Here is a 121,896-nt window from a genome sequence, read left to right as displayed (position 1 = left end):
GAAAAAGTTACAGATCTGGAAGTATCAGCATTTTGGTCATCTTCATCAACAGTTGAGAGCAAAACATTCTAAGTTGGAAAGATTGCAACAAGGCCCAGGTTCTGTTATGGCGATGAGAAATATTAGACATGATATAAATGTGTTATTGGAGAGGGAGGAATTGATATGGAAACAAAGATCAAAGGCATTATGGTTATACTCAGGAGATAAAAATTCAAAGTTCTTTCATTATAAGGCGTCCCAAAGACGACAAAGAAACTTTATTGTAAAGCTTAAGGATGATGAAGGGATATTGAAAGAAAATGAAAATCTGGAAAATATAGTAGTTTCTTATTTTTCAAATTTATTTAATACTTTTAACCCTATGGATATGGATGCAATTCTTGATACTTTACAGCCAAAGGTGACCCCTCAAATGAATGAGATTCTTTTATAACCATTTGTTGAGGAAGAGGTGAATGAAGCTTTGTTCCAAATGCACCATATGAAGGTGCGGGGACCTGATGTTATGTCTCCAATTTTCTACAAAAATATTGGCATATTGTTGGAGAGTTGGTGGTAAAAATAGTGTTGTCTAATTTGAATCATGAGCTTATTCCATGAGAAGTTAATACGACTTACATTGTGCTTATCCCAAAGAAGCAAAAATCTGAAAAAACTCGAGACTTTAGACCTATTAGTTTGCATAATGTGGTATATAAGATAATGGCTAAGATGATGATTGGTAATAGGGTAGAGTTTATTTTGGCTAATGTTATATCCCCTATGCAAAGTGCTTTCGTACCAGGAATACTTATTACGAATAATGTCATATTAGCATATGAAGCAGTCCATTCTATCAGAAGAAGAAGACGGGGGAAAATGGTCTATTGTCTATTAAATTGGATATGAGTAAAGCTTATGATAGGGTGGAATGGAAGTTTCTAGAAATGGTGATGATTCAGTTGGGTTTGATAATAAATGGGTCTCTTTGATTCTTTCATGCTCATCTTCAGTGTCTTATCAGATTCTCCTTAATAGTGTGCCTACATCTTCTGTTTTACCTTCTTGGGTTTGAGACAAGGTGATCCATTATCGTCATATTGTTTTGTGTTATTTGCTAAAGGTCTATACTCTCTAATTCAAGAAGTTGAGAAGAGAAGGGTGATAAGGAATGTAAAAATATGTAATGGTGCTCCGATGTTAACTCACTTATTTTTTGTTAACGTCTGCTTGTTTTGTAAAGCAAATATGGTTGAAAATTCTGCTTTGAAAGCATTACTTAATTTATATGCAAGTGCATCGGGTCAACAGGTAAATTTGAAAAAAAACAAAGTTATTATTAAGTAAAAACGTGGTGGCGGAAGAAGTGATAGCTATTAAGGCACTTTGAAATGTTCAGGCTATTCAACACCATGCAAAGTATTTGGGATTATCATCTTTTGTTGGCCGATCTCGTTGTGCTACTTTTCAGGATTTAAAAGCCAAAGTTTGGAATAAGCTACAAGGGTGGAAAGAGAAGCTTCTCTCACAAGCTGGTCGAGAAATTTTAATTACCTACTACTCTAAGAGTTGCTTTAAGTTACCAAAGGCTTTTTTGTAAAGATTTGGAAAATATGTTTGCCAGATTTTGGTAGGGGCAACATAGGGAGGAGCATCGTAGTTTCTGGGTTAGCTGGAAACATATGTGTGAGTCAAATATGGGTTATGGAATGAGATTTCAAAACTTGGAGATTTTTAATTTGTCATTACTTGCAAAACAAGGATGGTGATTAATGTAAAATTTTGATTCTCTATTGTGTAAGGTACTTAAAGCCAAATATTTTCCCAAAACAATCCATCTTATACTTGGAGGAGTATTTTTGCAGCAAAAGAAATCATTCTTCAGGGCTGTAAATGGCATGTAGGCACTAGGAAAAATATTAAATTATGGGAAGATAGGTGGGTACAAGCAAACTTGAAGCCTTACAGTGTGCACGCTTTTCATAGTTTATCTTTGGATGCCATAGTTGATATGCTAACCAATTCTTGTTCTAGATCTTGAAATGAAGAGTTAATTTGTAATGTTTTTCCATCGTATGTGGCAGACCAGATTTTACAAATTCCATTACATTACTGGGCAGTTGATCAGTTTTGTATGGGGAGAAAACAAATCAAGTATGTATTCCGTTAAATCTGGCTATCATTTTGCTATGGAAATGGTATCTAGAAGAGATGTTGTGGGGACTTCTCATTCTTACTCTCATATGGGTTTATGGAAGAAGTTGTGGAATTTCTCTCTCCCTAGTAAAGTTAAAAATTTTTGCATGGAGGGCGTGTACTAATAGCTTGCCTACTAATAGGGGTGTAACTGGTCCGGTTTTAAACAAAATTTGGGATCGAATCAGTATGCACCGATTTTGCATTTTCAAGAACCGATTCCATTCCGGTTACCCCATTAAACCGGTACTTCCAGTTTTACCGGTTTTAATATACTATATTATATAATATACATAATAGTATATTATAGTATATAATACTATAGTGATAATATATTGTAGTATATTATAATATATATTATAATTGTACTATAAACTATAGTGATATAAGATTTTAGAATTTAATATTATATTAATTAGTAATTTATCATATAATACAAAACTATTTTATATATAATTATATATTATATATAAAACTTATATACAACATAAAAAATTATAATATATATATGAACCAGTCCAGTTTTAGAAAAAGAAAAATCGAAATCGGACCGATTTTGACCGGTTTTAAGAAAAATAAAATTGGTATCAAATCAAACCAAGCTCGATACCAGACCAAACCCACCGGTACCAGTCTAGTTTATCGGCTCACCGGTTTTTTTTTTTACACCCCTACCTACTAAGGTTAATTTGCTGAAAATGAGTGTAGTGGAAGATGGGGTGTGTGATTTTTACCGTATGCAGTTTGAAGATGTCACCCATGTATTGTGTTTGTGTCCTAATGTTTCTGAAATGTGGAGATCTAGATGCAAAGTACTTCTATCCTTATTGAGTGCTAGTCATCGATTTGAAATGTTAGTATGGAAAATTATAGAAACTAATTTGTCTTTGATTTCACTATTTTTTACAATTTGTTGGGGTGTGTGGAGATATCGAAATTTGTGTTTGTTTGATAAAACTAACAGTTCAATATTGGAAATTGTTGATCGGTATTGTGAGTTTGTAAACAGTTTTAATGCTATTCAAGCAACTACTCAAATTGTGAAAAATGAGAAAGTGCTTAAGTGGCAACCACCTCCTCTTGGGAAAGTGAAGCTGAATTTTGATGGGACCTTGTTTAGGGATGAAAGTAAGGCTGGGGAGTGAATTATACTTAGAAATGATATGGGATAGGTGCTTTTTGCCTTAGCCAAAAGGAAGATGGTGTTTTTGAAGTGCATGAAATTGAATCTTTGGCAGCGTTGCGAGGCTTGCAAATGGTTTTTGGAATGGATTTCTACAATATTATAGAAGGGGATTCCTAAACAATTGTTAAAGACATTAAAAAAGGGAATGTATCATTATCTTCACATGGGCCTCTTGTTTTGGAAAGAATTTGACTTCTCCACTTGTTCTCAATTTTTGAAATTTCACATGTGGAAAAACAAGGTGATAAAGCTGCCCATATGTTGGCAAGATTTGCTTGGAATATTGAGGATACTCTACAATGGTGGAATAGTTGTCCAGATTTTATTTGTAACCGAGTAGTCAATGAGCTTGAAAGTTAATTCTGGTGTTGGGTTAGAGGTCTAACAGTTTATGGGTTGATAAAAACTTTTAGTGCTTTGTATATTGTATTGGATGTTATTTTTCCATTTGGAATGAAGTAAATGTTTGTTAGAAAAAAAAAAATTGAACATCAACAAACATACACCAATTTCATCAACAAATATTAACGTGTGCTGCCAACACTCTGTATCATTAACTTAATATAAATTTCATGCATCAAAATCAACCTAATACAAATTCCAGAAAGTTGAGTTTGGTACAAATTCATCTACTTAATACAAATTTCAGAAAGTTGACTATAATACAAAGTTCATATATCAAAATCAATGTCATTCCATTACATTACATGAATATATATGTGATACAAAAAATTCCAACAATTGGTCAAAGAGCAACCAACAACTCCAACAAGTCCAGTACAATAAAAAACCTAGAAGTGCAGCAAAAAAAAAAAAAAAAAAAAACTCAACCTACCCACTAGCAAGTCAAAAAATGTCACCACACAATAAAAAACAATTGCAAAATCACCCACATTACATGAATGTACCAACAAATCCACCACCAATCAAAATAAACCAAAACCAAGCACACAACTATGTACGACATATGATCTTATTCCTTTGCTCCTCAATAGTTTCCATTTGAAGATTATGGAAATACTCTTGCTATACAGAATTCATAGAATCAATATCCAATTTTATAATTTTCATATCAATTTTCCTCTTCTTAAGAGCTATTAAGTTAAATCTATCATTCTCAACCTTAATTCCCATATCAAGTTTTCTTTTCCTAAGAAGTACTAAGTCAAATCTATCATTCTCAACCTTGATAATTTCTTCTTTTCTCTCCATCATATAAGTCTTCCTATCATCACTCATGTGTCTTAAGCCTTATTAAACTCATTAACTTATCTTTCCTTTCATTTTATTTGTTTCTCTCTTTCCTTTTTAACCTTCTTGCTCGGAGGTCTCTCACCATCTACGGGCATATTTTTCATGTCTTCCCCTAATCGTATTGAGTTTGGAGTAATACCTAAACATGACACATTGTTTCTTCTTCTTATGAGTTTCATGTGCACTTGCCATTTCAATTGGCGTCTCAAAAGATTCCAACAATGCTCCATGTTGAAGTTGGTTTTTTGGATCTCTCAGTACAAGATTTTTGCTTTATCAATCTACAAAATATGTCCACAATCAAAACGCTCTATCATTGCAAATACTTAAAAATTACAACAATAAAACATTGAAAAAATCATTATACCTTTTCTAGCTCGGTTGCACCGCTTGGATGCATTCCTTCAACTTGGGCTATGGAAGCACAAAATTTATTAATGCATTTTTTAATGCTTGACCACCGATTGGTCAAAAAAGGTACATACTATTATGGACTGTTAGGTTTTTTATAAGTATTGTAGTAATCATAAATTCTACTCCACAATTGTATAGAGGTTTGGTCAGTCCCCTGTATGGAGTCTATACTAATGTTAAGACAAGCTGAAACGATGAGAGTATCTTCCTTTGCAGTAAATAACACACCCCGCTGAGATATTTTGTTTAGGTGCCCTTGTTTCCCTTTAGAGTTGTATCGCTTGGATATCAACATTTGCACTGTCCATAGGGCGTTGTTGATACCAACCTCACCACTTTCCAACAGTGTGGTGAAGAATGGATCATCATCAATTAAAGTGTTCATCCTTCAACAAAATATTGAAGGACAAAATGTTACTAAACAGTTCAGAAATATATGCTACCTCATTATCACGATGAAGCATATGAAATCATAAAATCACAGGCTTACTCATAGTCACATGTTGTTTGTATCATTGTATTATTCATAGTCACATTGCTAATTAAAATAACAAATTATAACATAGGATTAGCAAAACAAACGGCAAATTACAACAAAACAGCTTCCAAACAGCAAATAAAAAATCCCAATTCAAAACAGAGGACTAATTGAAACAGAAGATTACAAACAGTCACACAGTAAGTCCAAGCCAATTAAAATAGGCCAAACAATTTCCTAACAGCAGAGGACCCAAAATCAATGGTACACAGCAAGTCCAAGTCCAAGTCCAAGTCCAAACCAATTAAAAACAGCCACACAACAAGTACAAGCCAATTAAAACAGGCCAAACAACTTCCTATTGAGCCATGTACACGTGGCTTCAATTATTTTATAATGATTATTTTTGTTAGATTAATTATTTATAAGTCAAATACACTTAATCCAAGCTTTAGATGCATCAAGTCCTAAAGGGATGTTTTAAATTTAACTAAACCTCAAAGCATAAAACATTATAGATAGGAAGTCTAAGTGCACATTATAAGCAATTCAGAACCAATTAAGGAGACAGTTCAGCTCATTAGAGTACAATAATATTCATATCCCAAGTTGTTAAGAAAAGGCTAAAAAACAAGTAAGCCACATCAAGTGATTATGTAATATAATTAAAGTTGGAATACTCAATAACCTATTTGTCCTTGAATTCAAATCTTTTATGGGATTGTTCTTTATGATTTTGCTCCCAATGGTGGAACATGAAACCTTTAGAGAGAGATTATACAAATTTCAAGTTCACTCATCAAAATGTTGTGATATTCAATCAAATGTGTCAATTAGATCACTTTTAAGTGATATTTGGGTTAGTGACTGTGTAAATGGGATATTGAAAAGCAAGACTGAAGTGTATACAACAATAATACATTTAATCTACATATCCCAAGCATCTAACAATTCAAATAATACAGCCAACAATGACTGAAGTTTTTACTGATTATTCAATTTAATATACAAACCTAATCTAAAAGTAAAAATAGAAAATTGAAACATAATCTAGATTAAGCAAAACCAGAGGACAGAGCAACAAAATGCCACCCTCTTGAACTTACATGTTTACAAAAATTAGAGGACCCATTTACAAAAATTAGAAAATCGAAACCCTAAATTCATCCCTAAAATCAATCCATAAATAAAAACCGTAATCTAGATTAAGCAAAGCATCCAAACAACAATTACAACAAGTTGAAATCTATGTAATAAAAAACCTTAGGCAGAACAGAGAGAGGGTTTCATTTACCCTAGCTAGTCGATAGAGAAAACACCAAGCAAGTGCAATGGCAATGGTGATGAATAGCGACGTGATGGAGGAAATGCAGTGTCATTATCAATGTTTTGAATACTGTACTGGAAGTCGTACCAGTCAAGGCACTGGAACGAAATATTTTGATACCGGTATCGTTTCGTATACCGTTTCGGAATAGTCGATAAATAAATAAATTATATATATAAATTATATTCTAAAATAATAGTCTATATATGAATAAATTATATATAAATACATATATATATAAATTATAAATAACGTAGTCTGAATTGGGAGTTAAAAAAAATTATAGTTTGAAAAAAAAAAAATTGAAGGCCGAAATATCGGCCAGTACCAGCAGGAATATAGGCCGGTATAGGTCGAAATGGAGGCCGATACGGCTTGTATTTGGGCCAGTACGAAACGTATACTGTACCTGTACAATGGCCAGTACAGCAAATATCAGCCATACCGATCGGTACGATACAAGATTGAAAACAGTGGTCCTTATGGGAGACGGAATCCCTATAAATCATCACATGATCAAGAGTTTTGGGAGGGAGGAATAGGGAACCTTCACTCGACCATAGAGAGAGAATGAAGAAATAGAGAATAAAGGGAGAAAATCATACATGAACCATTGCACAATCCGTCGAGAGCTGTCGAGAGAGAGAGAGAGCTGCGCAGGTTTTTGAGAGAGAAAGGGTTATGTCGAGTGTCAAGGGAGAAGAGGAAAGTTGAGGGTTGAGAGGAAAAATAATCACGTTGTGGAGAGGGAGAGAGAGAGAGAGAGAGAGAGAGAGAGAGAGAGTAATAAAATAAAATTTCAAGAGTGAATAGTCCATCTACAAAGATGTAGTACTGTTCATAGCAAGGAAAATATTTACATATGCATAATACAATGAAGTAAATTCAATGGTCTAGCTAGCTAAATATATTTTGCATTTGCATATAGATATACCAATGTTAATCCTCTTAAGAGGATTAGTAGTGGCCTAGCCAAAATTTGACTAGAAAATTCACTTTAATAAATTTAGCTAGCCACTTTTCCAAATAACAAAATCTCCAAATATATCATTATTCTATTAAAATATTGATTTTGACATTTTCATTTATTTTAATTCTAATTGGAATTTGAATATTTGTTCGTTATTAAAAAAGTACACATTAATTTTCTAACGATCATATTATTCCAACGAATATAATTTTCTAATAGTCTTTTTTTACAAGGGTCATATTCTTTCAACTGATATATTTTTACAACAATCATATTCTTCCACTATAAAACATAACATCTCCTACTTATTAATTATTGGATGAATTGATTAGGAATGCAATATAGATGAAACATTTGATATAGAAGGATCCACTTGGAAGAGTTACAAGAATTTTTTATTTTTTATTTTTGCTTTTGTTTTGTTTTTTTTTTAATTTTTTAAAAATGCTAATTAATGGACCCTATTCTAGAAAAACACTCAGTCTTGTTTTCGAGATAACTAGCAAGGTTTCTCTTAAGACAGTTTTGAAAGGTAGTGATCTATTTATTAGAAGCAAAATCAGCCAATTATTGTGACATATTCATTATTATAAGCAAAATCAGCAATTTATTATGCAAGGAAAATTATTTGGCCAGTCATTTGGGCTAATCAAATTTGGGCTGCCATTTGGGTTGGTCAAATTTGGCCAATCGAAGGTTTTAGGCAATTTAGTTATAATTTGGTCAAAATTTGACTTTAGCTAGGCCACTACTAATGATAAGGCCCCATTTAGAACTTGAATTGAACTAAGATTAACTCAGTTAAGTCTAATTATAAGCTGAGTCTAACTCTCAAATCACTAAACTTATCTCAACTCAAAACCTCTTTACACGTGAGACTCACAATATTTTTCAACTCAACACCTCTTTACACGCGGGGCCCACAACTTTTTTCAACTTCCTATAATTACATCTAAACTCATCAACATCCAAACACATCTAAACTCATCTTAGGTAGGCTTTACAAAACTCATTTCACCATCTCAACTCACTATTATTTATAAAGAATTCAACTCATCTCAACTCAGTTCAACATCCAAACGGGACTTAATTCCTAATTATTACTTTGTTCCAACTAGCGGTGTAAATTTAAATCGAAAAACCAAAAAATTGGCCAGGATGGTTGATTCGATTTTGAACAGGTTTGGTTCGAGACCGGTTCCTATATTATAAAAAACGGTCGAATCCGATCCGGTTTCGGTTTCGTAGTTTCTGTACCGGACTGGACTGGTTGGGAAAAAAATATATATAAAAATTAATTTTATATATTATACAAAATATTTTATATATATAAGTTTTATATATAATATATAATTATATATGAAATTCTTATATATAATTTATATAATTATATATCATATATGAAATAATTTCATATTATAATTTTTAAATTATAACATAAAATGTTGATCTTAAATATGAACATTTGTAATTTGTTTGATCATGTGTTATTCATATAATTATATATAAGATAATTTTATTATAATTTATAAAATAAAAATTTAATCTTAAAGATGAAAATTTAGCTGATCATATGCTTTAAACATAAAATATATATATTAAATTATTAATAACATTTTATCACATATTATATATATACTACTAGTAATATACTATTAGTAATACTAAATTACTATGCTAATACTATCAGTATAATAAATTACTATACTAATACTATCACCATAATACTATCAATAATATAGTTGTAATAAATTAAACTTACTATAACAATTAACAAATACTAATATAACAATTAACAAACTCACTATAGCTATAGTTATACTTATAGTCTAATATAGACTATAGTTATACCTATACTAATGTAATTATACTAAATCGCTATAACTAATACTATACTATAGTATTAGATATAAATCACTATAACAAAATATATATAACTATATATATAGTATTATATGGTATTATTATGATAGTATTATAGTGATATTATCACTATAATAGTATAATATATAGTTAGTATTATAATATATACTATAGTATACTATATATAATATATATTAATATCACTGGCGCCGTTTCATTCCCTTGCCCCCCCCCCCGCCCCCGAGTGATCCCAAAAGGCAAAAATCAGTTTCCCCCTCCCTCCCTCCCTCCCTCCCTCAGAAAACCCTAGAATCACCCCCCAGTAGCCCAGCCCCTCCGTCGCGTCGCATCCTCTAGCCCCTCCATCGGCGGTCGCACAGCTCACCCCCTGCACAGTACTCTCTCTCTCTCTCGCTTTTTTTTTCAATAGTTATGTTTAGCATCATTAGATGCTTTTGAATGGAAAAGATATTTTTTAACTTTAGCAATATGTTGTTTAGCATCTTTAGACACTACTTTGCCTAATTATTTGCCTCTGATTCTGGAGGGGAATTCTTCATACCATGCGGCATCTGTTGTTTGTCACTATTTGTTAAAATTCTCAGAAAGTTCCATGACTAAAGCCTAAGAATCTATGCTTGGTTTTAAAAGATTCATTGGGTTAATGAGTTAATGGGTCAATGGCTGTTTGCTCTTCACATGCTCTAGCGCTTGAGATGGGCTCATTAGTCATTCCATGCTTTTTCATTAGATAGGCAACAACAATGATCAGTTAGAAGGTGATTATGAAAATGATTTTGATCATCCACGTGATTCTCGTTGCACATAGTCATTGAATAAGTCAGCCATCAGTAGCAATTGTTATTGAGCCACTAAATTATATCAATGGTTGTTGTCAACAAGTAGATAATCGTTATTTGATTAGGTTAGATTGTTTGACTTGGATTAGGAAATAAGATATCAAATAAAATTCGAAAATCGAATCGAACCGGAACCGGTAAAACCGGATGTACTGGTCTAGGGAGGTAACTGGTGTGTAATCGATTTTTAAAAATATAAAATCGATGCATACCGATTCGATCCTAAATTTTATTCAAAATCGGACTGGACCGGACCAGTTACACCCTTAATTCCAACCCAAAAAAAAAGTGTTACTTTTAGTGTTATAGGCCGTATAAGTTGGGCCGATGTTTTAACGGATCCGATGCCCAATAGAAAAGCCCACCTCTTTTTCTTAGGGCACAGATAAATCATCTGTTTGGCATCAAAAGGAAAGATTGGCACTGAAGCCGTGAAGCTGAAGCTGTCCATCGACGACTGTCACAACTTCTCTCGTCCGTGAGTTTCATCTTCTTTGGTTCTTTCTTCTTTTCCTTTTGTTCTTGAGTTATCTCTTTGTTTGCTCGTAAAAGTTCGGGAAAGATAAAGCAAAAACCGAAGAATGCGCCTTAAGCAAGGATAAAAACTTATCAAAAAAAAAATAGATGCGTTTAGAGTTAGTAGAGTGGAGGTTTTTTGGTTTAGGTGCTAACGTGGAATCTGGAATTCTAGAGATTATTATTATTTTTCCTGCATTTTCTTGATGACCAAACGGATCATTGGTGTGATTTTTCTTGGAAACTACTTGCTTTTTGGGGATGGCTTGTTCATGTAAGACGATAGATACTTCTGGTTTTACAGTTCATAGTCTGATCAACCAAAGAATACCTGCAATTTTTCTTTTCCATGCCAATTGATGAAGTACTGGGTGTTAGAAATACTAATTTGTTCCATTGTGCTGCATTTTGTTAATAAGACAGCGAAGATGGCAGAAATAAGTTTGGGAGTACTCATAGATATTGTGGATGAAGAGTGGATGAGAGACACCTTGCCTGATGATGGTATCATTCTTTCTTCCCCCTTGCAATGTGGACATGCACGTAAACGTTCATGGAGAATTTGTTTCTCTCACATTTCTTTGTAGCCCGCTTGTTTAATTCCTCGTTCACTTATTATTGCAGATCTTCCACTGCCGCCTCTGGTTGTTCGGACTGAAGACGCCGAGGACTCAAGTAAGGATGTTTATTGACTAGATTAGAGTGCTTCCCTTAATTCTAAATGGGTTTATGTTTCTAGTATCCTCAGTTTGAAAAGTGTGAATTTTGTGATAATGCCAGGAAGTATGTGGTTTTTTGGCAATGTTTTGTGGCTGCAAGACTGGGGACAGTGGAAAATCCCTGCTTTGATATTAATGCTTTTGTTATACTCTTAATGATGACAATTTAAGCATGTCCCTGTCATCTATTGAACCTAATTTTTCCACTTTCAAGGTGGTGCTGTTTAATAATTTTCTTTCTAATACCTTCTCTTGGGTTTTCCTCATCCTATTAGATCAGGAGTCTCAACAGGTTGGTGGAGATGCTTGGCATGATCTTGCATTAGGCACCACTCAATAGGGCTCTCGAGCATCAGGAGCGTTTTGTATTCATCAGAAATCAAGTGATGCTTTTTATTCAAATTGTGTAGATTATTGTTATTGGGATTTGTACTTATTGCGTTTGAACTCCACGGCTCTCTGTTATTATATGAGAACCCTTTGAATTTTTCTGTGTAAAGTTGGGATCCTCATTTTGATAATCTTATGCCCTAAAGCATTTCTAAAGCCTTTCACTGTTATCATTCTGAGTTTCCACCGAGTGAAACATTTACTCACTATAGAAAACCATAGTTTTAATACGACCAAAGAATAAGATAGATCACATTTTTGCCAAACACCATTCCTCCTAGTTTGAATTGGAAAAGGGAAAAAAAACTAGCGGAGTTTGGAGAAGGAGAATCATGAGTTTTCTCGTTGATTTTTGTTTGTAAAATGATACCAAGACAACCATTGCAAACACCAGATTGGCACACATGACTAGCATGGTCTTTCCCCCTGGAAAAATTAGGCATCTAGGGTTGACCACAGCTTCACTGTTTTATCAAGGTGAAGCCGTGTCTCAATTGGGTCGGTGTTGGTAGCCCTTTGATTCAAAGGCTATGGGGAAGTGACGAAGATGTAATGCTCTATGCTCCATCTTGCACTAGCACACGAACATCAACGTGTATATATCCAGTCCTCACCCATTTAGGAGGATGGTTTGCTGGTTTTCTTCATCTAGCTAGTTGGTCATTTTCTTTTGTATACTTCTTGTATATTTGGGTTCGTCTCTCAATGCGTTCAATGAAATTGCGTTACTTGTGAAAGAAGAAATGGGTCGACTCAGGTTCACTAAACCAAATTATCCTATTACGAATAATTTGTGAATTGCAAATTTAAAAGACCCTGGTGAGGATGCAGATGCAACCTTGTTCAAATCACTGCTCTTCTTGTTGGCTGCAAGTTAAGGGATCCTTTGAGAGTAATGGCAGCAGTAATGTTATGTTGTTTGGAGATTACACTTCCGTCTACTGAGTTTCATTCACTGACCACCTTTATTTATTCAATAAATATAACTGATTTAATGGTTTTTGTTTCCTAGCTGGGGAAGGGGAGTCTTTACACAAGAATTACGATAATGCAAAGAGTACTAAGATAACATTAAACGTAGTAGGATCGACAAACTCACAACCTCCGTACTTGTGGATATGCAAGTCCCTGCTCCACCTCTTTATTCTCTTATCAATTTTTATATGATTATGTTTGGATTTCATGATCTTGGACAGAGACCATTGAAAAATAGAAAAAGAGAAAAAGAAAACACAGACAAAAATATACAAATTTTGTGTATTTCACTGGAGCCTTTACACTTCCCCTTGCAAAAACATCATTGCTTGTACTCATTTAGTGGATAAGTTATTTATAGAAAAATTTTATTCATAAGCCTCATACATCACACACCATCTTTTTTATGATTTTTTTAATTTTATTTTCTTATCAAATGTGTGGTATATGGATTATGAGTAGAATAATTCAATTATTTTAAGAATAATAAAATAAAATAAAACTTTAAAAAAATTTTAAAAAAATAAAAAAATTTTGGTGTGTAGTGTATAGGCTTATAAATAGCAATGCTCTTATTTATATATTTGGTGTGTAATGTTGGGTTTGTGGAGGCTGGTTTGTTAGTGTGTTGGCTCAACTTGATGACTTGACTCGACAATGATGTGTTATAATTTTTTTGGCGAATTTTTAAGGAGGCTTGACCTGATATTCGTGGATGTCCAAGGAAATTTTTTGGCACCATTTGCGATTCTAGAAGTGTTAGGCAAAAAGTTCGCTCCATGTTTGCATGATAGATAAATCAAGCGAAACTCAAGCAGAGAGTTTGCTCGAGGCTCACTCAAGCGAATGTCAGGCAGAGAGTTTGCTCGAGGCACACTCGACACTTCGCTCGAATGAATAATGCAGAAAAGTAAAAATTAGGATTTCTACTGTATGACATTATAAATATGTACTTAATGTATAGTATAGTGGCTTCGAGGGCTCTAAATAATGAAATTTCACCCTAAAGTGTAGTTTGTGATTCTTCATTACAATAAAATCATCTACGGCTCTGTAAAAGTTAATGTTACCAAACCACGTTAATTTTCTTTCATCGTTTTACACAACATGTAACATGCTATTTATCGTGTGATCTTGTATTTCATAAAAAAGATAAAATATATTTTATTTGTTTGTAAGCTGATATGATAGACTTTTACACAATATATTATTATATAGACTTTTGATAATAAAATCTTAAAAAATCAAAGGAGAAAAGGCAACTATGGATGCTTGTATAAAACGTTGTTATAAAACTAAACAGAAGTACCAAGAGATTTGGAAGACACCAATGTAAACTTAGCTTTTCATGAGCTCAATATCATTTTTTTTGAATTTATTATGTTCTACAAATGATCTTCAAGACAACTTTTTATAGGCATAGGAAGATAAGGAATATGAAATGATGATACATGAATTAATGAGATACATTGATGAATTTAAGAATTCCAAGAGTTGGTATATAAATGAGAATTTTAAGAGTCAGTATACGAATGTGCTAGAATTTTAAGAGGTGGAAACCAAATGACCATCCGCCAAATTTATGTATGCATTTATAACACTCCTCATTGGATGAACATACACAAAGAACGTGCATCGTTAAAACAAAGGAAAAACTCGATAGAAAAAAACCAACAATAAAAGAAAAAGAGTACAATATTATTGTGTACCTTGGAATGCTTTAGGATTGTTTAGTTAAAACCTTGCAAAGGAAAACCCAATGGAAAAAACCCTTAGCGAAGGAAAGAGAGTAATATCCGTATGATTATTTTCTCTCCCTTAAAAGTATATAGAACTTCAATAATTTACAACGAAAGATTTTTGAGTTGATGCATTCTGATGTTGTGTACCAATTTTTTAAATGTTGCAATTGGTAATGCTTTAGTGAATAGATCTACTAAATTGTTGCATGATCATATTTGTTTGACATCAATATCACATCTCTTCTGGAGCTCATGTATATAAAAGAAATTTGGTGAAATATGTTTGGTTCTATCACTTTTGATATAACCTTATTTGATTTGTGTGATACAAGCAGCATTATCTTCATATATTGTTATTAGACTATCTTTGATTGTAGATAATTCACACTTATTTTGAATGTGTTGAATTACTGATCTTCATCAAATACATTCCATGCTTGTTTCATGAATTGTAATAATCTTTAAGTAGTTGGAAGAAATAGCAATTAATGTTTGCTTTCAGATCTCCATGAAATAGTTGTACCTCCACAAGTGAACATGTATCATGTTTGTAATCTTCCTTTATGCAGATCAGAAAGATAATCTGAGTCTGCATAACCAAATAATTGAGGATTTGATCCTTTTGGATAAAACAATCTCATGTCAACCGTTCACGAAGGTAGCGGAATATGTTTGATCCCATTCAAGTGCCTTTGAGTTGGTGCATAACTATATTTTACTAGTAAGTTAACTGAAAATGAAATATCTGGTCGTGTGCAATTTACAAGATACATTAAAGTATCAATTGCACTTAGATATTGTACTTTAGGACTAAGAATTTTTTCATCATCTTTTCGAGAGCGAAATGAGTCTTTTTTTACATGAAGTATTTGGACAACCATTAGATTACTCAAATGATGAGCTTTGTTCATGTAAAAGTGTTTCATGACCTTTTCTGTATATGTTAACTGATGGACAATAACTCCATTTGAAAAGTGTTTAATTTACATACCAAGACAAAATTTTATTTTTCCAAGGTCTTTCATTTCAAACTCATTTTTAAATAGTTTGCAGCGTTTATCAGCTATTTTGGAGTTCCAACAAGATTTAAATCATTTACATATGCTGCAATAGTAGCAAATTCAAATTTTTATTTTATTTTATTTTTATGAAAACACATAGACAAATTAAATTATTTTCAAATCCTTCTTTTAATAAATATTCACTTAGACGATTGTACTACATACGTTCAGATTGTTTTAATCCATATAAAGATCTTTGTAACTTGATAGAATAAATATTTCAGGACTTTGAATTACATGCTTCAGACATTTTATATCTTTAAGGGATTTTCATATAAATATCATTATCTAGTGATCCATATAAATATGTTGTAACAACATCCACTAAACGCATATCCAAACTTTCTGTGACTACCAAGCTAATCAAAATTCTTAATGAAATTGCACCCACTACAAGAGAATATGTTTCTTCATAATCAATACAATACCAGATTTTTGCAAGAAACCTTATGCAACAAGTCGTGTTTTGTATCTCACAATTTCATTTTCTCATTACGTTTATGTATAAATACCCACTTATATCCAACAAGCATTACACCTTTAAGTGCTTGGATAGCAGGTCCAAATATTTCACGTTTTGCTAGTGACATCAATTCTGCATGAATTGCTTCTTTCCATTTTGACCGATCATTTTTATGTCCACATTCATCGATGGGTTTTTGTTCATTATCATCACTTCTAGTGATATCAAGAGCAATTTTAAATGAAAATATGTTTTCAAAAATAATTTTATTTCTATCAAATAATTCTCCTGTACTTGTATAATATATCGAAATCTCGTTATTTTCAAGTATCTTTTCCTCTTCAGAAGATAACTCTTCAGGAGGTTCATCTTCAGGGGATTCCACTTCACGGGATTCTATTATGAGAGAATTTTGTATAGAAAGTTTAGATAGATCTATAGCTCTTATTACCTATTTTGTGGCTACGACCTCTTTAGGAGCACTGATTTATTTTATTTGTATTTTTCTCTTTTGGGGAGTCTAATTCTTTGCACCAATAGGTCTTCCACGCTTCAGGTGTGTATTAGACTCATTAACTATTGCATTATTTGATTGTTCTATCGGATATCGATCTTTGCTGGAGTATTAGCACTAGAATATGAGACTTCACTATTTTCTTGTTGTCAATAGAGACATATGGTAATTCAACTGCAATAGTTTGTAAATGAATGATATTTTGATCTTTCAATTCACATTGATTTGTACAAGGATCAAGATGAGATAGCGTTAAAGTGTTTATATTATTTTTTTTTCTGCTTCTGGAAACTTTTTCCCCCTAATGGTGAGAAGACTATTTCATCAAAATGATAATATTTAAAACGAGCCTTAAAAACATTTCTAATTAAAGGTTCGAGGAATCTATTGATAGAGAGAGAATCGAAATCAACATAAATTTCAAATCTACGTTAATGACTCATCTTAGTGTGTTGGGGAGGTGCAATTGAAACATACACAACACAACCAAACATACGAAGATGAAAAATATTTAGTAGTTGGAAAAATGCAAGTTGCAATGGTGAATATTTATTATAAGCAGTTGGTCTTATTCGAACCAATTATGCAGCATGCAAAATTGCATATCCTCAAGTAGAGACATGTAGTTTTGTTTTCAGAAGTAGTGATCAATCAATTAATTGCAGATGTTTAATAAATGATTCAGCTAAACTATTCTGAATATGTGTATGGGCAACAGGATGTTCGACATTAATCCCAACTAACATGCAATAATCATCAAAAGTTTTAGATTTAAATTCACATGTATTATCCAATCGAATAGCCTGAATTGGATAATGAGGAAATTGAGCACGTAATCTAATAATATGTGTAAGAAGTCTTGCAAATGCAACATTTCGAGTAAAAAGTAAACAAACATATAACCATCTAATTGATGCATCGATTAAAACCATAAAATATCTAAATGACCCACTTGATGGATGTATAGGTCCACATATATCTCCATGGATTATTTGTAAAAATGATGGAGATTCAAGAATTATCTTGGAAGGGGATGGTCTAACAATTAGCTTTCCTTTGGGATGTGCTACACATGAATAATTACTTGGTAAAAAATATTCTGATTCTTTAAGGGATGTCCATATGAATTCTCAATAATTCGATGCATCATAATTGATTCTGGATGACCAAAATGATCATGCCAAAGCATAAAGATTTTTGGATCCAAGCACTTCTGGTGCATTATAACGTGTAATATTATTGTTTTCAATGTTGTATACTATAACCCAGAAGAGAAAACTGGCCGTTTATTTAATATGAGCTTTTAGCCTAAATTTATCGTTGTAATGTAAAAATATTCATCATTGCCTTCATTGGTAATTTCAACATAATAACCATTACGATGAATATCTTTAAAACTCAGTAAATTTCTTCTAGACTTCGAAGAAATACAAAGCATTGTCAATACAAAATTTTGTTCCTTTTGGCAACATGGTATCGGCTCTTTCGGAGTTTTCAATTACGATAACCTAAATATTATATTGACGTTGGCTCTATATAAAGTCAAATATTGAAAATATTTCTTATCCTTACGAATTGTGTGTTGTACAAATGTCTTCCAGACATATATCTTCACTAATCATCTTGGAATTAGTCCATGTATCAATAGAATTCATGTTTCCTTATAAACAAAAATATGTATAAGATTTATTAATGCAAAAGAAAGTATAACAAGCTGTATTAAAATATAACTACTCAAACATAATGTAATTATAAAAAAAAAAATTAATTGTCATGGTCATATGCATTAATAATTAAAATATTATTATCTCTGTTTTGATATATAAAGAAACCAATAATATCGAGATGAGTTAAGACCATCATATTTGGATTATTAAAATAAGTTAGATAATCTTTTAGATTATTGTGGTCGACAAATTCATTTCGACTAATTTTGTTTCCTTCATAAATGCTTGATATAGGTCCACCAAATGTTTGGACATACAATAGGTACATGAGCAATGTCTTTTCATATTATACCTGTGACATTTATTTTCATATTTGTTTACAGACTTATTATGCTAGTCGTTACTTTCGTCTTGCTTTGTCATTGTGTGGTTCTACTTTTGGTGGTATGGAGCATTTTTTTTTAGAAACCTTGAGTACGTTCTCCTTGATCTTGATAGTTGTTTTTCTATCATATCCACGTTTGCGACCACAGATTCTTTTGATGAAATGAGTTTCAATTTGCTTCAGGGAATGAAGTAGAACTAGTTGGACAAGATTGGTATTTTTTATTAACAGCTTGTTGTTTTGTTCAGCCACTAGTAAACAAGATATTAGTTCAAAATACTTAATAAACATTCACACTCGATATTGATGTTGCAGAAGCACATTCGAGACGTGAATATGTTATATGTTTCATTTCGAACATATCATTATTATTGGATTTTTTTTTCTACACAATTTTAGTTGTGTAACTTTAGGTGTATTTAATCATAACGAGCTTTTGAGTGGATCACGGTTTTCTAGTACACGTATTACTTCCTTAAACTATCTCATAAAATCAATAGATATTTCTTGTAGGGTACTCAATTTTCAATAAAATTATTATTTTAAAGCGATCTTTTAAGAATGTTTCATTTCATTTTCTAGTAGCATTGAATGCGAAAGAAATATTTAAAATTGAACTAACATATAGAAGAAAAGAATATTCATCACATTGATATGATAACATTACACTCTATATAATATAACATAAATCATATCAAAATTTTATAAAATGATTTATATTGTAATAAACAGATTTCAATATTTATGGAAGAGAAACTTACAATGGTCCGAGAAATGTTTTGCAAATATATTGCGAAAGATTAAAAGAACACAATGGTTGGCTAGAGTCTCGTGCTGACAACATGTTGTAAAACTAAAGAGAAGTAGCAAGAGATTTGGAAGATAACAATGTAAACTTAGCTCTTCAGAAGCTCAATATCATTCTCTTTGAATTTCTTCTGTTCTACAAATGATCCTCAAGACATCTTTTTATAGGCATATAATGATAATGAATATGAAGGGATGATACATAAATTAATGAGATATAGTGATGAATTTAGGAATTCCAATAGTTGATACATGAATGAGAATTCTAAGAGTCGATATAAGAGATGGAAACCAAATGGTCATCCACTAACTTGATCTATGCATTTAAAAAGTCGCTTCTAAGCGGTCCAGCTAATTCTCGACCATTAATAGCCTTCCATTAAAATCAAGAGACGTGAGAAATTACACCAAAATCACACTACACTCGGTCACATGTGATAGAAAAGGACAAAGGGAAAAGAAGATAGGAAACTGAGGAGAAGTCGATGTCGACTATTGCCCACCAGACTTCCACCAAAATCTTTCGATGCCGACCAGATTTCCACCGTCCACATCCACCTCCATTTCGACGTCGCGACTTACCCACCATCTCAGTCGTTCACTCACCCAGGCCGCAACTTGCCTCACGAGTCTGTTGCAAGTGCAGTTCCACCGCTGTTTGTCGCCCACCATCCAAGTCACACACTAACGTTTGTTCATGGTTGATATTAGTGACGTTGCTTAGGTATTTGTTTTTCGATATTTGACTGTTTTAAAGTGTTGAATCGGTTGGTTTTATCCCTATTTTTATTTTTTGTTCATTTTTGGCTGGACAATGCAATAGTTATGCTATATGAAATCGTATGGTTCATGGATAATGTTGTTTGCTTCAATGAAATGAGATTTCACAAAGGGGAAAATAAAGTTGAAACGTTAGTAGGTTTCCGAATTTTTCAATAGATCATAAGGTTAAGTGGCAGCCATGCCCAAGCTTTAAATAGATTTGGCTTTGGTTTCAATTCGGGAATAATTTATTTTTCAGTTTAATTTCATCTATGAGACTGCATTAGATGATGAGATTTGAAAGACTGCATTAATTTCACTACAAGTCCTTTAGGAACAGAGAATTATGGGTTGCCATTTTATGGTATACCAAACTGTGTTCATACTAATTTACTGTAATTGAAGAAGAAATAATACTGTCTCTGTTTCCGCACCTAGCTCTGAATGAGGATGAAAAATATTCACAACCCAATCAACCAAAGAGTAGAGAAAATTAAGTAGTGTCTGGTTGTCTGCTAGCTAAGGTGATTCTCTCCACATTTATTTGACCCATGGCCTCATTCTCTCCTCTTTTACATTCCACTGGTTGTTATATGATGTGTGTGCAATTTGACATGATTTGTGCACTGACTTTTTGTTTCTTACTTTATAACAAATGATCAAATAAGGAGTTCTGATAATGATGAACTTGAGATAATGACAAGTCACACATGCGTAGGAGGTGATGTGAATTTAAAAGATGTTGTAAATGTAAAAGATGTTGTGAATTTGGAAGATGATGTAGAAGACGATGTGAATTTAGAAAATGTTGTGAATGTGGAAGATGAAATCCTGTAACAACTATTTAGTTCAAGAGTTGAAGCTCTAATTGACTAGCAGAAGGGAGAATGGAAGAAAGATGTGATTAGATCCATTTTCAGAATCGAAGAGACTGAGAAAATACTAACCATTCCTTTGAGTAGAGGCAGAGCAACAAATAAGTTGGTTTGGGGGCCTTCAAAAAAGGGTATATTCTCTGTGAGAAGTGCATACTTTGTGCTTATGGAAAAAAGGGAGAAGAGTAATGGTGAGTGTTCTAGAGAAGTTGAAGATGATGAAAGGTGGAGAATGATATGGGATTTAGAAGTTCTTGCTATAAAAAAAATGTTTCTATAGAAAGTTGTGAATGACTTATTACCTACCAAAGTATATTTGTTTAAAAGAGGAGTGGTGAAGGATAAAACATGTCACATGTGTGAAATTGAAGATGAAACTCTTATGCATGTTTTATGGGAGTGTCATTCAGCAAATGATATTTGGGGAAGTGAGAAAAACTGTGTTCAAAAGTGGGGCAAATATGAAACTGACTTTTTGTTGCTGTGGGAGAAGTGTATTACCTCTCTTGACAAGAGCCAACTGGAGGAACTAGCAATGACTCTTAGGAAGGTTTGGTTGAGGAGAAATAGAATGGTGTTTGAAAATAGAATGGAATGTCCTATGAGTTTATTATTTGCTAAGGCTATTGTAAGAGACTACCAAGCAGTGAGGAATTCTAATAAATCAGACAAACAAGTGCAAAATAGAATTGATAATAATCAGAGGTGGGAAAAATCAGAAAAAAGATACGTTAAAGTGAATTGGGATGCTTCTTTGGATCAGAAAAAGAGGAGAATGGATATTGGCATCATTGTTAGAGATGAGGAAGGGAAGGTTGTAGCAACTGTTTTTAATCAGAAAGAAAATGTTGAAGAGGCAGTTGTGGCAGAAGGCTATGCACTGAGGGCTGCAATAGAATTATGTAGTACTCTTAATATTCAAAAAGCAAACTTTGAAGGGGATGCAAAGGAGATCATCATGGCAGTGTGCAATGAAGAAGAAATGCTTACTTCTTATGGTTTCTTAGTAGAAGATGTTAGGTTTTAGTTCAAAAATAGTTCAAACTGATCTATTCAATTTACTTATAGAGAGAAAAACATGGTTGCTCATGCTTTAGCAAAAAAAGTTTTATTTTTAGAAGGAAAAAAAGTTTAGTTAGAAGCTATCCGAGATTGTATAGTGGGATGTTTAAACAAAAATTACAATTCAAATTGTATTACTTGATTCATTAATAAAATACAGAGGTTTATTAAAAAAGAAAAAAAACTATTTAGTTGTATAAAAAAAGAAAATTAAAAAACCTATAAAAAAGGGGATGCCTATCCTTTGCATTTCTACTTCATCGGTGTCCGTTCATTGGCGCCACTCTCTATCACGAGAAGGAAGAGCACCGATCTCTATCGCGAGAAGGAAGAGCACCGACTCGCGAGCAATCACGCAGCGTGCAGAACCAACTAACCAACCAACGATGCTCCTCACTGCACCCGGTCACAAGCCCACCTTTCTCTTCTCCAGAGGCTCTTCTTCGAACTCAGTGACCCGAACTCGGCCTTGTCGACTCTGCAAAGCGACTCTTATCACCAACTCTGAGTCGTTCGAGGTTGGGAGGCTTGTTGGTAGCTATGGGTTCATGAACATCACCAGGTATTTCCTCTTAATTACCTAACTCTCGCCTTACTTCCTGAGCAAAATGAAAGACAAAGGAGAGGAAAGAAAATATCTTAGACCTGAATTTGGCTCGGTTAAGTGCGTGCGGGTGTGCTCTATGGTGTGGTGTGTACAAATGCATTCATTTGTAGGTCTATGTACCTGCATATCTTATATTTTACTCCAGTTTGGTTGCTGAGAAACGAAAAGGAAAGGAATTAGATGAAATTCAACGGATATGTCAACGAGGTTTATTTGAGTTTGCTTTATGTACAGAACTGAAATGTATTTAACTGGGTGGTTTATTACATAACTGGGTTTCTCTGTAAAAAATGGAAAAATTTTGAGATCTTTAGAGTACTTTATTTCTGCGTTTTCATAATTTTATTATTATTGCTTTAGCAAACGATGGGTTCCCATCTGGGTACTCGATTTGGCTTCTTTTCTATGTAATTTGTCGTAATCAATTATTATTATTAGAATTTGATTCGGGAATGTTTAAGCTTTGAAGCTTTCAGTCTTCTGCTTTTTCTGTATAAAGCTGTACTTAATTCCATTTAAATGACGAGTAAGTGGAGTTAAATTAAAAATAAAATAAAAATTTGAGCACTGCACTCTCAGTTACTTTTTTCCACTAGAAAATGAGAATTCAGAAGAAGAAATGTGTTATGTTAGCTTTAGCATTTTGGCTTTCGTTGTTGTCTTAGAACATATATAGTAACTTTGATTACTTTTACTCAAGTCAATTTGTTTCTTATCAAAAACTGAAGTCAATTTGGTTTCGATCTAAGAGTAAAAGGTCTTTTTCCCCCAGCTATTCAGGGTTCCAATCGGGGACTGATATTGAATATTCATCTGGAGATTTGGGGCGACTGAGAGTGCAAGATGTGGGAGAAGGCAGTGTAAAGATCAGGTAAATTTTGAAGCATAGGAGGAATGATCATCAGAAATCTAAAAATTAAATAATTAAGGTGAAAATGTTATCCTTCTTGCTACTGATATCGTCCATGGCAGTTCTTTTGCAGGCTTTACGAAGGGAGAGTTTCCCAGGGTCCACTTAGAGGGACTTCGATTCTTTTTAAGGTAGTATTATTGTTGTTGATGATGTGTTGCTTCTTCTACTTTATCATCGTCATTTTCATCATCTTAATTAACATTAAGATTGATTTTCTATGGTCATGTGGCTGATATTCATCCATATTTTGAACCATTTTAACATGTTTTGATTAATCACTATGATTTAATAAACATGTGCTTCTCATCAATGAGCTATAGTATATTAAAATAAAGAGAAAAATAAAAAACCTTAGTTTGTATTCATGCAAAATTTCTTGGGCCAATCATGACTTAACAACAAAAAGAAACACTCAAAATTAATGATAAAAAGAAAAAAAGTTGGATGAAAAATAACCCTATTATGGCTCAACTTATTTGTTTATGTTAAATATCATCCTCAATTTGAATGGTGGACGCACAGTACAACATTTCTTTTAGATGAAAGGGCTGATAGCACAAATTGGAAGTTTGGTGAGGACATTGTAGTAATGGTGATAGTTTTTTTTTATCGGTAAACAAAATTTTATTGATCATAAGAATATGCGAAAACTCAGGTATACGGGTATATACAAGAGCATCGCCTTAGCGTGTTAGTTCAGTGCTACAAGAAAATCGTGGAAACGCTTTCCATTGAAATGAATTACAACCGACCAATAAAGTAAAGTATTACAAAATAATTTCCTAAGCTCTTCCATTGATTTCTCTCGATTTTTGAAGCTTCCCTCATTCCTTTCCCTCCAAATTCACCACCATAAGCATATTGGGACCATCTTCCATATTGCTGCAATATGAGAGTTACTCTGAAGGCCTCTCCAAGAAGTTAAGAGATCAATCACCCTTCTCGGCATCACCCAAGTTAGTCCCACCCGAGTGAAGAAGTTGTTCTATAATGTCATGGCAATCTCACAATGAAGTAATAAATGATCAACTGACTCCCCACTAGTTTTGCACATACAACACCACTCCATGACAATGAATTGACACTTCCTTAAGTTGTCGAGTGTGAGTATTTTCTCCAACAAAGCTGTCCCATACAAAGAAGAGTGCCTTCAATGGTGCCCTTGTCTTCCAAATGCTCTTCCATGGGAATGAGTTGGTTGTATGTGTGTGCATGGCTTGATAGAAAGAGCGGATAGTGAACTTCCCTTTCTTAGAGTGATGCTAGAAAATCTTGTCATCAACTTTTCTCCTCATGCGAGTGGAATATATGAGATCATAAAACTATGATATTTTGTTGCATTTTTGAAAAAAGTGACATTCCATTGAGGAGCACCATTTGATATAACCAACAGGTCCACAATCGAGGCTTCTTTCATTCTTGCTATGCCATAGACTTCTAGATAAGCTTCCTTGAGTGGTCTATTGCTACATCATATGTCATGCCAAAACATCACCTTCCTCAAACCGGGTGTTTCTAAAGTAGGCATCCCATCCTCTTCTTATGTGCTTCCAAAGCCCCACCCCATAGGGCTTGCTTACCTCATTTGAGCACCAACCTCCCCATGTTTCACTGTACTTTGAGTCTATGATGTTTCTCCACAGGGTCCCCTGTTCTTGATGGTATCTCCATAACCATTTTCCCAACAAAGCCTTGTTAAAAACTTGTAAATTCCTGATACCCAATCCTCATTTTGATTGTATTGTTCCTGATACCCAATCCCACCAACAATATCTCGATTGTATTGTTCCTCCTATGAGAATTTGCCACCCGGTGGAAAGTTTTGGTACATTTGTCTCCTCCTTCAACCATAAGGCTCTCGGTTTTTGTCTCCAATATATTTCCTCCAATAATCTAACCCTCTCAAGTTCTACAGACACTTAGACTTTACGAGCTCTCTCCTCTGCGGATGGTTTCCTAACCTCCTCCACACCCTCCAATCTGTTGAGTTCTTCAAACAGAGTATGTTTTTGGACTTCCACATTGCCAAACACCTGCTCATTCCAAGCCTTCAGGTCTTTCTTCAAAGCCTTCAATTTACTTGCCATGACATAGCTTGGGTTTCCCTAAAACTGGTATGAAGACCACCATTGTCAGACTCTCTCGACAAAACCCTCTGATTTCAGCCACATATTTTCAAACTTAAAGTACTGTGAGCCTCCACCTCCACAATCAAGGAGGATGGGAAAATTTTCCTTGGTTGATGGAAGATAGGTGCATTCTCATGTTTAAGTTATGAATATATGCAATCTATCTGTTATCCCTAGTTGAGAAAGATAAACCTGTCACTGAAGTTTTTAGAGATTACTGATAAAAAAACTGAAGTTTTTAAAGATAGATGTTAACGTTTGGAGTTTCATCTTCTAATGTTATGATGGATGACTCAATGTCCCATAGTTTAGATTTGGCCAAAACACATGCAAATGCTTGAAAAATGAATCATGAATCCTTTTGTTATCAAAGTTATGGAGAAAATAATTTAAAGGATGACCCTTCAAGTGAAGGTTTTGCCCCTTAGTTTTTTTAGATGGAAAGTTTACTTCATTTTTGGGCGATTTTGCAATGATATATTATTGCAAGTAGAGCCTCTCTTTGTAGTTTAATCAAGACATCTTTTATGGTTTAGTTCAGTCCTTATACTCAATTTTTGTTGAGAATACCGCTTTTATCTGTGAAGGTTTATCCTGGACAACGAGCTAGTGGTTTGGAAGCTGATATGATGGCCGCAAACGAGTTGAATGCTCATTCTTTCCTTCAAGTAGGACAAGATACTTTTTTTTTTACTTGCCCTCTAATAATTATATAAACCTCCGGTCAATTGCAAGTTGTCAGAAGCAACTGAAGGAGACCTATTAATTTTAGTTTTGGGGTACCTTTTTCACAGAGCAGTTCAGAAGGTATCTGTCAGAATCTCCTGATCCTTGTAGGTGGTTTTGAAACAAAAACTGGGGAGCAGGTATGTTACTTGATATCAATTATACTGACATATGAGACATCTGGGTATTTCTTTTGGTAGATGCTGTTTAAAAATAATTATCCTACACAGTGGCTTGCTTTCCGGAATGATGGGAAATATAGTGCTGCGGACTATGCTAAAGTTACAAGTGAAAAAGTATCAAAAAACCGTGCACTTGGAGAACAGATTTCTTGGAATCAATTTGAACAAGAGCAGAAAATCAAACGCAGAGGATATTTTGTCATTAACCTTCTTCGGGGTGCCTTGAGAGGTCTAGCTTTCATGCATGACCATGATAGATTACACCAGAGTCTTGGACCATCTTCTATTCTTCTTAAGTATGTGTTAAGATATTCAGTTTGGTTCAAGATACTACTCTTTTGGTATGATACTAGTGGAATTGTTCTTTTAATTCGGTAATATCTTATGGCAGTACTATTATAGAAAGAGATGCTGCTTACTTAGTCCCACGAATTCGAGATCTAGCCTTCTCTGTTGACATTAGGTATGCTAATGCTATCATTGCCCTTTTTATTTTGTTTAAGCTTCAACATAATTTTCAAATCAAAACAACTTTTTTTATATATTCTGTAAGAAGGATCTTTTGTATATGTCTGATGTAGATGTATCCTACATAGCGAGGATACCCATTCCACATGGGCTTTTTCTCCCTGTAAATGCAATTCTTCATTTGCCTTTCAGAAAGAAAGTCATTTTTCCAGTTGTAGTGAATCCCAGTTATGGATTGAAGCAACCAAAATGTTATGTTGCTTATGATATATTCCAATGAAAGCAGATCATTGGGGCACTTAATTGGAGGAAACTCAAGAAATTCATTGGAGCTCTCTAAACTGTTCACATTGCGTGTATACATAAACAATATGTGAACATCACCTGTGGGATTTTTTCTTTTACAGTTTTTTTAATATATAATCGAAGAATTTATTAAATAAGGCAAAAGGCATAGCCCAAGAACACATGAAGTATACAAGAGGAACACCTAACTAGAAATAGAGAGAGAGACTTCTTTTACCATTTTAGAACAAGATAATTTTTTATTTATTTTTTGGGTATTTGGCCTTGTTGAGGGTCAGGGGATGGCAATTTCTGCTCTGAACTGATGCAATGGTCATCACATTATATTTCTTGCAGAAACATCACACCTGCATCAGGAATATTTATCTTTGCTTCTTTTTTCATTATTTCCTAAGTTATGAATTGTTGACTTAAAATAATTTTCAATGTATAGTAGAACTTAAAATAATTTTATTTTTTTGATCGGTAAACAAATTTTTATTGATCAAAAGGGAGACAAAGAGTGTCCAAGTACACGGGACATATACATGAACACGATCACAATGTCTAGCTTAGAGATACAAGAAACTCATGAAAAGACCTGCCATGAAAATCAATTACAATCGACCAATGGAGTAAAGTATTGAAAAACAAAATTCTAAGCTCTTCCATTGATCTTTCTTGATCTTCAAAGCATCTTGCATTCCGCTCCCTCCAAATGCACCACCATAGACAAATAGGTAACATCTTCCATATGGATGCAATTTGAGTGTTGCCCCTAATACCTCTCCAAGAGGCTAAAAAATCACACACCCTTTCCGGCATCACCCACGCTAACCCCACCCGTGCTAAGACATCTGTCCATAAAGTCATGGCAACCTCACAATGTAGTAATAGATGGTCAACGGACTCACCACTCTTCTTACACATGTAACACCAATTTATAGCGATAATGCCACGTTTCCTTAGGTTATCTATGGTAGGAATCTTCCCCAAAGATGCTGTCTATACAAAAAAAGCTGCCTTTAGAGGTGCCTTTGTCTTCCAAATGCTTTTCCATGGGAATGGGACTGAGTTGTGCAAGTTTAAGGAGTGGTAGAAAGAGCGAGCTGTGAACACTCATTTCTTAGATGGACGCCAACATATCTTGTCTTCTCCTTCCCCCAACACACTAGTGGCATACACAAAATCAAAAAAGGCCGAAAGGTTGTCCATCTCCCAATCTTGTGCATCTCTATGAAAAGTGAGGTTCCATTGGGAAGAGCCATTGGAAGAGATAATCAGATCTGCGATAGAAGCTTCTTTCCTTCTTGCTAGGCTATAAACTTGTGGATAAACATCCTTGAGCGTCCGATCACCACACCATAAGTCATGCCAAAACTTTACCTTAGATCCGTTGCCGACTTTGAAGCAAGTAAGTGCTGCATATGTGTCCCACCCTTTTCTAATGTGTTTCCAAAGCCCAACTCCATGAGGTCCACTCACCGCATTAGAACACCACCCTCCCCAAGATTCCCCGTGCTTCAAAGCAATAACGGTTCGCCACAAGGCCTCCCGTTCTTGGTGATATCTCCATAACCATTTGCCAAGCAAGGCTTGATTGAAAGTTCTCAAATTCCGTATACCTAAACCTCCTTCTTTGAGAGGGGAACAAATTGTGGCCCATTTCACCAAGTGAAATTTAAACTCATCTTTGATCCCTCCCCATAGGAAATCCCGTTGAATTTTCTCCATGCGATGAGCCACCTTAGCAGGGAGTGGAAATAAGGAAAGGAAATATGTTGGTAAGTTAGACAGAGTACTTTTTATGAGAGTCACCCGGCCCCCTTTAGATAAGTACATCCTCTTCCAACCAGCTAGTTTCCTCTCCATTTTTTCTATAACAACATCCCAAATAGATTTCGATTTGAACGCCGCACCTAATGGAAGGCCAAGATATATCATGGGCAGCTGAGTTATCTTACCTTCCAAGACGGATGCCAGACTCTCCACGTTGGGTACATGTCCCACTGGCACTACCTCTGATTTAGCCAAGTTCACCTTCAAACCTGACACGGCTTCAAAGCATAATAAAAGAGCTCTCAAAGCTTGGATTTGCTCCCGTCTGGCCTCACAAAAGATTAGTGTATCATCAGCAAACAAAAGGTGAGTGATGTTAAGCAACCCTGACCTTGCCTCTCCCACTGAGAATCCTGATATGAATCCTCCCTCTACCGCCCCTGAAATCATCTTGCTGAAAGCTTCCATTACAAAAACAAAGAGAAGAGGAGAAAGAGGGTCTCCTTGTCGCAAACCTCGGGAGCTCTTAAAAAAACCTTTGGATGTGCCATTCACCAAAATAGAGAAACAAGGCGTGGAAATACAATGCAGGATCCAAGAACACCATTTAGAGCCAAAACCGCATCTTTCCAGCATATAAATTAAGAACCTCCAGTTGACGTGATCGTAAGCTTTCTCCATGTCTAACTTACAAAGGAGTCCCGGCTCTCCCGATTTAATACGACTCTCCAGACATTCGTTGGCTATAAGCACCGAGTCAAGGATTTGCCTATCTTGAACAAATGCATTTTGAGGCTTCGAAATCAAGCCTTCCATCACCTTACTCAGTCTGTTCGCCAATACTTTGGATAAAATTTTGTATAGCCCACCCACCAAACTAATGGGACGAAAATCTTTCACTTCTACAGCACCGGGCTTTTTAGGAATGAGTGTTAAGAATGTACTATTAAGGCTTCTCTCAAACCGCCCGCTTCTGTGAAATTCATGAAAAACCTCCATAATGTCATCTTTAAGCACATCCCAACATGTCTGGAAGAAAGCCATGGAGAAGCCATCGGGCCCTGGGGCTTTATCACCCGCCATACCCTTAATCACCGCCCTGACCTCTACCTCATCAAATGGCCTCTCGAGTCGTTCCGCAACCTGCGGGTCAAGAACATCAAACACCAACCCGTCAAGTCTCGGTCTCCACTCAAATTGTTCCGAAAACAACTTATCATAGTAGTTGACAATGTGGTTTGAGATCTCGGTATGGTTGGAAGAGACCGCCCCATCTATCAACAAAGTATCTATAGTATTGTACCGCCTATGTGAGTTGGCCACTTGGTGAAAAAACTTGGTACATCTATCCCCTTCCTTTAACCATAAAGCTCGAGATTTCTGACGCCACGATATTTCTTCCAAAAGAGACAACCGTTCAATGTCCGCAACCACTTGGGATTTGCGGGCCCGTTCGGTTTCAGTGCAAACCCTCTCCTCTTCCACACCCTCCATATTCTTAAGCTCCTCCATTAGAACAGATTTCTGACTGTCCACATTACCAAACTCTTGTATATTCCACTCCTTCAAGTCCTTTTTCAAAGACTTTAACTTGCAAGCCATCTTATGGCTAGCATTACCATTAAAATGGTAAGAGGACCACCATTGTCTTATTCTGTCCAGAAAACCCTCTGACTTCAACCACATGTTCTCAAATTTGAAATACCTTGGGCCTCTTCTAATGCCCCCACAATTCACAAGAATGGGGAAATGATCTGAATACAACTTGGGAAGTCTCTTCTGAATGAGATTCGGATATTGTGCCTCCCATTCCGGAGAGATTAAAAATCTATCTATCCTCGACCAAGATGGAAGTTCTCGGTTGTTAGACCAAGTGAATGAACCACCTGCAAGAGGAATATCTAGTAAATTCTGTTCGGAAATGAAGTTAGAAAAATCTACCATTGGTGAGTTGAAACCCGATCCACCTGATCTCTCGCTCGGGAAACGGGTGATGTTAAAATCACCTCCAATACACCAAGGTAAGTCCCATAAACTGTAAATACCGGCCAACTCATCCCATAGTAGCCTTCGAGACCGGTCAAAATTAGGCCCATAGACGCCTGCAAAAGCCCACTGATAACCATCCCTTATGTTCTTAAAAGAGCATGCCACCACATAATCCCCCATGCAATCTTCCATTTTTTCCACCACCCTTTTGTCCCACAAAACTAGTATGCCCCCAGAAGCTCCATTTGACGGTAAATACAGCCATCCCACATGCAAACCGCCCCACAAACTCCTAATAGTACGAAGAGAAATAAATGCCAGTTTAGTTTCTTGTAGGCAAACAATGTCTACTTTCCAACTACGGAGAAGGGACCTAATAAGTAGTCTAAAATAATTTTATATCTCATCTCATCTCTTCCAGCTATCCATATCTGGAAGAGAGTCCTGGAACACTCTCAGAGGGACTTTGGAGACGAGCATCTGCAGCTGGTGCGTACACACTAATGGAGAAAAGAGCTTTTGGAATAGCAGATGATATGTAGGTTGTTGAAACATTGGTTCATCTTAGTACTTTGTTTCAGCTACATACTCCGTTACCATTTTGTTTCTTGTTACCCTGTAGATATGAAGCAGGTCTTCTTTTTGCATACTTGGCTTTTATTCCATTTTGTGAAGCGGGCATAATGGATAGCATTTCCTTGCAAGTAAGCTATACCTTCATTAATTTTTTGGGGTTCAAATCTTCTTTCTAGAAATGATTTTCTTTTTATAGATGTGATGTTTGAAAATCTTCTAGATCCTAATTGAAGTATATAGTTTGAATTCTTTTTTGGATTTTATTGCTCTCTTGAATTTTCAATTGCAACTTGCTGAGAGGATGCATTATAATGCTTTTGACTCTTAGTAAATTTTATAATGCACCAAAATTAAGTATTCTAGATCGTAATTGTTTAAGCCATGAACTTGCAGAGGCTGCTGGAGAGCACTTTCCAGCTTGATCTTCAAGCCACAAGAGAGTAAGATGCCTTAATATCCTACCATTCAAGTACTTGTGATGGTGGGGATAATTACATGTTCCTTTAGTTTGTGAATAAATGTATGGAGTTAAGTTTCTGAAATGAAGAATAAACACCTATAATTGTCCCCATCCCTTCCCAGCGGGCCCCCTCTTCCTGGGTGATGCTGAAAATTTTGGATTCTAGTGTTAAGAAAACTTCCTTTGTCTCTCCTTGACTTTGGTTGAGCTTTATTGTCTTTGTTTCAGTAGTCTGGATACTTGCCATGCTGTGAAATCATTTTCCCTTTCGTTGAGTCAATACTGCAAATGATCCATAGAACTCAAAAACCACTGGTTATATCGGAAACTGAAAATTTTTCTAGTTGGAATACATCTTAGAATGGTTGTTCTTTGGCAGTGTGAGATTGAAAGTTTAATATCTAACCATAGTAGCAGTTACAGATAAACTGATCATTACATCTTAAAACTAGATAGTCTGATATTCATGTTTTGGCAGTGGGCCTCCATGAATGGAGAATAATCCTCCCAATGAAATTAGAGTTATGAAAATGTTAGGAGAATGCTGGGAAAGCTCTATGGAGCGAAATATATGATTAAACTAAAAGAACTTTAAGTCTTATTATCTGATTTTTATAATGTTTCCCCCTTCTATTTCACTGGTGCAGAATTGACGGGAAATGGATTGAATCATAACAAAGCATGATCTTTCTAGATAACTGGCTAAACATGACTGTGTTAGATTAATGTAAACATCTGGTGCCATTTCCAGCACTAATATGGATATTTGTGGCAAAGAATTAAGATGATTGAATCAATACAAACCCATCCTGGAATTGATTAATGTATATTTTCAGTTAGTCGGTCAAGAAACTGATAATTTTGCTGATCCCATTTGTTACTCATTTTTTTTATTGTATTTGTTGTTTGCCATGCGCAATATCTTTCTTGCAGGTCTGTTTCATTTTCTCTTCAGCATCTTAGTTATTATTTAGTTTTTCTTTCCTCTTCTTTTTGACAGGTATTGTTTAGCAGATGACCGATTACTAGATGCTGTCAAATTCCTGGATCTTGGTGATGGTGCTGGTTGGGAGTTGCTCCAGGTATTATTATATTCCATAATCAATATGTTCATGCACCCAACAAATTTTGTATGTTGTCAATGACAATTATATGTTTAGACATGAGCATCTGTAATTGATGATAAAATGCTCGACGCAAGTCATCATGCTCCCTCATTCACTGGAGTGCTGGGCATCTCTTTTTCTCTCTATCAACTGCCTTCCCAAAAAGGAAAAACATAAACAAGTGCTTTAGTAAATTGAATATGTCCCTGTTTCCCTAATTTCATTTTCTTATGTTCAGAAGTTCAACTCTTACTCATTCTTTTATCTTTCAGAAGACTCAGTTTTTCTACCAAGTTACTAGTTAGTTTTACAACGTGATGGGGAAGGATTTCTATAGAATTAGAAATTAGAACCCAATATATATTTTTTTTAATTTCTCTAGGACCACCTGCATATATCTTCTTTACTTCCTTTTATATTCTGAAAAATTGTTATTGTTGTTGTAGGCAATGCTGAATCCCGACTTCCGAAAACGGCCTATCGCAGAGGCTATACTCAATCATCGGTTCATGACTGGTGCGGTTCTTTGAGTTCTAGATACTAAGCATATGGCGTCTCACCTGAACTCGGCAATAGCTGCGACAAACTGTCATAGGGACAATTGGAATAAGAAAGTATGCAGAGAAGTTGCTAAAAACATAAGGCAGTAAATTTTGAGATTTTAAGACGCAGGAGTTTGGTACATCAAAAATATAAACTTCACTATGCTATACATGTAACAAGTATATACAAGAATTGAGCATCTCCTTTGTCTGAACATCAAATTCTGCTCTTTGTTCATTTATCATCTTCATGATACTAACAATGATGTTGTCTCGATTATCCAAATAGATTCACCATGTTGGGTCATAGGAAACTCATTTCGTGATGGCTGATTATGTCTTTAACATTTTAATTGCACAGGATTGTGCTCCATAAAGATTGCAATAAATCATGAATTGCTTGAATTTGACTTGATTAATCATCTGGAGAATATTGGTTTGTTCTGTTCAATAAATCCAGTAGAGCCTATTTTTAAAGAATAATTCTACTTATCATTTTCATACACCACACATTACACATATTTTAATTTTTTCTTTTAAGTCTGATCGAGCTCGAATTCAGCACCTAGGACTTGCAAACAAGGTTGATGGTGGGATTAGCCTCATTGCACATGCTTAAATAATTGGATTGCCAACATGACCCAAAAATGAAAAACTAAATAAAAATTTTAAAATAAAAGAAAATTACAAAATAAGGTTCATTTTGTACCCTCAAATTACAGAGGTCTTGGCTGTTATATTGTTATAAAAATGGAAAAAAAAGTAGAAATTTAAATGTTAGTGAATTTTTATTTTTGTATTTTGAAAGTATAAAGTGTATTTCTTCCAAGAGAAAAAGGACAGACCTCCACTCCCACAAAGACATGTTTATACTCATATCACATATGTCATATCATGCATGGAAACCTATTTTAGTTTTTTTACTATATAGTTCCTTTTTTGCCCCTATCGTGTGATATTCCTTTTTTTTTTTTTTTTGAACTCCTATCGTGGGATATTCTAATATTCTAAAGGACTAAATCCAATTTTAAAAAAATATTGGAATAAAAAAGAAGAAAGACCAAATAATATGATGGGCATTTTCGTCATGATGAATATTCATAATTCCCTACATGGTATGTCAAGAAAATTCTTTGACGTACCTTTTCTTAAGTGCCAAGTCTTTCTTTATATATTGCCGATAACAGTACTAAAGTCACACAAAGCAAAGAATAATAAAATACAATTTTCAATTTGACGCTTCAAAAATCGAAGTCCAATAAGTTCCCTGGAAAGGTATTACCTGTGGAAGATTGGAACCCGACAAACGAAAACCCAAAATTTCCGTTCCTTTTCTCGTTGTTTTCTCATCTCTGAACCTCCAGCAACCTCTGATTTTGCCGTTTCTCTCTCCGGACTCTCTCGGCCAATACCGATGTGGTAAGTAGGTCTGATTCAGTTTGATTCTCGAGATCTTATCTGAGATTCCTTTTTTTAATTGAATCTTGGTGTTTGATGAAGTAATCTTGATTGAATTTTATTGGGTTGCTCGTGTTATATATAATTTTAATGGTTAATAAAAATTCGACCGTTTAATCTTCAGTTCGTATGGTGTGAATTAATCTCCCTCTCTCTCTCTCTCTCTCGGCATTTTAATTTTTAATTCTTTTAATGCCTTAGAGTTCGAATTGAGCTTAGTATTCGTTGTAGAAAAGTTAAGAAGATCGGGTCTTTATTTGGTAAAGAAGACTGTTGTGTTTTAATGTCCTGTACTTCTTGGGTTTGAATCTTGGTGTTTTTTATGGAACATTTATGCTTGGCTGTTGTTGGGGATGGCCTATTCCTTATGGGAAGTTCTATTTCGTGGGCAGTAGACTCTGTCTTCATACTCAATTATTCCATCCATATAATCGGCAAGAAGTAAATTGGGCTAATCTGGTTGGACTTGTCCTTTCGGCCTTGAAGTCCTTACTTTGGATAAATTACGAAAAAAGGAACGTTGTTGTAATGTGTTACGTGGCTTCGGAGGTGGTGGATCGAAGGAGAGAAAAGGGGGAGTTTTTAGGGCTCTGGAAGAGAGAGGCAGCAGTTGAGAGTGAAGAAGAGATTTCGCATGATCTGTATGAAGAAGAGCTAGGGTCTGGGAGGAGCCTTATCCTGAAGTCTAAACGGTGCCATAGGGAATAAGTGTAAAACGGCGTAGCATTAGGTTTTAGTTAAATGCACAGCTTTACTCATTTCATTACTACAATTTTATTGTTTCTGAAAAAGACAAAGAAAGGGTGATTTTGTAATTACATTAGAGGGTTCTTAAAGCTCACGCGGGTGCTGTAGTCTGTCAGATCTGACAAGCTTGTTATTGCATTTTTAATTTCTCTCTAGAGGAAGGAGTGGCCTCGAACACACTCCAGCGTATGAATTCTCCATTTCCTCTCTGTGTTGTCCCTTTCAACTTTCCGTACATCATAGCCAAAGTACATCATTTACAGGTAAAATCACAAGCATAACCATAACATAATGGATTGGTGTTGCATGCGTAGGAGCTAGGGGAAATCAATAGATCATCTAATATGGAATTTTGAGGTAGCGAGTGCTCTTTTGGAATGCTTTTCTCATTTTGTTTGGGTTATTTGGTTATGTCTTGCCATGTGGTGTAACTTTTGGTGTATTGGAAAGTGAAGTTTGTGTGTACACGTTGATGCATTGTAAAGATGTTATTGAGTTGTTTATTTTGGTGGAGATAAAGAAACGACCAGAGCTTTGAGTATAAGGCGAAAATGGGGGTGAGCCTTAAGGATTTCTTCTTTAAAACCCTTAATCCCTGGATGGGTGCTCATTTCGTTTCGTTTTTTTTTCTTTTTCCAAGTTTTTAAGACTTCATTAATTAAGTTTAATATATTTATAAAAAAAATAAAGAAATTCATGCTTTGCTTCCTCTTATGCCATGTCAAAGTAGAGAAATTATTAATATTATGATTATTATTATTATTTTGTTGTTATTATGATGATGGTGACGATGTGAGCAATGTCTGTTTGGTTTCTCCTGGATTTTTATTTCACTTCGATGAGTTTTTCAGGTATAAAAAAGTAGAAGTTTATATTAAAAAAATGCAATTGTTATGATTCTCTCTCTCTCTCTCTCTCTCTCTATATATATATATATATATGTTTCAGTTGGTTTGGTTTCATGCATTAAATTGTAAAGAAGTTCTAGAATTAAAAAAAATTGGCCTCGTGTTGATAACTTAATGATGAAGCCTTTACATGGGAGAATCTAGTAGGACCTTTGAAAACATTGCTTTCAATGCGTAGTTTTCATACGCGGCTATATTAATGAAAAGCCCATATGGGGCTTCGCAACTTGACGAAATTCAATCAAGTCCTATTAGGTAAATGGTTGTGGAGGTACCAACACAAAAAGAGGGCCCTATGGAAGTACGTTAGAGATTCACAGTTTGGGGAAGCTTGGGAAGGATGGTGCTCGAATGAGGTACACGGCCTATATGGGATGAGTTATTGGAAAGGAAAATGATAGGGATCCCGCTCCAATTTTGTTTTTTAGATTTTTTTAATGTAGTGATTAAGAAAATGTTGTTTAATAATATTGTGAATTTTTTTCTTTTTTTAAAAATATTTAAAAGTATTAAAAAATGATGTGAAAAAAATATTTAAAAGTGTTTTTTTTTTCACATCATTTTTTTAACACTTGTAAATATTTTTTAAAAAAATAAGAAAATTCTCTATATTATTAAACAACATTTTCTTAATCACTACGTAAAAAAAAAAAAAAACTTAAAAAAAAAGAAAAGAAAAATGGAGCGGGATGCTCCAATGGGATCCCCCCAGTGGGGTCTCTAGCATTGCCCTTGTGGAAATACATTAGGATACATTGAGAGATCTTCCAAAGACATAAATATATTGTAGTGGGTGACGGCTCTTGTGTCATATTTTGGTATGACAAATGGTGTGGTGAACGATGTCTCCAAGATACATTCCCTGCCATTTTTGATCTTGCACAAGAAAAGGATGTAGTGATAGCCGATCTCTTGGTCTTTTCCAGTGGCTCCCCTCAATGGAATGTTGATTTCATTAGGGCAGCCCAAGATTGAGAGTTGGAGATTATCACAGAGTTCTATGCAACATTGTATTCCGTAAGCATGACAAGGTACTAGTGATAAGATGAATTGGAGCCCCTCCAAGAAAGGTAGATTTACTATCAGATCGTTTTACCAAGTTCTAACGAGCCCTGGAATGACCATGTTCACATGGAAGAGTATATGGCAGACGAAAGCTCCTTCAAAAGCAGCTTTTTTCATATGGACAACATCATTGTTCTTATGGGTGGGGGCCATTGTTCGTAATGGGCTAAACGTCCAGGATTTTCTCATTTTGATTGTAAACTCTAACTGGGTGCTTCTCATGTATACTCCCTGTGTACTCCGGCTTTGCCTATTTCTATGAATAAAACTTCTTGATTACCTATAAAAAAAATAATGAAAATCATAGTATTGTTGGGATGCTCTGAGGACATTTGAAGTTCCATATGTTTTGACACGAGTTCTTCAAGTTTGTTTGGGGTTGATAGCATTTATTGAATTCTTTTTTTTTTTTTCTTAAAAATTCTCAGAATAAGGTGACATACATAATAGTGCTACATTCATTCTTATTTTAGAGGATGTTTGGAAATTAATTTCATCCCATCTTATTTCAACTCATCTTATCTCATCCCATCTCATTTTATTGCCAAACATAACTCAAACACAAACACTTTCAAACTAATCATTACAATTTTTTCAAACTTATCATTATAACTTTCCCAAAAATCAACCAAAAATAAAAAATAATTCAACTTTTTCAAATTCCAAAACAAAAATAATATTATAACAATGTTTCTAACTTATAATATTTTTTATTCAATTTTTTTTTTCAAAATCCAAAAAATACTTAACTCAAACTATCTCAATACTATTCACAAACCGTCTTACTACTATTCACAAAATTATCATCTCATCTCATTTCCCAAGCATCCTCTTAGTTTTCTTTGTTGAAAATGGTCCACCATATTCATCACAAGCCTATGCATTGCATTAAACATTATACAATGACTAAGGCCTGGTTTGGATAGCAAAGGCCTCCCATCCCATCCCATCCCATCCCATCCCATCTTATTTCAATTTCCAAACACCACAAATACAAATATCTTTCAATTTTAAATTTTCAACTTTTTCATCTAATCATTACAAAATATAAAAAATAGTTCAACTTTTTCAAATCCCAACACAAAAATATTTATATTTAAAAATATTTTAACTTTATAATATTTATACGGAAGCATATAAGAAGAGGTTGGGACACATATACAAGATATACCCCGCTTTGCAGTGGGTGATGAATCAAAATTAAATTTTGGCATGATGTATGGTGTGTGAGAGGGCACTCAAGGAAACTTATCCACAAGTTTATAGTATAGCAAGTATGAAAGAAGCCTTGATTGCGGACCTCTTCATACTCTCTAATGGTATTTCCCGACGGAATGTTACATTCCTTAGAGATACACAAGATTAGGAAATTGACACTTTTTTGGAGTTCTATGACCTAGTGTACTCCACCCATTTGTTGGGGGGAATCGAAATCAAGATCTTTTGGTGCCCCTCTAAGAAAGAAGTTCATAGTCTGCTCTTTCTACCAAGCCATGACAATGTACAATACAAATTCATTCCCATGGAAGAGTATTTGGAAGACAAAGGCACCTCTAAAGGAAAATTTTTTTGTATGGATGGCTTTCTTGAGAAAGATCCTCACTTTAGACAACCTAAGGAATGTCGAATCATAGTCATGGATTAGTATTGTATGTGCAAAAAGAGTGGAGTGTTGGTTGACCCTCTACAACTTCATTGTGAGATTGCCAGGGCATTGTGAAATAAAGTCTTTGCTCGGATGGGATTAGCTTGGGTGATGCCAAGACGGGTTGTGATACCCCATATGATTAGAGGATAAGGTAGGTAGTGTATTCCTACATTGCTTGGGAAAGAGAAGTTGTTGCTTTTTATAATGTTCCAATGGAGCTTCAATTGTATAATTAACTAGTTCTTTTGGAGTGTAGGCCATGTGGTTTGGGCCTTCCATTGAGGCGTTACAAATGATATCAGAGCCTATCCCAACCAGAAATATGGGACTTGAGCTATGTCATCTACGACGGATGGGCCCGACGAGGACGTTGAGAATTTAAGGGGGGGAGATTGTGATACCCCATATGATAAGAGGATAAGACATGTGGTGTATGTGATCTCATATTGCTTGGGAAGGAGAAGTTCTTGTCTTTTATAATGTTCTAATGGGGCTCCAATTGTATCGTTGATTAGTCATTTGGAGTATATGCCATGTGATTTGGTCCTTCCATTGGGGCGTTACACGGTTAATTAACCTCCTAACTTCTTGGAGAGACATTTAGGGTTACTCTCAGATTGCATCAATTTGGAAGATGGTTCCAATATGTTTATGGTGGTGTATTTGGAGGGAGAGGAATGAAATAAGTTTTGAAGATCAAGTGCAGTCTATGGATGAGCTTAGAAATTTATTATTCTATACTTTTCTCCTTTGGTCGATTGTAATTGATTTTCAAGGCATGACTTTTCATGAATTCCTTGTATCTCTAAATTAGCACGCTTTGGCGTTACTCTTGTATATATCACGTATACTTGGGCTCTTGCCTATTCTTTTGATCAATAAAATCTTGTTTACCAATAAAAAAGTGTGCCAATCACTAGCTTAATATATATATATATATATATGTATGTATAACTGCTTGGCTTTGTTGGTCACCTTGGTCAGAAGTTCACATACCCCTAATTTGATTCTTATAAATCCTGCTGAGTTGTTTTTCCTATAAATCTTCTTGCTTAGTTTACCCTTCTAGGCTTTGTCCTTGGTGCCGTTGTGGTATTTGTTTTAATTTCTCACCTTGCTCACCACCCCCCATGCCCTTTCTTATGGAAAAATAAGTACCATTTTATTCCAACAAAAGAAGTGTCGTACTGCAAAAAATTTATTCTGCAAGTGTATTCTGTTAGTGGTCAACTACATGACTTCCAATCTTTCTCGGCATAATAGAGTTGATGATTTTTTATCTTCTTTATGGCTATTCTATTATTGATTGTCTTTATACATTTTTCCTTGCTTTTTTAACGCATCTCTATTCTTTATTGAAAATAGAAACTCTATTCTTTTCAAAATGAGATTAAATCCCTAGGGTTGGCTCAAGTGGTAAAGGCTTTAGTCTTGGTGGTATGCTCCCTCCAAGGTCTAAGGTTTGAATCCTTTTGGGTGCAAACAATATTTAGGGGCCATTGGATTGAAGGATTTTCTTTTTTGAATTACCTGAGGTGCACTTGCGGAAAACTCTTTACTGAGAGGGCTTGTGCACCTCTGGGATTAGTCGAGACGTTCTCGAATACCCGGTGCTAATAAAAAAACAGAGATTATTCGGGAATATGCAATCCTTAAACTTGAAAGCTAAGATTAGCTATTGAACATCCTTTCTTCTGTAGAGCGATGGAGTCATTATTCCTCTTTTTTATCTTTTCTTTATATCCAATCAATAAACTTGTGCGTCGCCAACTGGTTTCATGGTGTAGTTTGTTTCATACTTTTTAGGGTGTTGATTTAAATATCACTTTGAACTTTGAAGGGTATCTGGTTTTAACTTCGGGAATCTGGTTTTAACTTTGAAAATAAGTTACTCTATATGGAGAGAATCAGTTTTGTATGCTTGGAGAAGTAGATACTAATATATAGATACTAATATACGTTTTCACATCTCGGTTTAGCCTGCTACATTATAACACCATAATTTGATTGTGATAGTCTATGATTTCTGTTAACTTAGAAGTGAAGATAACCAGTGCAGAGTCAAGATGTAAACAATATTCTGACTTTTGATCTTTCTTTTGTAAATCTAATGTAGATGGTATCAGAATTTCATGGCTATTATTGCGGGGCATAACATATTTCCCTTGAAAAGAACTTAGCATCAGCGTTCCCTTTCTTCTCCTCTCCTCATAGTAGTGTTACGTAATCACTATTGTTCTCAATGTTTTTTTATTCTTTTGATTGAAAGAAAGATACCAAAGCACAGTCAATGATAATTGGAAAAAGTGTGAATACTGTTAGGCTTGTCAAAACAATGCATTCTATTTTTATATATTATTTTTATAAATTGAATATGCTCTTTGCTCCTTTCCAACTCAAATATGAAATCACCTTCTCTCTGTATTTGTATGTGTGCAATCTGTAATCATAAGTAACTAATGAAATCGTAATTTCTTTTACAGTTTTCTCCACCTCCTGCATGGCCTTTGTGGCTGATCTGATATAAATGGAAGAAGTTTGCAGTTGCATTCTCCGTGTATATCAGATCTTTGCTGGGGATTAACAGCACAATCAATGGTAAACCCAAAGCTGTCTCACCATCCAACTATATGCTATAGGCCTATACAACCCTCCGACCTTGAGGTTTTAGAGCGAATCCATGGGGATTTGTTTCCCATCCGGTATATGTTTTCATCCGATTCTCTTCAGCAATTAGAGACTTCAGGATGATGAAATTTCTTCTTTATAACACAGTGCTAATCCGCAGGTACGAGTCTGAGTTCTTCCAAAATGTTGTCAATGGACGTGAAATTGTATCATGGGCTGCCGTTGACCGCAGTCGGCCAGATGGTCAAAGTGATGAACTTATTGGATTTATAACCGCACGAATTGTTCTTGCAAAAGAAAGTGAGGTGAGTGGTTAAAATTTACTCTACAACTTTCATTAAACCCTTATACCCGATGGTTTATTTCCTCTTGCATCCTTCGCAAGGTGAGGTTTGATTTGAGGTCGCTGGTCAACTCTTGAGACATTACTTGCGGGCTATCTGGCAACTGTTTATACAATTACCATATGTTTGGCTCATATTTAGTGTTGTAGAAGCTACCACGAGATATTCCAACTTAAGGAGATTATTGATGCAAAAAATTCCTATCAGATTCACTACCCCTTATTGACATTCTCTGTACATATTTTTCTTTTTAACTTACCATGGTTTAGTAGGTAAATCAAAGGCTTAAAATCATTTGGATTTTGTAAGTTTGCATCATTTCTCCCTTTTTTTCGTTTTTATTTTTTATTGGTTCTCTAAACTCATTTATACCAATGTTGGCCTTGTAGATAACGGATTTGCTAAGATATGACTCATCAAAATCAGATCAAACTTTAGTCTACATTTTGACGGTGGGAGTAGTAGAAGCCTATAGAAATTGTGGCATAGGTAGGATATTCCCCCTTTGATACAATTTTTGAGACTCCTTGCATACAAAAAAACTGATTCCTGATGGATTTGCAGCTTCTGCATTAATTCGGAAGGTCATAAAATATGCATCAAGTATCCCAACTTGCCGAGCAGTTTACCTGCATGTCATATTTTACAATAATGCTGCAATCCATTTGTACAAGAAAATGTCATTCAAGTGTGTAAGGAGGTTGCAAGGTTTCTACTTTATCAATGGTCAGCACTGTGACTCATACTTGTTTGTGTACTATGTAAATGGCGGTTGTTCTCCTTGCTCACCACTGTAAGTACAATGCATCCTTTATCCTTGATTTGGTCAGTATTCTCCATCTTCTTTGAAGTTGGTCTTAATGCGTGGCAACTCTTGAACATCTTGGTAGCCTGCATAGAATTTGGAAATTACCTGTCGGCCCAGATTTTCTTTTTTTTATTAAACCATTTTACAGATTGTTGTTCTTCATCATGACTGTGTAGAGAATCACAGACACCATGACTCAAAAAATAAAAAAAACTGAAACTATTTTACTTTTACATATAGAAATAAATCTTGAAGAACTAAGATGTTATTTTTGCAAATAGGTGCAAGGAAAATAATGAATTATGGATGATAATAGTAATGAATTTTGGGCCATATAATGATAATATCATGGATACTAGATAAAAAACTGTTTTGAGAGTTCAGTCCTCGGAAGAAATTGATCCTTGAGATAGATTTATATGCTTTTGGAACCCGTAACCTGGTTTAGAATCTTATCATAATAAACCATCTCTTACAACGAAAAGGTAGAACTAAAGCTGTAAATGACTCAGGTAGTAGGGTTTGGATAGTGAGATGAGATGAGATGGTTTTAGATGAAAGTTGAAAGTTGAATAAAATATTATTAGAATATTTTCTCTTAATATTATTATTGTTTTGTGATTTGAAAAAGTTGAATTGTTTATTGTATTTTATGTAGAAATTTGTGAAAATTGAGATAAGATGGGATGAGATGGATTGAGATGGTTTTGGTATCCAAACCTAGTATCAAGGAAAACCCAAACCACATCTAGGCCTATACTAAAAAAAGACTAGTCAATGTTACAATTGAAATCCTTTGGAATCATTATAAAGGGTATGAATTTCTCCATTCCAAACAATGTGGGATCCCATTTATTACCTACATATACTCAATCCAGGGTATTACAAAAACATTATGAAAAAAATCTTGGTGTAGTATATTTTTAGATTATTATTTAAGATGAGTTTTAGTAAGAAAGAACGAAATGAATAGAGAAACTAACGTTTTGTGTTTAAACTGTTGGACTATATATTATGTATAATGATGATTACTTTTTTTGAACCATGATATAAAGTTCATAAAAATGCTTGAAATGCTTCATTATGAAAAATTATTATTAATCAAATACACAGCAGATGATGAAAGATGCATCCAACTATTTGGCATTCTGGCATTCCTTATTTGTTTCTAGGACTCAACTGCTGTTATAGTCGATGCTGCAGGGTAATTTTTGTTGTTGGTTCTATCTGATACTGTTTGTTAGTGAACGCGCGTAGAGGTTTTAGATATTGACTTGTTTGTTCTGGTATACAAATAAAATTCATCCTTCAGAGAACTAACTGTTTTTTAAATGTTGCAGAGAGCTTGTTACTGTCATGGTAAGTTACATGAGAAGTCTTCTTAAGACCGTGACTACAAAGCTAATCAAGAATGAAGATAGGAAGGTCCCAAAATGGCCGAAACGCACAGAAACCAATTCTCTTATATTAGCAACCCAAAACAGAAGAATTTCGACTGCTGAATGTTCCGTGTACGAGTGTGTTTGATTGTTTACTTCCATAGAAAAGAGGTATACCTCTCTGCCTCCCTCCCCGCCTGCTTTCCTTTGTTTACTTACTCTTAAAACCTTGATGTGGTCTTGTTATAATAAACTCTTAACGTTCCTAATTAGAGTTGTGCCAATGTATATGGAACTAATTTCCACATTGAATAAATTCATGAAATGTTGTAGTCTCGCATGGTTTTTTCAATATTCAGATAATTTACAGTGAGTTCTTGATTTGAGCACTTCTAAATTCTGAAAATGCTCACTTTCATCATCTGCTAGAAGTGGAAGTGGTGGAAGATTAATATTCCAGGCATGCCGTTTTTGTTTATAATCTTCAAAACTCTGTTAATCCTGAGTATTATAATTTAACGCTGCATGGAAATATCAATATCTTGAAAAGCAGCAGCAGTGTTCTCAAACAATCAAAAAATATTCTAAATATTGAAGAGAAATGATAGTTGTAGTCGTGAGTGTCAAAATACTGTACAATTACTTTTAAAAAAGTGAATAAATATGAGATTTACATTAAAAAAAATTAATTTTTTAATAGTGTATTATACTCTTTTTTAAAAAGACTGTACGGTGTTTACATACTCTATGACTGTATGTAGTATTACTTGTGACACCTAAATAAATATTGACATTATCACCCAAAAACATCAATCGTTTTGTTCGTAAAAAAAATCCAGTTTCATTGTTCAATCAATGTTGACTACTACTTATTGGTTTGACTTGATTATGTATGATGGGGAATATGTGATTGTACGGTCTTCAAATATGATTTAACACCACAAGTTTGAAACTTTATTTCTGAAGATGCTGTTTCAATGGAAAATTACAAGTTTTTATAGCTAATGTGCAGATTTAGCAGCTTTGTTTTCCAGGAGATACTTTTTGGTAGCTTCTGCAATTTTTAGCATTGGCTCGATATTGACATAGGAGGCATTAGCAGCAGCCTCTTCCTTGACATCATAATCAACAGTTGTTTTGATTACAGATGAATCATCACCCTTTTCGTTTATTTCGAAACGAACACGATAATAAGTAAATCCCAGATCAAGATATCCTGCTTCAATCACTTCTGCTTCCTTCACGTATTTCTCATTGTCGACATTTGTGAACTCCTCTATTAAGGTTCTAAAGCTAGCTGACCCTGTTTCAACGAAGAAGAAAGAGTTAAGTGAAGTAAAATGGAGAGTAACAATTCAAACTTCTAAAACATAGAGCATATACAGTGCATTTATAAGCACCCTATACCAGATCAGGAGGTTCATGTGTGAACAATTGATTCCATCTTTTATATATGACATACACATCTCATCTGATCAATGTCTTAAGTTACAGGCAGTACTAGAAGTATAATATATAGCTACTCAAACCGGTACCTACTCAAATTAATTAACGTCCTAATTAATTTGATTAATGCTATATAGCTTATACATACATGTATGATATACCTGGAACCAATGTTATCTTCATTTTAGTCCCAACACCTCCATCACCTTCTAAGACCTCACTTTTCTCAACGAGACCCGAAAGCGATTCTTTAGCCAGTTTTGATAAGAGAAGTGTGCCATAGAGCTCCCAAGCTTGCCTAGCCACCACCTTTACCTCCATCTCGTGGTAGAGTTGCCCAACTACCATATTGCTGCTTGCTTATAATTTTATTTTTCTTCTCTTTCGATTCTGCTGTAGAGAAATCTGCAGAAACCCAAATTAGCTATTCGTGTTAATTTACTGCAGTATCTTTCCATGCGATATATATTATATATATATATATTTATATATATATATATAAACTCAAGATAGATATAAGAGGTAAAGACAAGGAGGAGAGTACAAAGATTCCAATACAAAGAGCAATATATATACAAACAATTATAGTACTGATCAAGCATCATGATATATCCCTCTCTATATATACGTAATTACACTATAAGAAAATTGCTTATTTGTAGTCAATTATTTCTTATAAAAATGATTAATTTCTGTTAAAATGAGTCTGTTTTCGTCGTAAATAATCACTTTAATCATAAATAATCCGTCACAAAAACTCATTTCTGTATATACTGATATAGAAGTTTACCCTCTAACCCCCCAAAACCCGGCCCAGCCCACTTTTTCACCTACCAAAAAAAAAATATTATTAAAAACAGTAATTAAATAATTAAACGAACTAATGATACATGCATGGCCGTTATAATGTTGAAAATAACGTTGTATCATGTCATGATGGCATACCTAAGCAAGCTTTTTAGTTTATTAGTACTGTTTTGAGCAAATCTTGTTGTGAAGATTTGATATTTTCTTATCATCACAAAAAAATAGTTAAAAAAAAAAAGACTGGACATTTAAGTAATTTGGGTTGAAGACTTGGGTCTTATATATGTTACAGCCACCGGATTTCTAGAAGCATTAATCCTTACCTAGAGTACTGCAAATTAATTAATATTCCTAATTGTGTTCCATTAAAGAATACTAATTAAATTTTTATTCATGGTAGGACAAGATCAATTAATAATGACAAATATTTAATTATATTTCCTAATCATGTGACAAGGAAACCACTTTCTCTTCACACAAAAAAAGAAGTAAATTAGGAGAATATATATTCCAAATAGGATCTTGAGGAAATTTTCAACATGATGGTGGAATATTAAATTAGGTGAAAATTAATTTCAAAAGTTAAAAAAATTCACAACTTTTGATAAAAAGAAAAATAAAAGCAATAATAGTAAACTGTTTTCATGTCAAGATTTATTTATTTATTTTTTTTTGAGCAATGCTAGGTACAGTCCCCACTTGGGGACTGCATGTGCAGGCCTAGGCTATTTTAACTTAAAAATTTTGTAAAATTACAAAATCATCCCTCCTAAAATAATGTTTTCTCTCATTTAAGTATGTGTTTACACATGCAGTCCCCACTTCAGGACTGCAAATAGAATTTCTCTTTTTATTTTTGGTCATATTTCAATTTACAGCTTAAATGATTTAATGGAAAATTGACTAATAAAATTACTAATTATATATAGTACTCTTGGTTGATATTTAATCATTAAGAACCATGGAAATTAAATAGGACATATGACACAATTAATAAATGATCTTACGAGTCATATCTTAATAAATGGTGTATATTGTCAAAACATGTTTAGAATATCATGCAATTACCATGCATTTTGATAGTCTAGGATGCATGTTACAAAAGTATTATTGAAAATTCAAAGGTTTAAAGTACTGTAAAAAGTTATTATGCTTTTATTATAATAATAATAATAATAATTATTATTATTATTATTATTATTATTTGTGTTTAACAACGATTTCGTTTTGTTTTACGCCTCTACCAAGTTCGTTTCATTCTTGCTTTATGTTCCTATATGCAGTAGTATTTCATCACTATTACTAATTTTCACTTAAAAAAGACTATTTATGCGACGAGAATGCTCACTTAATTTGTGACGAAAATGATTATTTATGATGAAAATGATTATTTAGAAAATCATTTAGAATGGTCATTTAAAATAGAGATGTTCATTTAGAATATTATCTCATTATTTAAAAATAGTCATTCGGGACCAGAAATGACTCATTTTGATAGAAAATTATCATTCGTCGCAAATAACTGACTACATATAAGCACTTTTCTTGTAGTATTGAAGAAATAATCTCACTAGTCCAACTTCTTTCATTTTTTTTTATTAATTGGCTTTATTCTGATCGTAATAAAACATTTACATGATCAGTACCATCAATATCCTCATGCTTGATGTGGTATCAAGCTAATACAAAATGCATTTTGGTTGCCTAAAATAGAGTGAAAAAACAAAGCTCATCAAACATATTTTTATATTAATTAAGAAAAGTTACGGTCACAAAGAGATTTCATAAAAGCAAATTCACAAATTAATATGGGTGCTTCATAGGATAACTAATTAGTTAGATCTACTTTACAATAAAAATATTATTTTTATAATCTAACGTATCATATCAAGGCACGTTAGTTTACGAGTTTACTTTTATGAGATCTCTATGACTAAAGCATTTCTCGTATTTATAATATATTCGTTTTCAATTAATCAACAAACCTCTCCGTATAGGAAGTATATATACACTATATATGTTTTGTTGAATACGTTTCAGCCTACACCATGCCGAAATCTCCATTAATACACTGAGCCGCAAAGACAAATAACAGTTTTCTGATCTCCGCCCGGCCTATATATACACATGCAAATTAATCACTATCAATCTTATCGTGATCTATTGATCTAGACGTACGTAGTACTGGTCGATCTATTTAAGGAAAATATTTTACCGATTGATTTTTTTAACCTAATGATTAAGAAAATATTTTTTTAATTATGTTGTACATGAGTTTTTTTTTTTAAAAAAACAGTTTAAGGTATAAAAAATGTATGAAAGAGCTAGAATAAAAAAAAAAAAAAAAAAAAAGACCAAATGGTATTCTTGGTGAGTTTTCTCGTACTACACCCACCGATCGAGGATGTAGCTAGCACGATCCTCTGTTTAATATTTTAAATAATTAGATTGTGGTTTTTCATTAAATACGTACGTACGGCCTATATATATTCAACCCAATATATAGTCGCAGTTCTAGATGTGTATTGAGATTGTTCCATTGAACTTTTACTTTTCTATCCCAAAAGGAATGCGCAATCAATGAAGGAATTAGGAGGATCTACCTATACATGATGTGGTACTCACCGTATTCCATTGTATTTTACTATGCAAATCCTATATATATATATGTAATGATCGATCGAGAGTTGGTTTAGTCCCTACTACAAAACATTAAATATGGGATATGATTGGAGGTTGAAAATGATGTATACCAAACCCAAACATATTATATATTGATGATTATTACATGAAAAACCTAATATTATGATCATATTCAACATCACCATCGATCATTTTGTAAATTTATTACTGAATTATATATTGATCATGATCGTCAGCATGCATGGTCTTAAGCAGTACTACTTTTGTTTTTCAGGAGATGAGTTTTGGCAGCTTCTGCAATTTTTGCCAATGGCTCGATGCTGACGACATTGGAGGCATTAGGTGCAGCTGCCTCTTCCTTCACATCATACTCAACTTTAGTTTTTATAATGCATGAATCGTCGCCCTTTTCCACGATCTCAAAACTCATACGGTAAAATGTAAACCCCATCTCAAGATAAGCTCCTTCAATCAGTACCTCTACTTCTTTCAGGCGTTTCTCATTGTCGACTTTTGTGAACTTCTCTCTATGAGCTTTAGAACCAGGTGTTCCTAATAATTCATTCAATATTAAATCATGTTGAATGAATTAGAAAAAGGAATTAGTAAATATTTAAATAGAAGATTCTTTAAACATCTAAAACATACACTGTAAAAGCTAAATATTGATCTGAACAACTAGTACTACTACTGATCCTTCCATTTGGATCAGTATAATAATCTAGTACTACTCATGATACATTTCTGATGCAAGGGTTTTAAGTATAATAATCTAAATATTAAAAAAAAAAAAGGTTTAATTGGAAGATTAATTCAGCATCATGATCTTGATGATCATCTTGTAATATTACCTGGTATGATCTTGATGATGGTCCCAGCCTCACCATCACCTTCAATGACCTCAATGTTCTCAATGATACCGGGAAAAGCTTCTTCAACAATAAGTTTTGGCAACCGAAGGGTGCCATAGAGCTCCCAAGCTTCGCTTGCCGGCACGTTTACCTCTATCTCGTGGGAGAGCTTCCCAACCATCTTGCAGCTTAATTCTGATCAATCTTTCTGGTGTGAGTGATGAAGTATTACTACTGTACGTACGTACTTAGAGCTTGAATGTGCAGAACCCAATATATAAGATATAGTTGTGTTTAGGGCATTATCTTATAATCAAATTAATTATATATGGTGTAATTAAGGATAAGGGCCTTAGACCGCTGGCCTCTTGGGAAAAAGTTTTCCACTAAAGATTCCTATATGGTAAGATCTAATATGAAAAGCACAAGATCATGACTGAATGGAACTGGCCGTTGGATCACCTAATCAGTATTGCCATTAATTAAACAATTGGAGGTTTATCTAATATTCAATCATGCAAGAGTACTACTTGGCGGTGCTCTAAACTGATCATCTTAATTAATATATAGCAGTACTATATATTAAGCTAGCCGGCCATTTTTTGTTGTTTTGTGTAAATCCACAATCCACCCAAATAGAATAGGTCAAATTAAAAAGATCTCGGGAGTGCTTATTTTCCTTAAGATCATAGTATAGATTAATCTATATTATACTAATTAAGGATTTAATTACTCAAAAGTCCTCATTAATGATGACACTGATGATTGTGATATCAAAAAATGAAAAAAAAAAAATAATGAAAGAATTAGACCCAAAATTAAGATGAGGTGAACTTGGTCATTTATGGCGGCCCTATGATAATTATGTATCATATTGTTTCCAAGTCATGTTTGGGAGTAGTGATTGTCATTAAATAGTTGTAGCTAGGCTTGCAGCAGTTGTGGTTCTGCATGAGCTGTGTATATTGTTTCAGCTTTATTATTAAAAATATTTATTTAATTAAAAAATTCTAATCGAAGAAATAATCGATCGAGTACCAGTAGGAGTACTTCGATCTTTAATTATTTCTGTCGTTGTTGGTAGGAGTTGGAAGTTTGGCTGAACATGAATAAAACAAACTTGCATGCGTAATCACTTGCTTCATGCATGATCATGAGTTTGATCAATATCATCGACCATATATAGATTAATTCAATATAAAAAGCTTATGATGAAATTAACTTGATGCATGTGGGAGATCGAGTGACAGATACCCAATGTAGGAATCAAACTATTCGGAAAACATTTATCTATGTTGAGAAAAAAACCAACGATGACAAACAAGAGAAAGCACACACATACAAATCAATCACACGACACAAAAATTAATGTGGTTTGGCAACGTACCTACGTCCACAGAGCTGCAGATGATCTTATTATGCTGAAGAATTACAAAATACACTTTGAGATGAAATCTCATAGTTCAAAACACTTAGAACGTAATAAACTGTTAATTAAGTTCATATTTATAGTGTCACACAAGGGAAATCCTAATTTTTACTTTTCTGCGTTATTCGCTTGAGCAAAGTGTCGAGTGAAATTTCGCTTCGGCTTGGGCCTACGTGCGCTCAATGGCCCAAGCCTCATTGAAAATCTGCCAAAAAACTATAACGCATCTTTGTTGGGTTGGATCATCAAATTGGGTCGACACACCAACAAAACCAGGCTCCACAAACCTAACAATAATTACCATTATTATTAGGAAAAACTAGTTCAAGGAGTGAGACTTTCCCTCACATTTATAAACTGAACACCAGCCTATTGTACAACCGATGTGAGACAACTCCAACAATCTCCTCTTACACATTAGGCCCGGGGTTGAAGCAGCGACCCATTTCTCCTGCATATTGTTGGTAAACCTAAGCTCTGGTACCAGTGTTGAGTGGTCTTGGGCCTCTCTCAACTTCAAAAGTTAGATCAAGAGTTGAGACTTTCCTTCACACTTTTAAAATGACTATTAGCCCCTTCCACAACTGATATGGAACAACCCCAATAATCTATCGCTCTCATCTCACTTAATGCATGTGGGGGAGCGATAGATACCCCAAGTATAGAATTTTTGTTTTGATAAGAGAAATATACCCCATGTAGAAATCAAGCTAATTGAGATCTCTTGCGAATTTGAATGTCTCAAGTGGGAGAGCGATAGATACATAATATAAGTCTTATAATATTTATTAAGCATTTAATCATGCTTTAAAAATATAAATAGGCAGTAACATAAATTGTAATATTGCCGGTTCATTCCATACGTTATATCTTTCTTACTTTAGTCACTTGAATTGGTATATAGGGCTGAGAAAAACCAAAAAATCTGACTCTGACTTCGATTTCGCTTCGATTCCGACAAGTCGGAGTCGAAGTCGGAGTTTTTTTTTCCTGGGAAGTCGGAGTCAGAGTCAGAGGTGGAGTTGAACCGAATCCAACTCCTTTTCGATCTTGTAGTCAGAGGTGGAGGTGGAGTTGACTTTGACACCAATATTGTACATATTTTATAAATATATGTGTTTATATATATATATATATATTAATCATATAAATTTTATATAGCTATATCTTATATAGTTAGTTAAAATCAATATTATACTAGTATGAACTAATTATTATAAAATAATAGTTTAGTATATGTAAACATCATATTATTACAATATTACTAACCTGTAACACTAATTTACTAATGTATAAATATAATAACATGTAATACTAATAGATAAACACTAATATATAAATTTATAATAACAGGTAATACTAATGTATAATAACTAAAACATAATAATATGAAAATTTTATATAACTATATCTTATATAATTAGTTAAATTCAATAATATACTAGTATGATCTAATTATTATAAAATAATATATTTACGGTATAACATATAGACTAATTGACTAATAATAGTTTAGTATATATAAACATCATACTCTTACAATATTACTGACATGTAACGCCTAAATTACTAATGTATAAATATAATAATATGTAATACTAATATATAATAATTAATGTACAATAATATGTATACTAATGTATAATCACTAGTATAATTACATTAAATATAGAATACTAAGTCTAGCATATAATTAAGTTAGAAACTAATGTAATAATATGTAATACTGTAGTAGAACAACATGTAATTAAATACTATAGTACAAGTCTATAATACTAATAGCCTATTAAATACTATATGAATTACTTATAAGTTTGAAATTAGTATAAAATATTATATTGAGTTAATAACATGTAAAATTATAGTATAATAACATGTAATTAGACACTAGTTAAATAATAATTGTTAATAATAAATACTAACAATTAAAATTAAGTGATAAAAGAATTATAAAAACTATATAAAAGACTTAAGGTTAAAACATAGATTAAAATTGATTTAGGATTTAGATTAGGCCTTTAGGGTTTGAATTAGGGTTTAAAAAAAAAAAAAAAAAGCCCAACAGCCCAATCCAAAAGGGTCAAAATGTCAGCCCAACCAATAGTCCACATAAAACAACATCATTTTTATACGGTAAAACGACGCCTTTTTATGTGGTGACTTGGTTTTCGAATTCTCCCACCTTCCCTGAAATTTTTTGTGACATCTCGACCCCTACGTACGGAAACATGAGAATCATGACGTCGAGATGATGATAACAAGGGTCATGCATCCCAACGATAAGTGCTCTAGTGTGTGCAACATGCAAAAAGTGCACAACAAAAGTCATAGCGGTTAAATTAAAAGCTAACCAACTAAGTACCAGAATTTTAAATACAAACTTACCAAAATAAAAGTAGTACAAAAAAGAGTTATACACTTATCCCAAAATATAATACAAAGGGCAAAATACATAACCAATGGAAAAATAAATCTCGATACATGAGAGCAATCCCAGATCACTCCTCCAGTGGAGCCAAAGCCTAAGTCTCGTCGTCCTCATTTGCATTAAAATCTACGATACTATAAAACGGTATTGCATGTAAGTAATAATCTAAACAATCCACGAGATATAAATGCATTAATGCAGCCAACAAACATGTGTACAAATGTGACTCCAAAACCTCATTTTTCCCTAAAATGATTATTTACGCCAAAAATCTCATTTGACCCAAAACACGCCATAAATAAAATTTGCCATTTTTCTAAAAAATGACCCAACATAATTATTTATTGGACACTGTAGGCAGGAATCACAAGCGGGACTCTACCACCATCCCTACCGCATGCACCGTAGGCAGGAATTACAGGCGGGACTATACCACCATCCATGCTTACCACCATCCCTACCGCGTGCACCGTAGGCGGGAATCACAGGCGGGAATCACAGGCGGGACTATATCACTATCCCTACAGTTCCTTTTCATATAAGAGGTACCTATCAGAGCACTGTAGGCGGGAATCATAAGCGGGACTCTACCACCATCCCTACCGCATGCACCGTAGGTTGGAATCACAGGCGAGACTATACCACCATCCCTACAGTCTTTTCATTTCTCTCAAACCGATCAATCCAATCATTTCAAACATACTAAAAATCATTTCTCACATGAAAATTCTGTTTTTCAAATATACACATGAACATGTATGCAATTATGCTAAAACCCAGTTTTCATTTACAAACATGAACATGCATGCAATTATGCAATGTACAAGACACGACACAAAATATTCAACAACCAACAAAACCCCGCATAATCCAATCACACAAAAACCCCATCCACCAATTCAACCGACCCCCTTGCTCCTTGGACTCAGTCCGGCATAACCAACCAGTTCACAGTAAATATGAGTTAGCTCAAAAATATATTTAAATCTCAAAAAGTTCTTTAAGAAAATACTTACAGTGCTATAATATAGTTTTTGAAGGATCACAGAAGTGTTAGAAGTGACAGCACAATAATGAAACAATGTATTTTGGATTAAGGTCATGGGTCTCAAAAACTCAACTTTTGAACAGGGACAAATGAAGACTTTGTGAATAGGTGTAGATGGGTAGATGTCTAGCTGTTTTAATTAAAATTAATTATAATATGTGAATATGTGTAATGGGGATGTTTTGTGTATTAATTATAATTTGCCTAGTTGTTTTAATTAAAATTAATTATAATTTGTGAATCTGTGTAGTGGGGATGTTTTTGTGTATTAATTATAATTTGCCTAGCTGTTTTAATCAAAATTAATCTTAGTATGGTTGTGATATGATATCTGTCACCTCCTTGAAAATGTTATAGTGTGTTTATGATTTGTGTTTGTGAATCTATATGCAGCAACTTTGTGAATTGCTTTGTTTGTGAGTAATCTTAGATTACTTTTTGTTATTTACAATATTTGCAAATAATTTTGAAGTTATGCTCTATGGTTCTGAATCATTGGATTATAATGATCTATCACTTTGTGAATCTATAATCTGTTCTCTAATGTTAATGTGATTGTGAATCTGATCATGAAGCTTTTTTGATTTATTGTATTATGTTATAGTTTTAAATCATGAATGTTGAAGGTGCAAGCACTCCTATGTCTACCTCTACATCATGTCCAGAAGGACCACTACAACCTGTTGAGGCTCCCATTATCGAAGAGTCTTCTAGTGAACCATTAGACTCTTCGGTTGGCACTCCTAATACCTTACATTCTACTCACCTCCCTCCGCCAGGTACTAGAAATCCTAAGAATAGGTCTGAAGTATGGGATCACTTCACAAGAATCCTTGATTGTGATCTCGATGAACCTGCAACCACTTGTAACCATTGTGCGAGATTGTGGAAATGTAATCCCAAGAGGCGGGACACTTTAGCCTTGAAAGCACACATCTCCCTTTGCCCTAAAAATCGTAAGAGTAGATTGGATAAATGTCAATAATTCTTGGTCTTAGAGGCAAGAGTTGAAGGAGGGGAAGGGGAAAAGACACCAGAGATGACAAAGTATAACGAGAAAAAAATTAGGGTTGCCCTTGCTAAGATGGTGATAGTTGATGAGTTGCCATTTTCAATTGTTGAGGGCTATGGGTTTCAGGACTACACTAAATCTCTTGATCCTAGGTTTCCTATTCCTTCTTGTTTTATGGTGATGAAGGATTGTATGAGGCTACTTTTGAGAGAGAATGATAGTTTGAAAAAAATATTTTTGACTACTAAGTAAAGAATGTGCTTCACCACCGACACTTGGACTTCTATCCAAAACATCAATTACATGTGTGTCATGACTCATTTTATTAATAATAGTTGGAAGTTGCATAAGCGGATAATTTCATTTATTCGTATTAGTGATCACAAAGGGGCAACGATTGGGAGGGCATTGGAGGAGTATATGCTTGATTTGGGGATTGACAAAATTCCTACAATAACGGCAGACAATGCTTCCTCTAACGATTCCGCTATAAAAAAGCCTTACAATTTTTGCTTGATGAGGATTTGTATTCACGAGTTTATTTGTCTGGAGATGGGCATGAGAGAAAAGGATTAGGAGCTCCCGTGCTTGATGATTGTGAGGCTATAAAAAATTTTTGAAATTTTTGGGAGTATTTTATAATGTCACATTGCGTAATTTTGGTACATCATATGTTACTGCAAATTTGTATTTTCAAGAGCTCATTACTATTCATGCTAATTTGAATAGTTTTTGTGACAGTAATAATTGACGCTGGAGTGCGATGACCTTTAGAATGAAAAAAAATATGATAAATATTGGGGGATCTTGGAAAGATAAATAGGTTGTTGTTTGTTGCTGCCATTCTTGATTCGCGGTACAAGTTGGTTACTCAAGCATATTGGTTCAATCAAACATTTGGCAATGAGAGTGGTGAGGAATTTTTTGAAATCCTCAAAAGGGATATGAAACTTTTTTATTAATAATATGTTATGTTTGGTGGTAGGTACACATGTGGTTCTAAGTTTGGTATTTCTAACACTCATAATGAGAGTAGTATCTCAATGGAGAGTAGCTCTTCATTTGATCTCTTGGTTTTTTTGAGAAACTTCCATAAAGAGCGAAAATCAACAAGTTTGATAGACTGTAAGTTGGAGATAGAACGGTATTTGTTGGAGGATGTTGAGATCCCTATAAAGAGTTTTGATATTTTAATTTGGTGGAGGGTCAACTCCACTAACTATCCAGTTCTTGCTATAATGGCGAGAGATATCTTGGCCATTCCGATTACCACCATAGTATTTAAGTCAACATTTAGCACAAGAGACCGTGTCTTGGATCTGCTTCAGAGTTCTTTGGCTCCTAGAATTGTGGAGGCTCTTGTGTGTAAGCAAAATTGGTTAAAGTCTACTCTCATATACTTGAGTCAAAATTATTTGGATATAATTGATGATGCGGAGAGCTATAAGTTAGACTCAAGTAATATATTCCAAATTTAATTAGTTTTGTTATATATCTTGATTTCTCATTTTTTTTATACTAATTTCTAATATTTTAACATCTTAATGTAGAATTGACTACCAGTATGACGAGTTTATTACATGAAGACAATTGAGGTTTGAGGTGCATTTGTGAAATTATGTAATTTGTTGTTTGTTCAATTTTATTTTGTTTATTTTTGTAAATTTATATGATATCTTATTTTCTGACTAATACGCTCACTTTATTGGTTCTTTTGTTGGAATGAGAACAATTTATTTTTTATTTTTTTTGTTTTTCTTTTGTTGTTGGAATGAGAACTTCTTGTTGATAGATGATGAGTTAGTTGGATAATTTGAGAGAATAGATGATGGATGATGGATGGGTTGAATGAATAGTAGATGATGGATGATAGATAATAGATGATATGGTAACGACTAATCTGCCGTTGATTAACATATTACAAATCATGAAAACAATCACTATCTAGTTAACATCTTGGGATATTTTATAGGAGTACTGACTCTAGCTTGCATGACCCTCCAATGGCCATCCTAGCATGAGTACTAAAGCCAAAATTCATGTCCATTTCTTTTATAGAAGCAGATGATCATGATGTGCAAATTAATTAAATGGGATAATTAAAACAAGATTAGATTATTAATTTTGATTATAGCTAGATTACAAAACTAATCATAACTAATCATGATGTCCATCTTTGGCAGGAGTAGTACTTTTTTTGAGGAGATAATGTTTTGCAGCCACCATAATTTTCGTCAAAGGTTCGATACTAATCAGATAAGACATGACATTATTATATTCAGTAGTAGCAGTTGCATCATCTAATAATTGTGAAGATTGTGGTTCTGATTATGCATGATGACTCATCATCTGATGATCCCTTTCCGACCACTTCGAACCGAACCCGATAAAATGTGAATCCCAACTCGAGATATTCTCCTTCAATCACCTCCACTTCGTTCAGGCGTTTCTGGTTACAGTTCCTCTTTGGAACAGACAGGTTGGTCTTAGGGAATAAATAGTCTCCAATCACAGCAAGATATGTAGACTGTTTTATAAAAAGTAAAATACACCATTTTCCATCTGATTACAATTCTTGCCTTTCACTTTCCCTCTGATTTCACTTTTTTCTTTCATCTCTTTGAGCAACTCCGTAGCTTCATCGATTTTTCCAACCCTATAGAAGCAATTAATTAAAGTCGGGTAGCTAATTGTATTTGGTTTTAGACGGAAGCTCTTCATCTCATCAAAAACTTCTTTGGTCTCTAGCAGTTTTTTCTCCTTACAAAATCCATTCATCAGGGTTGAGTCATTGAATACAATAGGATTGCATCCATTTTTCCTCATAAATTCAATCATCTTTCTAGCACGGTAGAACCCATTGATCAAAACATTGTAAGTTAGGGCATCAGGTAAGATCTGCTCCTTTGAGACCATTTCCTCGAACAGATAAACTACTTCTTTTAGTCTTCCACTTTCACAAAGGCCATACCTGCAAAATATGGGGATCGTGAAATAGTTCGTCGATGGGGGTCGCGAAATCAGTATGTCGATTGGGCTCCTCAAATCAGTCCGTCATGGCTCGGCTTTCACTGGGTAAGCTCAGGGTGGAAGACGAAGGGAGACGGAATGAAGGGTGGAAGACGAAGGAAACCGAACGAAGACAAGTGGGTCTGCTGTGAAGGAAATTGTTGAGTAGACGGGGAAGAAGACGAATGAGTCTGTTGTGAAGGAAATGACTCTAGTCAATTTCGAAGAAGAAGAGGATTTTGCTTTTTGAGCTTTTGATTCTCTGTTGGGTGGATGTAGGATAGGTAAATTGGATGCCTTACGTGGAGAGTTATTATTGAAGGGCTATTATGTTGGGGTGAACAGATCGATCGGCTTGAAGGTTAACTCTTTTGGTTATCCACCTTTGTGAACTTCTCTTTCAAAGTGCTAAAACCAGGACATTTTCCAAATTCAATGTACAAAATTAGCACGTATATAGTGTTTTATTTTAAGGCAAAAAGATGGTACCATTACAAAATAATAATAATAATAATAATAATAATAATAATAAACAATGAGAATATACTCGTTTTGATAAAAAATAATAATTTTAATAAAAAATAACTGACATCAAATTATAAGTACGTTTTCTCGACATATATATTTTTATTGAAATTCCTTATTTATATATCTATTTTTCTTCTAGTATCTTAATCCTTTACCGGACTAGTACTAAAACGATAATTATACTGCAATACTAGTACGAGAAACCTGAAAAAGAAAAACGAAACATAACCATAGAATACAACCCTAATCGAAATGCATACATTTGTCTCATACACTATGGGGTGGTGAGAAACGATATATTTTACATCCTAGAGAGAGCTATAATTGGAAATACCATTGTTTCTGATACAGAAGTTCTTATAAAAATGAGAAATGTCCTACCTTTGAGTGTAGTGTTGAGGGCATCCCCAAAGACGGGAGATTTCGTGACATTTTTGATTGGCTGTTGTGTTTTTCTAATAAGTTGTGTCATTCTAATAAGTTGTTTGCTTGTTATTAAGAATGTTTTCGATATGTACCTGGTACAAATGTTATGTTGAGAATAGTCCCAACCCCTCCATCACCATAAGTGACCTCAATTTTATGAATGTGACTGAAATCTTCAACAAGTTTTGCCAACCGAAGCGTGCCATAGAGATATAGAGATCCCATGCTTCACAAGGTGGCACGTTTAACTCCATCTGACGTGAGAGCTGCCCCCTAACCATCTTTCTTTCTTTCTTTCTTTCTTGTCTTTCTGAAGTAGTACTACTGGTTGGAGTGGTCGATCGGGCACTGCAGAATTAATCAAGCCGGCCGTATAAATTGTGTTCATGATTTATAGCGATATACTGATATACAAATAAACTCAAGTCAAGACAGAGGTAATGACAAAGGTGCGCAGGCTTAGAATTTATGGCCAATTGACATACAAAGATTCCAAAACCACACACTTGTTGCCGGTTAGTACATTAATACTTGGTTAGGTTAGATTGCAGTGCACCCGTTATCAATCAGTATGTGGTCTAACGAGTAATATTATTTATTATTTTTATTTTTATTATTTTATAATGTGATATTAAGTGATTAAAATTTTTTTTATTATATTTTATTTATAAATTTATCATTTAATAATGAGAAGATAATAAAAATTAAAATAATGAATATATCGTTTCTTTAAAATTTCCATCAAGTGATCTACCACTTCCGGCACCGACCTCTTGATTTCAGGGTGGTGCCCCTGGCCGCCGCCGATCTCCGTCCACCAAACAAGGCCAAAGCCTATTTCGCCCGCGAAGGCCCTATCGTTCCAGAAATAGAGCGGAAGCCATCCGCTTCACTGCATTGCTGGAGCCGAGGCCTCCTCCTCGACAACATTTTACTTACTTTTTCAGGAAGAGGGGGAGGCCTCGGTTACAACATTTTGCATGTTTGGCAACTACTATTTTTTACTTTATTATTATTTTTATCTACTTTTTTACTATTTATTACTTTTTATTTATTTTTTACTACTATTTAGTATTTTATTATTATTTTTTCATTATTTTTTTACTATTATTCACAAATATTCTCAACACTTCTCACTATTCAAACATATCCTGGACAGTTACTCTCTCTCTCTCCCCCTCTCCTCTCCCTTCCTTTCTTCTGTACCCATCGTCGTCTGTCGTCTGTTGTCCAATGTAAGGCCATTGGTAAGCGGCGTCGATTTCTTCCCTCCCTCGGTCCCGAAGCTCAAAACTTTTGGGTTCGTAAATCCTAGCCTCAACCGCTCCCATTTCCCCTTTGGTCATCCCATCGTCACCCCACCATTCCAGTCCGAACCGGCAATGGTCATTTTCCCCTCGTTCGATCTCTCTGTCTATCTTACTTTCTCAATCCCGTAAAGCCCAAACCCATTTTTGGGTTCAAAGCCCCTAAACCGTGCCTCCTCCCTTCGACCGCTGTCGTACACTTGGCCGGTCAGCTTCTCCCTCTCTACCCGTCTCTCACTTTCTCTCCTTTCCCTCTCTATTTTTGTCACTCTCTGTCTCTCTCATTCTCTCTTTATCTCCCTTCTTTCTCTCTTTCTCTCGTGACTCCCCCTCCCATACCCAGGTCATCAACCACCCCAATCATTGGAAAACACACCCCCAGCCACTCAAGTACCCCACTTTCCCTCCCCTTTGACTTGAACCCAAACCCCGAATCACCCCAAGTCTTCCAACCCTCAATCAGGCCACGCAATGAGGATGACAAATCATTGAGTAGTCGACATGAAGCTCAGAACGACGGCGATCATCTACAGATTTTTTCCCACCGCACGGTGGTAAGTGTCTTTCCGAGTAAGCTTGGAAATGGTTTTTGTAGGAGTTGTGAATTGTGAATATGCTGTGTGGTTCTCTGCGTGGCCGAGTGCCTCTGTGGGAGAGTTGTCATTTTGCTGATGGTTCTCTGTTGTGGTCGTGTACCTCTATGGGAGTTGTGGATTAATGTGTTGGTTTTCTGTTTTGGCTTTATGCCTTGTGGTGGGGTTGCCGCGGTTGGTTTTGGGATGGTTCTCTGGTGCGTTGTAGAGCCCGCCCTTGCTATCCATTTGTTTATTTTGTTGCACAAGTGTTGTTGTAAATTTCTTATAATTGGGTTGATTATAACATGCAAAATAATTGCCTAGATTTTATCATTGGACTACCTTATAACTTGTATCTGCTTGCTGAAAATTTATGAGTGTAAATTGGATTATGTAATATTGCTAGACTTAATGAAATCATACAGTCATTACACGTGGTGTGGCGAAGAGAGACAAAAGGGAGCTAAAGTGTGCAGATAGTCCATTAGGGGAGACCGTGGCGTCCACATTAATAAAATGAATGTTTTCAAAATTGGGATTTTCTTTCGGGTATGTTGCAACTTGCACGGCAATTGTCTTGAGTACTTGATGTTTTGTTATGCGGTAAATTTGTGGGTGAAGTTAACTGTTTTTCGGTTATCTTTAATTTTGTTTGATTAAATGTGAAATGCCAATTATCATTTTTCCTTATACCAATTACTTGCACAATTTTCACTTCCACTGTCATGCAATTTTGAGTGTTAGTCTTAATTTCACTTATTGAGATTTTTTAAAATCTCATCCCGATAGTCCCACTACGGTCCTACTCTTTGGAACTGTAGATTTTGATGCAGATGAAGAGTTTGGTGGTAGTTATGGGCATGGAGATCCGACACAGTCAAAGGATTGAGGATTGAGGATTTTCCGACTTTGTTAAGTTATTTTGTTTGATTTTTATTGAAAAACCGGATGACTGTAAACAATCTTTCGCTTATGGTTTGGAGACTTGTGGCTTATGGTTATTATGGTTGTGATGTATTTAATTTTTTGGTACTTTTATTTAAATTTAATGACTACCATTTTTCTTATTCTTACTACGAATTAATTGTACTCTTTTATTGAAGATGGAAGCACACACTTGTTATCATGCTAGGGTGTATCACATGTACAACCAACATCTCGACTTCACGGATTCCGCCAAATCACAAGCAGGACTCGGGGGCATCACACTTTGGCTGCCGCTGATGATGGTGGCTACTGGCTACCTCCAGCAAGAAAGTAATTTGGTATAGTTCAGCCTATTGTAAAATTAGTAAGGTGTCGAGGTGGCGAGTATGGATCGGATGGTATCATTGCTGGATTTTATATCCAATCCTGCAGCAGCTCCTCCGTTCAAGGAAATTCTGCATAAAGTTCAGTCTCAGGGCAGCCCAATATGCTATAATATATATAGGTGGGCTCAGCCCATGGCTAGATTTCTGATTTTATCCTTTTGGGCCGGCAAGGTAAACGGATCTGCATTTTCAACCCCAACACTATTTTCAGGTTAAGATTCAGCCCACCCGAGCTATCCAACTTAATAAAATATTTAATAAACACATGTAATTAAAATATGAAAAATTCTATTTGCAGTCTCCACTTGGGGACTGCATGTACAGACTTTTTATTAAATGAGAAAAAGTATCATTTTAAGAGGGATATTTTTATAATTTTAAAAAAATTTAAAGATAAAATTACTTAGGCTTGCATTGCAGTCTCCAAATAGAGACTGTATCTAACATTGTTCAATTAATATTACTAGCTAAATTTCACAAAAATTGTGATTTTTCTCTACAGTTTAGTCACAATTGAAAGCTTGGATGAATAATGATTCTACTCAAATAAAAACATAATTCAATAATAACGTGTTTCAACCTGAATTTATTTAATCTGAAACAAACGGCGGCTATTATGACATATTTTAAGCGATTATTCATTTATGAGAGGGGGGTTTCGAACTCCAGACCTTTATTTGTTGTGTTTCAACATGTGTTATTTAATTCTTGGGAAAATTGTTGATCTCATCTAATAATTTCATGTAAACATTGAATGTTATGGATCAACAAGCAGATGGAGGTAGCTAAATTTTCTTTGCCTTGTGATAACCAAATGATCATGCAGATATGTAGGTAACGAGTTGTTATTTCAAGTGGACAATTTTCTTTTTTTCACATTAGGTTGATATTATATAATATATTAATATATTTGGCATTAATTCCTTATAAGTAGATAACTTTTAGAAAATTAGCAGAAATGTTGATGATCAATGATGATCCGATGATGAATTCAAAAATCGCCCAACAATTGAATCTGATCAAATCCTAATCAAATAATTAATTCATAGGTAAAGAAATTCTACCAGTTTGACCATAGTGTACCTATAATATTCCTAACTAATTAAGTTGCCCGCGCGTAGACGTATCCAAATACTATACTGCCATTGGATTAATTCTTTCTAATTTCTAGGAGCTGTTGCTTGCGTTTCTCAGGGGCTAACTCTTTGGAAAATGCTGATCGATGATCAATTAATATTGAAGAAACTAAGTTTGGATCGATGCATGTATATATGCTTAATTGGTAATTGAAACTTGAACCAGTGGCATGATTTGAATTAATAGGCTCATTTAATTTTGGCAATAAATTTTCATTTTCATAGGAAATAATTTGTCACAAATATATAATTTTCTTGTAAAAAAAATTATATTCATCATCTCCACACACCACAGTACTTTTTTGTATTTTGTATTTGTATTTTTTTTCTCTTATCAAATGTGTGTTATATGGATGATGAGTAGAAGAATTCAATAAGTTTAAGAATAATAAAATAAAATAAAATTTAAAATAATTTTATAAAATAAAAATAAATAAATAAAAGTATAGTGTGTGGTGTATGCATGGGGATGGTGAATAGAAAATCTCTTCTTGTAATACTGATTTCATTTGAGAAAATAAATTTTTAAATTTGAATCTTAAAAATAAAATTTTACCAATATTGAAGTGATATGGATGATGTGCTATACACACTGACTTGAGATGACTAGCTCCCTCTTAATTAAAAAAGAATTAAAAGTAGATATTTTTTCACTTTTTTTTTGTGCCAATCAGATTGTTTTCAACGAGTAATTATATATACACACTTACGATGATATATATATATATATATATATATATATATATATATTCTCATTTTATCACAAAATATGATCATAATATCAATAAAAATTATTACTTATATAAATAATTTTAATAATATGATATTTTATGATAGAATAATATTATTAAAACAACCACATCATATTTCATTTTTCAATGCTACAGTACTACTTTAATTAATTTTTATTTGCATTTTACAAATGGAAACTGCATGCATGCACTTTGTATGGGTCAGTACATCATGCAGCAGTTTGATCATATATATATATATAAGCCTATAAAGAATTAGTTTTATAGGCTTACCTTGCCGGTTTGAATCTCTCATTAATCGATGAAATATTACTGATCATCTGGAAGTGATTAAACATGAATGCCTAGCTGGATATATGTATATATAGCTTTTGAACTAGCTACTACTTTCTTTCTTTTTTTCTTTTTATCTATAACGATCGACTAGCTAGCTAGGGCTTTAAGTTACGGAACATGAATTTAACATGATCCCTTATACGATCCTGCATCCATCCAATATTATCCAGAACGTACGACGTCTTAGTACATATATATCATGTATATATGCCCCAACGTTAACGTTACAGGTCATGAATTTGCAAGGTAATATTCATGTTGTACGTTCTGATCATGGCATGCATGCATCATGCGCATGCATACATGGTCAATATTAATTAAGGAGATCAATATATATATATATATATATAGATTCAAACATTGATCTGAAGAAACAAGCTGCATAAATATTAGTATTAATCGTCTTTCTAGCTAGTTTCTACTATTGCACAAAATTAAAGGAAGCTGGCCTTTATAAATCCTGCATGCATGCATGCAGGCCTTTCAGATCAGTTATTTATATATGCCATAGTACGTAGCCTAAACTAATTAACAGCCACCACAGAAAAAGATCATTACTTCTATATATATATATATATATATATATATATATAAATCCCAGCACTAAAACTTTTACTGCAGAAATATATATATATATATATATAAAAATCCCAGCACTAAAACTTTTACTGCAGAAATATATATATATATATATATATATATATATATATACATATTAGGGAATATAAGAAATATCACTCCACCCTCAACAAATGAAGAAGACACCTGCAAATGGACAGTGCAGCAGTCCTTCATGAAGAATAGTTTGGAACTTTCTTTGTTGTATACATGTCCCACGAATAGCATTTTGTTATACCGAATATTCCACACTCATTTGTATATAAATAGATCACTGTGTAATACAGGTAGGATCAAGGATAAGGACAACAAAATTCATCTTTTATTTTTTGTCTTCTTCTACTTTCCATTATGGTATCCAGAGCTGGTTAAAGGACTCACGTCCAAAGCTCATTCATGGCCGAATCCCAGACTCCCAAATTTTCCCTCCCATCTCCCTCCCATTGCATTACTGTAAAGTTAAACCATGATAATTATCTATTGTGGAAGGCTCAAATTATGCCTTACCTCAATAGTCAAAATATCTATGGATATGTTGATGGGTCCATTACGGCACTTAAACTGCTCGACGAAAGTCCCACACAAGAAAACTCTGATTATTTACTCTGGAAACAGCATGATCAAGCTATTATGACCATTCTTATTTCCTCTCTTTCTGAAAACCTCATAGCTCATGTCGTCGAAGCCTCTACCTCCAGAGAAATCTGGTTGATATTCGAGGATCTGTTTACCTCCAAATCTCAAGCCCGAGTAATGCAACTTCAATATCAACTCTCCACACTCAAGAAAGGTTCTGATACCATTGCTGACTACAATCAAAAGGTTAAACTCTTCCAAGATACCCTTGCAGCGGCTGGTAAAATTTTAACCTCATCTGACTTCATTGCTTATTTATTGGCTGGATTAGGCACCGATTTTGATTCGGTTGTTACATCTATTACAACCCGAGTAGACCCACTCACCCCCTCTCAAGTTTACAGCCATTTGCTTACTCATGAATCTCGTATTTCTCACAAACAAACCACCCTCACCGCATCACTTGAGTTGTCAGCCAACATCACCTCAGCAAATGCTAACAGCAGCAGTACTAGAGGAAGGGGTCAATCAAGAGGTAGAGGTGGTTACAGGAGACGTGGGCGAGGTCGCAATGGAGGTTGATTCCAATCTTCTCATTTTTCACCCAACCGTCCTCCATGTCAAGTTTGTCATCGTCATGGGCACACTGCTCTTTAGTGCTACTATAGGTTTGATCATAGTTATCAATCTCCTCCCCATTATCTGCTCACTACACTTCAGCTCCTTCTTTTTCCTCTGATAATGGTTCCATCATTGATAACAACTGGTATCCGGATTCAGCCGCCACACACCATTTCACTCATAATTTCTCTAACCTTTCTTTGAATCCTTTTGAGTATAAGGGAGATGAGCAGGTGCGGGTTGGAGAGGGGAACTCTCTGCCTATTCATCAAGTGGGCGCCTCTCATGTTCCTTCATCATCTAGCAATCTTCTACTCTCTCATCTCTATCATGTTCCTTATCTCAAAAAAATTTAATTTTAGTCAGAAAGTTTTGTGAAGATAATTGTGTTTTTTTTTTAATTTCACTCATCTTGTTTTTATGTGAAGGATTCCCGCACCAAGAAAACTCTTCTCAAAGGCCATACTGACCATGGCTTATATGTCTTTCCTCCTATGAAGAAGACACCTTAGGCCTATCACGGTTCTAGAGTCACTCCTTTTCAATGGGGACCAGTGCTCCTGAGGCCTGACCACTGCTCCTCTTCAACTTCTGTTTGCTGATGTATGGGGACCAGCTCCCATTTTGTCCAGATGAGGTTTTAGATATTATGTGTCGTTTGTTGATGACTACAGTCGGTTTACATAGATCTTTCCTTTAAAATGTAAATCAGATGTAGTCAATGTTTTTTTATCTTTTAAGCGTCATGTTGAGAACCTTCTTAATACTAAAACTCGTGCTTTACAATCTGATTGAGGTGGTGAATTTCGTCCTCTTAATAATATTTTGCAATCCTTTGGCATTTCTCATCGCCTATCTTGTCCTTATGCACATTCTTAAAATGGCTCTATTGAACGAAAACATAGGCATATTGTTGAGATTGGACTTTCTCTTCTTGCTCGTTCTCATTCCCCTAAAATATACTGGTTTGATGCATTTGTCACTGCTGTCTACTTAATAAACAGATTGCCAACACCAGTTTTAAGCAATAAATCACCTTTTGAGTTAATATGGAATAAGAGCCCAAATTACACTTTTCTAAAGACATTCGGTTGCATTTGTTGGCCCAATCTTAGACCATATAACAAGCATAAAATGTCTTATCGATCTTTACCATGTGTTTTTCTTGGGTATAGCTCAAATCATTATGGATACCTATGCTATCATATTCAAACTTCCAAAATGTACGTGGCTCGTGATGTTCTATTTGATGAAGGAGTATTTCCTTTTAAACAAACTACCTCCAGCCCAAACAAATGTACACACACATATCTTCCTATCCTTATTCCTTCTAGGCCCCCCAACCAACCAACACAAACACCTCTAGCTCCACACTCTAGGTCCATCCCTTCACCCCCTACGTCAATACCCACTCCTTCGGTACCTCATTCTGAGCCCATATCACCTTCTACTTCATTGCCCGTTCAAGAGCTACTCATTGAATCTGCGATAGAGCCCTTCTCACCGAACACTTCTCCTCACTCCAAGGGTTCGTCTTCCTCCTCTTCTAGGGCACAATCAACTCATCCCACACAACCTTCCTCTGTCGCTCTCCCATCTTCTAATGCCCATCCCATGAGAACCCGTTCTAAATCCAGTCTCCATTTTCCCAAAATTCGAATGGATGAAACCATTGATTGGCTGAAACCTCATGCTCATGTTACCACCACTGTCACTCCCGATGACCCTTTCTCGGTTACTGAAGCTTCCAGGTTTGCCGAATGGAGAAAGGCTATGCAGGTTGAGTTCGATGCTCTACTTTCTACCAACACCTGGACTCTTGTCCCGCCCTCTCCCTCTCAGAACTTAGTGGGTTGTCGTTGGATCTTCAAAACTAAATATCTCTCCGACGGCTCCATTGAGCACAGGAAGGCACGACTTGTTGCCAAGGTATACAACCAATTAGAGGGACTGGACTACTCAGAGACGTTTAGCCGTGTTGTGAAGCCAACAACAATCAGGTTGGTTCTTTCTCTTGCACTGTCTGAAAAATGGTCAATACATCAGTTGGATGTACAAAATGCATTTTTGCATGGCACCTTGGATGAAACTGTGTTTATGTCTCAGCTTACGAGTTTTGTTCATCCTCAGTTCCCGAACTATGTGTGCAAGCTAAATCGTGCTCTATATGGCCTTAAACAGGCCCCTCGTGCGTGGTTCTTTGTTCATATATCGGCATCAATCTGTGGTTCTTTATTTTTTGGTATACGTTGATGATGTTGTTCTCACTGAATCGGATCCACAAGCTATTGCACAGCTTATTCAATTATTAAGTGTTGAATTTCCGCTGAAAGACCTCGGTGCACTTCATTATTTTCTTGGTATTGAGTGTCACCAAAGCTCCACTGGTTTAGTTCTATCTCAAAAGAAATATATACTGGATCTACTTAAGAAGACCAACATGACAAATTGTAAACCAGTAGGAACTCCAATGTCACCCTCTACAAAGCTATCAACTTTCGACTCTACGTCCATGGAAGATCCTACAATGTATAGGAGTGTGGTAGGAAGTTTATAGTATCTACTTTTTACCAGACCTGAGTTAGCTTTTTCCATAAACTGTGTCTGTCAGTATATGCATGCTCCATGTATTTCTCACTAGCAGGCAGTGAAGAGAATCCTACGATATCTCAAACAAACTCTAGATTATGGTTTGGTTATTTCCTCTTCAATTTCTCCTGTCTTGGTTGCCTTCTCTGATGCTGACTGGGCAGGGTCTCCAGATAATAGAAAATCTACTGGAGGCTATTGTGTGTTTTATGGTACTAATCTGATTTCCTAGAGTTCAAAGAAGCAGTCCACCATTGCCAGGTCCAGCACAGAGGCTGAATACAAAGCCTTAGCTCATGCCACATGTGAACTCATTTGGGTCCAGACATTATTATCTGAGCTGGGTGTGTTTCTCTCTAAGTCTCCAATCATCTACTGTGATAATCTGGGGGCTACATATTTATCAGTAAATCCTGTTATGCATTCCCGCACAAAACATGTTGATATTGATTATCATTTCGTTCGTGACAGAATTCACAATAAAACTCTTCAAGTTTCATTTTTGTCAAGCAAGGATTAGATAACAGATATATTCACAAAGTCGTTGACCATTTCCCCTTTTTGCACATTAAGATCGAGCCTCACAGTCCTTCCAGGAATGCTGGGCTCGCAGGGGGCTATAAGAAATATCACTCCATCCTCAGCAAATGAAGAAGACATTTTAGCAAATGGACAGTGCAACAGTCCTTCATGAAGAATAGTCTGGAACTTTATTTGTTGTATACGTGTCCCATGAATAGCATTCTGTCATACCGAATATTCCACACTCATTTGTATATAAATAGACCACTGTGTAATACAGGTGGGATCAAGGATAAGGACAACAAAATTCATCTTTTATTTTTTGTCTTCTTCTACTTTCCATTAGGGAACGACTCCGGGTGCGTTAGTTCCGGAGTGCACCTAATATATATAATAATTTAAATAAAAAATAAAAGTAAAAAAGTCAGTAATTTATTTGTCTGGGAAAAGAAAATACAAGGTTAAAGAAAGATACAAAATCAAGATTAAAAAATAAATCTAAAACTTCAGCAAAGTATCTAACCGCGAGGCTATTAAGGTTCTTTTAGTAAAACATGATCATTAATTAAATTCTACAAGAGAACTACACGTCAAATGGTCAAGGGTCTAAAGAACTTTTTGGTAAAACATGATCCTTCATTAAATTCTACAAAAGAGATACACGTTAAATGATCAAGGATTTTAAAGGTCTTTTGGTAAAACATTACTTAATGAAAAAATAACAAAAGTACTTACTATTTACAGTTAGATAGTCACTTAATATAATAGAATATGTATATATATGTATATATATATATGCTTTATGTACGTGTGCATGGTTTTTAACGATCGTATAAGTAATGTCGACCTAATTTCACGTCGAGTTTTTTTGGGCTCCATTAGGATGTTGAGTTGAGTTGAGATGAATTGAATTATTTATAAATAATAGTGAGTTGAGATAATAGAGTGAGTTTTATAGAGCCCATTTAAGATGAATTTAAATTTATTTATAGAAAGTTGAAAAAGATTGTGAGTCTCACATGTAAAGAGGTGTTAAGTTAAAAAAAATTTATGAGTTTCATGTGTAAAGAGATTTTGAATTGAGATAAATTTAATAATTTAAGAGTTGAATTTTTAGATATTAGACTCAACTTAAAATAAGATTGAACTGAGTCGATCTCAATTTATCTTACCTAAATTCCAAACGGGGCCTTATAAGTTGTGAAATCTCAGGACGATCTCTTTAATGTTTTTTTTAATAAGTTTCTTCTATGGTAATTCCTTTCTAGCCGGAGTACTATGTGAGTAGTTATTTATTAATTTATTTGTAAACTCTTGATCTACCAAACTCAACTGATTTTGAACGGCCCTTGAATATATATTAATCTTCTTCCTCCGATCGATCGAAGCTATTATATATATATAGAGACAGAGAGAGAGAGAGAGAGAGAGAGAGATACGTATGTCTGAACAGCCGCCAGCCTTTCCAACTAATCGTTTTCTTGTTAACTCAGATGATGTCTTGAAAGTGAAAAGTAATATTTTTTTAATTTAAGTTTACCAACTCTTAATTGTAGCGCCTAGCTAGCATGCATCAATCACCTTAATTCGTTTCTAAACGACCCAGTTTTTTTCTAAAAGTGGGAAAACGAAAAGTTGTTACCATTCCCAATATGCAACCAATACAATATTACAAAAAAAATAAATTTTTGTGATTATTTAATTATGATAAAAAGATTATTTATAGATTTATTTTAATTATAAATAATTATTTCGTTAGAATTAATTGATCATAAATAAATAATTTTTTTATAATACAAAAAAATTAATGATATATATTATAAATAATTTTTTTATAATAGCAAGAGATTAATTATTATGTATATATATATATATTATAAAGAAACAAATTAATGAAGTGGGTACGTAGATAGCTAGCTAGTAAGTAGCTTGTGAAAGTGGATAAATGAGGTAAGGTTAGGAGGAAATCCCCGGCAAACTCTACTGTCCTTTTAACCTCCTTCGCTGACTACTGCAACCAATTATATATATATTTTATTGATGTCAGCAAATTAACTAAGACCTGCGCGCATGCTTCATCCATCATCATCATCGATCATCTTGTGGCTACCGGGGAAACAACTTGGTTATCTCACCACCACTCAAAAACTTAATTAGCCGCTCTATCCGGCCTCTAATTGCATGCACATTATCCAACATAAATATATATATATATATATATAGTGATACACCTACAACTTTTTTATAATTATTTTATAACTTATTTTATATTAATCAATCAATATAATCGTGTCACTTCATTTAAAAAAATTCTCAAATTTATAAAAGTATTCTCAATTTCACGTAGAATTATAAAATAGATGTAAGAGAATTATAAGAGAATAATTTTTCTATACATATATACGTATGGAAGTCTTTATTCTTATCTTCTTATTAGCTTATAATGAGAAGATTATCATTGATGTAACTGATCATGCTCCGCCAGTTTCTTGTAACTGAAGTACTCGATCAATTTATATATATATATATATATATATAATCATTATAAGAAAAATGAACATTTACGTCAGATTATTTGTGACGATAATAATTAATATTTATGACGAAAATCGATTCATTTTTACATAAAATAGTTGACCACAAATAATCAATTTCCTTGTAATATATAATTGTAGCCTCTTTGAATTAATTTGTTGTTCTTCTTATTACTATTATGATCAGCTAGTACTAGACATGGCTCCAGATTAGCCTGCACATGATCATGAGGTTAATTAAGCTAAGAAAAGTGTTGGTCAATTGCATGCGCGCCTACTCTTGTTCCAAATGATCATGTGCTCTAGGAAAGCCCTTTTAAATTTCAAGTATCACGTGTCTCATCTGTGTTACTCGCGTCACCAATTAAGAAATTTCAAATGATTGAATTCATTAATCTTTCTATAAGCTCAAGTTTTTTTTTGGATAACTAGCGATTTAATACGGCATCATAGCCATTAATTGTTGAGTTCTAACTCTAAATCTACTCTACGTCTCGATTAAAATAATGAGTTTCCTTTCCTAATAGATGGATTGAGTAAACCTATAATTCATATTAACTTTAAACTTTTGAGATAAGTGTTTGATTCAATATCACTAACCCATTAACCTACTAATAATTGAGTGAAGCTTGAACTTCATTAGTAAGATCGTTATAAACTTTCATTCAAAGCTCAGTAAAGTAAAGACAGGATTGGATTGATCACCTGAGCTCAATTTGGATTTGGTATGTAATATAATGTTACATGATTATCATGATCAAAGTATTTCACCATTACGGACTTACTCAAAGGATATATATATATTATGATTGAAATTTAGCAATTCGAACTCAATAGAAACTGAGTTTTTTAACGTATGTACATCAACTACCTCTTCTTCCTTTTCTTGTTCCTCCAGCCTGTTGGAAATTAGAGGAGCGAGACCGGTCGAGAATCTTGTCGGAATGCACTTCTTGTGATAATATATAGCTAGGAGGGTTAGAAATGCGTGTCAATTACAGAAAAAAGCTAGAAACCTAATGATTAGGATGGCGACCCTCATGAAAGGACGGGTTTCTTATTTACTGTCTTTCCCATGCATGCGCACATATTTTATGGCTTGAGTACAGCTGTCTCAGATTTTCTTATTCAGTGTTTGGTTGCTTACCCACAATCGTACAATCTCACTTTGGGATCATGATAATTAATGGTACGTGGATTTGATTGATATTATTAATTAGTATCCTCGTTTAATATAATAATAATATTTGTTGTGCGTCCAAAGTTCAAACATCTTGTTAGTTATTTGTTCCATAGCCACCGGCAATGCATCATGTCATGATGATCAACTTGTTATAAATTAAATTGCGATTTGTTGGGCAAAAGCTACTTTAGTTAGTTAGCTTTTTATATGAATATATATACACACAAGTGAAAGGGATGCAACATGTTTTAAATATTTTGTTTTTATATTAAACAATTTAATTTATTCAACAATATATGAAAGTTGTGATCAGGAAAAATTAGAATGATGCAACAATTTTCTTCAGCCATATATATATATTTTTTTTGAAGAGGAGTCGGGATCAGTTGTCCAAAGGTGACCCCTCTCCAAATATATTATAAACCTCACTTATGGCGGAGAAACACCGTGGTTACAACTTGATAATTGGGATCACAAGAAATGAGAGAAAAAAACTCCAACCCAATCCACCACCTACTGACTGAACCAAGTAAGAAAAAACAAAGCAACAACGAATCAAACTAAGACCTAGAAACAATGAAACCATAATCAACAACGAATCTGAGGCAAACCAAGCCTATCAGTACGTAGTACCCCTCTCAATAAGTGAGGTATCAAGTCCTAGGAATCCCTAGTATTATTAACCCCCTGAGATCCCAACCTAGCAAGCAGATCAGCAACATAGTTTCCTTGTCTATAGACATGCCTCAGTCTAAATGTAACTTGTTGCAGAATAACCATAAGCTCCTCCCAAAACTCTTCAAGGTACCAAACACCATAGGTTGATGAGTTGATCCAACTTATAACCACCTGAGAGTCCATCTCTATTTCCACTCTAGAAATCTGTTTATGCCGAATAAGTCTGAGACCATGTAATAAAGAAAGAAACTCAGCAACTGTGTTAGTACCATGCCCAACCTTGGCTGCAAATGCTGAAATCATCCTCCCCGAAACATCTCTGATCACCCCTCTAATCCCTGCCCTACCAGGATTACCTCGGTTACTCCCATCAACATTTAACTTATTCCAGCCCATACATGGTTTTTGCCAAGTGACAAGCCTAATTGGTTTTGGCTTTGGGGCCTTATAAGGAATATTCAAATCCTCTAGAATTTTCTCATCCCGTGCACTCAATGGCTTTACAGCTTTGATTTTTTCACTTAACTTCACTACCCAATATTTTATCTTCCTCCACAATTCCTCTGTACTTATACTTCTGCCTTCCATACGCACACTATATCTTCAATCCATAACTGCCAAGTAATAATAGACGGGATTATCCCGAGTAATTGTCCCTTCGTAATAACTTTTGAAGCTTTACTAAACCATGCTTGCACCACTTCATACCAGCTTTGAGAGTGTCTCCACGACATCCCTACTTGTTTTGCACATCTCTCCCGTATTGATTTGGCCACCTCTCTTGTAGTCAATACATGGTTAAGATCCTCATATCCACATTTTTCACAGCAATTACATTTTGAAACAAAAGGTATACCTGTTCGTCGAATACGATCATCCACACTTAAGGCATTGTTGACACTTTTCCACATAGTTATAGTAATATTTTTGGGAAGACTTGGATGCAACATCCATTGAGCCCAGTTTATTTTAGGAGCTTTTACCCTTACCACCTCCCATGCACTTTTTGATGTAAAAACTCCATCTTCCTTAGCCATCCACACAAGCAAATCCACACATTCTTTTTGGCGACTTAAGAATTGGAAAACTTCCCCAGCTTTTTGATCTCCAACCAGACTTATCAGGAGATCTATGTTCCAAACCCCATCCAACTTACACTCTTTTATTTTCAAGCCTGGACACCTAGAAGTTGGCACCATCTCCCCTAATATCTCATCTCCCATCCACTTATCAAACCAAAAGAAAATCGAACCGTCTCTCGGCCTCCACTTTGAATTCTCTAAAATGAAAGGAACACTCCTTATCACCAATTTCCAGAACCTACTTCCTTTGTTTGGGTTAATTAAGGAAACATGATCATTTTTCACATATTTTGCCTTAAAAAATCTGGCCCATAGAGAATTTCCTATTAATAATCTCTACGCAAATTTCATATGTAGAACTTTCTGAGTTTCATGTAAATTTTGAACCCCAATACCTCATTCCGCTTCCGATTTACACATTTTTTCCCAAGCATTGACATCTCCTTCCCTCCCTTCCCCAAATCTCTCCATTGTCTCTTCCTTTTCTCATATTGTTACTACTAAACTTACTATAAAAAAACTATCCATTATGGAAAGTGCAAATTAGTGCTTACCTTCGAGGCCAAGACCTCTATCAATATGTCGATGGCACCTTCTCCTATCCTACTAAAATTCTACCCATTCAATCAGATTCTATCTCACAACCCAACCCAGATTTTTCTTCTTGGAAACTTACAGATCAACTGGTCCTTAGCATTTTATTTTCCTCTCTCTCTGAATCTGTAATCGACCATGTCCTTTCTGCCAACACCTCTCATGAACTATGGCTTTCACTAGCTTCCTTGTTTGCCTCTCATTCATAAGCAAAGCAGTTTCAGGTCGGATTTCAACTTGCTAACCTTTCACTAGGAGATCAAACAATTACAGACTATTTTGGGAGGGTACGTTCCCTTGTAGATATTCTAACTGCAATTGGTAATCCCTTACCCAATCAAGAGTTTGTCACTTATCTTCTTACTGGCCTTGGCTCTACATACGAGCCCTTTATTACATTTGTCACTACACGGGTTTTGTCCATTTCTTCTCATGAGCTTTATCCATTGTTGCTTGTTCATGAAAGTTGAATTTCACACAATGCAAGGAGTACTACCTCCTCCCTTGAGCCTACAATTCACTTTACTACTGCTGGTGGTCGTGATCAATGTGGCAGAAGCTTCACTTGTGGTGGTCGAAATGGCCACAGTGGCAGAGGAAGGTCAAACGACTTTGTTCGTGGTGGCAAACACTCCTCCATTGCTCCACCTACAAATCCTCAACACTTTAACAATCAACGTCCAATATGCCAAATTTGTCACAAATCCAGCCATGTAGCCTTACAATGTCACCATCAGTTTGACCACTCTTATCAGTATGAGGCTCCCCACTCTTTCTTCGCAAATTTTACAAGTCCAAGCACCTTCTCCGAAGCCACATGGTACTCAGATTCTGTTGTAACACACCACATGACCCATGACTTAACCAATTTAAACCTCTCCTCAGAGCCGTACAATGGTGGTGAATAGATCCAAGTGGGTGATGGTTCGGGACTTCCCATACAAAACATTGGTGACTCCTCTCTTTCTTCCACTTCTTCTTCGAAAATTAATTCATGTTCCTTTAATCACCAAAAATTTGGTCTCTGTTTCTAAATTCTACGATGACAACTCTTGTTATTTTAAGTTTCATGCCTCTCACTTTTCTGTGAAAGACACCTCGACGGGGAAGCTCCTCCTTACCGGATCCACCCGTGACGGTCTCTATGTTTTCCCCTCTGCGTCGGTCTCTTCCTCATCACCATCTGCTCATCTAGGCTAGAGAACTCCGTTGTTCATCGTCAACTGGGCCATCCCTCCCTCACTCTTGTTTCTTGCATCCTGCACAGCAATTGTTTGAAGGTTTCTCCCACAGCCATCAACTTCAAATGTACCGAGTGTCCCTTAGCCAAAAGTCATCAACTCCCTTTCCCTAAGAGTCGGGCCTCTTCTACTAAGCCCTTAGAATTAATTTGTGCTGACCTCTAGGGCCCAACCCCTTATGTTTCTTGTAATGGATACAAGTACTATATTTCTTTTGTTGATCAATTTACACGGTTTACTTGGTTCTTTCCATTGAAGTTTAAATATGATGTTCTCAATTTTTTTTTCCACTTTTTTACCTTATATTGAAAGACTATTCAATACTAAACTCATCATCCTACAAACTGATATAGGTGGTGAATTTCAACCTCTCACTCCGTTGTGCCAAAAACTTGGTATTCATAACTGTTTTTCATGTTCACATATCCATCAACAAAATAAGCTTGTTGAAAGAAAACATAGACATATCGTTGAAACTGGGCTCGCCCTTTTGGCCCATGCCTCTTTGTTATTTACTTTTTGGGCCAAAGCCTTTGAGAGTGCAGTTTACCTCATTAATCTACTGCCTTCCCCAACTCTAAAAAATAGATCTCCCTTTTTTAATGTTTATCATCATCTCTCAGACTATCATTTTTCTAAAGTCTTTGGATGTGAGTATTAGCCTAATTTGCGTCCCTACAACAAACACAAACTAAATTACCGTTCAACTTCTTGTATCTTTCTAGGATATAGCTCCACAAATAATGGGTATAAGTGCTTGGATCTCAAAACTCATTGGCTTTATATCTCAGGCCCAGGCCCATTGCCCCTTTCCTCCCCAAATCCCTCTTCTTCTCCTTCCCGATCCTCTATTCTTTGTTCTTCCCCTACGGAAATTTCCTCACCTCAAACCACATCCACTGCTCCTCCTATCCTGACTCTACCACGTTCTGGGATCATTACAAGAGTTCAAACAAATTCCTCTCATCCTCGCATTCGTATGGATGGTACCGTGCCCTACCCCTCTTGGCAATGTTTCACTACCACTGTACAAATTCCAGAAACTCCTACCAGTTACTCGGCAGCCTCCAAACTATCCGAATGGCGTGAAGCCATGACCCAATAGTACAATGCCTTGATTCGAAACAAAACTTGGAACTTAGTACCTCATAATCCTTCCTCTAATGTTCTTGGATGCAGGTGGGTCTATCGAACCAAACTCCATGCCGACGGCTCCATTGAATGTCAGAAGGCTCGACTAGTAGCCAACGGCTACCATCAACAACCTGGAATTGATTTTCATGAGCCATTCAGTACAGTGGTGAAGTCCCTCACAATTTGGCTGATCTTGTTCATAGTTGTTGCTCGTGGGTTGCCTTTGCACTAGATCAACATACAAAATGCTTTCCTCCATAGAACTTTTAAGATATAAGGTATACATGAAACAACCTCAAGGCTTTATAAATCCACTGCATACCAATTATGTTTGTCAACTGCATAAAGCCATCTATGGCCTTAAGCAGGCACCACATACATAGTTTGCCTAGTTAAGTACTTGGCTTCTTGACTATGGTTTAAAGCCTCTCAAGCCGATCCATCATATTCATTCTCAATCATGGTGATCTTGAATATATCTCTTAGTTTATGTCAATGATTTCATAATCACTTCTTCTGCTACCTCTGCCATTGACACTATCATTTGTGACTTGAGCACCGCCTTTCATGTTAAGGACTTGGCCCCTTGTCCTATTTTCTTGGTTTGGACATTAACTACTTGCTTGATGGCTTATTAGAAGCAAAATGTTGCATGCCAAGCCGATGACTTCACCTATGGCAGCTTCCTTAAAATTATCAAATTTTGACTCGCCTGGTTTTGAGGATATTACACTCTTTCGAAGCATTGTTGGTGGATTATAGTATCTGTCTCTAACAAGGCTAGATATCTCCTTTGCTATTAATAAGGTGTATCAATCATGCACTCACCCAAACTGCCACACTGGAGTGCAGTAAAGAGAATTTTGTGCTATCTAAAAGCTACCATCAATCATGGTCTCTTCTTTTCATCCAAGTCATCCTTCAAGTTGTAAACTTACTCAGATGCCGAATGGGCTAGATGCCTCAATGATCGTAGATCCATCGGTGGATTTTACATCTTTCTAGGGAAACATCTAATTTCATGGAAGTCAAAGAAGCAACGGGCAGTGGCACAGTCAAGCACAGAAGCCGAGTATAAATCAGTAGCTTCATTTGCAGCATAACTTATTTGGCTTCAAACTCTTATATGTGAACTCGGTTTGCCTCTTTATCAAGTGACAATATTATGGTGTGACAATATTGGAGCTACCTATTTGGTTGCCAATCCCGTTTACCATTAAAGGACAAAGCATATGGATATTGACTTTCACTTTGTAAGAGATAGAGTTGCTGCCAAGATACTTAGATTAGTTCAAAGGATCAACTTGCAGATGTCTTTACAAAACCATTAGTGGCTCATTTTTTTTTTTTTTTTACCTTTAGGATGAGTCTCAATATGATTGATACACCATTGGACTTGAGAGGGCGTATTAGTATAGAGGGTACTGTTGCACAACAGAGTACCACTCAAGAGCAACAATAGGCAATTTTGTTGTTATTTCTCTCAAGTGCTTGTAACTATTTTTTTTTCTTTTTTATTCCTTAGCCATTGTAAGGTTGTGTATAGAGATACACTCAGAAGTGCAATACAAAGATATTGAATTCAGGCACATATGCTTCTCTGATACTCTAGCTGCTTGATTTTTCTTGTTTTTGAGTTGGTCTGATTTCATGCAAACAATGTCCATTTTATTGTGACAAGAGATGATCATATGAAACACGAGTGACGACGATTGATAAAAACAGGAAATACCAGATCGGCTGTCTCTAATTTCTCTGATCTGCGCGATTAAAACATCTTGTTCTCAATAGCATTAATATTTATATGTATATATAATTTGATGCACATTTACAATTTAATTAACTATGTAAGTCATTGTTAGAAAAAAGAGAAGAAGAAGAAGATTATATATTTAGTTTCTTTGTTGAGGGGAGATGAACTGTGCATTGATGACAATCAAGATTAGTTGAGATAGCTTAAAATCTGAATACGATAATTGCTCCAAAGTTTCTGGTATGTATTTATACATACATATAAATATATATATATATATATATATATATATCAATGATGGCAAAGATGATGCATGAGATCACATTTAATTAGAAAAAAAATAAATTTACATATGCTCGATCTTGTTAACGTACACAATAAACATATACCATTCATGATATGGAAGCTGCTTGCTGCATTAGTTAGTAAAAATAATACTTCTGTACAATAAGTTTACGTTATATTTACAAACTGGCCTGTAATTAAGTAACATAACTAAAAGAATATATGCAAAAGCAGCTTCAATAGCACAACTCAATGACATTTGTTGATGTAAAAGTTTGTTGGATATGATTAGATGACTATGATCTATTTGATTTATTAGATTAATGTAATTTGCGTTTATCTTTATCTATGAATATTTAAATTCAAAGGTAAGTAGATTAATAGATAAAGTTTTATCTTTATCTTTATCTTTATCTATGAATAATTAAATTCGAAGATACGTAGTTGAATAGATAAAGGTTCAAAAGACTTTTTTTATCAAGATTGAAGGTTCGAAAAGATAGGAGATATCAAGTGATCTAGATAGAAGACTTAGAAAGAAGATATCGAGCAAGGAAGAATTTTGAACTATAGTTATCTGATGAAGTTTCAGCGCTAGCTGTTAGCAAACTGTCAACACAGTTATCCCACCAACAGATTCCTACTGCACCTGAAATCCCTAACAGACTCAGCTTGTCAGTGGAGTTCTACTACAGATCAAATACTGGGCAGTTTATTTAATTGATCTTCGGCTGAGGATGGCACTTGCTTGTGTAGTGAATTTTGAGTGTGCTTGGTGATCCACACGAGATCCAAGAGTTTTAGTGTGAGCAAAATTCTCTTGAGAATTTTCTAGTGTTTTTGTCTCCTCGAAGTGCGTGCATACTCCATATTGGAGTTGAGGTGATCAAGTTCAGCCACTGGAGTTTCAGGAGGGAAGTCAGTAGTTTGAAGATCGCTAGAGATTTTGGCTTGCTACTGTGGTAGAAGACAAACGGATCGTTTGTCTGGTCAAGTAAGAGAGTCAAGTTACAAAGGTTTTATAATTCAGAGTTACTTGTAAATGATTTTCAAATAATAAGATTGACTTTCCTGGGTTTGGTTGTCCCGTAGCATTTTATCTTTGAAGAGTTTTTCAAAGGGTTTCCATTTGAAATCAAAATTGATCTTAAGCACTTTTAATACTTTATGTATTTGAGTATTTATCAGATTATCATATAACAAAGAGACTAATCAATTGAATTATTTGTGTGGTGAAGCGTGTGATCTAACTACAAGGGTACTTGGGTAATTTCAACATTGAATTAAAAAGAAGAATTAGTAATAAACAATTACTCCAACCTTATGCACAAGTCGATCAGGTGCATCTATATCCTATTTGTTAAACCAAATTAATTAAATGTTTCAAATCAGTCATCAAATTTGTGAAGTGACTTGATGGTGTTTTTATGTGGTTTTAGAGAAATAATACATGATGATCAGCTAGAGGTTGCTTCTCAAGTATTAGTGGAGTTTCTCTCTCTCTAGGGAAGTTTATTATATTGGTCTATGGGGGCTTGATTTTATTATAAAATAGAATAGAATAGAATAAAAATTAATAAATTTAACAAAATTTATCTAAATTATGAAAAAGAAAACACATAAAAAGGAACTTAGAAACTATAATTACAAAAAACACATAAAAATCAATCAAGGGGTCATCCAATGAATATTAATGATCCATCTAGACAATCCACATGAGAATGGTCGATGGTGATCACCCAATTGGAATAGACAACTAGCTAGTTGGAATCGTCCGGCCATTGGTAATCCAGATTGAGGCCAATCGTGGACTAATCCACCGTGCGAGGCCAGTCGAGAAATGCTATTATAAGGATTCTAAACCACATACCATCCATACCAGCCACCCACAATTAGAATTATGTATGATTTTAAGATTCCAAACTTTAATTTTCTATTTGTTTAGTTTTTTTTTTTTTGAAACAAATTGGCCAGGAGTTCAAATCTTTTCTCAATGCATGCATATATAGCTAGCCTAGCTATGTGTATAACTTAAACAAAGAATCATAGCAATAAACATTTTACTTATATGAAATAATGCATCACAATTACACACTAATGGGCACCAACGACGTCCAAAAAGCTCTTGCATGTGGTAAGAAAATATATCTATTATATTAATAGATTCAATTAGTCCATATGTAAGTAGGCCTGCAACCTAACTAACCCGGGCTGTGTCTCTTCTCGACCCGACCAGACCCGTCTCCCATGACAACACAAACTGGCCAGACCCGACCCGAGTCAGGTCAACCCGACCACGTAAGAACCCGCTGGAACTAGGAGGGTCATTCTCTTATTCATCATCATCACTATGAGTCACATGATTTTGATCCAAACTTTGTACAAGAAATGCATTGAAGTAATATGAAATCTAACACATTCAACCGAACCAGGGAATCGACAGCCACAAAAAAATACTCAGGTGGGCAGAGGTCAAGAAATCAATCAGATAACCTTTACTAGCGAAATCGAAAAAAGAAACAAGAAACAAAAACAACCTTGAATAGGCGAGAGCCGTATTTGAGGGCAAGGAGCTTGAGACTATAGACAGGAGTGATGGGGCACCGGTTCATATCAAGGAGGCATTGACGGCACGAGCCATGGCCCTTGCCTCGGCCTGTAGATCCTCTGCTCGGTTCCCTTGAAAGACCAGCTTGGAGGCAGCCCTAGTCCCATCTCTCAGTGCAGGCACATTTCTCGACATCGCCTCCACCAAAGCTGCTCAGGTTGGTTCTTCTCAGTAACCAAACAGAAACTGGCGAAGAGAAGTGGGGATGGCGAAGAGAAGTGGGGGGAGGGGGCTGGGCTAGTTGGCTGGGTTTAATTTCATCTAAAAGCATATAAAACATGGGTTGTTATCGAGTTGTAGGGTCGAACCCAATTATCAGGCCAAACTGGTTTTCTGGTGCAGGTCGGGTCAGGTCAAACGTGTTTTTTTCACTGGCCTATATGTAAGTGATATTTATTTAATATATTTTAGTGACAAATAAAGATAAAGGCCGGTTGTATCTCTTGTGATACTATCAAATGCTACATCCTTTGATAGAATGGTGCATGAACACTAGTATTATCAATAGCTAGAATTGAAAGTGTTTTTGGTATAACATGATTAATACAAGTACTCCGCATTCCTCTTAGAACATGCAGAGAGTCTCAAGTATAAAAGTAATAAATAAATGAATTGAGCCCTACAATATTAATTTATTACCGTATGTGTGAACTTAACCGACAATATTCAATATTCAATATTCAATAAATGATGTACGACATAGTTCCCATGATATCGATAATATCTTTCATTATGAGATCAGAAATATTATTCATGTTAATCCAAAAGAAGAACTATTTCTTGGACCCATGCTTTCACTCAAAATTAAATTATATTCAATGCATGATGTTTCATCAGGACATCACTATCAACTCTAGTATTTGTCAAATTATTTTCCACTTGCTTTATGGAATAATGCACCGATCGATAGAGCGAGCTAACGTTAATATGAAGGTATAGAAGCATCTATTATCTTTCTATCGGCCAAGATGATAATGACCCATTGAAATCATAGAAAAGCAGTCGTTAGAAGAGTGTTAGGGTGTGTAGACTGAATAGTTTTGCGTGTTTAATATGCTTATCACAAAGCTAATTAATTACTATAAAAAGCTAGGGTTAGGTTTCTTCTCTATGTGCTCCAAAGAAATTCAGATATTTAACCCCCTTAAAGCTAGCCACGTGGACAACCTACCCTCAGTATTGGTGCAAATTCGTTGCTGACATGTTCCCTACTCCTTGCCTTTGCGTGAACTACATATATAGAAGATACCAAATGCCACGTACTATATATAATATATGCGGGAATTAATTAATTATCATCTATACATGATGATTTCTAGCAAGCTAGGGTGATCATCGCACTCTCTTTGAAAAATATAGGCGAATTTGAGATCTATATATGAAAAAACTGATCACTTATTAATGTTGGGTTTTTTTTTTTTTTTCCAAAAATGAGTGCATGCATGTAATTACACAGTACCTTAAGACTATATCTAACATTACTGATCATCTATATATATTATGACTCTTTAATATATACACATATACATACACACACATATATATAACTCTATTTGTTGATATATGAAGCAAACTGTTAACGTAAAAACATATCGCGTCAATTTGCATAAAAAGTATTTAATTAGTGTAATTTGATTTATTTTTTTATAATTATAAAAATGTCTGTATTAAGTGGTGTATTTTACAAGATATGGGTTTGTAACAAGTCAAATTAATATGAAAGGGAATTATTTAAATCTTAATTTTTTTAAACTTTTCTTACGATCGAGAGCTAAAATCATGTTATGTGATCAGCTACGTGGATATATAATGCATATATGTGTCGGCCTCTATACCATCATAAATAATATTGTTTATACATTGAAATTAATTTGGCTTATACGTACGTACGTAAGTACTATATATATATATATATATATATATGTACCATTAGTACCAAATCACCCCTTGGATTATGTAGGCTATAATATGGTAAGAATAATAGCTGGAGGCCAACTACCACAAGGAAAAAACAATCAACAAAGAAATTTCTGATCTGATCTATAGTCAAAGCACTTAAGCAGCTTATTTATTATATATATATATATATATATATTTATATATATATAACCAAAATATAGTATTGATCAGACAATCGTACTCCGAACTCAAACATCTAAGTAAAATGTCTAGCAAATATTGCATACAATTAAAATATGATCAGACAGGTCGTATTGTTGCCTGAAATATTATTAATTAATTACGACTTATATTAGAATTTAGACAGCTTAGACAATTTGATGCTTCTTCTTGATCTTTTAGTCTTTTTAATTCATTTTTTTTATCAGGGAGATCATGATCATGTACTGCAAAGAATCATGTTACTATTAGAGATTTAGATCATTGTTTATCATTTATAATTATTATAAGGTGATGATCAGAACTGGAAGAAGTACATGAAATATTAACTTTGATTAACTTCTTCAAGTATATTAATATATGTAGCCATCGATCGAGGATATTCATATATATATATATATATATATATATATAGTTAATTAGTTATAACATATATTAATTAAATCCGCTACAAAAATGGGAACAGCTAGCTAGGCTTGATTAATACATACATACATATATATATATATATATATATATATATATATAGATGCTCATGATCATGATCATGTTGAAACTGGCCGGCCTCTTAATTAATTTTAAACCCAAGATAACATAAGTAATCCCTTAATTTGGACATGAAAGCATTATATATAATGTATATATATAAGCTAGCTAGCCCTTCTAATTAAATGGTACTAGTAATTTGTACATTATAAAATTCATTGCCTGGCCTGTATCATAAATTAAGGGTCGTCGACATTAAATTAATGGTGAATATGGGCGGGTAAAATGCAAGCTTCTAACTATAATTAAATGAAAACCTGCTCTTAAGTTTGTTTTCGGGTAATGTCGGTACTGAAAAACGAGGACAAACTCGTAACTTACTGCTACTACGTTATAAATTACAGGTCAAAATGTCAATTTATTATGGAGAAAAATCTTCTAGAATACGTACACTCTGATATCACCCATCATCCTTGTTTACTACCTATATAACTAACACTACTCTGTTATATTTCCAACACTGATCGGCCTATTTCTTCATCCTCCAGCTCAGAAAAATCCAAGGTTTGAGTTTCTTTTTCTCTTTAATTTGTTTGTTATGATCTTAAGTACCTAGCTAGGGAAATACCCAAACCAGAAAAAATAATGGAAATTTAATCCATCATCCCTAGCTCAAATATGTTCTTTTTTTTTTTTTTTTGTTTCCTGCAGAAATAATGATGGAGATCGATGAAAATGATTTGAAGAAGGGGCCATGGACACCAGAGGAGGATCAAAAGCTGATCGATTACATCCAGAAACATGGCCATGGGAGTTGGAGAGCACTTCCAAAGCTTGCAGGACTGAACAGGTGTGGAAAGAGTTGCAGGCTTAGGTGGACCAACTATCTGAGGCCTGATATCAAGAGGGGGAAGTTTTCTGAGGAAGAGGAACATATCATCATCAATCTACATGCAGTTCTTGGAAACAAGTAATCTTTGATCTAAAACTCGTTGAATTTCTATGCAAGAAAATTTCCTTAACATAGGCATGCATGCATGGTATAAAATTTGCAAACAGTTTTCCAAGAATAGTACGTATATGCTTAATTTATTAATGTTCATTGTAGGTGGTCGGCCATAGCCAGCCATCTTCCAGGGAGGACAGATAACGAAATCAAGAACTTTTGGAACACCCATTTAAAGAAAAAGCTTCTGCAGATGGGTATAGATCCAGTCACCCACAGGCCAAGAACTGACCTCGATCTTCTTTCCAATCTGCCACAATTGCTTGCTGCTGCCAATTTGGCAAATCCTTGGGTCGACAATGTTCTCAGGCTACAATCAGATGCCACACAACTTGCAAAGATCCAAGTTCTGAACAATATAATCCAAGTCCTAAGCTCGGCTCCTGCTCCAAATATGGAAGCAATTAATCATTTTCGCTCCTCGTCAATATTACCGGACCAACACCAGCTTTATGAGTACTTGCAAATGAATTCCAAACTTGAAGGACTACTCGTTAATGGCTCAATTGGTTTTCCTAGTACTCATGATCAAATGCAGTCCAAGCTTTCAAACTATGAAGCTAATTTTCAGCTACCACAATTATCTGGTGATCATCAGCCTGCTCAGAATATTATAAATGGCTTGAAAAATTATACCAGCAGTAACAGTGATTGTGTCGACCAAGTTGCTAATTCATCATATTCTATCCCACCTTCAAATGTACTTCCTAACTTGGTTTCAGCCTCGCCTGATCAGTGTAGCTCAATTGTCAGCCAAATCGAAAACCAGATTAACTCAAACGATATTATATCCAACGACCCTTCATCCATTTCAACCACCTTTGAACCTTTGGGAGATATCATGGAGAATGAAGCAAGCGACTCTTACTGGAAAGATTTTATCGAGTAAGTGTTTCTCTTTGATTTTTTAAATGCTTAACTTTCCATGTAGCTAGCTGCATGGTACTCCTTCAACTTGGTCGTTTTCCCTCTCTTCCTTCTAATGTATCTTGCCTTGTTATTTCTTCTGGCTTAACCTTTTTTTCTTGTTTATGACATCATCTTCACTGCAGACAAGCTTCTTCGCAGTCATGGCCAATGTCATAGAACAACGCGCTTCCTTATATATATTACTGGAGTTGGATTCATTTGTAAACCAAATACATGTATAATATATATATGTACATTGAGCTGGATTCACGAAAATTTTAGTTGTTTTGTGTACATATATAATATACTCTCCTTGTATGAATTAAGAGTACCGATCTATAAATCGATCATTTCATGTAAGCCTTTTTCTTACAGTGTATTTGTTAGTGTTATATATCAGAGAGCCGTTGATCGAGTGATCTTTATTATATATATTGCTTTTCTCCTTTCTTTCCTTTTTGAGCTCAAGCTTTATACAGATCAACTCACGATAAATCTATACAATATTAAAGATCTAAAATAATGATCACAAATGGTTTAACAAAGTCATGATGAATGGATCACGTTTGCATCTGCTTGTTATAAGCTTCTTCCATGGGACCGGCCCCTTGAATGCTTAATTAATGAAATCTTTTAGAAAAAAATATCCGATCGAGCCTTATGAACTATGCGGCAACTTTACGTAAACAACTTGGAGATCATTCTCATTTTCAGAGAGAGAGAGAGAGAGAGAGAGAGGATGAGAAGGGCTGAATTTAAAACAAGTTAGTTGAAGAGAGTTTGGGACCCGATATAGGTGTGTGAAAAAGACTACTCTTCTTGAATTAGAAGAAGGGGTTTGACATTTTGTAAGGGACAAAGCATTAACCCATGTGATATATGTCAAACATTTATAGTACTGTACGTAGGAAGTCACAAACCCTAATTACTACAGTGACACTCAGCTCAATTTTCTTGTACAAATTGCCTTTCCTTTGTCCCTCCCTAACGAGGATCGAAGATATATAGTAGCTATCAAGCTCTATATATCCACACAATGAAGGGAATAAAATATATTAGAAATATCAGATCATCAGATTAAAATAATGATTCTGCTTTAACTAATCGATAAGTATATTTGTCTTTTGATGAAAAAAAAGTCAAGACTGTTGTCACCATTAGGTGGGAATATTTCCCTTTGATTTAAGCCATTGATGCAAAACACAAGCAATTAAGCAATTTATCATCACTGCAAGAAATATAAATATTTATGATAAATTATTTATGACGAAAATGATTATTTATAATAAAAATAGACTCATTTTAATAAAAAAATATCTGACTATAAATAAAATTCTTCTTGTAGTACAACAAAGACAAGCCATGGAGGGTATATACACATGATAAAGGCAGCTAGCTAGTGGTATGTACGTACGTAGACTTAGTATTTAATTTTTTGGCCCAAAAATAGCAATTTTAGTTATATATTGCTCAAAGGAAACTCTTACTTATTATTCTGAGTTAATTGACCTAGCTAGCTAGCTGATAAATGTAGTACTATTTTCCTTTTGTCGGCTTCCTATTTTTGAAAAGTGCAGTGTTTTTTTTTTTTCTTTTTCTTTCGGAAAGGAAAGTATAAGTATATGGCGTCTTGAGATAGAAGTTCGCTTCTGGAGAAAAAAATTGATAGGAATTGTAAAAGCTTATGAGAATTGCCAAAGTTGCAAGCCAACCTTGTCCAAGAAGGGACTTCATTGTATTAGTAGGTACCCTTATTGACCTTTAAATAACAACTAAACACCTACCCTGCCAAATTCTTTTAATTTGATCCCAACCAAAGATTGCAATATGTCAAGGCAATTAATAATTAATTAATTTACTATATATATATATATATATCATGACTTTGATTGTGCTTTTGCTTTTGTAGAAAGAATGAAAATATCTCTAATTTTATTAATTGCCCTCATTACTTATAGTAGATGAATATCATATATATATATATATATATATATAATTAATTAAACAAAGTTTGGGCGTTACAAATAAAACTCCCAAAATCAAGCTTTGAAAGTCCTAAATCCAAAATATATAAATCTATGTCAATATGTACAATTAGGTAAAACATTCATGATAGTTCTATATAACATGCATGCCTAGCTAACAAGGGGACTGCTACCACTACAACACAATTACTTTTTAGTAACGGTTGGAAAATTATGATAGTCTCCAAACTGTCACTAAAAAGCCTTTTCTGTGATGGTTTTTGGAAACCGTCACTTAAGACAAACGAGATTTTTTTTTATGTTTCAACGTATGAGAAATTTACGTTTGAACGTCACATATACATTTGAATATTATGGCTACTTATGTGCGAACATGAAATGTTTTGGCGCCAACGTTCGAACGTTAGTAAACGTTCGGACGTAAAATGTTTTGCGCTAACATGCGAATGTTAATTATTAACGTTTGAACGTTAATTCTAAATTTAAATTAAATATGACTCTAATTTAAAAATTATGTAATTTTTATAGTACATAATTTGTGAACAAGTCTATATAATTGACTTGTATATATTTATATATACACAATTTGTAATATATAAATATATATTTATGTTTATATATATTTGAAGTGCATTGATTTAGAATTAAAGCTGAAAAATATAACATTAAATAAGATTGAGAATTGAATAGTGAAAAACCATAGAAATATTAAATAATATTTTTCTTTACATATAATAAAAGTAAAATACAAAATATGATCGAATTTCTTAAACAACACTCAGATGATAGCGTTGTTCGCGAAATTCGAACTCCGTACCTCCTCAGTCAAGGTATCAACCTTGTCGTTGAGGATACCTACACGATGGGCGATCTCGGAGACAGACGCCTCTATAGCCGCGAGCGATCGATCGATATTACAATCGATATGCGCAGTCAGCTGTGAGATCACCGCATCAACCCAAGTAGGCACCGCATCTCCCGTAGATGTACTCGGCGGCTGCTGACTACTACTCTCCACATGACCTGGCTCAGGCTACATGCGTTGGATGAACTAGATCCTCTACAGGGGTGGCTGACGTCCTATCGCCTGTCCAATGCTACTTCGATGCGTGGTCATGTTGAAGGGACTCATCTGATCTTTGACCCGCTCCTCTGGCTGAGTTGGCACTCTCAGTGCAAGTAATAGCAAGCTGATCAAGACACCGTATGGGAGATTATCCGTGGAGATGATGTTCGCCTCGTAATGGATCCTCTCAAAGATGTGCAGTGACAAATCAATAGGATATCTGCGTGCCACTTGTATAAAAATTGTGCCCGAAGCCGACTAAATGTGATTTTATGTGCTACAGGATCCATGTTTGTTGCAACAATAAGGTGCAACATGCAGAAGAAAGGTAGCAGATGGTTCTGGTTGAAGGCATTCTTCCTCTCGATCTGCATGCGGTCCCTCTTGATGAGGATGTAAAAATTCTCGTCTCGGTCATCATCCCAAGCCTCGAGGCCAATATCCTTAGCCTCTGACTGGTCCGCATCTTTGGCTCATGCTGGCTCAAATGGATGGCCAGAAGATGATGCAAAAGTTCCTACATCCTCACGAGGTGTAGCGTGTGCAGATGTCTCAACTCCTCGACGAATCCCAAGGTGCTCGACGATGACATCTGGTGAAATCTCAATGGAAACAGCGTACAGTCACAGTGTGAGAGGATGTGCCCTGAGGCATGTCACACATCCCATATAGAGCTCCTGAACCATTAAGGGGTATACATTCCCCCTCAATGTGCAGATATTTCTCCAGCCTCTACTGACGAAAACATCTCTGAAGTTCTTCTGCTCCCATATGAGTTCGTCGAACTCATTAATCAGGACCTCTTACTATACCATAATAGTAAGAACCCCGATACGAACAGTGTCCTGAGTGGCTCATTCTCTCCCTCATTTCCTAGTATGCAGATGATGAGCCATATCCTGAAAATAGAAAAGGAAAAAAAATAATTTAAAATGATGCATTTTTTTTCTTAATTTTAAGCTACTCTGCATTAACGTTCAAACATAGTAAACTTAACGTTCGAACGTTAAGATAAAAGGTTCGGACGTGTATACTTTACTTTCGCACATAAAACACATACGTGCAAACGTATAACATACACGTTCGAACGTTAGTAATAAATAAATATAAATAACATACGTTCAGACATTTATGTTGTACATTCGCACGTATGTGTTTTACGTGCGAACGTAAAGTATACACGTTTGAACGTTGAAGCATAAATAAATTTAAAAAGTATTACGTTTAGATGTTATAATTAAATGTTCGGACGTAAATTTTATGAAAAATAACGTCCGAATGTAAAACAATACACGTTCGAATGTAGAAGCCTTAACGGTTATGTAATTGAAACGCCGTATATTTGAACGTCAAAAATCAATATACAATGTTCTAAATGCCGAAATGCCACCGTAGAAATGTAGCATACACTTCAAGAAATTTTTCTACAGTAACTATTTCGCCAATAGTAAGCCGTGGTGGCCGAAAAATAGAATTGAAAATCTGGCCACCACTTGACCCATTTTAAACAAAATTGAATCAAAATCTCAAATAAAATACATGTTATTTGATTAAAAGATGACAGCCTATCTTTTAGTGACGGTTGTGGCGGAGTTTGATGGCGGCATCGACGAAGGAGTGGCGGCGTGCAAACGGGAACGAAGTTAAATAACGATGAAAATGACGTTTCCCCGTTCTATTTTAGCCTTATAAACACGAAACGCTCGAACGTAATTCTTATTACGTTCAAACGTTTTTCGATTTATTTTTCAAAATAATGACTATAATATATTATATTATTAATATATGTTATATATTATAATGTATACTATAATCTATAACATATAGCATAATATATATAATATTATATTATAATATATATAGTATATATAGATATATACTATTTATTATATAGTATATTATATATAATACATTATTATATATAGAGTAAATTATATAGTATATTATATAATGTCTTACTTTGGTTGGTTCATTCCCTTATTGTCTGTCTAGTACTCTAGGTAAGTGCCGTTTTTCCAGAGTGCGTTGAGGGTAGTTTGGGTTGTCGAGTCGGATAAGGTATGATGTTCACAGACCCCTGAAGTGCGAATGTTGGTGTTGTATAACAACAAAATAATTAGAATGAATAGATCTAATTCAATCATTAGTTCTAGGTCGACTATGCCTCCTGACATAGTTAATGAAGAAGACTGCTCTTTTGAAGAGGCAATCCCTACTATGCTAGAATCCTGGAAGATTCTAAAACTTCCAGTTCATTCCCTTTATCAAACCTCTTGGGTTCAAAATACTTTCGAAACTGTTTTCAATGTTCGAACAGACTTATGCTCTTTCAAAATTACAAGAAAAATGTTATCTTTTCAAAAAAGCAAACATTGATGAATTTTTTAAAGGCATTAATGCATCTGTACTATTTTGTTTACGTGATGCTAGATTCAATCATTTTGAAACTAGTATCCTTGGTATGATTCAGTCCTCCCTTTTTGGAGGACCGGTTCATTTTAATTGTTTTCCTGATTTAACTCTTTCATTGGATGATAAACATATTCTCAAAGCTTTAACTTTAGATATTTTAACTTCTGGTTATGATATGATTGAGGGTAGCAAACCCCTTGCTTTGATATTTCGGATTTATTATCGTCTTTTAAAAACGAATTTAAATCCAAAAACTATTGCAAAATCATCTGTGGGAAGCACTCTTTTGATCCAGAGTTCAACCCCAAATGCAATTATTCAGGTTCTAAAGATGGTTTATTGGAAAGATATAATTCTTCCCACTGAATGGACTTTGGAAAATGAAGCACCTCCTGTCAAAAATATCCCTACTGAATGTAATCTTGATTACATTAGGCAATATATGGATGGGACGGTCAAAATTAGTTTTGATCAGACTAGTACTCCTAGCTTAAGAAGAAATTCTTTTGCTGGATCTAGATCTTCTTTTGTTGATTCTGTTTCTGAAAATCCAATAAGACGAGACCAACATCTCAAACAATTTCTGGAAGATTCAGTCCAAACAGTCCAGCCTGTAAACCCTGTTTTAAAATTGAAAGGACTTTCTATATCCTCTCAGGTTACTTCTGCTTATTATTCTACCAAAGAGGGTGAATCCTCTAATGGTAGTGGTAAACCCATACAGGAAGAAGTAGATAAATTAGAAGAAAATTCATCTTTATCACCAACCACTTCTGATATGGTTACTCCTATTGCTTCTATTCATCACAGCTTGACTGTTTTAAACAAACATTTTCAGTATGATTTAATAAGTCTTGTTGATGAATATCGTTCTAATAAAAATCGTGCTAAGCGTAAAGCTTATCATGCAAAATATACTGATAAAGAAAATCTGCATGTCAAACGCAAATGGAAAGAAGAAATGAATAAGCTCCAAAAGTATATTCTCTTCTTTGATTTTGTTGAAAATTATTATATTTCTGACAATACTTTAAATGTTGTTAAAACTGATTTTGTCAAGGAAGAAAGAAAAATGGTTATTCAAGCCTGTCATCTGCTTTAGAGACAGTACTTATTCCTTTTAAAGGATCTGAAGTAGCTGCTTCTCCATCCAAAATCGCTAAAACTGTTTCCAGAGATCCTGAAAAAGACAAGGTTATAAAAGAGACAAAAAAGTTTATTCATCAGAATAATTTTGTTAACCTTGCTCTTTACACAATTGGACAACAGTTAGATAGGATTGAAGAAAAGGTTGAAAGCCTATTTTTACTTCAAATCATGTCTTCAAAGTTGAAAATCCTTTGGTTCCTCCCAAAGATCAACCAAAGAAAAATTTGAAAATTATTGAAAAACGTTTGATTATTTTACCAGACAGTCGGCCTAAAATTGATTTTAAAAACTCACAGGCCAAGACATTGGATAAAATAGATCAAATGATAGTTGATCTCAAAAAAGAACAACACTCTACTAGTACTTTCACTAGCAATGAAAAGGAGACTGTTCTTGTCGAAACCACAGAAGAATCATCTGATGATAATTCATCTGTTGCAAAGGATATTGATTTGCTTCAAAGAAATTTTCAAGATTTTGATTTAAAACCGAAAATTGCAAGATTTTTTTCAAAAGGACCCAAACCAATGAGTCTTACGAAGAATTGGTATTCGAGGCCTACTCCTCCTAATTTACAGTTGGAAGAAAAAATTTTCTAAAACCAATCTTCTTACTCTGCTGATAAAGTTTATGAATGGAATATTGATGGATTATCTGAACAAGAAATCCTCAACACCATGAGCAAAATGTCTTTAGTTGCAAATACTTATATTAACAATAATATCAGAGAATCTGATATTGTTATAATTTTAACCTAAGGTTTTTCTGGTGTGCTTCGTCATTGGTGGGACAAACATCTCACAGGTGATGCTAAAGAAACCATTCAGAATGATATAAAGCGTAATGACGAAGGATTGCCTATTTTTTATGAAACTATTGGGATGACACATCCTGATAGTGTTAACACTTTGATTTACACTATTTTGAAACATTTTATTGAAATACCATCTAATATCACTAATCGTGCTAGCGATCAGTTGAATAATCTCCGACGTCATCAGATGTTAGATTATAGATGGTACCAAGATGTTTTCATCTCTAGAGTAATGCTTCGTGATGATAGCCACAAACCTTACTAGAAAGAGAAATTTATTGATAGCCTACCTCGTTTGTTTGCTTACAAAGTGAAGGAATAACTTACTGATATATTGGGATTTTTTAATTACGAAAATTACACCTATAGTGATATTTTCAGTGTAATAAAGAAACTTGGTATTAGTATGTGTAATGATCAAATAATGCTTCGTGAACAGATGAGAAATAGTAAGAAAGCCAAATATGAAATTGAAATTTTTTGTGAACAATTTGGCCTTCCTTCTATTGCCCCATCTAAAAGAAAGCATAAGTTTTCCAAACCTCATGGAGGAATAAGGAGAAAACTCCGTGATGAATTTGATAAGAAAACTTATAAAAGACCGTTTTCTAAACCATTTTCTAAGAAAAAGAATTATAAAGATTTTTCGTAAGGAAAATGTTTTCATTGTGGCAAACCTGGACATTTTGCTGATAAATGTCCCAAGAAAGCCAAAAAACTAAAAAAGAATCTTAATCAGTTGAATATTGATAACAATGATAAAGAAGAACTATTTCAACTCCTAGAAATAGCCTCGTCTTTATCATCTGATATCCTCAAATTCAGTTCTAGTGATTTAGAATATCACTCAGAAACTGAATCTCCTGATTCTATTGGTGCAAAACTTGGTTGCATGCAATTGTAATAGTACTTGTTGTAAGTTTTCTGATAAAACAATCAATGTTTTAACCAAGGCTGAAGAACAAGAAAATCTTTTGCTAACCTTAATTTCTCAAATTACAAATATTGAACTCAAAAAAGAATATATTCTTAAACTAAAGATGATAATGGTTCGTCAAGAATCAGAAACTTCTAAGCAAATGATTAATTTTCAAGATAACTTGGAAATATTTCAAAAGAAAAAATCCAAGGATGTTTCTACTTCTGATTTACAGCATGAAATAAATTCTGTTAAAAAAATTTTTGAACTCAGATATGAGATTAACAATCTTAAATCTAAAAATGAGATTTTGAAACAAGAATTTTTAATGTTTAAAATTGATAAACAACGTGACCAGGATATTCCTTCTGATAATGAGCAAATAAATTATTCTGGTTCAAGCCAACATGAGCTGGCTACTGACAACCAGATATGTTTGATCCGTCAAACTATTCATCCTAAATGGTTTTCACGAGTCACTATTATAGTTTCTCGAGATTTTTAATTTTCTGTTGTTGCTATGATTGATTCCGGATCATACTTGAATTGTATTCAATAAGGATTAATTCCTAGCAAATATTTTGAAAAATCTACTAAAGGGTTATTTTCGGAGAATGGATCTCAGATGAAGATCAATTATGAGCTCAATAATGCTCATGTTTGTCCAAATAATGTTTGTTTTAAAATCCCTTCTGTTTTAGTCAGGAACATATCTGACAAATTGATTTTAGGGATTCCTTTTATTTCATCTTTATATCATTTTTTGATTGAAAAAGATGGTATCACTACCAACCCTTTTGGTCAAAAGGTTAAATTAATTTGTTTCTCGTTTTGAGATTAATCAGGATAAATGTTTAAAATCTTTGATTCTTGCAAAAGAAAAATATTTGAATTTCCTCCAACAAGAAATCAAATATAAAAATATTTCTGAACAATTATCCTCCCATTTACTTCTGTCAAAAATTGATGATTTCAACAAACGTTTAATTTTTTATGTATGTTCTAATTTACCCAATGCTTTTTGGTATAGAAAGAAACATATCGTTTCTCTTCCATATATCAAACATTTTGATGAAAAAACTATTCCAACTAAAGCAAATACTATTCAGATGAATAGCAAGACTTTAGAATTTTGCCAAATTGAAATTGCTGATCTTCTTCAAAAATGAATAATTAGACATAGCAAGTCCCCTTGGTCTTGTCCTGCCTTCTATGTCCAGTAGAATGCCGAACTAGAAAGTGGAACTCATTGACTAGTCATCAATTAGAAACTTTTGAACAAAGTCTTAGAATGGATTAGGTATCCTATTTCTAACAAAAATGACTTAATTCATAGGTTGAGTAATGCAGTAGTCTTCTCTAAGTTTGACTTAAAATCAGGATTTTGGCAGATCCAGATAGCTGAGTCAGATAGGTATAAGATTGCATTTGTTACCCCATTTGGTCACTACGAGTGGAATGTGATGCCTTTTGGTTTAAAAAATGCTCCTAGTGAATTCCAAAATATCATCAACGATATCCTCAATTCATTCACCCAATTTACCATTGTCTATATAGATGATGTCCTTATTTTTTCGAAATCTATTGATGAACATTGGAAATATTTGAATTCGTTTCTTGACATCATAAGATTAAATGGTCTTGTCGTTTATGCGAAAAAGATCAAATTATTCCAAACCAAGATCAGATTCTTTGGTTATGATATTTCTGAAGGCAAAATGAGGCCCATCCAACGAGCCATTGAATTTGTTGACAAATTCCTTGATGTCATTACTGACAAAAAACAATTGCAGAGTTTCTTAGGATCTCTACAATTATGTTGCTGATTTCTACAAGGATATGAGGAAGCAATGTCGTCCTTTATTTAAACGACTTCTTTCTAATCCTCCCCCTTTGATAGAAATACACACTAATATAGTAAGGAAAATTAAGGCACATGTCAAAACTCTTCCGTGCCTTGGTATCCCTACTTCTGATTCTTTTAAAATTGTTGAAACAGATGTCTCTGGCATTGGTTATGGTGGTATTCTGAAACAATCTGTTTCACCAGACTCTTCTAAACAAATTGTTCGCTTCCATTTCGGAGTCTGGAATCCTGCATAAGAGAAATATAGTACTATTAAAAAAGAAATTTTATCTATAGTACTATGTATTTCTAAATTTCAATCTAATTTACTTAATAAGAAATTCCTACTAAGGATTGATTGCATGAGTGCTAAATATGTGTTAGAAAAAGATGTTGAAAACATTGCATCAAAACATATTTTTGCACGTTGACAAGCTATTTTAAGTGTTTTTTATTTTGATATTGAATTTATCAAAGACACCAACAACTTTATTCCTGATTTTCTTACCCGTGAATTCTTGCAGACACTCAACTATGAGTAAGAAAAAAGGAAAAGAAAAATAGACAAATGTTCATCCTCCAATCCCCAGCCAAAAGCTGATAAAGAATGAGCCGGCACAGTCCCCTGTGTCAACATGTTTAGACTTTGCTAATAGGTTTACACCTCTTGAAAAAATTGTGCAAGCGCCGACTTTTGAGTCAACGGTTTCTATGTCATTTGATCCATATGCTAAGGCAATTGCATCAAAGGTTAACACCCCTGCTTCTTTCCAAAATTTCCTCTCAAAAGGAAAATCTATTTATTTGAAGAAACATTTTGTTACCAATCTGTTCTACATAGAACCTAACAGGTCTGTGTATATAGATAATTTCAAAATTGATTCTTCATATTTTCCTCCCAATTTTCACTGGATTCTAGAAGATTCTTCCAAGAATCTCCAAATTTATTCTAGTATTTTGCTCCTAACCAATTCCAATGTCATAAAACCCATTTATGACAAAAATTATTCAAACAAACTGATTTATCACAATGCCTATATCCGTCGAGTCATTACCGAAGAAGAATGAGGTACCAGTCCCTTTACTTCTAAACGACTCTCTGATACAAATATTTCATTTAATTACCATGATTACATCACTGCTTAGAACCGTTTTATGTTCTTCCAAGTACCTGATATGAGCCACTCCTAGTTTATTAATTTTGATGCTAAATTCAAAGGAATCTTTCATTTTTGGTTTTTCCAATGGTGGAACCAATTTGGTTTAATTCCAGAAAATTTCCCTGATGAGCTCTCCCGAGCTTTTAAACATTATACTCTCTCTATTTTTGCAAATCCTACAAATTGTCCTGAATTTTTAAATGTAATTATGAAAGGAATGCTGATATCATGTCCCGCTCTTACTTCACTAAGTGGTGGGATAAGTTTTCATATGTACAAAAAACTATTGATCGAATGATCAAGGATTTTCCTCTAGCTGCACCTGACTTGCAGGACAAAGAAGAATTTTCAGCCATCACATCCGGTTCAACTGCTCCTGGATATCCATGAATCCAGGCCCCTAATTCACCAATAGCTTCACAACGAGGAAAAGCCATCAGCTCATCCTCAAAGAAATCCTCAAAGTCTAAAAAGAACACTGATATTCTTGATAGACTTAATAAAAATAATTTAATCAAAATATTAGAAAAATAACTGTCAAAGTCTCTAAGTAATGATTCTGAACCAGACAATAATTCAGACGCATCATTAAAGGCTTCATACAGTAATGTGTTTGGTCATGATTCAGAGGATAGTCCAAGGTTATCTGATGACTAACTACTACTTGAGTTCAAAGAGGACTGATCAAGTTCTCATTTGATAAATTGTCACTTTGTGCTGAAAGCAGATTCCTTACAGGTCCCGCTAGAGACACAATGATGACTCCTAATCTGTCACTATATGCTGAAAGCAGCCACCCTCAGAGACAGCTGGAAGACATAAAGATGACAACTATGCCTGTGCCTAAACAATTCTCATTGTTCACTCACGGATTACTTTTACTGTTTACTTTAATCATTGTAAATAGGAACTCCTTGTACTATTAAAGGAGAACCTTTGTTCGGAATTAGGTAGAGCCCGTTCTGCCTTTTATCCTTTTTTCTTATATTCTGCTCTCAAACTATTCCTCGTGTATTTCTGTAAGTACAAATCTGCACTACCTGCTTTAAAAGTTTTATAATTTTACTAAGCTTTACGTTTATAATTTCATTGTAATGTTATTTTCTGCATTTATCTACTTTGTTTATGCATAAATGCATATGGTCAGTTTAACCGTCTATATTTAATTGTGCATACTCTGATCTCTACCTTCTCTTCTTCTTCAGTCTCTTTCTTTCTCCGATGTATATATATATATATATATATATATATATATATATATGATCCATTATAAACTAATGAAAAAAACATTAGAACCACAAGCTCTTATTACTAGCCCAAAACGATATACTTTATTATTACAATTTAGTACCCAAAATTCTAGTGTACAAATTCCTAAATAGATTAATTAGAATCAAATTACTCTCCCTAATGAATGACAATTAGTGAATTTGTGAGTGCTGGTTATATTTTAAAGTTTAGCAATATGTTTATTCATGTTGTGAATTTATGCTTACTCTTGAAATAATTGTGATTATTGTTTGTGAATTTTATGAATAGTTTGTGAGTTTATGATGTTCATTGATAAATTAATATGTGTAAAAATATTGTTGTGAGAATGTTGTTGTTGTTGTGATATGAATTTGAAATATTGTGATTATTATTTATTGAACTTTTATTGAATATGTTTAACAAGAAAATTATAAGTTTAGAATCTTAATTTAAGTAAAGATTAAAGACGGGGCTGGTCATTGGATCAGTAAATAGAAATGCAGTTTTAGTGGGAGGATCGATCCTTTTTTTTTTCAAAGTAATGTTCAAACATCCTCCATGCTTGTATTACAAGTAATAAATATATAGAGGAATGACTAGCTAGCTAGCTTGATTATCACATTGTAGTTCCGTACTTTCATTTGTTGAGTTTGTGGCTATGAAGTGGGCCGCACGTATGTTCAAACATCGATATAGGTGTCCATTAAGTGAGTCCCAGCCGTACGGGCCTCTGTTGATAGTCGTGATTACATTAAGTGTCCATGTCGATGGTATAAAAATTTGTGTGAGATAGGGTTTAATGAAGTTGAAAGTCATATATTTATGAACGGTATAAATTTAGGTTAAATGAAGTTGAAAGTCATACAAATTATGACATTCAGATGATGTGATTCTAGAAAATCATTACTATATAGTATATATATAAGTTTTGTTGTTAGTTTTATTGATTATATATTATTGACTCATATATATAGTATAGTATATATAGTATATATAGTATATTATAGTATATATACTATACTGTAATATAGTATATAATGTACTATATATAGTCCAGATTACTCACATTGGCATCCACCTCTCATATTCTTAAAATTGAATTTTTTTTTCCAACATATTCACATGTGATTGGAGATGATGCTTAAATACACACATTGAGTAAAGAAGAATTTAATAAGTAACAAAGAATATCTCGAACAAGCAAGTTATAAGAAAGAAGAAAATAGTGACAAAAAGTTAGAACGTGAAAAATGCGAGGAATTTTCCGCTCAATTTAGGCATTTCTGTGATGATTTGAAAAGTTCGGACGTACATTTTCACTAGATGTACATTTTCAATGTAAACGTTCGAACATGAAGATAAAAGTGCGAGAAATTTTTCACTCGATTTAAGTATCTCTCTGATGATCTGAACGTTCAAACGTTAAAATTTTATGTTTGAACCTAAGTCGATGAAAATCATTGGGAATTGGTAAACGTTCGAACGTAAATTTTCTAACGTTCGAACATGAAAATAAAAGTGCAAAAAATTTCCCGCTCGATTTAGGTATCTTTGTGGTGATCTGAACGTTTGGTCGTTTAAATTTTACGTTCAAACGTCAGTCGATGAAAATCATTGGGAATGGTAAACGTTTGAACGCGAGATTTCTTAACGTTCAAACATAAAAATAAAAGTGCAAGAAATTTCCCACCTGATTTAGGTATCTCTGTGATAATCTAAACGTTTGACCGTCTTTTGTAGAAATCATGCCCGAGTTTTTTAACGTTCGAACGTTCACTAAAAATTGGGCAGGATAATATAACGTTCAAACTTACAACTTAAACATTCAAACTTTTTATTTAAAAATTTTATGATTGAATGAATACACGCACGGGAGGCAGCAAATTCATTTCTAATGCTTCTCCCGTGTGCGCAACAGAGAGAGACGTGAGAGAGAGTCTTCATGGGTTAGAGAGAGAGAGGGGGTTAGAGTGAGAGAGGGACTTGGGTTATAGAGAGAGATAGAGTGAGAGAGTGTTAGAGTGAGAGTTAAGTTGAGCTTTGGTAAGAATAAATTATTTTTCTTTTGTATTTTTCTGAATTTTATGATATTTGTCTTATGTTTTTTTTAAATATATTTCTAATAAGTTAGTGTTGTATTTTTTTTGAATGGTTGGTTGTTTTGGCAAGTTGAAAGCTTTTGATTTGTAAAAGGATATTGTAAGTGCTAGGTATATTTCTAAACTTTAGTAATGTGTTTATACATTTTATGCTTACTCTTGAAATATTCTAATTATTGTTTATATAGTTTTTGAATAGCTTGTGAGTTTATGGTATTCATTGATAAATTAATATGTGTATAAATATTGTTTTGGAAATATTGTGAATATGTAGTGATATAGATTTGAAGTATTGTGATTATTATTTGTGAATATTGTTTGAATATGTTTACATGAATAGGAATATATTGTCTTTAGGTTTTGGATTTATGTGAAAATTTTGATATAATATTTTTTGGTTTTGAAGAATTTGTGAGTGCTAGTTATATTTCTCAAGTTTAGGAATATGTTAATACATGTACATATGATTTTATACTTCCTTTTGAAATAATTGTAATTATTATTTGTGAATTTTGTGAATAGTTTGTGAGTTTATGGTGTTCATTGATGAATTAATATGTGTAAAAATATTGTTGTGGAAATATTGTTGTTGTTGTGATATGGATTTGAAATATTGTGTTTATTGTTTGAATATGTTTATATGGTTATAAATATATTGTGTTTAGTTTTTAGTATTTATGTGAATTTTTTTATGTTTTTTGAAATTTTTCTTTAACAAAAAAATTATAAGTTTAGACTTTGAATTTAAGTAAAGATTAAAAACGTTTAACATACATTTAATAAGTATATGTAATATATTCACACTAATTTAGTTAGAATATGATTCTTATTCAAGTTATAACTATAGTATAAAATTTAATTTTAAAAAGAAGAAAAAAGAAGTATATAACTTAACTATATATAAAGTATAATATATACATACAATAATTATAATTAATAATTACTTATTAAATATTTTTACCATTGTAAGGTTCCAAACCATTATATTATTAAATATATATATATAAATAAATAAAGTAAAATATTCTTCAAGGAAAAAGTGTTGAACCTACCAAATAAGTAGAGAGTTGGAATAAATAAATATACTTATTTATAATAAACTAGAGAGTAAATAAATAAGGATCAAATAAATGCTTATATAAAAATTATATACTTATTGTCTATATAAATAAATAACTCACTCAATTAAGTATAACAATTAAAATTATACTTTGGGAATGATAATAATTAAAATTATAGAATAATCTTTGAAATTATATATAAAAATTATAATAACAATTATATAATAAGAATTAAAATTATGTGGAGGTGCCAATTAACAATGTCCTAAGATATATAATAACAATTAAAATTATAATTTAGGAATAATAATCTGAGATCAATCATTATAGTATTTCGTATAGGATAGCCCCAACCAATCCAAAATCACGCAAAAACTTTGTTGCCTGTTGAAAAGTTTGAAGTTTCGATTCCATAACTATTAATTTTTAATTTTTTTTAAATTAACAATGTCAGATTCGTATTGTGTTATATTGTTAAACTAGAGAGAGATGAAAGAATATGTGAACAAGTTTCGTGTCTTATACACCCCGAGAAGGAATGATCTTGAAGAAATGTTTGTCAAATTGCTTGACTCTCAAAATCTCTCAGGCCTTGAGAGTTGTAAAGGTTGGACAGTTTGTGACGATTACGTAATTAAACTAAAGTTTAGACATTTCTTCAAGATCATTCTTTCCTATTGTGTACTGATAGGAAACTTGCTCACATAATCATCTATCTCTCTCTAGTTTAACAATATAACACTACTAGGATGTGACATTGTTAATTCAAACGACATGGAGATATTGTTTATAATGTTTTTTGATAGATATGTTGTGACATTGCATAAATAACCTTAGACCCGTTTGAGAATTAGTGTACATTTATATATCCACTAATTCCTAAATTGTCCAGTGTGGACAATTTCGGATTATATTATCTGTATTGCACATGTTTGTTACTCCTACTTTCCACGTTTAATGTGAAGTTTTGGTGTCTTCCTCTATTGTTCTTCGGGTATATAGTTTGGAGGGTCACAATCCCTCTATTAGAACATGTATACTTGGAGAATTATGGAGAGGTGCTGTCGAAATTTCTATTAACGTGGAAAGTAGTAGAGGGACGAGATTTGTGCAATATAGATAATATAATCTCGAATGGGATAGGACAACTACCTTATCAAAAAAGCAATGAGAATTGGAGCATACATGCAAGTGAATTTTTTATGTACTTGTTATTAATAGATAGATATTATTAGAAATGGACAAAAATTGGATGCGTCTGAGCGATAGACTTGGAAAGGATTACATAGTCTATGTGCGTGGAGTAAGAACCTTCATTGATTTTGCATGGGCCTCTGCTGATAGTCGTGGTTACATTAAGTGTATATGTCAAGGGTGTAAAAATTTGTGTGCGATAGGGTTGGATGAAGTAGAAAGTCATATATTTGTGAACGGTATGGATCTGGGGTATACCCGATAGGTATTGCATGGTGAGCCATATGAACAGTCAGCAGATGTATTGGTCAATCATCACAATTATTTGCGGCACATGGATGATGATTACGAGCAGGATGACATGGAGGAGATGTTGGGTGACATTGGAGCAGAGATGTTTATGGATGAGGTTGACGACAATGACTCAAGTAGCGGAGGGATTGATTGTGAAGATTTTGCTTCAATGTGGGAAGATGCAAAGCGCGAGCTTTATCCACAAAACATTCCAAAATGTCGTTTATTGTGTGATTGCTTCACATTAAGTCATTGTGTGGGATGTCGACGAAAGCAATAAACATGGTATTGAGTTTATTTAATGAGGTGCTTCTCGAAAGGTTTGCATTGCCCAAGAACTTTTATGAAGCGAAACAGTTGAGAAAATGATTAAGATTTGAGTACAAGTTTATACATGCATGCAAGAATGATTGTGTTTTGTTCTGAAAGGAGAACGAGGAGAAACAAGCATGTCTTGTATGTAGAGAGTCGAGGTGGAAATGTAAGAAAAACGTACCGGTTAAGGTGTTGCGGTATTTTCCCTTGTGACCTAGGTTGCAAAGACTATATATGTGTAAGTTGAGGTGCTTCCCGAAGGGTCTGCATTGCAAACAATTGGTTGCAAGATATGAATTTGCCAGATGGTTATGATTCAAATATTGGTAGATGCGTGAATCCTGATGACTGGAAAATGAATTGAAAAGTCATGACTGTCACGTATTTTTGCAGAAGTTATTAACGGTGAGAATTCGTGGGAAGCTGACATCTAATGTAAGTGTCGTCATATCCGAACTCTGTATGTTTTTTAAGGATTTGTGCGCTTGGGTAGTAAATCGAGATGTGTTGCAGAAATTGGAAGAAGACATTGCTACTATACTATGTAAATTCGAGACATTGCTATTATACTATGTAAATTCAAGCAGATTTTTCCACCATCATTTTTTAACATCATGGTCCATTTAGCAATACATTTACCATGAAAGGTAATGTTGGGTGGACCGGTGCAGTTCCATTGGATGTATCCAGTTAAAAGATATTTGGGTCGACTGAAGCGCACGATTAGGAATAAAGGCAGAATTGAGGGTTCAATAGCAGATGCCTATATACACGATGAATGGTTAACATTTTGTTGATCTTGCTGCTCCGCCTCCTCGTGAGCTATCAGTGTTTTTGCAAAACGTACGACCCTTAGGTGCACAAACGGGTTACGATTTAATTGATGGAGAGTTGGGTAAAGTTCGGTAGTATGTGCTAAATAATTGTCGGGAGATTGATGATTATCTCAGGTATGTCGCTCCATGATTCAAATAATTCTAATGTTCTTCAAGTTTAGCTATAACTATTGTGATCAAAATAAACTTCTTTTACATTTATCTATAATAGTGAGCACATTGACAAATTTAGGACGAAAGGCATAGAAAACATAAAGGCAAGACACGAGGAGGAATTTCCTGGATAGTTTGAAGAAGGTGTATGAATTAAAATTATATATATGTTATATTTTGATACTTTTAACTATGGATAATGAAATAATAAATATATATTATTTCAATTGTTAGATTTTGAAATAACGTACTTGTAATTCCAGATCAATTTCTACTGAATTGTATGTATTGGCCCATGGTCCTTCAAATAAAGCACTTCGATACAGTGCATGCACGGTTCGAGATTATAGATTCTATACTCTGGACCGTGAACGTAATAGAAAGACTCAAAACTCTGGTGTGTTGGTCAAGGGGAGTCATGGAACAGACGATATTGACTATTATGGTTTCATAAGTGAGATTATCGGATTGAAATATCTGTGTGGGTCTGTAACATATGTCTTTAAATGTGATTGGTGGGATCTAGGTGGTGGTCTAGTTTCGATACATAGGGATAATCACTTTATGAGTGTCAATACTACATCTAAATGGTACGAAGATGATCCATTTGTATTGGCTTATCAAGCTACCCAAGTCTATTACTTAATTGATCCAATGAAAACTGCTGATGAAGATAGTGGAGAGATAACTTGGCGAGTCGTACAAAAATTTATCCCTCGGAATATATATGAAGCAGGAATGAATGCAGATTACGAGAATAGTGGAGATGAAGATGACATTCCGATTGTAGAGGCATACCAGGAAGATGGAGAGGGTATTAACTTGTTTGTTGACCTCGGTGCACTCGAGTTGCTCCTCTTGTGTAGAGATGATGTCCCACCCGTCCATCTCGACCAATCTGTATTAAATGATCATTCAATTCAAGTGAGGAGAAAGAAAAATAAGAGTCAGAAGATGAAGACGAAGCAAAATCTGACCAGGAGGTGGATAAGGAGGATGAAGAAGAGGTGCGTGATGATGATGAAGATGTTATTGATGCAGATTATAAAACAAGCATGGAAAATACATCTGAAGATGAAGAATAAAAGTACCTACTAGTAAGGAAATATTGTCGTTAATAATTAATTATATAGTTAATACTTTTATCTCAATAACTATATAACTATAATTATACTATCTATTATCATGTAGTTGATGCATCTGCACGTTGCGGTCAAAGTTATACACGTGACATCTCTCTTGAGAAAAACAGAAGGCACGAAAAATTCAAGATCACCATTCCTGATAATTTTACTGGAGGAGTGGATGATAGTGCAGTAACGCTTTCTTCCTATATTGGCATAGTAGTTCGAGCTTATGCTGCATTTTATGTGCGCTCACGGTGAGATATTCCGAATGAGATTAAGGAGCACATTCGAAGTTGTGTGTTGGTGAGTTTACTTTGAGAGTACATTTTTTTCACCTAGATTAATATATTATATTTTTGACCTGATTCACTTGTTAAGATAAAGTCGACCTCGACTTTGGCCGTAGCAAGGTTTTGAGAATCGTGAATGAGTTGATGGCTACACTATTCCGACGTCACAAGGGACGATATCATGACCACTTCAAGAAGTTTGAGACGTTGGAAGAGGTTGCGCAGTCTCTTTTCTAGCAGATGAAGTTAGATGATTGGAGAAAGTGTTGTGATCTTTTTGCATCTCCAGATTATCAGGTATTTTACATTTATATCTTTTAATTACTTACATTCATATTCGTTCTATATATTATATGTATACATATTACAATTAACATTTTTAATATATTTTGTAGCACTTGAGTTCTATAAATGCATAGAATAGATCCGCTCTGACTGTCCACCATTGTGCAGGTTCAAGGTCATTTTACCTTCTTGTTGAAAAAATGGTAATTAAAAAACTATATAATTCATTTATTTTTCTAATATTTTTTTATTTAAGTACTAATATTAATTTTTTTAAAATTATTAATATCGCTTTGTTAGAAACGTGTTAATATCGCTTTGTTAGAAACGTGATGATTCTGAAAATTTTTCCCTCATTCATATCTATGTTACTGCTCACACTAATGAGAAAAGTGAGAGGATGGATCTTGTCGCTGTAGATAATTATGTAAGCAATGTTAATTTTGTTAAATAAATTATGTAACATGTGAATAATATTTTTTTATTTCATTTCTTTTAATACGTTACTTATTAACGATCATTACCTTTTAAATTGCAGGAAAAAATGATGGAGATGCATTCGGCTTCTAGGGAATCCTCTCCTAGTGATATAGACATATTCACACAAGTGCTCGGGCCACAGTCTAGTATGGTAAGAGGTTTGGGACGATCTATCAAGCATAGATGTTCATTCTCCTCAACCTCATCGACTTCACAAATTAAGAATCTTACCAAAAATTTAGAAGTTGCAAGGCGTGAGAATGGGTATATGAGATTAAGACAGCAAAAGTTAGAGTCTCTCTTAGAACGACAGTCTTATTTAAAGATGCGTTTGCAGGATCAACAAAGAGACTAGGAGGAAAGAATACGTAGTGAAGTCCAAGAGCAAATGCAACGGGAGATGATGGTGGAAATGGAGCGTGTTATGTCGTTACAACAGAATCGCAGTGGGCGAGAAAAAAAAAAGAAATAAATTTAATCAGTAGTGGTGGCTAGTTTTAATATCTAATTTTAAAACTTTATAAGATATTGTTATTTGTTAATTGATGTTATGTAATATGATACAATTGATATGCTTTTAAATTTTATGAAATTAGTATTTCTAATTTGTACGTTTGAATGTAAAGTAAAAACGTTTTTTTACGTTGGTTCCCATTCGAACTAACATTCAAATGTAAAGTAAAAACGTTTGAATGTAAAGTAAAAACGTTCTAACTTTGGTTCCCATTTGAACGTGAATACATAAAATTGTATAGTAACATTCGAACGTAGGAATATACGTTCGAACGTACTGACCTTCAAACGAACAAAACGTTCGAATGATTAAACGATTAACGTTCAAACAAACCTTTGAACGTACCACTTGCATTCAAACGCTACTTCGTTTACATTTGAAATAACGTCCGAACGTTAAACCCGTTACGTTTGAACATTGGTCCGTTAACGTTCGAACGGATATTCAAACGCAAGTTATAATTAACGTTCGGACGCATAAACATTCGAACGTAAATATGATACGTTCGAACTGGAATCAACGAACGTCAACTTCTCTCATTCGAATGCCAATTGGTCAAGTTTCCGTTCGAACGTTACTTTCTATGACAGTTCTCAACCGTCACAAAAAAGGGAACGTTCAAATGTTTGACCAAACGGAACACCTTCAACCGTCACTAAAAATATTTTTAGTGATGGTTCAACAATAAACCGTCACTAATTGTTTCCTATGACGCATATTAGGTGACGGTCGTGGTGACGGTTTCAAACTGTCACCAAACATCTTTAGTGATGTTTTGGCAATTTTTTGTGACGATTTCCTCTATCACAAAAGATAAATTGTGTTGTAGTGTATTATGCTGCCCAACAGGTTATCGTTGGGCAGGCCCCTAAGCCAAATGCCACATTTATTTATTTATTTTTCACATTTTTTAAAATATTTTTAAAGAGTAAAAAAATATATTAATACACTAATAGTCACTTCTTTAACAATAAAGTAAAAAAGAATTAAAATAAATAAAATAAATACATGAACAGACAAAATGAGAGGGCAAAATCATCGGATATAGTATCACTTTCCAGCTAACAATACGAGCTAAAAACTATTACAGTATATATAGCCATACGATCTAAAAACTATTACAGTATACGATCTAAAATCTATTACAATACGATCCAAGAAGTTCACTAACATACATATATATAGCCATTTATTACAGTATGCATATAAAAACTATCTACATGATATAATTAAAAGATGGAAGACTACGTACGTGCAAACCTTAATTTATCAAGAACATAAACATCGATCTTATATGATCAGTTGTTTTGGAACATAGCAACAGAGGATCGAGAAGACACCTCATGCATGCATCCATATTATTAATAATTATATTCTAGTTGCTCCAATATTGGGATTTAGGCCATGATCTGCAAGAAAGTTTCATTATGATCTCATGTATATTATATGTATGCTAGTTGAATGCATGGTAAAATGCTTTTGATTGTTAAAACTATTGAAAACTAAATGTTAGAAATATTAGATCAAAGTACACAGTATAAGAGATATTACATCGTCAAAAATATCTTGGATCTGTTGCGGTTGTTCCACTCTGTCCTCATTGTTCTTCATCCATTATCTCTCATATCGATAGTGGAGTGTGCTACGTGATAAGACCAGAACAATACTCACAAATTTCACAACTTAGATGTCGGGACTAGAGAGAACTTGTTTGTGATGCAAGTGTCTAATCCACAAGGGGGAAGGGGCTATATAATAGCCTTTCTAAGTGTAACCGGGAAGGGGTCCCCACTATGAGTGCCCCTTTTATTACATCTCTCACTCGCACATACAAGACCCTAAGTCTACATCTCTCAATATATTCTCAATCTTGATTATACTGGCAAATAGATTGTATGACCATCAAACATAGCAGTAAAAAAAAATTGGAGCACTATACCAAATCTCTTTAAGAGAAGACCAACATAGCCACATCTCTAAAAAATGTTTCGTTATGCCTTGACTCATTTGGTCACATTAGAATAAGTATCTCTAATCCCTCTCGACTCTAAATGTACTCACAACTATGTTGCAACTCCCAAAAAGTAACATAACTTGACTGCAGTGAGTACACACCATTATCGATATGTTATCAAATAGTCTTCCATTCGCCCTTATGTCATTTAGTTTCAGTTCAGTCGTTTTTCCAACAATGTCTTTTTAGACCGTATCATTCATGGTCATAGATAATATACCAAAGTAGCAAACACAAAAATATCAACCTCGTGAGATAGTCAAAATTCTACTAAGGGCATAAATAAATTAAGGTCATCAATTATGACCTATAGGATTCACATGGTTAGAAAGAAGGGATCCATTCACTCACATCTACTGTTTGTCGCAAAAGCACATGTAGTATGAAATACATATTACGGTTGAGTTCTCTTTCCAAAGAAATAACGTATATCTAATCTCAATTCAACGAACAGATGTTGGTCTAGTTGTTATCTCAATGTCTAACCTGAGTCCCTCCATTTGCTCGTTATCTAAAGTGCCAAAGAGGATCTCGCATCTGGCTAAACCATAGGCTATATGCTGAAATAATAAACAAAATCTAGGCAATTTATAACGTAAAATAAAATGCCGAACAAATGTGACAAAAAATTATCTCATAATATCATGGCATGTATGTATTCAATAAGCACATGCAAAGATTTATTTCAAAAAAATAAATATTCTATTTACATGTTGAATTAATAAATAAAATAAGCAAACACACTAACAATAAGCTCGGGTACCAATATTAGAAATATTATATCAAAGTACACAGTGGAAGCGATATTACGTTGTTGGAAATATCTTGGATCTAGTGCGGTTGTTTCACAGATTCTCCATCATCATTGTTGTTCATCCATAATCTCTTGTATCGATGGTGGAGTGTGCTACGTGGTAAGACCAGAGCAACACTCACAAATTCCACAATCTAGATGTCGTGTAACGCCCCGGTCCCGCACGGGTCGAAGAGTTATTTCCTATCACTTACTCTCACATTTCAATAATATAATTATAGATTCCAAATTCTGAAATATCATAAAGAAATTTCAATTCAAACTAATTTCCTCAATATAACCAATTTTTCAAAATGTCAAGTCATCATAACACAATAAAATTTTTGAATAAAAAAACACCAATACTCATCGAAAACTTTCTATACTTAATCCACTACTCTTAAATCATCTCACCCAAAGCTTCAAAATCTTGATCCCCAGCTGAAATATCCAAAATCATCTGAAAAATATTGTGGAGATAATGGGTGAGTTATCAACAACTCAGCAAGCAGAGATCATATACTAGCATATAAACATTAGTATTTATAAAATTCGGTATGCAGAACAAAACATTTACTTCTAGAATGCAGAAATAACATATTTACTTTCGGGATGCATAAACAAACTTGGTACAAAACATCATAGCAAAATTTTTAGAAAAACAAATTTATTCCCCAAAAAGAAAATCATTTGGCATATCCAAACTAAAACATTAAATTCATATCATCTCATAGCATCACATCGGGATAAATACCATGTTTAACCCCCGTGGTAGGGTTATAAACTACCATTATACTCGTTGATGGGCTGTATACCATGTTTCACCCCCGTGGTAGGGTTATAAATCACCATTATACCTGTGGCTGGGCCGTATACCATGTTTCACCCCATGGTAGGGTTATAAACCATCATTATACCCCTGGCTGGGCCGTATTCCATGTTTCACCCGTGGTAGGGTTATAAACCACTATTATATCCCTGGCTAGGCCGTATTCCATGTTTCACCCGTGGCAGGGTTATAAACCACCATTATACCCGTGACTAGGCCTTAACAGAAATAGAATGGAACATCATCGGAATCAGATCACATTCAGATATAGGATCAGAATTTTATGCCAAGGTTTTCAGATGACACATCATATCAAAACAAAATATTGAATAGTTTCAGATCATTTCACATATTCGAAATAAACAGAATCAAAACATCTTCATTTGTTCATAGCAAAAACTTTTAGATTTTCATATTCGCTCTTTTTGTATAGTTCAGAAATAAAATGTACAACATTAGCTCATGTTTACACCAGTCATGATAGAAAATATTTTCTCTTATAGAATTTATACATATGCAGAACAAACATCTGAGGTCGTTTTTAGATTTCTTTTCAAAAATAAATATGCATATTTTCAAAGTCAACCTCATTTCATTTCTTTTATACAAATCTAGTATATGAACCTTGCTTACCTGGATTTCTTAGTCTTTCAAATATTTCCTCAACACTACCGAACAAAGATTAATCATCACCTATAAAATAATCATGTAATACTCGTAAATTTCCAATAGACCACATATTTCAATATTTATGCCTAAGCTTCTAAAATAACCTATTTTAATTCCTCAAAACCTAAAATTCTCATAATCTCAAAATATATCATCACTTTCTAAGATCATCAATGTCCATTTAATAACTTCAATTAAAACACTAAAAAGTTAACTTATTTACTATTGAAGTGTAACTATAAAATCTGTTACTAGATAATATAATTAGACTAAAATATTTTAAATTGTACATCAACAATATAATAAACTAGATCATAATAAAAATACATCGTTATCAATTATTCTTTCAAAAGAAAATAACAAATTTAAAACACTTAAGAAACATTTTTGATTAATATAAAATAAGATGAAACTCTCATGACATTAACATAAAAATTATCTGAAATCATACTGAAACCCATCGTAAAATCAACCCAACAAAAAATATGAACTCAAACCATTTTATGATTTGGCTTGTACTTAAAGGGCAAACTTGTAATATCATAAAACTAAGTCAGGGGAAATAAACCTACACCAAATCGTTTACTTTTTAAAGAAATCTTTACTTTAAAAACAATTTAAAGTATTGAAAACATAATTAAAATAGAGTCCTCTATTACATGTTAGAAGATTAAAAACAGATTAATATAGTGGTAACTCAAAGGGTAACCAAGTAATTTAGTTACATAAATATATAATGCATGACCAAGTTACGCTAAGCTTCTATAGAATTTTGTTAAGAAAACATAATTGTGAACAACAGTTCACGAGGTGGAGGCTCACTGAGAGATGGAGAGCATGACGAGTGGCGAGCTAGGCAGTGGACGACGGTTGTGAGGGCCTTGGCGGGGCACTGAGTGGGAGAGAAAATAATGAGAGAGAGTTAACGTAAAAGAGAGAGAGAGCACGGCGTGAGGGAGGAGGAACGGAGAAAATAACAGTGAATTACCGTAAGAAAACAAAAATGGAGGAAAGTCAGTGGACTCACCGATCTGCACGAGGTGACGGGGTGTCACGGCCGGCGATTTTTGTTACTTTTACGGTGGTTTTCGGCGAGAAAAATGGTGGTTTGTGGCACTCGGTGGGGATAGAAATTCCTCTATTTTGAGGAGTAAAAACAGGGGTCTTCGATTGAAGGTGATGTTTTACGATTGAGGAACGGAGGGGCATACAGGTTTAAGTGTATGGAGACTTTCCTTGATTCTCGGTGTGCGAGGTGGCACGGGGTGGAAGAGACATGGCTGGCCGATGGCTCACAGTGGTGCAAAGGCTGGACTGGATACCGGTGCTATGGTGGCTGAGTAGTGGCTAATGTTGCTCTGTTTTTTGGGGCTAAAATAGGGGACAAATGGCTACTCGTGGGCTGGTTGTGGCATCGATTTTTCGTGGAGATGGAGGCTGCAGATTCGTGCAACAGGAGGCTAAGGGAAGTGGCTGGCGGCAACGAACGTCACAAAGGCAGTTTCTCTATGCATGGGCTAATATATGTGTATATATATGTGATGTGAAAATCCTAGAAAGGGAAGGGAAAAACTGAAAGTTTGCTTGAATATGTGGGTATATAAAGACGCTTGTTGTGAACCCTAGTGGAATGGAAGACTGCATGCCGTGGAGAACGTGAGTGGTGGGGAAGTTCCTAAAAAGATTTGGACCATGGTCTCTCAGTTTTAGAGAAAACGGTTCTCTTACTTAATAAATAAATAAATAATAATAAAAAGGCCTCAACTCGACTGTTAAAAAATAAAAAATAAATAAAAATCCAATCCGCCCAGTAAAATTTGAATAAAATAAAATAGAAATAAAAAAAAAATCACTTGGTCTATTAAAAGATTTTAACCAAAGTTTAAAGTTCAATAAAAATTTATATAGAGTCAAAAAATAACTTTTTGGGCCCGGGTGTTACAAGTCGGGACTAGAAAGAACTATTTGAGAGAGATAATTTGTTTATGATGCAAGTGTCTAATCCACAAGAGGGAGGGGCTATATAATAGTCTCTCTAAGTGTAACCATTGGTTGGCCAACCATCAAGGCTCATAACCCCCGAGAGAAGAAGAATGGGTGCCCCTTTTATTACACTAACAAATTAATAGTCATTCGATTCAATCACCAAATCAACTATATATAATATATATGCTCAATTGATAGCATAAATTAATTAAGAACACTAGATTTTAAAGCAACAAATTCAGCAGAAGTAGTGCTATAATTAGTACCATAAGTAGTACTATAATTAGTACCATACATAACCAAGCAAACTGAAAAGCCATAAAGCTAGAAAACTTCCTTAATTTAGAATCACATGCATATTAATATTCCACCACACCCACCAGGGAGAGAAATATTTCCTTTAGAATTAGCTTCATCATCACCATTAATAATTCTAATAATTAACAATATATAATTATTATTAATAGTGCATAAGCAATCGAGATACATAATTATTATTTTTTAGGAAACAGATAATTGGCTCTTTGCATATATATTACTAAAATACCATCATTATAAAATATGATTGCATGCATCAAATTCAAAGCCACAGATATTGAGCCAAAGGCCCACATGCATTGTTTGAAGATTCCTCATATTGCATACTAGGATTCAAAGAACAAGAAGAGAGAAAAGGTCACTGTAGCCTCAGAAGTGTCTGCTTTGAGTTGGGCTGCCAAATCCAAGACCACTTTTTCACTGGACAGTTTCTTCCCAAGCCTTCAAACAGAAACTAAAATGCGATCGGATTCCTTTGGAAACAATGAACGATTTGGACAGATAACAAAGAAAATCAGCATAACCAACTAAGAAATGTCGATACAGCAATCGTAAATTCAAATCTATATCAGAACACAATTATCAAATTCCTACCTAAAACATAGTCTTTTTAATCTACATGGAATAACCACAACTCTGTAAGTGATTCAACTCTTACTGCCGATTATTTGACAGAACAGTTATGGAATCTGAGAAGTAGAAGCTAAATAATTCAAGGATTACAAACAATAATACTTGATAGATATTATATCTGTATTAGCTGAAAATCCTGCCTGCCTAGGATGACTAACGATCGGATCCGGACATTGAGCTGTAGAGGAAAGAACATGGAGGTGCAGAAACCTCAAGAATGCCTTCTAGCATATGAGTGACTTCTCTCATGGATGGCCTCATTGATGGCAGATCCTGAACACACCAAATTGCCACTTTCACCAACTTCTGCACCTGCTTCAGATCACTCAAAGCCTCTTCATCATTTTCCACCAATTTCTCCAACTTCCCTTTGCTATAGCATTCGTAAGCCCATTCGATTAGTATTGCCGCCTTCTCCATCTCAATTTCCACACATCTTCTGCAGCAAATGATCTCCAACAGCATGACTCCAAAACTATAGACATCCACCTTTACAGTGACAGGTGTGTTCCTGAACCACTCTGGTGCAACATACCCTTTAGTCCCCCTGATTCCGGTGACAGTGCGAGTCTGGTGGTTCATCAATAGCTTTGCCAATCCGAAGTCTGAAATTTTGGGCGTAAAAGAATCGTCCAAGAGTATGTTTTGAGGCTTTATGTCGCAGTGAATGATTTGCGTGCTGCATTCTTCATGCAAGTACACAAGACCTTTAGCAATTCCTGATGCAATCTGAATTCTTCGTTGCCAACTTGGTCTTAACACCCCAAAGAGAAAACTCGACAACGAGCCATTGTACATAAGCTCGTACACCAAAAGTCGGTGTTCACCTTCGTCACAGTAGCCAAGCAACCGGACCAGATTCTTATGGTGAGTTTGGCCGATCACAGTCACCTCAGTTTTGAACTCCTTCTCTCCATCCTTCAAAACTTTGTCTAATTTCTTGACTGCAACTTTTTTGCTGTAACTCGATACTAATACCCCTTTGTAAACATTGCCAAAAGAACCCCTACCCAATTCTTCTTTGAACCCATCAGTGGCTTCTTCAAGATCTTTGTATGTAAAAGAACGTAAATTCATCTCTGGGTCTTTTGTGTTTAAGACACTGTAGAAGTTTGGTAGTTTTCGTTTCCACAAGCAACAGACAACTAGAAAAATTGAAGCTAAAGAAAAGAAGTTAAAAAATACAGATGCGCCTAGGAGTACAGTGAGGGTCAATATTTCTTTATTCTGCTTTCCTCTGCCGGGATTCGGACGATTCGGATTCTGGGAAAAGCTATTATATTCTGATTTCATTGTCTTGAACAAAGCTTTTCTGTCGATGGTACTCCTGTTCAATCTGCCGTTAGAAAGCGGTAATTTCTTCTTCCAACATCTTCCTATACCATCATTATACTTTGGGTCCTGGAAAATGGCGACTGCACAAAAACAATCACGCAGGCAAGATGTCCTGCATTCATATTCTGTTGTAGGTTGCAGCAGGTCGTAGTCAGCTAAAGGCCAATCCACGAACTCCATCTCCAATAATTCATAGTATTCCTCTGCAATCACATATCCCTTCTGGTCACATTCCTGCATATAGCTTATATTGTCTGGTTTGCAGCCACCATACTTGTCGTTTACATCCTTGAGAGAAAACCCAGGGGCGCATTGGCAATTTATCTTACTATATGGAGCCAATGCACAGATACTGTTATACCCACAAGGGCCACTTCCAAAAGTGTCAAAAATGTTGAGGCAGACGTTTTCAGGAACAAACCTGACAGTGGACCAGCTTTGGTTGCTATTATTGAATTTCTTTGGGTGAGCATAGAGTCGGAGAACTCCATCAAAATCGAGTGTTACCCTGTAGTATGAATCTTCCCCATTGACCGCGCTCTCTGATGTAAGGTTTGATATATTTCCACTTGGCGAGCTCCTGATTTGTAGATAGCCTGACTTGTCCAATATCAGCTCTGAAACGTTCTGATCTCTATAGTAAGCGCCGTAAGGGTTTTTGGTATATACATCGATTTGATTAAGCATCAGATCATAATTATCAGTTAAACGGAGCTGAAATTTACCCTGCTGGTAATTACTTTCGGATCGACTAGACAAAAGGCTGTTCCCAACACCGAATACTTGGGCTGGTAAAATGGTGTTGGTCGGATTCTTGAAGCTCTCCCATATGATGCTTGAGTTTGTGCTCATTATCACCAAGTTTCCAGTGTCGAGCATGGCCCCGTGTGATACAGGCTCATTTCCTCTGTTGTCGGAACCCCACAAGTACAACCCATCTGATTTTGTGAGCACAAGCTGTCCGGCGGTGGTTAGCTTCACGATTGAATCTCGGTCTGCTGGGTGATCTCTGTTTGCAGACCAAACAATGGTTTTGTCTGGTATCTTAGCGAACCAGATTGCGAGAAGGAACTGGTCTTCTTGACCTGGAAGGCTGCGGAATCCGAATGCAAAATCTCCAGATGGTGAAGTGGGCCAAGGGAAGCTGTCATTAGTGGCAACGAGATAAAAACCCACAGTTACGTTGTGAAAAGCTTGAGAAATTGCAGAAGGAATATGGGAGACCATAACAAGGACAAGAAGAAGAAGAAGCAAAGGACGATGAATATGAGCATGAAGTGTTGGAGCCATTGGCGAAAGAAAGAAAACCAATCTGAGTCTCAGGTGGTGGTCGAGGGTTGATTTCTTGTAGGAAGGTAGGCCAAAGATTCATAATTTATAAGAAAAAATAAAAATGCTTTTGGGTCGTTAGATCAAACTTGTGCTCTCAGACTTTGACTGTTTTGGATATATTAATCCGTGCAAGTCATCTTTTTGGAAATTGGGAGTGTACGACCAGGGAGGACACGTAATTGGTGTCCCTTTGACAAATAAAAAATAAAAAAATCCCACCGAAGTCCCGAGCGTGTATTTTTTTTTTAATTAAAAAAGTATTTTTTAATAATATTCTAAATTTATTATAATTTTTAAAAATATTTAAAGTGTTAAAAAATATATATATATAAAATAACTTAAAAAATAATACATAAAAAAATGAGCTGGGAGCCTGGCGGTGCCTCTAACATTTTTCTTTTTATAAATATTTAATGTTTTTAAATAATGTCGCCTGTTGACTATATTTTAATCTTACGACAGATAAGCCAATGTGCTTTTGACTGAATGGCATCACTACTGTTGTGAACGAGACAATTGAAGATAAAACAAGTACTGATTTTTCTGTGAAGGTTTGATTGTAAACCTGCGTTTGAGTATGTGTTTGGATGTTGAAGTAAATTGAGTTAAGTTGAGATGATAAAATATTGTTAGAATATTATTTTTTAATATTATTATTATTTTGAGATTTGAAAAAGTTGAATTGTTTATTATATTTTATATTGAAATTTGAAAAAATTGTAATGATGAGTTGATATGAGTTTGGTAACCAAACTCACCCTGAATGTTGAACAGTTGAGTTTAGTTCTTTATATATAATAATGAATTGAATAGTAGAGAGAGTTATATAATATCAATTTAAATTGAATTTAAAATATGTATCGATATTAAAATGAGTTTAATATTTTTATAGAAAGTTGAAAAATGTTGTGTGTCTCACGTATAAAGATGTGTTAAGTTAAAAAAGATTGTAGGTCCTACATGTAAGAAGGTTTTGAGTTGAGATGAATTTATTTGAGAGTTAAGTTTTTAGATGTTAGATTTAACTTAAAATTAGACTGAATTCAACTGAGTTTTGCAACAACCTAAAACTATAGAGTTGTTTTAGAAAAAATAATGAAAAACCTATAATTATTTTATAATTATTTCTATAATTACTTTTTATATTAAATATATTTTTTTAAAATGATATTATTTTTAAAAAAAATATATCTCTTATTTAAAATATGATTGTGTAAAAAGTTGTGAAAATTATTTCATGTATATTAATTTTTCCTTTAGAAAATATGAAACTTTAGAGACTGGTATAACATGAATACTTGAGCAACTATGGGGTGGTTCTTAAGGTTTTCTTTTTTTTTTATTTTTATTTTAAATATAAAATATATTTCTTTATTATCAACATTTAATTTTAAAAAAAGTAATTTCTTTTTTTAAGAAATTTCAAGGTTCAGACATGGTAGTCTATGATTTTTCTACATATTTTTTAACAATAAAAATCTAACAGACGATCCTTTTAATTAATTAATCCATCCTCAAGTTATTTCTCAAAAAAAAAAAAAAAAAGAGATAACATTCTAAATTTAAATAACAAGGTATTTAGGCAATTGTTTGACCAAAACTTTTAGACCGAGTTTGGTCAAACAGATGAGACGAGATGAAAAATTTGTGAATAGTAATGAAATAGTTTGAACTAAGATGTTGTATATAATTTTGAGAAATGAGAGAGAAGAAGTTGAATAAATAAAAAAAATAGTTAGATTATAATTTTTAATGTAAATTTTATTTTGGGATTTGAAAAATTTGAATTGTTTTTTATATTTTGAAATTGATAATTTTTGTGTTTTATTGTTTGGAGTCTATACTTCTATTATTGGAAATTTGATTTTTAGTAGCAAGACCTCACTCCCTAACCTTCTAGGTGTGGGTTGTGACATATAACCACCCTCACTTTCTAGAT

The 121,896-nt window shown here is 34.3% G+C and overlaps 8 protein-coding genes across 11 annotated transcripts; 5 read left to right on the top strand and 3 right to left on the bottom strand.

Annotated features, from left to right (window-relative positions):
- Window positions 1-9,932: 9,932 nt before the first annotated feature.
- On the top strand, window positions 9,933-12,325 carry LOC109010818 (anaphase-promoting complex subunit 13). Of its 3 annotated transcripts, none has more exons than XM_018991734.2 (4): window positions 9,933-10,065; window positions 11,466-11,550; window positions 11,671-11,721; window positions 12,041-12,325. In XM_018991734.2, exons 2-4 carry the CDS (start codon window positions 11,475-11,477, stop codon window positions 12,103-12,105), a joined length of 192 nt encoding a protein of 63 aa, XP_018847279.1. In that variant the 5' UTR covers window positions 9,933-10,065; window positions 11,466-11,474; the 3' UTR covers window positions 12,106-12,325. The 3 variants fall into 3 exon arrangements, with proteins under 3 accessions (XP_018847279.1, XP_018847280.1, XP_018847278.1); XM_018991735.2 differs by lacking the exon at window positions 9,933-10,065 and adding an exon at window positions 10,819-11,008 and having other exon boundaries at window positions 11,470-11,550; XM_018991733.2 differs by lacking the exon at window positions 9,933-10,065 and adding an exon at window positions 10,829-11,008.
- A 9,436-nt stretch (window positions 12,326-21,761) lies between these two features.
- Window positions 21,762-22,433, top strand: LOC108999714. Its single transcript, XM_035684395.1, has one exon. It carries the CDS (start codon window positions 21,762-21,764, stop codon window positions 22,431-22,433), a length of 672 nt encoding a protein of 223 aa, XP_035540288.1.
- Window positions 22,434-22,725: 292 nt separating this feature from the next.
- Window positions 22,726-34,563, top strand: LOC109010829. Its single transcript, XM_035684459.1, has 12 exons — window positions 22,726-23,030; window positions 23,848-23,946; window positions 24,059-24,116; window positions 26,705-26,785; window positions 26,912-26,983; window positions 27,074-27,321; window positions 27,417-27,488; window positions 31,968-32,084; window positions 32,169-32,250; window positions 32,516-32,562; window positions 33,583-33,664; window positions 34,135-34,563. The coding sequence occupies exons 1-12, from the start codon at window positions 22,855-22,857 to the stop codon at window positions 34,216-34,218; spliced, it is 1,218 nt and encodes a 405-aa protein (XP_035540352.1). The 5' UTR covers window positions 22,726-22,854; the 3' UTR covers window positions 34,219-34,563.
- An 857-nt stretch (window positions 34,564-35,420) lies between these two features.
- On the top strand, window positions 35,421-45,598 carry LOC108984316 (histone acetyltransferase MCC1-like). 2 transcript variants are annotated; one of them, XM_018956229.2, is made up of 6 exons: window positions 35,421-35,649; window positions 42,540-42,758; window positions 42,845-42,989; window positions 43,418-43,517; window positions 43,593-43,821; window positions 45,177-45,598. In XM_018956229.2, the coding sequence occupies exons 2-6, from the start codon at window positions 42,652-42,654 to the stop codon at window positions 45,361-45,363; spliced, it is 768 nt and encodes a 255-aa protein (XP_018811774.1). In that variant the 5' UTR covers window positions 35,421-35,649; window positions 42,540-42,651; the 3' UTR covers window positions 45,364-45,598. The 2 variants fall into 2 exon arrangements, with proteins under 2 accessions (XP_018811774.1, XP_018811775.1); XM_018956230.2 differs by having other exon boundaries at window positions 35,421-35,657.
- Window positions 45,599-46,216: 618 nt separating this feature from the next.
- On the bottom strand, window positions 46,217-47,009 carry LOC108984314 (S-norcoclaurine synthase 2-like). The gene is made up of 2 exons (XM_018956227.1): window positions 46,823-47,009; window positions 46,217-46,518 (listed from the first exon to the last, which is right to left on the bottom strand). The coding sequence occupies exons 1-2, from the start codon at window positions 47,007-47,009 to the stop codon at window positions 46,217-46,219; spliced, it is 489 nt and encodes a 162-aa protein (XP_018811772.1).
- A 3,209-nt stretch (window positions 47,010-50,218) lies between these two features.
- On the bottom strand, window positions 50,219-51,257 carry LOC108984315 (S-norcoclaurine synthase 1-like). Its single transcript, XM_018956228.2, has 2 exons — window positions 50,963-51,257; window positions 50,219-50,663 (listed from the first exon to the last, which is right to left on the bottom strand). The coding sequence occupies exons 1-2, from the start codon at window positions 51,141-51,143 to the stop codon at window positions 50,359-50,361; spliced, it is 486 nt and encodes a 161-aa protein (XP_018811773.2). The 5' UTR covers window positions 51,144-51,257; the 3' UTR covers window positions 50,219-50,358.
- A 36,120-nt stretch (window positions 51,258-87,377) lies between these two features.
- Window positions 87,378-89,230, top strand: LOC108988374 (transcription factor MYB53-like). The gene is made up of 4 exons (XM_018961620.2): window positions 87,378-87,447; window positions 87,595-87,853; window positions 87,992-88,774; window positions 88,942-89,230. The coding sequence occupies exons 2-4, from the start codon at window positions 87,600-87,602 to the stop codon at window positions 88,973-88,975; spliced, it is 1,071 nt and encodes a 356-aa protein (XP_018817165.2). The 5' UTR covers window positions 87,378-87,447; window positions 87,595-87,599; the 3' UTR covers window positions 88,976-89,230.
- Window positions 89,231-117,210: 27,980 nt separating this feature from the next.
- On the bottom strand, window positions 117,211-119,968 carry LOC109000263 (G-type lectin S-receptor-like serine/threonine-protein kinase LECRK4). Its single transcript, XM_018964695.2, has one exon. It carries the CDS (start codon window positions 119,913-119,915, stop codon window positions 117,444-117,446), a length of 2,472 nt encoding a protein of 823 aa, XP_018820240.2. The 5' UTR covers window positions 119,916-119,968; the 3' UTR covers window positions 117,211-117,443.
- Window positions 119,969-121,896: the final 1,928 nt, after the last annotated feature.

Source organism: Juglans regia, chromosome 13, assembly GCF_001411555.2.
Source record: "Juglans regia cultivar Chandler chromosome 13, Walnut 2.0, whole genome shotgun sequence".
NCBI classification, from domain to species: domain Eukaryota; kingdom Viridiplantae; phylum Streptophyta; class Magnoliopsida; order Fagales; family Juglandaceae; genus Juglans; species Juglans regia.
The sequence above is the reverse complement of the archived record's forward strand: the minus strand, read 5'-3'. Positions and strand labels throughout refer to the sequence as shown.

What these genes read in the sequence shown, in the direction of transcription:
- LOC109010818 (XM_018991734.2), top strand. Translation starts at nt 11,475, where the DNA reads ATGGCAGAAATAAGTTTGGGAGTACTCATAGATATTGTGGATGAAGAG. An exon ending in AGACACCTTGCCTGATGATG is followed by an intron (nt 11,551 to 11,670) that starts GTATCATTCTTT and finishes TTATTATTGCAG; the next exon opens with ATCTTCCACTGCCGCCTCTG. An exon ending in TGAAGACGCCGAGGACTCAA is followed by an intron (nt 11,722 to 12,040) that starts GTAAGGATGTTT and finishes TCATCCTATTAG; the next exon opens with ATCAGGAGTCTCAACAGGTT.
- LOC108999714 (XM_035684395.1), top strand. Translation starts at nt 21,762, where the DNA reads ATGTGTGAAATTGAAGATGAAACTCTTATGCATGTTTTATGGGAGTGT.
- LOC109010829 (XM_035684459.1), top strand. Translation starts at nt 22,855, where the DNA reads ATGCTCCTCACTGCACCCGGTCACAAGCCCACCTTTCTCTTCTCCAGA. An exon ending in ATGCTCATTCTTTCCTTCAA is followed by an intron (nt 26,786 to 26,911) that starts GTAGGACAAGAT and finishes CCTTTTTCACAG; the next exon opens with AGCAGTTCAGAAGGTATCTG. An exon ending in TTTGGAATAGCAGATGATAT is followed by an intron (nt 32,085 to 32,168) that starts GTAGGTTGTTGA and finishes GTTACCCTGTAG; the next exon opens with ATATGAAGCAGGTCTTCTTT.
- LOC108984316 (XM_018956229.2), top strand. Translation starts at nt 42,652, where the DNA reads ATGGTAAACCCAAAGCTGTCTCACCATCCAACTATATGCTATAGGCCT. An exon ending in GGGGATTTGTTTCCCATCCG is followed by an intron (nt 42,759 to 42,844) that starts GTATATGTTTTC and finishes GCTAATCCGCAG; the next exon opens with GTACGAGTCTGAGTTCTTCC. An exon ending in CTATAGAAATTGTGGCATAG is followed by an intron (nt 43,518 to 43,592) that starts GTAGGATATTCC and finishes ATGGATTTGCAG; the next exon opens with CTTCTGCATTAATTCGGAAG.
- LOC108984314 (XM_018956227.1), bottom strand. Translation starts at nt 47,009, where the DNA reads ATGGTAGTTGGGCAACTCTACCACGAGATGGAGGTAAAGGTGGTGGCT. An exon ending in GAAGATAACATTGGTTCCAG is followed by an intron (nt 46,519 to 46,822) that starts GTATATCATACA and finishes TCGTTGAAACAG; the next exon opens with GGTCAGCTAGCTTTAGAACC.
- LOC108984315 (XM_018956228.2), bottom strand. Translation starts at nt 51,143, where the DNA reads ATGGTTGGGAAGCTCTCCCACGAGATAGAGGTAAACGTGCCGGCAAGC. An exon ending in CATCATCAAGATCATACCAG is followed by an intron (nt 50,664 to 50,962) that starts GTAATATTACAA and finishes ATGAATTATTAG; the next exon opens with GAACACCTGGTTCTAAAGCT.
- LOC108988374 (XM_018961620.2), top strand. Translation starts at nt 87,600, where the DNA reads ATGATGGAGATCGATGAAAATGATTTGAAGAAGGGGCCATGGACACCA. An exon ending in CATGCAGTTCTTGGAAACAA is followed by an intron (nt 87,854 to 87,991) that starts GTAATCTTTGAT and finishes TGTTCATTGTAG; the next exon opens with GTGGTCGGCCATAGCCAGCC. An exon ending in TACTGGAAAGATTTTATCGA is followed by an intron (nt 88,775 to 88,941) that starts GTAAGTGTTTCT and finishes TCTTCACTGCAG; the next exon opens with ACAAGCTTCTTCGCAGTCAT.
- LOC109000263 (XM_018964695.2), bottom strand. Translation starts at nt 119,915, where the DNA reads ATGGCTCCAACACTTCATGCTCATATTCATCGTCCTTTGCTTCTTCTT.